The following is a 144,179-nucleotide window of genomic DNA, read 5'->3' on the forward strand; positions in this document are numbered from 1 at the left end:
TCACTACTATGACTAAATCTTCTGTAATTAAAATGCGAATGCAGCTAGCCCCCCAGTCTTCATACATGTGTTTAACTAGATGACTTATTGCAGCCTGTAATGAATGAGAGTTATTATATGCACAAATATTCAAAACGTCATCCTTTTAGGACATGTCACATCTCAAAGTGTAACAATGCTGTCGCTGGTCCGGTGCTTTTTATATCCTTCTTTGTGATTCATGGTGGCATTTAATGAATGATGACGGCTTTCTCATTTCATGTATTTTTGCTGCTCCAAAATGTCATTCATAAAAAGGAAAAAGCTGCATTCCATTCCTTGTGTATCACTGATAATACTGTAGTTCAGTGCTTAATTTACCATGTATATGTAGAACACGGAATTATAGCAAGAAAGTTTACAATATTCTTGGATTGTTGTACAGCAAAGGTCATATGTATCCTTGAAAAATATTAAATGTAAAAGAAAGTAGTAGCTCCAAGCAATGTCATTTCCTGACTTACATCCTTAACAACCTGATCCTTGAAGCTACGAAGCTCCTGAAATAAAGAAATGCAGAAACAAAAAGGACTTGAAGGGTTTTACAGCAAGGACGTTACCCTGAGGGGAGTCATCGGTCATACATCTACTAATGAGTTAATATGAAGAACAGGGAGAAGCTTATAGACTTGTTTTTTTATTCAATGTAATTTGACATTCATATTTTCACTCGGCTCACTGTGGCTTTCCGATCAAGGGGAGACTGTTTCTGTTTATCAGCAGAATTTAAAGCAGTGAAAAAAAGTGAAAGCAGGTGTGTATACCGCATGGTTTGCTATAGTAACTGCTTTAATGGTGTAAATATTGATTAGATGTATTGGCATTCATTCTGTGTTCATATGGAGGCCACTCAGCATGAACTAAAATACTGAACCAGTCAGAAGTCTTTGAAAAATTGCTGAGATTTCAGGCTGTTGAAAGGGTCAGGCTATCACTCAACCACTCACTGTTGTAAGGTCTTTTCTCCAAATTTGCTGAACATTCATTATCTGTGCAGAGCACATCTGACTCACCAATGTTGCTGATGCCGATTCATGTGGAGAATTTAAATAGGACAGTTTTTGACATTACACAATTTATGTTTACAGTTTTCCTTTCAGACCATTTTTTGGAGAATTGCTATAGAAATTGTACAGGAGCTGTTGTGCTTCTGCTTATTGAACATTGTGTGCAGATGTATTTATGCTAATCTGCATACAATTATGGAAATGATATTCATGTAATAAGAATCTTAAACACATATAATCATAAAATATATTTCAAATCTCAAGGGATTTACATTTTTTAAGATTAAAGTGTTTATTTTTATGGGATCGTTTTTGAATGACTGTATTATCTAAAAGAAAAGAGCCAATTCAACAATGCGTCTCTCTCTGTCTTCATTGCTATCACCCACCCCGTTTCCCCATGCAGGTTGAGATGTATTGACACTGATAGCTAACTCCCACATGGTACAGACTTTGGTTTTGTTCCTGGAGTGCGTTACACATGTTGACAGATGTCTCCCAGCATAGACTCAGACAGGAATAGATCCCAGTAGAGTGGAGTGACAGGGTGAGGACTCAGCCGAGCAGCTTGGAGACAAACTCCATTCAGGCTGAGGTAATGTGACCGACCCTGAGACTGTCTGCTCAGCCATGCTCCTGTCTGCCTCTCTCTGTCCACCTGTCTGTCTGTCCTGGTCCTCTGCTCTGTGAAGCACTGTAGTCCTGTCAGTTTCTGTTTGTCAGCACGGATGAGAGTCATTAGTCATGCCTGAAATGTACCTGCAGCCTTGTGGTTTATCCGAAGTCCACCCTGGCAGCATCAACAAAAGGAGGGGGAATCCAAATATGTGTTTTTCCACAAGTACCCAACCTGTTTCCTGGGAGGGGAATTCTGAGGGCATCTAGTGGATGATTGGAGGATGGCAGGTCTGGAGAGGAGTGTACATGATGGGGGAAATGAACGAGGCGGGGGGACATGGGGTGCTTTTCAATATGCTAACGTGATTCCTTGCTCTCCTCCCAGAAGCCTCCTCCCTCCTCTTTTCCTCGAGGTGCTTTTAAAGGATTGGAAGATCCTACATAATGACGGAGGTGGAAGGATTTCTAGATCAAGGGAGGAGAGAGGACGTGAGGAATCATAAGTTAGCATATTGAAAAGCACTCAAGGACAGAGAGCCAGGCCAACCAACCTTCAACTAATTCCTAATTTTTTAGACAACTATTCTTCACATTTAGCTTACAATTTCAACTACTATTATTTTTCGTTAACTATTTCAACAAATTTGGCAATTGTCAATGCAATATGCAAAGGGATAACGCGAGGATCAGAGCGGGCTGCTCGGACCCTGGCACTGGGGGTTTGTGCTTGTTCATTTTCAGTTGCTATGACTACCAACTGTTTTAACTGTAGTTACAACTGTCCATCATGTGATGCTATTGGCCCACAAAGCCTTTTCCCCATAGACTTACATTGGGAAAGACATCTGTAAATCAACTTCAACACTTGAATAGCCCTTATTTAAATAATCAGGTCCTAAAATTTGTGAAATACACTAATAGCCAAATCCAAGTTATGTTCCTTCCGTTCCTATGAAGGAGCTGCTAGTGTTGCTTTATGGCCCAAGGATGTCGAAGATCGCCAGAACATCCGGGTAATTCTCGACTTCTCGATTTAACAGAAAGGGCCCTTCCTCCGACATTGTATCCAGTTCTCTATGTCCCAACCTCCACATTCACGGACTTCAAGGTGCGTTCTTGCAAAGTCTGTGAGGGTTAAGGGCCGTCTCGCTGTCAAATCATTGAGTACTTGAGGGCTCTCTCGCAGACATTTGGAGTCCTTTATGCACATAAATGTCATTTCTGCAGACCTTGTCTGAGAAAAAAAAACAACACAAATCCTAGTGTTGAGACGTTAATCAGGGTTACCAGAGGAAGCCCAGAGGCATAAAAAAGGGTAAACAAAGAGTATAGCACATAGCACAGAAACATTAACATTAAGGATTCAAAATGGTGGGGTTGCACGGTGGTGTAGTGGGTAGCACTGTCGCCTCACAGCGAGAGGGTCCTGGGTTCGATTCCCAGGTTCGGGTCCGGGTTCCTTCTGTGTGAAGTTTGCATGTTCTCCCCGTGTAAGCGTGGGTTCTCTCCGGGTTCTCCGGCTTCCTCCCACAGTCCAAAGACATGCAGGATGGGGATAGGTTCATTGATGACTCTAAATGTCCCATAGGTGTGAATGTGAGCGTGAATGGTTGTTTGTCTCTACATGTCAGCCCTGTGATAGACTGGTTACCTGTCCAGGGTGAACCAGGCCTTCGCCCAATGACAGCTGGGATCGGCTCCAACCCCCCCGCGACCCTGAATACAGGATAAGCCGTAGACGATGAATGTATTTAAAATGGTACATAAAACACAGCTAAAATCAGAAGAAGGCAAGCATAGACAATATTACACATGTGGTATCCATCAATTATTTATTTTAATTAAGCTTTTTGACACAAAGGATTCAATAAACAATTGCCTCACCACCTGGGAGACATTCAAGTCAGGCAATAAAAATGTAAAATAAAACCCCACAACATGTATTTTATACCATTCCAAGGCCTTGTATCCGACACTCACTCAACCATTTACCAAGTGACGTCAACTAAGCCCCTGAGGGTTCAGGGTTTAAGGCCTTATGCAGACACTGGGATTGGGCCTATAAACATCACGGTACACAGCTGTTGAGTAACGTGGTTTAGACGTGAGTGGGCACCTGCCTTGATGGTTGCATTTTAATTTTGATATCAAAAGAACGTGGTGACAAGTAATGTAAATAAGTAAATGCAATAGTCTTGGGTCGCTGTTTCACTGTGCCAAAATGGAATTGGAATACAGAGACCAAAAAAGGATGGTAAAATGAATGTTTTATTTAAATCGAAATATTGTAACTCTATTGTGGATTGCATTCCTAATTTGAATATTGAATTGCCAGTTGAAAAATGCATGGTTATTTGAATAAATAGGCCAAAACAATTCAATATCTTCCAGCTACATAATGATTTTCTGTCATCACTAAATGCATGATCAAGATCCAGCTTGTGAGGTCGGCACAGAGGCAATAATCAATGTGAAAGATACAAGGAGACTCTGGCAATCAATTCTACATCTGGGTAAATAGGAATATGTATCCAAACTCAATTTGTTGCAAACAGAATGTATTGTATTCAAATACTCCAAAAACATATCATTAAGCCCATAAACTCCAGATATGATGTGATCTTCTTCCTCTCACAAGTACCTCAAATCGTAGCTCAGTATACCATGTTTTCTGGGATGTAAACCAAGAGCTGCTACTAAAACTCCCTCAGTTATAATGAGTGACAAACACGTCATGTAAAGTTACGAATGAATGCACGATGGAGGGAGCTTGTGTCACACAACCAAGAGCATCCTAAAGGCCAGTGCCATTACTGTGTGTTCAAAAGGGCACTATGGTGGAGGCAAGATTTGGTGTCACTTTTGATAGCTATCAAGTAAATGCTCCAGTCTCTGCCTTACTCATCCTTTTTAGTTCAGATTGCGCAACATGCTGTTTGACAGGATGTGAAGTCGTTTCCCAGACACTGTTATGCTGTTGGTGTGAGATGTCACTGTCGTACCACGTGATTTTGTGGATGTTCTAAGCCTGCAGACATCAATGCGGTTCAGCAGAATTACTGCTGTCTGTATTTTCTTTTTTCTTTTTTTTTGTCCAAACACTTCTGCTGTGAAGGTGTGTGTGTGCGTGTGTGTGTGTGTGTGTTGAAGGGAAAGACTGTTGCAAAGACATCGCTTTTCAAAGCATTTAAGAACAACAGCAAATCCTGAGCAATAAATGTTGCGTGGTTGGGTGATCAGTACAGACCATTGCCTGCAGCACTGGGTACACACCCAAAATATTTAAGTGCCATAATCAGAACGCTGTGGGCCTAATGGACCATCACGCTGCTGTTGAGAGAGAAAAATGAACAAAAGTCTCTTCTGGCTTTTCCATCACACTGAAACTCAAAACCCTACCACTAAAATGTACTTTCATTATTTTATTCTATATGGTGTTGTTCTGCCTTTCTTATTGTGTCTGTAAATCCCATGACAAGTCCAAAACCAATGTGCATTGATCCAACAGTGTGATCAGTGAATACAACAGCATTATTGTACCAAAACTATTAGTGAGCCATGTTCCTTCATCACAATGCAAATGCAGGGGACAGTAGATTATTTTAAATTGATCCCACAATGCTAATACATGGTGGGTTTGAGATTTACTCACAATAAAAATGGGTTTATCCTTTAACATATGACACAGGGGCCCTTGTGGCAAAGGGACATTATGGACAAATCCATACAGTAGCTTTATCGTTAATCATATTCCTCACATGCACCACATGCTCTCTCACTCTTGCTTTTCAAAACGGACTTGTTTTTAAATAAAATACAATAAACTGACCAAAGGAAGGATCGTTGACACACAGGCAACAAATCTCATTGATGCTGAGAAACAGAGCATCTCTTAGGAAAATCATACAAATACACAAAACCTTTTTTCAGCTGTCGCTTTGAGCAGGAAGAAAGCACCAGTTGGTGAAAGGAGGTTCAAGGTGTTTGACATTTTGGTAATGATAGTTTCTGACAAGCTAACATTATTTTGTCCTTCAGAAGTGATTAATAGTTCATGAGCACAAGACTTTAGGTTCCACTATATTGAGTAAACAATCTTGCAACATAACTAACATACTGTGATGAGAAGAGCACAGGCAACCTTGGCAAAAGATTAGGAAAATGACTATTTTCTTTGGCATTGAGGTAAGTTTGAATCTATTTATTCCCCCAGCGGGCAGCCTAATGTGCGATTAGTGTGGTGTTCGGTCAAAAGCTGCGACCTAATGGGAAACTAGTTCAGCACCTCCCACTCATTTTGTTGTTGAGACTGAATCAGCCTCCTTCGATTAGGAACTCACCAGTCTCCCCGAGTCTGCTGTGCTCCATTAAATGTCTAATGATCCTCTCCAGTTGGAATTAAGAATCCAATATAACTGTCAAAAACAGATGTTTATCTGTATGGTACTGGATGAGCAAAGTGGAAAATGAGCCGGTCATTTCTCACCAGAAGCAGCAATAGACGGGAGCATGGAGTCTTAGTGGTCAGAATAAGATGGTATCTACCTCATTATTCCAGTTTTTTCACAGTTTAATTTGCCCCCGCAGTTATCTTGTTATCATTAAATGCAGGACCTTGTCTTTTAATTGAGTACTTTTACATGATTGTATTACTTACTTGAGTAAAATATCCAAATACTTCTTTCACCACTAGCTAGGGTTGGGTATTTTTACTTTTAAATGCTATTTACCATTCACCATCTATATTAGTTACCATTCCTTTATAAATCACACTGCCCTTATACTTGTTTCAGTTTAAAGGGAATCATGTTCCTGCACCTTTTAAGATTTGCTTGAATGTCAGATCCTCATTCCCGTGAACATGTGGATCACAAAATTCGAAGCATGTTGCTGACTGCAGGATGATGTTTGCAAACTTGCAAATTACATTCATATAATACTCATTTATTTTTCCTAATATGTTTCCAGGGCAACATCATCTTGCTGCTAGATTATGCAGCGGAAACATTTTATCATTTTTTTTACGGGGAGAAGAAGGAAGTGCATTTTGTACTGCACATGTTGAAGGAAGGGGGTAGAAGATGGACACACAGAGAACTTATTTCCTCTGTAGCAGCCTGAGATGGGCTATAATGCTGCAACACTGGAAATAATCAGGTCAAAGTGTTGGTAATTAAACCTATTAAATATGCATGTACAGTATACGCAGCCATTCCATTTGGCCCAATTGCTTTTCAAACACACTTTCCATGCTATGAATGTTAATTACCCAAAACAGCATGCTTGCTCTTTTGTTGCTTTACATCCAGAGAATGGCACTAAAGGGACATAAAAGGTACAATTCCTGAGGCAGGATTTTTTTTTTGGTTTTAGTTAAACTTAAATCCCCTGACAATTAGATTTTTTCTCTAACAGTCATGATTACCTCAGCAACAATCTAATTTAAAGTTAGGAAAAGCCTCTTCCACCACTTCCGCTGGTTTATCTTAGTGTGGAGCAGCAGTGGCTGGACGTCAAGGTCCCCTGGAATTGAAAATTCCTCATCCTGTCTCACAGAGTGTGAACAGCTCCTTTTCAGAGGCATCTTATTCAAGGTGCTTGTATAGGTGATGGCCATAACAAAATATTGGACATTAAATCAAATGCTTTGATTTGTGGTTTAGCTCTTCCTTCACTCCCAAGGTCTGATACCTGAGGTGCGTGGTGCTTGAGTTGCAAACCTGTCACACGCCGCAGCTATCAATCACACAATTCTTCTCGTTCATGACCCTGCAGGTCCCAACTGTGCCCAATACATCCCAAATGAGTCGGGCTCAGCTGTTGCAGGAGACAGCAGAAGTCAAAGCACAGTTCGGCTTTCTGCAGTCTCACAGTGGTACATTTAATATTGACCATCCATCATGTGACAAAAACTGTACCAGTGAGCATTATCCCTGTGAGCAAGCACCTGTTTATGATTTTGTTTGCATACTGTTCACAGCTCATGGGTGTTCCTCTGATGTTTCTTTTCCTAACAACGTGCATTAGCATTTCAAACAGTTTCACCATCTAAAAATCTGTCACATCTCTTCTTTCAGAAAAACAAGATCAGAGTTGCTAGCCCCGGTGTCTAATGCCATTTAGGTCATTTGTTTTCATTGAGGATGGCAGATTGAGAAGCATATTCAATTATTGTTTTCAAGCACAGCGCTCTGCTTTGCTTTTACCATTTGGAGTCCGTTTGTGGCCAGAGACTGATCCAAAATGTTCAAATCAAACTGTGCAATCTTTCTGCATTGCAATTGCATTTGTTCCCTGCATTCTTTGCAGTTACAAAAATTGTTATTAGTGATGCAATATAAGGCCAATATACTTAGCCCTTTCTTTTAATGTAGCAAAACGGTCATGTTTGCAGAATACAAATGCAGTCCCAGATGCAAAAAAGGAGGCAGGTAAAATAAAGCAAAAGGTGTGCTTTAATAACTTAATCTGATACAAAAGGGCAAAACAAACCTGAGGGAACAGGCTGAGAAATACAAAGGAAAAACAGCAAAAGGAACTAAACACACACCAGTATGGACAGCATGAGGACCATATACTAGATACTGGACAGATGAGCTGAAGCAGGGAAGGACAGAAGAGACAAAGCCTGTTCTGCCAAACAGGATTTACAGGAAGTAAATTCAGGTTGAACTGGTTACTTCTTACCAGGTAGATCACCGTGGCAACTTATGCTGCACACCTAACCTGCTCTATTCGAGATAATAATTGAGATCAATTTGTCCAAATGTACCACGTACTGACCAAATCTCGATGTACAGATCATGAGATAATATTATATATGTCACGATGGTGAGGTAATGTCTCATCTTGGGTTTTTGTCTTGTCCATTTCCTGTTTTATTTTGAAAATAACTCCCCTCTCGTTTCAGGTCACTTGCCCTTCCTCCATGTGTTCCCTGGTCTGATGTCATCCCTGATCCCTGATTGTTGTCACCTGTTGCTCATTATCCCTCTGTGTATTTAAGTCTGCGTCTCCCCTTGTCTTGTGCCAGTTCGTCCTGTCTCTCGTCACGTCATGATCCACGTCACGTTCCATGTCACGTTCCACGTCACCTCATGTTAAGTTGAGTTGGTATTTTTGTAGTTTTGCTTGTAGCCTCGTTTTGTTTCCTCCCGGTGGAGTGATTTTGTGTTTATACTTTTAATGTTAAGAATAAAAGCCTTTTTTCACACTGCCCCTGCATTTGGGTCCTCCCTCCTTGCCTGGTACTTGACAGAACAAACTGGCCAGTAAGGACCCAGCGGAGGCAGCAGCAGAAGCCAGCATGGACCCAGCCATCTTCCGGATGGAATTCAATGAGGTTATGGACAGCCTCCAGTACCTCCAAATCTGCTACGACTGTGCAGACACCAAGGGGGAGAGGAAGACTTTCCGGAAGGAGGCGGGGGAACTGGTTTCCTCCAGGCCGTGGCTCAGGGGCTCTCTGCCTGACTGGGTTACACACCTGGTTTCCGCCCCTGAACCCCGGCCAGCCTCAGCTCCAGCCATGCTACAGCCAAGCATCCAGTCCAGGCCACAGTCAAGCATCCAGTCCAGGCCTCAGCCACAGCCAAGCGACCAGCCCACGCCACAGCTCCAGCCAAGCTACCAGCCCACGCCACAGTTCCAGCCAAGCTACCAGCCCACGCCACAGTTCCAGCCAAGCTACCAGCCCACGCCACCGTCACAGCCAAGCCACCAGCCCACGCCTCGGTCACAGCCAAGCAACCAGCCCAGGTCTCGGTCACTGGCCTTCAGTCGGCGGCCCGGTCGACACCTGCCAGTGGTCTTCAGTCGGCGGCCCGGTCGACACCTGCCAGTGGTCTTCAGTCGGCGGCCCGGTCGACACCTGCCATTGGTCTTCAGTCGGCGGCCCGGTCGACACCTGCCAGTGGTCTTCAGTCGGCGGCCCGGTCGACACCTGCCAGTGGTCTTCAGTCGGCGGCCCGGTCGACACCTGCCAGTGGTCTTCAGTCGGCGGCCCGGTCGACACTCTCCAGTGGTCTTCAGTCGGCGGCCCGGTCGACACTCTCCAGTGGTCTTCAGTCGGCGGCCCGGTCGACACTCTCCAGTGGTCTTCAGTCGGCGGCCCAGTCGACACCAGTCCCGGCGGAGGATCGCCCGGCACCAGCCCAGACAGGGGACCGTCCCACACCTGCTCCTCGCAGCCTATTGGGGGTTCGCCTGTCACCCATTCCTGTTCCGACGGGGGGCCGTCCTACGCCTGCTCCACGCAGCCTTCGGGAGGTCCGCTCGTCACCCGTTCATGTTCCGACGGGGGGCCGTCCTACGCCTGCTCCACGCAGCCTTCGGGAGGTCCGCTCGTCACCCGTTCATGTTCCGACGGGGGGCCGTCCTACGCCTGCTCCACGCAGCCTTCGGGAGGTCCGCTCGTCACCCGTTCCTGTTCCGACGGGGGGCCGTCCTACGCCTGCTCCACGCAGCCTTCGGGAGGTCCGCTCGTCACCCGTTTATGTTCCGACGGGGGGCCGTCCTACGCCTGCTCCACGCAGCCTTCGGGAGGTCCGCTCGTCACCCGTTCATGTTCCGACGGGGGGCCGTCCTACGCCTGCTCCACGCAGCCTTCGGGAGGTCCGCTCGTCACCCGTTCATGTTCCGACGGGGGGCCGTCCTACGCCTGCTCCACGCAGCCTTCGGGAGGTCCGCTCGTCACCCGTTCATGTTCCGACGGGGGGCCGTCCTACGCCTGCTCCACGCAGCCTTCGGGAGGTCCGCTCGTCACCCGTTCCTGTTCCGACGGGGGGCCGTCCTACGCCTGCTCCACGCAGCCTTTGGGAGCTCCGCTCGTCACCCGTTCATGTTCTGACGGGGGGTCGTCCTACGCCTGCTCCACGTCGCCTTCCTGAGCGGCTCCGTCGGCTAGGTCGCCCTCATGCCCGGCTTCCTGAGCGGTCCCGCCCGCTAGGTCGCCCTCATGCCCGGCCTCCTGAGCGGTCCCGCCCGCTAGGTCGCCCTCATGCTCGGCCTCCTGAGCGGTCCCGCCCGCTAGGTCGCCCTCATGCTCGGCCTCCTGAGCGGTCCCGCCCGCTAGGTCGCCCTCATGCCCGGCCTCCGGAGCGACCCCGTCTGCTGGGTCGCCCTCATGCCCGGCCTCCTAACCCATGAGTCTATGCCACTATGTGATATAAACTTTGCAAAAGCTTGTTTTGAGTCTGTAGTCAGTTGTATAACTACTATTGCAAAGGCATTATAAAAAATGTCAGTATAACAATGATTGGCCAATTAAATTTTCACATTTCTGCATATATCTCGGGAACAGAGAGACTCGGGAGTGGGTGGCGTAACCCAAACCCCTAACCCTAACCGGTCCTGTTTAGGCTATGGGTCTGGACCCCCAGACCCACGGCCTAAACAGGACCCCCCCCCACATATTAAATGCTGCTGATGCCCCTGCTGCCGACAATGCATTACACTGCCTTACTTTGCTAACAGTACTTTTGTGTATGCTGTGGGTGATAATAAGACATGGAAGGAAACCTTCTTACCACTTTGAATTATGTTTGTATATTCATGCTAATTTTTATTTGCTCCAAGTTTCATACCGCCAGCTGAAAGAATGAGACTAAAATTGTAAGCAATATTTTCCTAAAGGGAATGCATGAAGTATATTCTATTCTATAATATCCATCCAAGCACCATATTCAAACAGTCAAACAAAAATGGGACACAAGAGCAGGGAACGTGAAATTAACCAAATAATACCCAATACAAAGTGAGCAGGGTTCCAATTACATTCAAATTTGTTTTAGATATTTTTACCGGTTATTGACAAATAATGTTTCCATATTTCACAGATAATTTAAAACAAATATTTACCTAATTTCCCCCCTGATATTTCACTTTTTTCTTCTCTGCAGATATTTTACTAAACCTTTGCTTTTGATGCTGCCACACCGAACTTTTAAACCAGCATTTATCATCTTCGCAGAGTTAAGAAGCAAAAAGCAAAGCCAGTTTTAAAACAAAACGCTGAAATATTGTATTTATTCATCTCACTCTATATTTTGTAATCGTATATATTTGTATTCATACATTATTTTCAATGATTATGGCATTAGTCTAAAAATGGAATTAATTTTCACTATGGTCAACAAAAATGAAGACTAAAGGCCCGATGTGAATACAAAGCCTACTGTTCAATGTATGCCTGCCATTTACGATTATGTAGCGTCTGCTTCACAAAGGCAGACGTTAATTACAAAATGAATGCGTAGCATGAATGAAGGAGAGCTCAAAGGCACATTTCAGTGTTGGATTTGTGTGAGATCAGCATCTTTAGAGAAGAAATTAAAAGGTGGGCTACTGGTGATGAAACACAAATGAATAACAACAGCCAAAAACAGTAAGTAATTTGAGCTTCATTTACTTAGAAATTAAAACAATAGCCAGCTGAAACGATAAAGAGATTAATGACAGACTGCATCGCACAGATGATCTTACCTGCCATCCAAAGCTTTGTATGAACCCCATGGCTGTGTCTTCGCCTTGTCTTTCAGAAGCGTGTCACAGTGATGAACAAGCTCTCTCCATCCATCTTTCAATTAACACAAATCTCAGCTCAGTTGCATAAAAACGTTGCCTAATCTGCTCCCTGTCACAGTGATTCCCCCCGCTGAGACACCTGTCACACTCCACAGACGTGAGACCATGGATCTTCACTCGTCAACATCATTCACTTGATTGATCCATCAGCTGTCACCTGTAAGCCTAAAAGTGTGAGACTTTATAATAACTGTTCAGATCATTCCACATCTCCAAAAACATGTGCTCTTCATAGTTATCCATTACTTTGCCTTGAATGACTGCTGCATATCTGCAATGTAAGAGCAACGTATTTTAGTAACCTATTTGTTAGTGAATTCATGAAACAGAAAATTGGTTTTTAAAAGTCTGTATAATCCAGAGAGAACTGGTCAGGGGTTACAGTTTTGTGATTACATTGGGGAGTGAAAAGGTTCAAAAAGTAAATATCACTAAATTATCTGAGTTTCAACGTGGCAATCTGTTTCCCAAGGCTTATCTAATTGAGTTCTGTAAGGACATTCGGAAATATTAATGGATTTTCTCCTGTAGTATATACCCAGGATTATTGTTGATTGTATTATGTGTACCCTTGATAAGTTCACAGCCAGGTGGCCATAGAAATGAGCCCGTCTCCTTCTAAAGCACATGCCATTAGATCATTGCTCTCCATCTGCTTGACAGATGCCGTTTGCCAGAGATTATTAATTTTGCAACTAGGCCAGCATGAGCTTTGTACATCAAACGAATGATAACATGAACATTACATTAAAGAGATTTAAATTAAAGACACAAAGGATTTCTTCTCCTTCTATTTGAGCTAATGTTGAGAATGCAGAATGGCCCTTTATTACATGTAGATGGCTCCTTTCTTCCTACAACAGATCTGAATGTGTTATGATGAACCCATAATGCATGACATTCTCGACATTGTTGGGGTTGTAGCAGGAGTAGATTTGGTTATCAACAGTTAATTATTAATATCAATATGATTATCGGTATTAATAATTATATTTAATATATTATCATGATATAATCATGAATAAACGGGGCACCACCCTGGGATCAGGGAAAAGATAACCTAAAACTGTATTCAGTCTCAATATAAAGGTCTTATACTCACATGCCAATCATCGTGATCATTGGCATAGAAGCATAAAACAATCTAATAATTAAAAAGGGCGTGAAATTCAAGCACTAGCCTTCACAACCTGCTGTTATCCAGTGACATATACACAACAAGCACAAGAGGCCGCTAGTTATAACATAATAAGATTTATTAAAATCAGTAATAATGATCACAATCAATAACACTGCAATTAACAAAGCCTTATTACCTAACTACCTAACACACAAAACTAAGCTAAACAGAAGGAGAGACACACGTGGAGTGTGTGTGTGTGCGTATGTGTGTGCGTGCGTGTGCATGTGCATGTGTGTGCGTGTGTGTCGAGAGAGAGAGAGAGAGCGAGAGAGAGAGAGGGATGGCTATGTGCGGCCACCAGATGGAGCTATTCCTCACAGCGTTAAGGGGCGGAGCCACTGACGTCCGATGGGGTAGCGAGAGAGGGAGAGAGAGAGAGCGAGAGATGGCCGGATGCAGCCACTAGATGTAGCTATGTCCTTAGCGTCTGCCGGGAACAGCTGGCGTAGGACACGTGTGTGCGGCGTATGTGTGTGTGTGTGTGTGTGTTAGCGGGACACAAACAAAGACAGAGAGAGAATGCGCGAGCGATATTCTGAGGCTCAGAAGGCGTGCCGCTATCACACGGGCGCGCGTGAATTAACTGGCGTTTATTCCGCGAGACCGGTCTTTTAACTGATAGTAGAGGCTTTCTGAGCTTGCGAATATGGCGGAGGTTAGTCGAAAACACTGTTACAGAAATCAACCCAACGGCGTGGGTACACGATCAGCATTCAAATACAGCAGCACATGAACAAACGTCCAGCGAGTTTGGGGGAAAGACTGCGGCCTAGGACAAAGGAAAATGCTGCAGACGTGATGTTCACCTCCTATTGTAATGCGAGTTACGGTGGAGAGAGGGCGTTCCTCAGGTGGCGCCGGATTATATAGCTTAGGCCGCTCCAGGGGACCCCCCGGGGTTCCCTGAAGATTGCCAGCCAATAGGGCACCAGTTGTGTGACGCTGCCATTTTAGGGGACCCTAAAATGGTGGTTGTAGTTTTTTTATCTCCTTTGTCCTTTTGTCCTGGCCGCATGTGTAGGCTTTTGTAGGCCGCATTGTGTAGTCCTAACGGTTAGGTCCCCAACAACATGGTTAGAGAGTAGATGATTAACCAGTTCAGTATTCTTCCATCCAAATAATAGACAGGTAATTCTACTATTAGGGCTACAACGTTATATTATTTATGTTTTATTTCTATCAGTTTTATTTGGTCTTTAAAATGCCAGGAAATAGTAAAAAGAAATGCCACAAGTTCTCATTGCAAAAGGTAATCAAATTGTCTGCCCAAGACAGAATAGACTTTATACAAATGAGTTATTTTGCAGTTATGCCCAGAGCCATGAATAAAGTAGACAGAGACAGACGGGTTGAGTGACAGATTGTGTGAGACAGGTATACAGAGAAGCATGTCATGTCCTCAATCGTATCTGCATTCAGGAGCAGAAAATCAGGATCACACCCACTTGGAGGTGACAGTCACATGTCTTTGGATTAATGTAAAAAAAAGAAAAAAAAGTGACAATTCCATCATGCCACAAATCTCATATGCTGTATATCCTGTAATATATCTTGTTCTTTGTGTTTACTTAGACAAACTGAACTCTTTCAGAGAGATCTAAGTCCAGTGTTGAACAGAAGCAGGATCATCTTTAGCTGTGGAAAAGCCTTCATGATCAATTTGTGTTTGGGAGGATCTCGTATCAAATGCAGCTCCATGTGCAGGAGGACAAGAATAGAAATGCAGTTTTGCTTCAATGTTAACAAGACGTCTTTCTCAGCGATCGCTGCAGGAATGGAGTGGCAGAGTCTAAATCCGGATTGCAGTGATTAGACATTGCTGGAGTGTGTCTACGATACAAGTTCATGGACTGAAGCGTTTTCTACTAATTTAGAAGGAAGTTTCTGTTCCTCGGGCCAGTGGTGAATATTGTCAGTGAACATTCAGAAGGCAATTGTTGTCACAGCAAAATGGACCTGAAATATTTGTCTGATCTAATGTACAGTCTCTATGACAAGACACACTGCACACATTGCAGTTTATTCATTGGTTTAAAAAGCATAACCCTCCCTGTTTGAAAAGAGGAATAATAGTCAAAGACTTTCCACCGGGTGTAGGCGGATTTTACGTCAGTGAGAAGTTACTAAAAGCTAAAAGCAAATAGAGTGCAAATAATACAGTCAATACCCATTTTCACGGTTCAATCTGATTCATGGGATTCCTTGTGGAGCCTCGTCCATCACGGTCAAAAGCGAGTTAAATTGAAATGGATAAAATGTCACAATACGTACATTCTCTCACTTGTTAACACTTATTGAATATAACAATATAGTACAAATTATAGTATAGTGAGACCCCTGCTTTCCAGGCAATGAGCCATGTGGTTTTATAAAATGCTTTGACTGGCAGATATATACATTATAAAACTGAACTATGTATTATTCAGGCGCATTGGTTTAACTGCTGGAAACGAACTGACTATTAATGACTCACTGTATGAAACTGGGAAAAGGAAAAATAGCATACCTCAAAGATTAATGCAAATAAAGCTGGATTAATCAATATGTCTGTATTAACTACTGATCAAAAAAGGATACTACCTGCATGGCCAGCACTAACAAACAGACAAGCTTAGCCACTAACTGGTGAACGTAGTGGTGCGTTCAGTGGCTAATGAGTGTCAAACTGGCTCAGGGAATGTGACAAGGAGGGAGTCCATGCCTGGTTAAAAACAGCACCGTTTATTAAACTGAAGCTAACACGTAACAATTGAGCATGTAGACCAGCAAAATCAGTAATGGAAACCATCCATGGATGCATGTTAAGTGTGCTGCAGAGATGTTGAAGGTACAAAACCCAAAAGCAACAATGCGGGGTGAATGTCTGTAGCAAAGGCGAGAGGCAGGGAGCACATGGACCACGTCCATGTGACTTCGACCCCGTTTACACGAAGGGAAAACGCAGATATTTCCATGCGGTTTGGCCTCTGATTTACTCGAAAACGCCGTTTTTATTACAGAAAACGATTATTTCTAAAAACTCCGGCCAAAGTGGAGATTTCTGATAACGCCGGTTATGTGTTGTCAAGTCAACTGGGAGAAACGGGGTTTCAGGTTCTCAAGCGTCACAGGAAGTCGCTCGTGTTATTTGTTGTTATTGATTCTGAGGATTCTGATTGGCTTGCATGGCTTTATCCTTCTCCCTACACTGCCGCCCAAAGGTTTGGCATAGTTATAATGACGTTTGACAGCGGATTTATGCGGGTTGAACGATGTTGTGTGCAGGATGTTATTTTTGAAAACGGGTGGGGGGGGGGGGGGGGTATTCATTTCTCTAAATACCCTGCTAAGTGTAAACGTGGCCTTAATCATGCGGCCTTAATCAACAGGTTATCATCGTTATCTGCCTGCTGCAGTTGTCCAGAACAGCCTCTAGGACAGTGGGAGGGGCGTCACATGAGCCAGACATTTCTCAATCAGAGCTAAAAGAAGAGGTTGTTAACGGCTACTTTGTCTATATTGTTGTTACAACTTCTTCAGCCCCCAAATTGAATGGTTATTAATGTAGCTTTGAAGTTAAATTAGTACCTCATTTAATTATTCATCTTATCGATCAACTAAGCAACTTTTAGGAGCCAGTATGGGCAGAGAATAAAACCGCTTTATTTCTGTGTAATCCCATGTACTGAAACGTGTCTGCCTGGGTGATTAGAAATGATTTGTCCCTCAATTTCAGCGTTTTCATTATGACTTCAGGCCTCCCCATGAGCTTCATTTCCACGGAAGCAAATCCCTTAGCCACTATTATGCTCTTTCACCTGACGTTCAGCACACAGATATGTATGGTCTGGGCCCAAGCAAAAGGCTGAGGCAGCTTGTAGCTTTAGACCAAGAACACCCCTTTAAGTCTCAAATCACACAAATTCAATCAATGACACACTTGGCGGTAGCAAAAGGCAGAGACGAAAGAAGGAATTTCTCCCAAGAGGACACGTTTTTTTTAATTAAAAACGGAAAGTTATCTACGCACAACTTAAAATGGAAGATTTAGCCAAAAGGGCAACTTTGATCAAAATGATTAAAATTGTATAATGGCAGTAAGGAAGGTGGCTAAATGAGCTTTGAGCTAACCAGTAAGGGAGGAAGGGGTAAAACTCATTAAGGGGGAAGGACTCTCACCATGCTCATGTACCTGTGCCAAATCAAATCATTCCTAAATCACAAGATAACAAATCAGTTCAACCAAGCAAGAGCAGGAACAAAACTAAACAGTAGACCTAACCTAACAAAACAGGTTGTCAGAGTATTGCCCAAGGCCAACACAGAAGATCCACACATGGAAGCAGGGTGTCACTACGGAGCGGGGCCAAGAGTGCATCAATCAAACACACACACAGCTATGTCTCAAGGTAAAAGTAGACACTGACACCTACCAGGACATTGCACATGGGAACAACCGTCACAACCATCCTGTCACATCAGGGATCAGAGCAGCAGCATGCCGAGGGCTCATGGACATGGATTAAATATCAGGCCCAACAAATTGTGAACCAGAAAGCAGGCGTCACTGAGTGCTCTCTGGCTCTATGGGAGTCCAGGAGGGACATTTCCATTCTACATATACGCACAAAAATAAATAGATTTCTCAGCCCGTTATTTGCATAGGTCAAAGCATTCAAGCGTGACATAAAAAGGGCAAAGATTAAAGTAACATCTGCATCTGTGGGTAATTACCTCCTGTCAGCTAATGTGCTCACCTATGGTCCCAATGCTTGGGAATATCCGAGAATATGCAATTTAAGACTTGTCGCCATGGCAACACAGTTACGAGTCACATTCACTCGCACAGAAAACAATTAACAGTGATATTTATCCACGTGTAAAGCATTTTGGCATGGTGAACACACATTTTACACCCACTTGCATTGTTCTGGTAAATCCGTTATCTGCTTAAAGCCTATTCCCTTGAACAATGTTGTCTTCCTCTAGATTGTTGGCAGGGTTTATGTTTATTTTCAACTGTGAAGTATAGCTACTTAGAGCATTCCCAATTTCTCTTTCTGTGTGTTGTCCCATATGCCCTGCAGGTACTGACAGCTTCCTCTCAGCTACCCGTGGCTCACCTGCGGGAGAGAGAACAGAGAAAACCTCCTCTCTGGATCCCGAGGCTTCTTATTTTCACTTCTGACAAGCTGCTTCCTTTCGCCATAAGATATTCAAAACTCAGTTGATTCTCCTGATCACATGAAGATTTCTGCCAGGAATACATTCCTCAATGTTTTATGTCTCCGTTTCGAGTGCAGAAAATAATGACAAGACACGATCGGTTGCCTCTCATAGCCTTCTTCCACGAGAGACAAACAGATGAATTATAGAGGTAGAGAGAAATACAGAAACACAGGGAGGGAGAAAGAAGTTTATTTTATTGTATCGAAGAGATGTGCTTGCTTTATTGTGGAGAGTCTATACCACGCTAAACCGCCAGTAACTCAGCCCTGCTCTGCCCAACGGTCACAAAACCAGCCTCCCATAGAGCCAGGATGGACACTGGAGGTTTTGGAATTGCAAATAAAAAGTTTTAATTACCTAGTAAAAAAAAGCAACAAAAGATTTGCTAAATTTTGACCAGAAATTAAGTTGGAAGAACAAAACTTGTCCACTGTAGCTGTGAATGTCCAATACACAATGTAAGAAAGTGAGAAGTGCATTTTTACCAAGCTTCAGAGAAAGTTGAATATTTAAAAAAAAGTTTTATGGGATTTGAATGACTAATACTAATTAAAATGTTGCGGTTCTTAAAATGTACCCCATTCATATAAAAGGAAATATAAAAAGGAAATAATGATAAAAGTAATAGCAAGAATGTCCTAATTAAGCTGTATGGTTTGATGTTGATGAATGAAGTTTCCACATTGAAAACTGAAGGTATGACATGAAAAAAGGCAGTATAATAAAAAAGTTTGTGAATGCTTCCAGAATTAAACCAACCACTTTGAACAATTTGACAAGGACAACAGTTATAGCTTTTCCTGGACACATTTTCAACAATGAACCTTTTTTCCCCAGAAATTATACACATTGCCCTTTTGGTTCCAGTAGTTATTACAGATTGCAGTTATATAAGAGGCAAAATGAGATCAATGTATTCTGGAAAGTCTAAATTGAAGAAGCACTTGCCAGGATAAAACTTATCTCTTGGGCAAAAATATGAATAATATGTTCACGACAGTTGACAGTTGCTCCAGAAAGGCAGGCAACTGTTGAATTTCTTTTAATCAAATTCATTCTTTAATTCTCATCAAGGTAAATTACTGTCATTTTGCAAATGCTCGATCTCAAAGGACAGACAGGCATATTATCATCCTGTTTTCATCTAAATCAGGCCAGCGCTTTTCAGAGATATTGAATGTGAGTCATACAGAAACAGCTCCACGGCTCCATCACTGTGGGATACAGCCCGATGTAGCTTTTATTGCACAAACAGGGAATTTAATCTCAGCAGTGCACTTTATGGTAAATATTAACAGAAGCACTAACACTATTAACACTAACAAAAAAGGATTTCACGTCATTTTGTGACACAAGATGTTGTGTGAAATCAACAGGGGTAATACATGTATGTATGATAATATAATATTAAGCATCTACAGCCATGCTTAAGCTGAAAGTATGACAGGTCAACTCAAAGTGGATACAATGTGCGTGGGAATGCGTGTTTCGTTGAATTGCTTTCATTCAAGTTTGAGCATGCAGAGGCGCTCTTATTGCATATATTAAGACGTGTTAGTGAGGGAGGTCCTTTTGATGAAAGTGGGTTTCCATGTATATTTAATGCCATGGTTTGCCGAGCTCCTCTTGGATGTAGATCGTAATGAGGACTGGCGTGTTGAAAACAGGCTGTGCCACTCGTCTCCTCCCCAGGTGCACAAACAGTCATTGCAGAAAGCTGCCCCGTTTCTCAGCTTCTGCCCCTGCATTTGTCATTACAAACTTTTCTAAATGCTGTGTGTGTGTGTGTGTGTGTGTGTGTGTGTGTGTGTGTGTGTGTGTGTGTGTGTGTGTGTGTGTGTGTGTGTGCACACCTCTAAAGGGCAACTCTATGGCGGCCCTGAGAGTTAACACATAAAATGCAAAAAGACAAAACAATTACAAATTAAGAAAACATGTCATCAACTTGACAACCTATCAGGGCGTTTTTTCTCCGCTCCATTTATGGAAAACACAACTACCAGAAACACAGACTTACTGCCTGTCAATGGTGATGGAAAATGAGCTTAAGATTTCAGGTAATTTCACTTTTAAAGTCCCAGTCGGCAACATTTTTTTTTATCATATTCACTGAACAGAAATCATCCGATTTTAGGAAAAAAAAGCGCGCCTCTATGTGCACGTAGAGCCTGTAGGGCTGTGTTTGTGCACACACAGAGCCCCTCCCCCCTCAGACAAGAGGTAATTAACTACATCAACCAGACACCGCCCATCAAAAATCGATTTGGAATTGAAAACAGATTGCAGTCCTTTTCATTTCAATGGTTGGGCAACTCTTTTTTGTCATGAGTTGATTGACAGATTGAGCCACAGCAAAAGAAAAAAATCACTTGCACTCAGTAGTTTACATCTGTTATTTTACTGTTATATATGACAAATAATCCAAAATATTTACATGTAGAAAAAAATCTATTATTAAGATTTATTCCAACATTTTCCCACAGCTGTACAGCTGATTCGCATTAACAAACCTACAAAACTGAGACACTAAAATAAAAATAATTACAGCAGGGACAGGTTCAGAAAGCTAGCTACACAGTAGCAATTACAAACAAAGTACAAAAACATATTGGACCCATTACATCTTTTAAGTCAACAAAAACCTGACTGTACTGTATTTACCACAAAATATACTAAATACACTACCTTGTCAAATTTGAAAAGTGTCCGCCAACTATGGCTGATCCTGCCGGCAAAATAAAATGTTTAACATTTACGATGCAATGTCGTCCCGACTCATCAGAGGACATCGTGGCGCTCTGAATTATTGTGTTCGATAATGCGCCGCTCTTCTGCTGGACTCCTGCTTTTTTCCCCTTTTACACACACAAAAGAGACAACTCCATCTATCCACTCCAGTGTTCCCTTCAGCAGTCGATCACGAGGAGCTGCTAAACAACACGTTTGTGATGAACCATTTCTGTCCGCTGCATTTCTGCAGAGCCAGCTGGTAGCCAAACTCATTGTCGCTGCTCGCTACGAGCTCGACGCATCTCTTTGATTTCCTGTTCTGAATGGATCCTCCCTGAAAAGATAAAAGCAGATTGTGCTTGGGTTCCAGAAGAAACATTTGTGTGCACAAGTATAAGTTGCCTCCTTTAAACCCACATGGCTGTGAATGGATGTGTGTTGCTGCATCGCCCTGAGTCTTTTGGCTGAATCACACTGCCTTCATCATTGGGCCCACCAGATAGCATCAACATGGTTTCAAGGCAAAAAAAAAAACAAAATGCAATTGCCAGGGTAGTCATTAGTGTTCTTCCTAAGCAAGGGCCGAGATTTTGAGAGAATACAGTGAAGAAACAACAAAACAATCTGGGTCACGAAAACCTTATATAGTTTCAGAGCCAATTTAGAGCCATTTTATATATTATTGGAAATAAGAAATCTGCCTGGAAGACGAGGAAGACCTTTAGTGTAAAAAGAAAGCATGGTCCAACAATTTAGAAACTTTAATATGACAGCTGTTGAGTCTGAACGTCTGAACGGAGTGAGCACATTAGCTCTGCAGAAATATTACAGCATGTGCTGATAAAATGAGGCAGGATTTTCTCATTACAGTGCCGGGGCAGACCAAGGGCAAGTGACTGAAGAGGAGACCTTCAACAGTCAATACAGCTCTTTCCAATACTATGAGAGCAATGCAGAGTGGTGTAGGGGAAAAGGACCTTAAGATTGGGCAGGTTGTACAGACTGAACTAAATTACTCTTTGGTTTGGTCTTGTCTGAGAGGTCCGAGAGACATTTTATTTTATAGATAACAGATGGTAATAACAGCTGAAAGTGGGCATTTACGGACCAATATGCAGTGGTGTCCTGAGCCAGCCCATAAAAGCAGTGAATGGGGCAATAAGGGCATTTTTTTTTAATTTAATGGTATCAGCTACATGAAGTCAGATTTGCTTCAGAACCCGACTTTAGGCCACACCTGCTGAATTATTTGATATAAAATGATTTTGTTAATAAATAAATTTGATTAAATGCCATTTTAACCATCACCATGACAACTGAGCTGAGCTGAACTTCACCTGCTGAGGAATGTCACACGTTGCTCGAAAGCTTTTGAAAACAACATTAACCTTATTTTGTTGAGCTGCCGTTTGCAGGGTCAATGATGAACCTTCAATCATCATGTAAGGCAACATGAAAAATCATTTCTACCTTTAAGGTTTTATGTGTCAGGTTGTAGAGAGATACTTAAAAAAACATATTTTGACACAAGCTCCACAGCCGGCTGGATCAGATCCTGGTAGTGCATGCAGGAGAGAACCTGCTTGCAGATTGAATTACTGTTCTTTGTAAAATATTTGTTTCAAATACATACGAAAAGTAGCAAACATGTATAAAATTTGCTATACCAGGTAACATTATGCTGCAAAGGCTGTGCCAAATGGTGCATTTCGGGCTCAGTTTCATTTTTTTCCCAACAATGTAATCTACTGAGTAATCTGTAACTCGGCTGAGTAAATAGCCCAATAATAAGTGATTTCTGTGTCGGCCAGTGACATATCGGTCCTGTTGACAGAAGCTTTGGTAGCAGTAAGAGGGAAGTTCATGTATCGTTTTCTGGCTCTTGCACAGACACGTCCGTATTCTTAATCTTGCCTACAAAGCGCTGACTGGCCGATTGTTTCTTAAACCAGGGGAAACAGCAAACCATTATCACAACACCAGACTTATTTGAATGACTGAACAAATCAAATATGTGGGTGGTGATTCAGGGGCCTGGAACGAGGACAAACTGAACCCAGAATCCTTGCAAATTTGGAGCAGGAACTGATAAAAGAAGCTGTTTTCAGCCAAGTGAACAGGCTAATGAATGTAATCATATGGAATGTGGGATGGTTGTTATTTGATTGAGGTTGCTATGGTTTGCTAGGTTTTAAATTATATTCTCCTTTATGCAGAACAATTGGTAGTTGTTACAAAATATAAAATGGATCACCCACACAAGCAGCACAAATACAGTCCCACCCACTGAACATGTGCCTGCTTTTCTAATCAGCACCTACTAACATGAATAATCTTTGCATGGAAGCAAAGCTCATCAAGATAACTTCTTTGTGGATAATGAGAGGTTTTTACAGTGGATGAAGTTAAGTAATGTCACTGGGAAGAGATTAAGCATATCTTCAATTAATATGGTTTTGTGCAACATTTAATTTAAGATAAAAAGATATACATAAAAAAAAACCTTCTCTCTAATTTGCACAGAGCCCCGTTCCCCAAAGTTCCTGTGGCTTCATCAAGGCAATCTATTTCTGTTTGAGCTCGACACTTTGCACAGTCAAAACTGTCAATAATTGATGTAATATTTCAGAGACTTGATACTCTCCAGCTTTGCTGATACTGTACGTCCCCATCCTGCATTCTAAATTATACAGAGTTAACTGAAATAACCACCCACTTAAAGTTTGTGTGAGGATATGGGATGTATGAGTACATGTAAACCTTTTTTTGCACCGTCATGCTGTTAAACCAAATAAACGTACCTGTAAACCGGCAGTCCAGCGGTGACACAGTTAAACAAATATTGTTCTCATTCAAGCACATTTAGGATCATATGGATATTTGACTGAAAAAGGAATACATTCTATAATTAACACTGTACTGACAGCATGACAGATGACACTATGAGGTCTTTTGAGCTCAAATCAAAGCATGCAGTAAATCTAATTCGCCTGCTGTCATGGGTGTGAGCAGGCCGCTTATTCTGTTAAAGCACAGTTTGCAAGCACAGCTAATGAAGAAAGACAATCAGCCAGTTTCAATGACTCTTTACGTCTAAATGAGTTACAGAACTGAGGGGGAACATCAGTCAGACAGTAAATTAAACCATTTGCATGATTAAAAGCTACCTCCACCGATGTTTTTTCCCCGTCACGTTTGACTGATTACCGTACCTGAGGCTGAATATGAGCAGACAAAAGCCACCATGTGTCGGGCGCTGTGTTCGGGGGTCATCACCTGAGTGAAGAGCCAGTGGAGCTTCATGCGTTTGGCTGCAGCGTAGCTGCACTCGATGAGGCGCGGCCTGCTGTTCACATCCACCAGGCACTTGTTGTCGTCATCATCGATGGTCGGACTGAGGAGCCCGATATGGAGCTGCTGAGCACTGGTGTAGTACACATTCTGCAAGAAACACACCACATTATGCTAGAGACGATCTGTGCTGCACTGAAGGTTGACATTTAGATGGTCATTGTGACGCCGCGGCTCGCATCCGCGTCGGCACGCGTCCTTGACCGAACCTATATATGCAGGTTTAGTAATTAATGGCCGTGTGTTCATTATTTGCATGTTTCCCCCCGTCAATATACATTTCCATGGACGGTGTTAAGTGTGTAGTTTGCATGTGTTTAAACAGATGGGTGCACACATTTTGTTAAACCACGCCAAACTTTTCCCTCGCATTTCATTCATTCTTTCAATCAGTCACTCGCGATATAATTCCGTTTTGTTACCATAAAATATTGATCACACCTGGAAGTTTAAGGTTTGTACATAATGGGGTGTAAGAAAATATGTGATTGTTGTACTACTTTTGCTTATTCATTGTGTTAAAAGTACAACTGCGCCTTACCGCTGTATGAGCCGTTCTCTTGCTGCTGCGTTTAGGAAGCGGGCGCCAGTGCTGGGACGGCTTTATGGTTCGGGCGCGTTCACGAATGGAGCATGCGCATCTGCGCTAAATCAATTATCTGCATTTAAATAGGAACTGTGAATGTAGTGGCGTGTGTCCATGCATGTATATTAACTGTAAGGCCTGATCTAGTGATATTTATTGTAGGTACCTTTTTAACTCTGTTTAATGCATATTGGTTTGATAAAACGTAAACACCCCTGTTTGAAATGAGTATAATGGTATGAACCAATTGGAGATGTTCTGTCTACAGTATAAAAGGGATACGTTTTAGTTGTGATGGTGGCTCTCTTGATGGAGGAAGCAAAGTTGTGCTTTCCTGTACCCTCAGATACGTGAGGTGTTTTGTCAGTTAAAGCTGAAGTGAAAGAAGTGCTTTTGTTTGGCTTATCATAGCCCTAGTCTTTGCATAAAAAGTTTTTTTTTTTTCTTATTTTCTTTTTTCCTTTTTTCCCACTTTTGCATAATTTTTTTGTATGGATGTACATAACTTTTGCCTCACTGCTGATTTTTGTGCCAACCCTTAAGACCGTCGACACACCACCTTTTAACAGTCATGTTAATCACCATACAGGTAATAAACTATGCAGCTCTTGGGTTGTCTTTTGTGTACAGGGGAGACATTTCCATACACTAAATATGCATATTTATACGACTTTCTTGACTGAATGGAGGACAAGGAAAGATGAGGCAAGGCACACAAAAGAAGCTCATCATTAATTCAGGAATGGGGAGAAAACCCAATTAATTGTGCCCTCTATGATGGTCTCCTTCCAAACTGCTTTTTTTTTGTTCATATTGCGCTGACAAAAACTGAAAATCATTTGCAGGAATAAGGCAGGAGAATAATGTTCTGTATTCAAAAAAGGAGAAGAAAAGGCTTAGTGGTCAAAGCAGGAGAAGGGGAATTTGCGGATTGTACAGACAGACAGAGTTTGTTGGCGTAACGCTGGCTTTAGTTTAGTGAAGTGCACACAGAGTCGCACGGCAAACAGGAGGAGGTGAAAAAACAAGGATGGACTGTGATTATATAAAATTGCTTATTTGCACGTCTGCATTGTCATCTTACAGGTGCAAAGTAAACTGTCATTTCTCCAGTGCTGTACTTAAGTTTTGAGGCACTTGTAAAATTGTAGTAATCTTAAACTTCTGCTCCAGCTTCGTCCAGTTGGGACCATTCAGATTATTATTTGTGAGCAGCAAGAGGCATTTCCCCTTCAAACTTCTCACATGATTTTAATTTAAATGACATAATAAGAGAAATGTCCACAAAAATAAATACAAATTTGAGGAGCAGAACATTGTTTTTCCCATAAATCAGCTCACGACACCTCAAACGTATTTGGGTCCACTGATATATTATTAGCTTCACCTCAACCAGCTATAACAGGACAACGTTGCATCAATACATCAGTATTAACACTACTTGTACTTTGGCAGATAATATGCTTTTACTTGAGAAGAATTCTGAATGAAGGACTTCTATTTTTTACAACGTTGTTTTGACTTTTACTTTGGTAAAGGATATCAGTGATTTTTCTGCTGCTAGCATCTTAAAAGAGACAAATGCCATGACAATTCGTATCCAGAATCTAAATGATAAAGAGGCATAACAAGAGCAGGACTTGGATTCATATCGGAGCAGGCAATTAAACAGGGACTCTTTCTGTAATTTCACAAGTGGGACCAGGGTAAAGCTTGTCTCTGACTCAGCACCTTCATAAGCTGTCAAAGCATCCCAAGATATATTGTTTTATTAAAAAAAAGAAGAAAATCAGGGATATGTTTGCTTATTCCACTGCTTTTACTCTCATCCTTCTCTTAGACTTGTTTCATCGTTCCCAAACGGCCTCCTGCCTCTCCTGCCCAGACGTTAAACAGTCTGACAAGTGTGCATTTTTTATTTGTGCTGCTCATTTTTGGTGCAGCTCCGACTGCCAGGCCGTGTGTGGCGTCTGTTGTTGCTGTGCTCAAGTGGGTATATTTTATGACTGCTTGAGCTGAAGAGCCGTATTGTACGTTTGCTGACAACACGCCCTTGTAAAGTCGGTCATGTGTTGGCTTGTAAGCTTTAGAATACGCTTTTGCAATTTCCTTTCAGCACGTCGACATCCTGCATTTATGACACAGAGATGCAACTCTACCGAAGCATCTCAGTCACATTTTGACCGACTACAGCAAACATTTGCTACATACTGTATATGTGTCATTGTAGAGGCAATCCGGGGTCTAATTCCTCTCGATGATGTAACACTGAAACATAAAAATAGAGCAGACGAGATTTGTCTTGCAGAGGAGATCCCAAATCTCATTAGGAACGCTGGTGCTACTCCAATCCTTTATTTGAAAAGCCTGGATTTATGAGAGATTTAAAGCATGTAACACATTTATAATTAGCAGCTTTTAAAGTGATCTATGTCTCAGAAAAAACTGTAGGTTTTTTTTAAGGAAAAAGTGATACTAAGATTCCACAACATTATAAAGATTTCTCCTGAGTCAGTTTTAATATGCACTGTGGTGCAAATATCAATACGAGACATAATGAGTGTGAAACTTTTGATAGATTAATCTGAATCGAGAGCGATGATGTGAGTTCAAGCCTCACTGTGTAAGACAAATTTGCAACTGCAAGGTTAAACAATCTCTGGAAACAATCTTCTCAGACATAATGGGATGGAGGAATCGATCGGAGCTGGAAGACACTGGAGAACCTAAGTGATAATCAAGCTGTGCTAATATTTGCAGACACTTTCTCCCTATTATTAAGGCGTGGATAGATCCTGAGCAAGTAGTTCAGAGATACGGTAGGAAAGACATCGACTGATGAAAAACAGAAGCAAGTGGAGAAATGAATCCTTAAATGTAAATGTGTCTGAGTGTGAGAAAGCTGGACACAGAGACACATGTTCAGGTTCAATATATCTAACCAACGAAACAGGACTTTACATTGTATTTCCTCAATAACGTGACATTTTCTCCTGCACTGGCCCCAAATGGATAAGTATGAAAAATAGAGTTTAATATGTTTTTAAAAACATTGTTTCTGTAAAGGGCAAAATAGAAACCCTGATCCTTTTTTATGAGGTAACGCTACTGAGTTTGATCCAATCTGAAAGCAGAGGAAAGTTATTTTACTTCAAGATGGAACAGGTTTTATTGAGTAAGAAAATCCCAAGATGGAGTATAGAGGTGTTATATTAAATCTATCTTTATGCTGCATGCTGCATGAAACCGTGATGCGGAGATAGAGGGCTCTAACCTGAGGTGTCATCCCGTGACAGAGATACAGGATGGGGACATTGTCATTGTCGGGCCCCTGGTCAAGACACAGATCATTCTTCAGAGAGTTTTTCAGCTGGCAGATAAAGAAAAAAAAAACTCACAGTCACAAACATGCAAATAAACAATATACAGCATATAGAAATGTATTGGGCTAATAAATATGACACACACAAACTAACCCAGATAGTAGTCATAATCAGGTGTGTTATGATACCTTGTTAGTATTTATGCTTCTATGAATAATGGTTTTCAACTTTGAGTTCTCCAGTTCATCAAAACTCTTCTGCACACTTTATTGAACCATTTCTGCTGGATTATATATAATTTAAGACCCTGAGAACCTATTTTCTTAATCAGCTTCTTACAATCGATGATGAGTCGATGATGAATGATGATGTTCTCCATGAACACACTGTTTTCTGCTGAAGTTGTAATCAAATATGATATGGGTTATTTCACAAACTAAACTAAAGATGTTTTACCAACTTTTTCTGCTTATGTATTCACAAATATATAATGTTTAAGAGGAAATATTTGAAGGGCAAGACTTTTAAATTATGATCCATAAATTCTAAGAGATAAAAGTGATTTTGAAAAGTTAGCGAGTTTGAAAGAAAACAGAATGTGTTGCTTTGACTTGAAAATATTCATATTCAATGACGAAGAATTTTTCTTTATTTTAGCGTTTACAGTCATTGAGATTAGTCTTGTTATCTTTTGTCACATGAGTAAATACAGGATTTTATAATTATAAAGCATGATAATGTGGTGATTTATGAGTCACGTGGATGATTAACGGACTGTACATTTTTGAAGGGAACTCAAAACAACCTTAGACTCCATCCTAATGAAGGTAAAATAGCTAGAAATGTTTGGTGAAGTGAATTAAACAATGTGCACTGGACTGTAAATAATGGCAGCAGATAATTCCCGCATCATGTCCGGTCCACAGATATAATCACAGAGTGAGAGCGAGGAAGCGGCATCTACCACATGCTCTCTTCAACGCTGCAGTGCATTCTTTCCTCTCCAGGAGAAACTATAACCTAAACATTAAGCAGTGCCGGCTGTGCTGCCCGATGTTAATATAAAAATGTATCCACGTGGTTGTGTGAGTTTGGGCAGGTATTATAAACCAAAAAAAAAAAGAACAATGTTCTTTGTATCCCACAGTGACATCTAATCTCACCTGGTATACTCACATGAAGAGACTATAAATATTTAAGGATACTTACAGAAGATACAACAGAAGCCTGAGCAGGTTGAAACGTCTAATACAAGAATCGTACATTGAATCCTCTTAAAATTCATTTTTGCTTTATAAAAATGTAAATCAGAAGTGTTACGCTACGTCGAACATTACTCAGCCTTTGAGGCCCGGAGGGTTATTGATGTGCATCACGAAAAAAAGTCTGCTGATTGTGAGATACAAACTGCTCAGCGGGGAGCTCCAGGGATTGTGGTTTGCGCGGGGAATGAATTAGGTAAAGACGTGAGATCAGGAGAACACAGCTAGGGATGATTCAGCTCCCTACTGGCTCAGGAGTTGTCTACTTCTATCTGGTAATCTGTAAATCCACAGTCAACACATGTCACAGGCAGCTCAGGTCTGCCAGTGACACCTGTGGGGACAACATTAGCTTCAAGTGAAACGGCATTTAAGACGTCTTTAGCTTCTTTAATGTGACATATTCTATTTGTATATTCTTCTTTTTATTTAAAGTCCCAGTCGGCAAAATTTTTTTGATCATATTCACTGAAGCCGACACTACGCTCCGATAGAACAACATAAATCATCTGGTTTTAGAATAAAAAAGCGTGCCTCTACGTGCACGTAGAGCCTGTTGTTTGTTTTGCAAAAAATCGACAGCGCCCGGATCATCCTGTCCAATCAGCACGCAGGGCTGTGTTCTGCACACACAGAGCCCCTCCCCCCTCGGGTCGTTCCACTATCACAGGAGGGAGGCGGAGGGAAGTAACAACAAGCTTCCAATTCCTCGTTAAAAAACCCAAACGAGGAGGTCCAAAACAACCAAGGAAATGAAAACACCGGTGGAAAAGAAGGAAAAAAAGAAAGATGGCGACGGTGCCCGTGATAAAACCAGAGTCAACATCGGACCCGCGTTTCAAAGGTGGCGTGATCTAAGGGATTTCAAAGGGCACGAAGTCGAGGGGGAGGAGCTCGGTGGTCGTGGGGGAGGAGCGTGAGAGTTGTAAACATTCAAAATCTGACAGAGTGCCCTCCATCCTTGCCGACTGGGACTGTAATAGCACATGAATATAAATAGTAATAGACGATGCAAGGGAGGCCAGAAGCCTAAAGGGCTTATCATGGGTCTCCCCAGTTTTGAGTCAAACAAACCAACTAAACTACTGATTCTAATTTTGAATAAAAAATAATGTATTTTTATATCCTTCAGATTTGATTATGCTGCTCTAACGTGGGAACGACTCTCACTGTGAATACAACGGAGCGATACATTTCAAACAGTTGGTCTGCAGCTGCACCTCCCTTCACCCACATTTTACATCAGGAGGAGGATGTGGGAGAAATGAATACCTCAAAAACATTTTTCCGAAATACAAAAAAAAAATATTTTTTTCATCCATGTAACGACTGCTCAACCCAGCACAGCTGACTAGCCCATCAAATGCATGTCGCAAATATAGAATAATGAGGTCAACTAACTGAGAAATATATGTAATGAGGCTGGCCTATATATTTTCTCGCTATATCCATTCACCACTTGTCAGTTTGCGATAAAAAAAAAAAAAAAAGTCATCCACACAACAAAATACAGTGCCATAATACTGCGGTCTGTGTGTCACTGTGTATTAGGGTGCACCGCAGTGATGTGAGGTGGGAGGACCGTGGAAATAAAGCTGTTTGAGAACAACTCGGAATGGGCAAATAGAAACACTGTCAACCCTGTTGGCTGTCACTTTTTTTCTGGCTGCAAAGCTCCCCTCAAGTGGGAAATACTATATTTATATTTAACCCAGCTTCAATAATCTATATGTTTCACCAGATTAATCTAACAGAAAATTATGTTTCCTGTAACTTCTGAAGTGAGAATGAAAGCGTGAGAGCTGCTGCAGTAAAACCTCCCCTTTCGAACTGTTTGTGCTCCTGACAGCAGTCATCCGCATCCCGACACAAGGGAGGAAAATGATTTGCTCAGGCGCGGTTTAGACTCCTTTCTTTGTGGCTATTGCAGACACTGAATTGCATTCGGGAAGAGGAGGCGGGCTGCTTACTACTCCGTATGCGATGGTGTCACTGTACATCCTCATCTCAGGGTAGATGTTGACCAGGTACCAACGGAAGGTTTTACATTGCAGCCTCTTCCTCAGAGCCTTCCTCTCGGCGATATCGCCAATATCTATCCCCGGGTCCTGGGTTATAGATAGACACAAACACACAGAGAGAACACACAGATTCACACACACAAAAAGCACAGCATTGATTAACTGTAGCTGCTGGAGAAGAAATCTCTTAATGGGCCATTGAGGAGCATTGTGCAGCCATTTGTTGTGTATTTCAATAGCTTCTGTAGGGTTTTGATTTTTTTCCCTGTTCTGGCCTAGAAAACGACTACTTAACTATTCCAGCTGCCATATCTCACAGTCACACTCACCGAGGGCAGTAAAATAGTACATTTACTCAAGTACTGCAGGAAATTGTGAGGTATTTTGAGGTACTTGAGTTTTTCCATAATCTGCCACTTCAGACTTCTACTTCAACTACTTGTAGTGTTTATTTCACACCAGACCACAGCAACCAAACAGTACAAACTACAGACACCAACATAGAAATACAGCAACAGCACAGTTAGAAAACAACAACACCTGGTCTGAAAAGGGGATGGACGAAGCATAGCTATTTCAGATGAATATACATAGAAAATCATGCATATAATCCTATACATAATTACATTCAAGCAGTTTCCCCCTCTAAACCTCTCACAAGGTTTCATTAAAATAAAACTGTTTGAGGTACAAAGGACATAAAATAATACAGTATTTGAAAAAACAAAGAAAAAAAAAATACAATCATTTTAATTAAATATATTACAGACTGTATCAGAACTTCACGTCATCATCTCACAACCCCTCAGATTCATCTTGGGACCCACTGAAAAGAATGGACTGAACCACCCATAGAAATAGAATTAGAGTAGAACGGACATTTCCATTCAAACGCCTTTGCCATTGCACTGTGACTGTTGTAGCTAATTCCCATACAAACTTCCATACAAACCAGCTTGCTTGACTTTGAATTGACTTGGTAGCGTGATTATAGGACAGGAGATTGACAAAAACATAACAACTGATAGCAACTGACATTTTTGTAACTAATTAAAGTAGATAACCAGCTCCACGTCAGACACAAGGAAAATGTTTCTTACACATAGATGCAACAGAACAATCGTAAATAATAATATACGGTATCGTTAAAGGGGCAGAATGAGTAGTAAATTAACTTTTACTTAAGTACAAAATGAAATGCAGTTTTTTTACTGTGTCATTAGTACTTTTATCTTAAGGATCGGAGCGCTTCTTCCATGACTACATGTAACCCATGTTGCCTGCTATATCTTCATCAACATCACTGATGCCTCTTCTTAACAACACAAAAGCTAAAGTGAGTGAAACAGTGAACTTTATGTGAACACTGTGTTAAATCTGATGCTCTCTGAGGTAAATTAATCCTGACATTTTAGCGTTGCAGTTCACTCTGCGGCTAAATCCGAGGCAAAATTTCATACTCCGTGAGTACTGACTCTGTTAAACGCCTCATTATTGACTGAATGAATTGCCTGCAGATGTTCATCTATTCATAACGCGGATTTACATATTCAAACAGATTATGCAGGAGAATAAAAAAAGCTTCAATGAGCAAACATTTGACTTAGCCTTTGAGGGATGCTACATTTAACATTAGACAAGTGCGGTTATTTACTTTAATTCACGGCATCCGGCTGAAGATCAAATTAAATCAGCATCATCAGAAAACACAGAAATAACGCAACTAAAAACTATGTTTTCTCCACGATCAGCCAGATGCATGTGATTCTGTGAACTGTGACACCTTTTGTACTTGATGTGTTGTTGACACTGCAGATGTCTTCATTCACAAGTCTAAAATATCACAATGAAGCTGCAAATAAAGACATACAAGAATATAATGTAGCTCAAGATAAAATGGAATTCATTAATTATGTACGTTCTCCTTTTTTTTGTACAAAATGTTTTCTTTTTGTATCATTAATTATTTTACGACCAAGTTGCAGCTGCAATTGAGGTAGTTTGTCTGACACTTGACTATTTTGTTGAATTTATGGCATATTTTATCACATGTATTTAATACAGGCCAGTCTGTCAGTAAGGAGAAATCATTTCATTTGAGCCTTCTGGAGGTTTCGGGGACCTGATTCAACTCAACATCAGCGATGGGAGGAGCGCAGATATCAGACGACTCAACCCTGTGACATTTAGATTAGGTGGCTGCAGGATGGAGCTGCCTGTTGTTGCTATAGATTTATTCATATTTGTGGGTTTGGGCATCATTTTTTTCCCCACCTGACTTTTGTATGAATGCTACCTTTGGATTATGATGCAAAGGGCTGCAACAGCAAATCCTGTGTATACATAAAAACTAGTCCGTCTTCAGTCAATTAAGCCTGCAGCCAGTTTATTGCTGACATCTGACATTTGAAAAATGGGACACATGTACATACTGAGGATTGTGTTGAAAAGGGTTGAGAGGTTGTTCACTTCGGGATAGACGCTTTCTATAACACAGTACACCTGAAAGAACTTCAGGATGACAGGCGGCTTAAGATGGATTTCCGCTTTACCAAAAACTGTTTTGCAATTTTGGGGTTTTATTTTCCTCCTCGGTTACATGGATACATTGTGTTTTTTTTGGTTTTGACCAATTATTTTTTGAAGGAACAGATTGGTTTAATGAGATAAACTGATTTTTACCCAGATTTGATGTCCCTGCATGGCCAAATATGTCCTACTCTCAGAGGACACTGCAGTAAAAAAGGGCCTTTAGTAGCAGGCACAGCTCAGAATACTCAATACTAAAGAGTTCCATTTCCGTTCAGTACATCTACTCTAGCCCATCTAGTAAAGGCCAAGTGCCAAAACCATTTTGGTAAAAAAGAATGGTGAATACAAATGAGCTGCTGATTATACATCAGTGTCCCTCAAAGTGATACAATAAAAGTTGAACTGAGTGGTTGTGCTGCAAATGGTACAATACAGTCTTATATTTCTAATAAAACAAATAAATCATGAATAAAAACTAAAACAATGACACCGCTGTATAATAAATGACTACATATAGATAATCTGCAGAATGACACCTATGTAATACCATGAAAGTCTTAAAATTCACCAGTTGGCAAGATGCTCGACACCCACTGTTACTAATATTACTCGTATTATCATTATCTATTATTATTTCTGCTTTATTATTATAATCATTCGGTAACACTTTAGATTAGGGAACACATATTTAACCATGAACTAGTTTCTTATTAGCTTATTCTTATTAAGTGGTTTACAACAACTCCCTAACTCACTATCAATAAGCAGTGATTAGGAAATTATTAATTGGAAAACTCTCACAGTAGTTAATGGCCTAGTAGTGGCAGAATATGATCATGCAGAATAAGGCATTAGTAAGTGATTTATAATGGCTTAAAAACAGCCAATGTGCTAGTAATATGCATGCTCATAAGAAACTAGTTCATGGTTAATATGTATTCCCTGTTGCTGTTATTATTAGTAGTACTCATTTCCTACTATTATTTATGCCAACGCATTATCTGTGACTTCTTGTAATGACAACATGCTTGACTCACCTCCACAGGAATATTCCAGGCCATGTAGACGTGGCTTTTAAACTCGTCCATCCAAACTTCTGCAACTCTGAGAGCGTTTCGCCGCACGTGAGACGTCAGATCTTCAGTGTAGGGTTTATGAGCACGCTCTATGTGGGCGATGCGAGCGCAAGGCAGGACCTCAACGCTACCGCCACACTGCCACACCTGCTTTCAAACATTACAAGTACAAAGCAGAGAGAATCATGTCATCCAGTAGTGTTTCAACTGATGTTCATGCTAGCTAGAAGGTGGGTCGTCTGTGGAGTCAAATAAATTAACTTGGGCATTAGTGACTTACATTACTGACTTAACTTGATGAAAAAATATTTTTTTCGTGTCTTTTCCCCACTTCTGTTTCAGTCAAAGTCGACGTTTTTGTTATTCTGACTTTTCTGACCAAAATAGAGACTCCTGTTGGACTGCAGTCGAGAGGATCTTCACACAGTCAGTGGAGTTGTGGCACCACAGCACAAACCACTTCTGCAGCCTACTGTATACTGGACTGTGAGGAGAGAATCAATGTAGTGGGAGACGCTAATGCCCCAGCGCTCAGAAGGAGCAGCCTGTGTCTTTGATGACTAAAAAGCAAGTGGCACCAACACTTCATCCAATGAAGACCTCTGGGAGGCTCGAGACCCTGGTGCAGGGAACTCCTCCATCCAGAAAATAATAGATGTTACTATATATACATTAAAAGACTCCTCCATGAAGAATAAAAGGAAATTATGTTAAATATATTATGCAGTGACACTTTCTGTAATAGATTTGCAGTTTCGTGTTGATATGATCACTCAAACCTTTGTCTGCCTTTTTCCTGGTTTTCTCTCTCCATACTTCCCTCCATACATTTCAAGTGACCGTGAAATCAAGCATTAAATGTGATGTTTATGGTTATTTATGCAATTTGTTCATGCATTCTTTAGCAGTCCTAATTGTCAGTTATTATCTTTTCATTTTGTCAGATTTGTATACATTTATACACCAAAACAAGATGTGAATGTTTGAGTTCAAGAAAACTTTGAAGAGAACTATACAAGAATCAAAGCTTGGAGGAAAATTAATTAGGAAAATAATTAGTCGCACAATGCGGCTAATTAGTATCTGAGGAATTTCAACGGGATCGCAAAGTAATTCAAAGGCTCAGGAGAAGCAGTGAAGACTTCTGTTTACATGATCACATGTATAATGGCCATCAGAGGAGATGTCACGAGCAGAGTCCATGGAGCGTCCTGAGAAACCACTTAAATATGCTGAGCTTAACAGTAGTGCAGGATCCCCGGCGTTTCAGCACAGATAAGGTGGAAATCATCCTGCTGAGCTACTCTCTGTGGATCAAATAGTGCAGCTGACATCTTTCTGGTGTTAAATGAACCCCCCAAATCATTCTGCCTCCAATCTTTAGTGTCAACTTTCCTTTCTGACACTAAAACAAATGCCCCCTGCAGGTACCACTAATTGTCTGCTGCCCATTTTATTACTACAGAGGGCTGCATTGCTATTTCGTCCAAAATACAACAATTTTATACTGTGGGATAATCCAAATAGTGCACCCCCTCCTTTGCAACCTGCCATCTCATTTGCATGCTTTACACACAATCTGATTCTTATGTTTTGCCAAAACAACATTTTACTCCAAGATGGCGGCATGCTCTTGACTCTACCTCCACGCTGTCAAAAGGTTGTAAAATAGCAAATGAGGTTTAAAACTTCTGATGCTCGGGATCACATCATTTAAGAGTAGCTTCATACTTCAACCACTGCAGTAAAAAGAAATCCAATCACCACTCCACCGCTTTTGGTCTACTTTGTGTTATTAAAAGTCAGGTCCTCACTCCACCGGTCTCCCTGACTCCACAGCGATGGAACAATCTCTGTCAGGACAGCACAACCACTCCATTCCCTTGTAAACTTAAAAGCTCATCTCCTCAAGAAATGCCTCACGTCCCCCGCTCCCACTCGTATCACACCCCTTCTTGTGCCACATCCTCCTGCAAATATGCTTCTGTCTAAATCTGATCTAGCTGTTCCACCTCTAATTTCTTTTCATACACTTTCTTCTGGCAGAGAAGAGGTTTCACATTACAGTGTTTGCTTAGCTCTTTTATCAGGGCACCAGCAGCCTGAGCCTAAGCTAATTTTTTACTGCTGTACTCATCATAATTTACTTTGGATAAGAGCAAAAGCTAAATGCCGTTAATGTAAAAGTAATGCAAGGGGAAGTGCTTTATTCATTTTTTTCTGTACAGTGGTGCCAGTAACCAAGCCAGAGGCTTAAAGTGGATTTTGATGGGAGTCTGCAAAAGTCTTGATGACATGAAGCATGATAATGATGCTGTTTTATGGTGCAGCCATATATCAAATGAAATTAGACCAAATACAATCTCAAGCTTAATTCCTAGATTGTCAATCTACTTAATAATTTTATGAACTTTTAGCAACCTCGTTTGTATACGGTTCATTGCCTTAAAGTAGTCCAAATTACATCTATCTTTAGACCAAACGCTCGCCCCCTGCACAGTTAAAAGACGGCTGTTTGTGCTCTTTTTCTTTTTTTTCACTAAGAACAGCGTTAAGTCGTGTCAGTTGAAATGGATTCTAAAATGTTGGCCAAAAAAAAAAGGATCATCCATGTCCTCAGTGTCTTTCCACTGGCTTAACAGCTTCTCTGGCTATTTCCAACAGGAGCTGTGCATTGGCACATTTCTTTTACTAATATAAGCGCTACCCAATTATTACCATGCTTCATTATTATGGAGAGACCATTGTCACATTGTAGCTTATAAACTGTAAGAATAAAGTTTGTGAAGCCTTGGATTTCACGACATGCTGAAGCAGTGTGCATGGGGCTGCGTGGTTGCCAAAAACAGACGCTCACGTTAGCATCTAACTATCTTACTGCCTACATATCATAAGTTAATTACTTTTTGTGGGGTTGCAGGTTGTAGTTTATGGGTATTCAGGACCAACACATGTATGTGGAGCCATCCCTAGAGTTTAGGCTGTTTTTTGGATCATACATCCAACTATGCATCTCCTTTGTTATAATTTCTGCGACGTGGATCATGAGCTGGTGAGTGATGCTGACTTCTTATCTGGGATATGCAGCTTTAGCCTCGTGTCAGTTTTTAAGTACATTTCTAAGGTTGTTTTAAATGGGTTTTTTTTTAATATAACTCAGCTCAAAAGTCTTTGACAGGCATAGCAACAGTGTGTGTGTGGTCACGCTTATCAGAATGCTATCCCCTTATTGCTATATTATTAAGACACCCCATTGCTTCGGGATATTTTTGAAAATCATTACCTTATCACAGAAATTTAACCCTCACATTATCAAACGCATACAAATACAGTGATCCCTCTGAAGCACATTTTGATCTAATTATTACCTGCTCACTACATATCTCATTATTAACTTCTTACTACTGAGTACTTCTTGCACAAACGCATGCCTCAAATGTTTTTTGCAATCCCTATATACAATGAAGAAAGTAGTAATCGAGGTATACTAGTTATATACTAGTTTCCAGTCCTTCTCTGAGCGAGTGTTGTGGGATGCCACATCTCAATCAGGCTGGTGAAAAAATCTCCACACCAGAGGATTAAAAAAAGGAGGATATGATATAGGTATCAAGCTGGGCAGCCTGAGATCTGGAGAACCATGAGTTCATGCATCAGTCATGCCATGACTCATCACTGCTAGCTGGAGGTGGGGGTGTGATGAGGTAGGGAGCATTTTCATTATCAACACTGTGCCCCTTAATAAAAGCTGACAGACATTTGAATATCACTGTAGACATAAGGTTATGATAGAAGCACAGCATCCTGTCCTCTGAATATATATATTTTTAGCAGAATGCCACAAAGAAAAGAACAAAGAAGAGGATCGGTTTTCCTAACAGTCTGCTCGGTCACTACAGCTAACGTAAAATAGATATTAAAAACAGAAGAAACATATAGGTGCCAAACTGCAGTCTAAATGTGCATACATGAGTTAAACCGACATAGTATGAAACACGTGTAGCAATTATGTTACAAGCATCCTGATGTGGATATGTGGCTCCGTCTCTGTTGATGATAATAATTGTCAATCTTGCTAAGAAACAAAACAAAAAAGGAGCCTCCTGTTAGGATGAACAGAACTATTGTACCATATATTCTGGTGATTTATGCTCCTTTAGTCTGCCAAGAAACCCTCACTGGCTTTTAAAAACACCCTCATATTTCCCACTGCATTCACTTCATATTTCCTCAGTTTTTTATGATGATAAAGCCCTTCACATCAAAGCACACTTACTTTTAAGGTAAAGCTGAGCTTCCTTTTTTTGCTGCCCAGAGCTCGTTGAAAGGCTGCAGACAATTGGCAAAGAGTTTCTACTGTATGGGAATCAACGTGGCCTGTCTGCTGTCTGAAAAGGAGCAGTACATCTCCCATCCTCTCCATAGAAACACTGAGCCATTTACAGACAATCCTGCACCAACTTGTAGAGGAAGTAAGACACAGTAGGTCTCTACTGTAACACAGTTAGCAGGCGACAGGGTTGAACATGAAGTTTGGTCCGCAAACGTATGATTCCACATTATAAGCTGCCATTTTTACACATTGGTCTCATGTTTGAATGCATTTTTTAAGGCAAGAAAATCACAATAATCATCAACTAAACTTAGAATTCCTGCAGTGTTAATATCCAGCATGGCAACCTGACATATAAACTGTTTTGTTCCACATACTCTCAGCTACATGTGGTGAAAACAATTCCTGTAATGTCAAAAGCATTATTGTGTGTATTTAACCGAGCCTATACATTAGATTTACCAATTACACCTTATTCTGAAAAATGGAAAATGCTGATAAAACCTACTGTACATAAAGCACATACTTGCATTACTCATAAAGTATTTATTCCAGAAAATGGTCTCTCCTTCCACTCCCACACACTCTTGCCCTTTTTGAGACCCTGTATAAAACAGTTTACAGCAGCGTTTTGGTGACATTTTTTGTCGTCAACATGTCTGTACATAGTGGCAATTTTGTGTTCCTGCATAACTGTCCTTGTTTTAGATTTGTAACAGAGCTGAAAAAGCTTTACATACACAAGAGCTACTAAGTCCATACTAGTCTAACATCCTCTCATTTCTCATCTTGTTGGATTGTTAGGCAATAAAACCAACATTAGAATTCTATATTGTTTCTAATAAATGGTGGCATTGAAGAGAAAATTGTTCTACCAACTTGATGAGACTCTTGGAATCAGGGGACCAACATCCCTCAGACTCACTATGGTCATTTATCAAACCATAAACAGTCCATCAATCTGCAATCAACTCAATCACTGATGCAGCATGGGCATTCACTTTTTTACAGCTCACTGTTGTTCTCCAGGGTAGTCTCTATTCTCCACACCGGGTGCCAAACATGGCGAGAGCATCAGTAAAGTCTTGACATTTTAAAATCATTTTTATGGAACAGTTAGCGATCACTTTATACCTGGTAGATAAGACCAGCAGAACTGTAGAGCGGACACCTAAACTAAACTAGAGCCAAAATAATGAGTCAGTTCAGTGATTGGTTGAATGACAGAAAATTAATAGTCGGTTTTGGAATTTGTCAATAATAAATGCTAAAAAGAAAAGAGAAAATAAAGCACTGCTTTGCTCTTAGTCTCAGTCTTAAACTGATTATATGTCAAGATAAATAAATTATGCATTTAGGCTATGGCGGCATTAAAAATGCATTTTCCCCGCCATTTTTGGGGTATTTTATAGACCAAACACCTCATTTAGAGTTCAAACAAGACAGATCTGATTAAAGGGATAATGAAAAGAATTGTTTGTTGCAGCCCTGCAATACACATGTTTAAAAATGCTACTTAATTCTTCAGTACACCACTTTGCCATCCTGGTCCCCATGTAACATTGTTTATGACTGTAGGGTTGCTTTAAAATAACTGCTCCAATGCTGTGAGCACTTAAAATAAATGGACTTCATATTGTATTTGGTCGGAGGCAGTGTCTGACACATATCTTAAAACCAAGACCAATTAAACCAAAACTGTTAGCATGGCTTAATACCTCTAGGAGTAAATTTTCTTTTAAAATCTGGCTAACCCTCTGAAACCTTAAAAAAGTCCCAATGCTGATTGTTAAATTGACATGGGAAATGAAGTCAGCCAGCCCGTTTTGAGGGCGTATGTTCTACATGCCCATCCACCATCCTTTTGATTTCTGAAAGCTGCCCTTGAACATAAATCGCTAATGAAGAATAAATGCATATAAATGTAATTCGTATGAGACAGTGCTGCAGTAATCCATGCAGACAACCATGTGAAGAGTCATAGCCTTGAATTATTAATGTACCACTTAGCATCACATCCCATCTAACTAGAAACATGGCTTTTCTAGAAGGGGAGAGATGCCGAGGAGTTTTTGATTGGTTGTTTGTGTTATCTGTTTATCTAGGGACTGTTATTTTAGTCTAACTAACTTAATTCTGGTTGCTTTCTTCTTATTTTTGCATCTTGATGCATCCCTTTCCAATAGAGCTAATGGAACTAAGGCTCGCAGGTAACTCATTCCACATAACAAAAACAAATCCTCCTCTCCATGGTAATTTCCTTTCCATGGTCATTTGAGGGCCAGAAGTGTTGTTGCAGCTCACCGGGAAGAGATCGGACGAAGCTCCAGGGAGAAGGATGTCTGCTAGTTAGCTCGGTGGTTTGCTAATTCCACTGATTTAATGTTGCACTTTTCACAGAAAAGCAGTCAAAGTTGTCCCTCATCTGAAAATGGCAATACTCTACAGTTGTTGGGTTATTCTAGATTTCTGCGATGATTCACTGAAAATTCCCTAAATTCCCCATATTTAGTGAAATGGTAATCGCGTTTTATTGTCCAGAATAATAGTGTTAATCTGTGTTTCAATTTTAATTCTGACTGATTTAAACTGATTCAAAACTGGAGATCTTCAGTAACTCACTTGTCCATTTAGAGATTTGACTTTGATGAGTTATGACAATTAAATACAGATTTCTGAATGTCTGTATGCAGAAGATAATAGTGATCAGTTAGAACAGTCTATCACCAAGTTTTTTTTTTTTTACATTTTAGATCGGTCTGATACAAGTTCTAAATCAAAGATAGTTTGTGTGGAAGCACAAGCCCGTGTGAACTGTGTAATGGTGCTGCTGATGGAAAAAAAGAGAAATCCTTAGAGCTGCAAATGAAGAAGATTCTTTATTTAACACGTTGGCGTTAAAATCTCCAATGATCATCACGTCACATTTAATAAGGCTGAGAGTTTGCACACGTCTCTCTTCTAAAGGCTGGATTATGCTTCCGCGTAGTGATCACGCAATGGCTACGCAACGGCCACGCAGTTGCTTGGAGACCGTGAGGGTTCTGCGTTGGGTTTACGTGTCGAAATGCAATTCAATGCCACACCGGTAAAGGGCGCTATGTTTTTTGTAAAGACTGACCGACCGACCGAGACTCTTGACGTATATCATCGTTAGCCTCGTTATAGCCTATTTGTTTACTTTCCGGCTTTAAACATCCACTATTTTTCAGAAGTTGGTGTTTTATGTCTTTGTGCAAAAGCGACAAGGTGCAAACAATAAAACAAGGTGCAAACAATAAAACGAGGTGAAAATAATAAAAGTAGCCTTTTAAAAGTTTAAATGGCGGTTTATGAGTGGAAACCGGATAGCGGTCTCCAGCGGATGTAGTTAGCGGACCAATCACAGCCAATGCCGCTGCGTTGGTGTTGCGTTGCCTCGACATGCGTCTAGGATTTTTGGGAGGTACATGTCAGGCCCTTGCGTTGGACGTAAGGGGGGTCCGCAAGGACGTAAGGGGTCCGCAAGCCCCCTTGCGTTGTGTCGACGCGGAAGCATAACTCAGCCTTTAGAGATCATAGAGGTTGTTTTGATCAGGTGGTCTACAACAGGCTCCAATTAAAATGGCTTTGATCTAAACAGGTCAACTTAATATATATGAACGTGATCCAAGTCTGACAATAAATCACACATCTAGAAACACAACCACCAGGAACAGAAGAGGTCTCTGTGGTTCCTGTCTTTCCTAAAGTTTTCTATTTCTATCTCATTATCATTCATTTTAGCTGTCGAGCCACATTTTAAAAAACGTCCAACAATTCTTGTGCTGAAAAGTAGTTTAGAATTTAATGAAAAATACTTTTTGTGCTGAGGTGAAAGATAGTCAGTGGACTGCTTCTTTCTTCAGAAGCCACATTAGGAAGAATATAAATCTGCAGTCTTAATGACAAGTATCTCTTGCAACGTCTGTACTGGAGAAATCCCACCAGTTGCAACCACACAAGAGGCGGCTCTAACCGAAAATTAAAAAGTCTGCAGTCTGAACACTCACGAGCAGTTTGACTTGTCTTGACGTGAAACTGAACCTGCTGGGAATAAGATATATTTGACTGGGGCCATGATTTATTTTGTAATGTAAGCAGCTTCCTTCCTCATTGCAAGTGTTGTCATCTGCACAGAGAAGTGTGAATGTGAGACAAACAATCAGACAGGTTTGGAAAATTATGCACGACTTCCTGCACGCATCATAACACCTTCTGGGGTGAAACATTTCACACAAGCATCAAGCAACGGTGTTTATGAGAACCTTACTGTATACATAAGACCAGGAGATATTTAAAAAACAAAACAGGAATGGAAATAGACAATAAAAAGAGTCCAATTTGGAGCTAAATTGTCCTACTTGAACTCAAATCTTCTAATTACCCAGAGCTGTGAGAGTTTTTTATATGCAATTGTTCAAGATGTTTATTTGAGGTGATAAATATGGAAATCACGATACAATAAATATAACTGTAGGTAGAATGAGCCTATGGATAGAGAGACTGTCCACTGCTGAATATGGATTCAGAGATACTAGATAACAACAGCTCAGAGAGAAGTGTGAAAAAACAAAAAAGAGTCGATATTGCACACAGCCCATACTGCGACCAGAACCTGATCCAACGGGTTTGCCATCTACCAGATCTGTCAAATCTCATCCACCCTCTCCATGGGGATCCATGTTAAAGATTCAGTATTCACTCCGTGCTCCTGAAGGGGAGTCTGGAAAAACTTTGCTGCAGCAACGTTGTGTTCATCCTCCTCTGATATCACTCCCTTCTTGCTCATGGCAAAGACCCGCAATCCCAAATTTTGTTTGGCTTTTAATTTAGTTAAAGAAGCCAAAAGGACATTGGCTGGTAAAGTTAAATATAATACAGTGCTAAATAAATATAATATACTTTTGATAAACATTTGATGTAGCTCAGTTAATAACATTTATATGATATTTGATTTATTTTGTCTGTAGTAAGGCGGACTGATAGTGACACTGTAGTCACTTTGATTATTATGTAGCTGTAATTAAGTAATATTGACATATTTTCATCCTACTTTTCAGCAATCGAGGGTTTATAATTTACTTTAAAAGCAGTACAAACAAGGAAATGATAGGTATAAACATAATTTTAGTATAATGAAGGGTAGTATAATTTAAAAAGTTTGATTATAAGTTCAGAGATCTGGGATAAATCCTTGTAGAATAAATAAAATGAGATCATTTTAATAGAAATTCTAAACAAATGAGTCTATATGAATTTCACAAGAGTTAAGTGACTGTTTACTGTTAAGATGACTCTTACTTATATTATGTTTCTTTTCAGTACATCATAGTAAATATTGTAATATTACAAGTTCCTACTTCCACTGCAAACCCTTGTCATTTTAAAGGAATTACTTATGATTTAAATAGTGTTACTATGTTTACACTATGCTGATGTCATATTGCATGGCGCTGTGATATTTCTTCTGTTTGGACCGGAGATCTACATCACCATTCACATTACCTCTGTTGCTCCAAAGACTTTCTCATTGATCGTCCTGCTGCTGTGAAATTACACAGCAGTGTTCGATAGATTTTCAGCAGCAACTGGTCATTAAACTCTTCTACAATTACAGACTCACATTCATTATAGAGCAACCTTTGTTGCTTGTCCTGTATGATTACACTGAACACTGTCCCTTTTGTTTCTTTCAAACGATGGAAAACATTTTTTTTCTGAAAGTGTTCATATACATCGAGACGCAACCGCATTAGTCATTCATTCATGGTAACTGTTAATGCTGAGTGAACATGGTCTTTAAATGTGCTTTATAAATAAGCTTATTATTAACAATATTCCACAAACATGTCAGAGACTAAAGTTAAGTCAGATTTAAAAAGCTAACAGGGATAGATTTACCATATTTAGATATTCAACATCATGTGGTACCACTGCTGTGAAATACTGCATATGTTGAATCTGAGCTAATAAATATGTACATTTCATATTCATGCTCTCAATCCCACTATCACAATTCATACACATACATAACACTTTCTATCAAATTTCTATGAAGTCTAGTGGATTACATTGATTTGTTCATAGAAATAAACTTTTAATTGTTTTTTAATTGGTTGTGGATCTCATTGTGCAAGCTGCCAAAGTCTGATTAATGGCAATATTATTTAGGATATTATATCGCAATAATGTGTCACTATGAGGACATTTTATTTTATATGGTGTCTGTACTTTTCATGTTAACCATTTGAATTTCTCATACAGATAATAATCCATGTTTATATTGAATACAAACTGCATGCTGGATAATGGCTGAAATGTTGAATCATTATTATGACAGCAATGATGTTTTATTGCCATTCCATAAATACTGTGCACAAAGCCCATCTCATAATTGTTTTTCATCGCTCTCAATGGTCCTCATTTCTCAACACAACCTTCCTGGCATTGGTTGAGAGTGATGATGTCTGCTTTGGTGTGTTTGTGTGTGTGTGTGTGCGTGTGTGTGTGTGTGTGTGTGTGTGTGTGTGTGTGTGATGCATTGTTCCATGCTGTGCTTCATTGGCACAGCACCCAGTATTCACAGGTGTTCTGGGAGATCATTTGTATTATAATTTGGTTTCAGGGTCCTGTGCAATTTGCTGTCTGTTCCACCGCACAGCCCGACTTGAATGATTGCTTTGCACAAACTATACTTTTGGTGTGCTGCACATCTATCTCAAAAAAAGAAAAGAAAACTAGAAATCAACACATTGTGACTTGAATCTTGGACGGACAGCCGGTAACTCTGCGCCGCTGTGTTTGTTAGTGGACAAGGACCACACTGATGATCTTTCAGCAATTTATTGCACAGCTGGCATCGTGATGAATTTCCTGCATTCACAAGGACTTTTTTTTGGATAAAACAGGAAGTAAAGCTAGAGGAACACACACTCTCCTCTGATGAATCCGGTTCAAACAAATATTTTCCTATTATGTTTTCGGGTTTGACCCACTTGACATGGTGCTTCCAGATCTTTTAATGGAAAATAGAGCTCTCCTGTCAGTCTCGGGTCTGACATTTGGCTCGGTCAGTCTGGCTCTCCTGGACTCGGGTTAGGTTCAGACAGAAACACTTCCATTGCATATAAGGATGTACAACACACCTAAGGACACATAATAAATGAAACATTTGTGACAGTGTGCCTAATCAGAATGAACATTCTTGCACATCATGATGGAAAAAATTCCTCTTCCGCCTTGTGACCAAACGTGAACAGAGAGCAGCGGTTCATTTCACCCTCACACTACCCAGGACATCCCTTTCAAGCCTCAGCCAAAGCCTGTAGCTGTTGGCCTGGTTCGAGTGTGTCTCTGAGGATCCGTCAGCAGCCAGTCTGTGTGCTGGCAGGTGGTCTGCAGGCATGACCAATACGCTGCAGACAGACCATGCTGGGGCTCTATGGGACTGCTAATCTTGGGCCAAGCCCGGGTCCACAGGCCTTGTAGCAGTCAGCTCCCTGTGTCACCCTCTCTTTCAGAAGCATTACTGAACTCTAAACTACATTACCCTCCAGGCAAGGGCGAGTTCCTTCAGTGCAACGCAACCAAGTAAACAACATGACAGAGTGCAACACCGAACTGAAAACCACACAGCAACGGAGCAGAAATGATTCATCAGACTGATTATCCATAGGGACAGGACCCTGGTTAATAATATATGCGATAAAATCATCATGTGTCCAGCTCATTATTATCAGGCCCAGGAAAAAGAAGAAGCTAAAAGCATGCAATTTCTGGAGGAAAATGACTGTGGGGACTAATCTCCCTTCTTTACTGATGATTACATCTCTGTCATTAGTGAGGATGGATCTTTCCACATTGGGCGCCCTGTCATAAGCCCATCTCCATTTCCTCGTCGTGTGCAATCTAGTCGGAGTGGCGTTCAGGAGGAGTTGTCCCTTGCTTCTTGTAGTTATTGAACGGGCTGATAGCCGCGTCGACGTATGCGATTGTTAAGGATCCCTACGGAGGCCTGGTCTTTCTTTGCCCACCTCCTTGTGGTGCAGCTGAACTGAACACCACACAACACCCACTGATTTCCATCCAAGTCAGAGGTGGTGATTGTGAACCAATTATGTAAAGTGCTGTGAGAGGAATCTAATAGCACGGACACCGTGTGTCTTTGTGCTGTGAACAATGTCAGCACTCTCTTCACACATCACTGCTAACAGTAACGGAGACTTTGAGCCCCACAACTCTCACATGTGCTTCAGTGGGATCAGACTTCACAATTAATCAGGACTTGTTATCTATTGTATATTAGTCTATACAAGAGTGCATGTCAGAGTGTGTTCTGGGTACATTTCTTCCTGTGAACGATGTATATGATATTCTATATGTTTCTATATTTGTCAACAAATCCCAGGAAGAGACCAAAACCAACATTGATCCTAGTCACATATTGTCTGTTTAGTCAAAGCCTCATGTTTCTGTGCCACTGTGACCTCCATTCCTGTCCAAAACCTATAAAAACCACATCAATGCACCAGGCTGTTGAAGATGTTGATGACTGTAGGGTTTGAGTAGCAGCTTTGGTGGGTTTCATGTCGGAAAGTATACGTTTTACAGAACAACTGTTTAATGGATGAAGAAAATCCAGCCATTATCTTTACATGGTGCTTTTATGATATTTTCATGGAATATAGAATAACATCAGTTTATCTAGCTCTGAACAACTAAATTAGCATATGAAAACACATTTTTTTTTACAGTTTCAAAACACTGAACTTGACCCTGATCAAAAAAATGAAAAACACCACTTGGCTGAATGTCCTACACTGTTTAAAGCTCTTCATCCATCTCTTTACCATCACTCCACCTGTACACCAGTGTTAAATGCACAGATCACATCGCTTGCAGTGACTAAGTGGAAGAAAATGGGTCTTTTGGTGACCTTGCTCCCAACAGCCATTAAGTGTCATTAGCATGGTTAATTTCCCAAACATTACCTGGAAGAACAATGGCCCATGGCCTCGGGGGTGACAGTATTACTCACCCTGATGCCCAGTTCCACATTTTCTCCCCCGTACACCTCCATCCCCTCATCCAGCAAACCGATCTCCTCAAAGTACAGCCGATCCACCACAAAGCAGCCAATCAGGGCTGGACTCCTAGGGGGATAAATATGATGGAGATTTAGCTTTGTTTGTCTTTTGCAGGTAATTTTAGCAACTTGGCACAGTTGCTATAGTAACAACAGGGAAAAGAAGACAATCATGAGGGCATTCATTATCCTTCTAATTAATCAACACAATAATTGTTCTTAATGTTTACTGAAGTAGCATATGACACAAGATGGTTAAGGTGAACTTGAGTGAAATAATTGGGGACTGCTTTAAAGATGTGTTTGAGAATGGGAACTCAGGACCTGATTGGTTGGAAGTGATGTTGTGTGGCTCGGTCAAAAATACTTGTATGCTCTAACACTCTAATGTTTGTTGCTTATTTACGGAGCCAGCATTGTGCATGAGCACCAGATACTTCATGAATTAAGCATTTACAAAACGTGGTTAATTCATCAAATATAATACTGTCCTATAAGGTATATTAAACTATTCCAAAATATATGACCTGCATCAGCTTTCACATTAATTACCACTAATTTGTTCAATTATCAGTAATAATATGACACAATAACGCCAACTTTTAGAAAAGGGTCATTCTGGTCCTACAAGTACTTTTACTTGAATACATTAAGTACACATTGCTTTTGACACTTCCACATGTATTTGATATGTAACAGAGTATTTTCACAGATTACTATTGTTACTTTTAATTAGGTAACTTATTTGAGTACTTCATGCCCGAATGCTTGGGTGTTGAGGAGCTGCAGCATTTATTCATGGACAACCAGAAACATTTAATACATTTACTGGAATTCACTGGAAAACAAATTTCCTCTCTGCTCCACGATAAACACCTGATATCTCAAAGATCCTCTAATAACTACAGTCATCAGCTAGCTGAAATGTTATTCAACCAAATTGCATTCTGAGTCCATATCAATGTGGTTTATAACACAACACAATATCTGCAGCTGCCCCCATCTCAAATAATATTGTATCCTCTGTATAATAATAATAAGATGCATTGTGCAGTTCTTTTTGTCAAAAAGCTTTTGACACAGTTGATCGCTTCACACTCCTACATAGATAATAGATACTGGTGTGGACTCAAACACTTTGTTTGTGTAAAAAAAGTGGGCAATGTTACATCTGAGTTTCTGCCAGTGGCAAGGGGGTTCCACAGGGTTCTATCCTCGATCCTGTATTATTCAACATTTATATTAAAATGTTGGCATGTCCGTCAATCAATACATTTACATTGTTATGCAGATTATACTATTTTGTACCTTTTGCTTGGCAAATTCTATACAGTCAGCCATCGATGATCTGCTCATTTTATTTAAAACCCTACAATATGCACTTAACCATTTTTATTTTTTTTACATAGCGAAGGTTATTGTTTTCAGATCTGCACTTTAAAGTGTGTATTGATTGAACAAGTTCTTCATGATACATCCTTAGGCATTTGGATTGATGCAAAATTTACTTTTTTTAAGCCCTGTATGAATAATGCAACTTGTTTATTTGTATGGACACAGGTCCTGTTTCCCAATTTACTGTAGAAAAGGGACCGTAAAGCAACCTTTCTCTCTGTATTGGTTTAGGGCGATGTTATTATAGACATGCTTCGATCTCTAAACATATAGGTGCTGCCTATCCCTGTAGCTTTAGATCTGGGGGGGTTTAGCTCAGGAGGTAGAGCGTTCGGCTGGCAACCGCAAGATTGCTGGTTCGATCCCCGGCTCCTCCTAGCTGAGTGCCTGGTGTCCCTGAGCAAGACACCTCACCCCAATTGCTCCTGACGAGCTGGCTGTCGCCCTGCGTGGTTGACTCCGCCGTCAATGTGTGAATGTGTGAGTGAATGGGTGAGTGACAGTCATTCCTGTTTGGAGAAAAGCGCTATATAAATGAGTCCATTTACCATTTATTTACCATCTATTACGAATGACCCATGTGGAACCCATCACCGTGTCTTGTCGCAGAAGGTGGACTGGCCATCCATCTCTCAGGCGAGATCAAGACTTATTTATTTATCTATAAAGCACTTCCTCAAAAACACCCACCTGATTTATTGGCGCTCCTGTGCCTAAAACACCGTCTCTTCTCAGGACCGGCTTACATTATATGACCCTGCATTAAATATCATCAAAACAGCTTCAGATAGATATTCATCCCAGTTTGTCTGGAATAATCGACAGAGGGACTGAAATACTGATATCGATGGGGCAATTAAACACTCTGGTTAGAGGTTCTATTGATTATAGGTGTGACTGTTTTACATACCATGGCTGTATTTTTGTACATACTCATTGAGGATAGTTCAGGAATGGTCATGCTATTGTCTTTATGTATTTTTCAACTCGTTCGTGATTCTAATATGTTTGTCATTATCATTGTTATTGATTGTTATTGTATTTATTTATTTTAAAGATCTCAATCTCAAAGTGACTTCCTAATTAAATAAAGTAGATATTGTACCTGTCTTCTTTGAGCACATGAACTTGTCATGCTTCCTCTCTTGCTGAACCACACACCCACGACACACACACAGCGCTATAAAATATGCCTCAAACAACCCATAAACGTAACCTTTGCAACACATATAAGGGAAATGTATTCATACAAAGAACAAAAAACAGGGTACCAAAAGTGTTGGACAGCAAAAACAACTGTGTATGTATTGAGGATGTGGATCAGATAATTGATCACTGAAGCAAAGACTTCCCAAGAATTGTAGGATCACATATCAAATGGAAATCTATGTTGTCAGGCTTGAAGTAATGTGTTTGTGTTCGGTAAGCCAAAGCACAGACCAATCAGTGACCTGTGAGGAGCTGCTGGCAGCCACGGGTCTGGCTGACACAGAGAGGCCACTGTTCTTACTCCAATAGCATCAGTTATATCAGAATTGGAGAATAGTTACTTCATGATTGAGCGAAGAGCAAAGAATGGCGCTGAAGGCTTTTTTTCTTGATGGATAGATGGATGGTTCATCAAATCACCTGCCGTGTACTTTTTGAAAGTGCCTGCCTTTTTCCAAACAGTTTCTAACGACGGTTTCTCATCATTGCTGTGGTCCAGTCAAAAACATATAATTATATAATTTGATTCAGGTTATGAAGACATGTTGGGTTCACTTACTGGATCGGTGCACTCTTGTTGCCCTTGTGCCACCAGGACTTGGGCGGGTTGAGGTAGCGACACCACAGTTCCCAGTCAAAGCCCTGGGCAGACAGCGGATACTCTTCAATCTCAAATGTGTCGTACTTGATGTTATCAAATGATGGGGAGACTATGCGGGTTCTGTCTTCTTGTATTCTCTGCAGAATGGGTTCAGCCCTTCAAATATGGAAAGAGAAAATAATTTTACTGGGAATTTGTTTTGACAAGCTTTCTCCATTACCTTTTGTGATCATGCCCGTCATGGAAGGGCACTTTTTAAAATATGATTTCATTATTTCAAGATGAATTCAATCCAATTTATTCATCTGTCAAACCATTATTTCCCATCTGATAAGTTAATGGATTTAAAAGAAAATCTAAAGCAAGAAATCATGGAAACACTACACAACAATGTGGCAAAAGGGATCAAGAGGATTTATGTACGCCCTCTAAATACATTGCAAACATGCTTGACATGACAGTGTGTGAAGCTTTCACCATTATGGAATTGGTTTAGAAGATTATAATAATAATAAACATTTAAAGCGATATTGAGAAAGTTGAGAAAATTGATATTACCCGCATGTCTGTGCGCTAAACATGAAGCTACAGCCAGGCTACTATTAGCTTAGCTTAGCATAATGTTTGTTTACACTGTCAGTCAGTGACAGGCTAGCTGTTTCCAGTCTTTGTGAAAAGTTAAGATAACTGGCTGTATGTTGTAGCATTCTATTTTTGACAAGAAAGTGAATAAGCAACTTCCCAAAATGTCAAACTACTGCTTTAACAAGTTCAGTTTAACACGTTAGATACAGAAAATATTTAATCACCAGAAAATGAGCCAAGCTGCAGTCTTTGTTTTTAATAAAAAAAATACACTTCTATAAACCCACACAGAGTGATATGACTCAAGAACCAGCACTCCTGTGTTGAGTTTTGCTCTCCTGGTGCCACCTTCTTTTCGAGTGACTCACCAGCCAACATTGAACTCGACGTGGGCATCGAACAGGGCAACGACTGGAGCGGTAGCAGCCCTCCACCCGCTCACTCTGGACCGGATCAGACCCTCCTGCTTAGAATGACGCACCATCTTGATGAATCCTGGATGCTGTCTGTTAGTTTCAGACACAAAATCCTGCAGCTTCTCCTTTAGCTCATCTACAAAACACACACAGAAGTTTACATTAATATTTGAAGAGGTTCTGAAGATCCTGTATGAGATGAGGTGAGTGAAGCGCTTGTGAGCAGACTTCCACCTACAAGACGCCGTCATGTCCTCCTCCAGTGGGCAGTTTTTCATTGGTAGAAGGCCAAAAGTGCTCACTGCTTCACTGCTTTGATCACTGAACCAAAGAGGCAGCAGCTTGAGCCAGCACTGCAGACCTCCATGGGGCTTACCGGTATATTGCAATATTGAGGACTTAGCTGGTAATGCTTTTCAAAACATGGGGGGAGGTGATGAAGGAAGGCCGTCCAGTTTAATGTTTACCTCTCTTATTACCTGAGCTATATATTTTAGGATAAATCATACCCTGCAGTCACTGCAAGTATTCATATGAAAAATAATAATAGTTCTCTCCACAAGTTAGTGCAACACTTCTGCAGCATTTCTCAAAAAATACGTGAAATTACAGCAGCGTATTTACAGTTTAGCCTTGTGGTTCAACAAGAGAAAATTCAAGGTGAGACTGATCACTGTTTCAATTTCAGAAGGCCACGCTTTGGAGGTGACTATGAGATCACAACCCTATATTGTAGACCTACTATCAACAGAATAATGCTGGAAAAAATAAAACTTTCATCAGCACTGTGTTTTATCATGCCTTGTATAAAGCACCTTTGGCTGTGTTCTCGCTATTTCACTTTCAACCACTGGTACCTTTAGAGTTTAAAGGGAATGGAGAGCCGTTGCAAGCAGACAGAAAGTGGCTGCTGTGAGATCATGCTGTGTCTGGCTTCTTTAGAGGCAGGCTGAGTTGATTCATGTTCATGTCAAGTTGGGAAATGGCTTCCAAAACATTGAAGTTGTTGGAAAAGTAGGTAATCATTGACATTGGCTGTATTGTTTAAGTTTACATCTTCATCTTTGATTTACTGCACAAAATATAATTAAGCACTGTTTTTGCACAGTCCCATCTAGGGGTGGGTAAAAATATTTATACGGCAATAAATCGCGATACTTTGTGCCCAATACAATATCGTTTTTTCAACTCCAAAGATCGATTTAAAAAAAAAAGATGTATGTTTAGATGCATTGTGAATGCAGTACTTTATACCTTTTCATTTTATTTTCAATATTTATTCTAGTGAATTTCATGGGAATTAATAAAATGTTGAGGCTGTTTTGAATGAAATAGTTTTGACTCAATTTGTCCTCTGATCAATATCATCTGATGTACATGTAGACATACAGGTACATGTGTTTTCATCTTAATTTATATCGCAATATTGTGAAATTGTGATACGTATCGTGACTAGGGTTGCACGGTATACCGGTACTAATTTGGTACCGGGTTACTGAGGCATTTAAAACGGTACTATATTGCATTTGGACGGGACCGGTACTTGCAGCGCGGCCGGCAGCGCCCGCGACAGCGCGGCGAACTCGCCACGTGACGTCACCACGTTGTAACTACAGCTGAGTGGACGAGGAGCGAGCCGCAGCTTGGGGAGATAAAAAGGAAAAAACAAGCAAGCCGGACGAAACAGCTAGCTAGTTAGCGAGCAGCGTGGACTGGAGCAACAAACGGAGCAGGAGGAAAGCTTGGAGTGAGCGCGAGCGAGCGCGAGAGACAGAGAGAGAGAGAGAGAGAGAGAGAGCGCGAGCGAGAGAAGCACGGAGAGGAGAATGGCTGCTGCAACCGTCACCACGCCGCAACTTGCGGACAAACCAGCGCCGCAAAGTGCGATATGGCAGTACTTTAGCTTAAAACAAATGCGCAAAGCGAGGCAGTTAACGGCGATGCGCCACTGTGTAAACGGTGTTTAAAAACATGCATGGCTAACGGCGGAAACACCTCCGACTTAGCCAAACACTTAAAGGAACAAGCACCCAGACCTGTACACTGAGCTCAGGGAACGACAGGTCATTTACTCAGGAAGAAAAGCCACATTCAGTGCTAAAAGCAAGCGCCACCGCCCTTCACTCTTAACAAAAGTAGCTCTGGAAGAAAAAGAAAAGAGCTGGTTTATTTATATTATTATATTTTATATTATATTATTGTATTTATATTTTAACATTTTTAAAATTGTGTGCATTAGAAAAGCTTGTCTTTGTGGTATTTTATTTTATTTGCTGATTAATATGTTATTGTTCAAAGATTTTCTATAAAAATAAAGTCAGTAATGACATTTTTTGCGTTCACTTTTTATTTGAAAAAGTATCGAAAAGTACCGAAAAGTACCGAAATACATGTTGGTACCGGTACCGGTACCAAAATGTTGGTATCGTGACAACACTAATCGTGACCAAAGTATCGTGATACGTATCGTATCGTGAGGTTCTTGCCAATACTCACCCCTAGTCCCATCACGCAGTAACATCCTGCTTCAGCACTCGATTTGAATGCAAACTGTAATTAATTGTTTTCTTTTGCAGCAGTCGTATTTTCTTTGCAAACACCTGGCACCTGTTCGCTGTAAACAAGCCTCACAGGTCGCATCGATCAGTGCATCTACAACCGTGAAGGCAGAAAAGGAATTATTTTATCTCACATCTTTTAATCAGCAATTCCTTCAGAGGTTGGGAAAGCAATGATTATCTTCACCCATATGTGGAAAGTCAGGATGTTTGTAATGCGGGTCACATTCATTTATAAAGTATGTTCTGATAATGTCTCAAATGTATCTGGAATATGAGAAAATAACAATGTCTGTGCCCATTATGAATGAGTCGATACATTATTGAATGAACACTATTCTGTTTTGTTCATGTCAGAGAGAATGTTAAAGCTGAGTGTCAACGGGGTCATGTTTACACTCATTGTGTGTTCCTTGTGCCATTATGCCTAACAAATGTGTTGGATGCAATTGCTTGCAGCGATGCAAAAAAATGAGGCTCCATAGAACAAATAGTCAAAATCCCAGAGGATAGCTTTAGGTCACAGTCCAAAAACACAAAGACACAAAAACCCTTGAATTTGTTCAATTTGTCCAGACTGTTCCGCCGGGGGAAAAACGGTACTCATAAGTCAGCTGTGGAAGTTAATACAAATATTTCAGAAAAAGATATCAGAGGCAGATTGTTTCACTTATCATCATAGTGGATGTTGGTCCATGAAACGCAGAGAAATGCTGCTATTTCTCACCAGGAACAGAATACTGCTCAACTTTACACATGTATATTAGGCAGTGTTGGGCAAGTTAAAAGTAACTAGTTAAAGTACTAGTTACTTCTCCCAGAAAGTAACTAAAGTAGTTACTGAGTTACAAATTCTAAAAGTAACTAGTTACTTTGGAAATTAACTATTGCGTTACTTTCAAATAATTTTTAAATACTGATGTGTCAAATAATTTGGACCCCATCTCCATCCCTCTTTGACGGAACTTGAAATACATGTGCGTGTTCAATTCTTTATGATAAATCTGAGTATTATAATGAAATGGATACTCAGTACATTACAAACAGAAATCCACAGTGCACAAATCTAAACAATTTTATTGGAGATATTTTAATTACTATGCTTATAGTGGATTGATAAAAATAACACAATATATCTTTTGGAAAAGCATGTAGCAAAACATTATCAACCAATTCTAATCCAATAGTAATAATAACAACAATTCTAATAATAATAATAAATGTTATTGATCAGATTATTGAGAGCTTTGTAAATGATGAGGATGGTCTTGAAGTGGATATGCTGCTTTATTGGGAGCCAGTGAAGGTGTTGCAGGACGGGTGTAACGCATTTCTTTGAGTAACTTACACTTTGAGTTCTAAAGAAGTCTCTTATGTTCTTTTCTTAGACATCCTGGCTGCGTCTAATTACCAAACACACGCGCGCACATGCGCACATGGACACCGATTCAAACGTTAATGTAAATAAAACCTCTGATATTAACATCCTTCTAGCAGACGTGAACCAGGTAGAACAAACTCCCAACTTCCAGTAGCGGACTCCTGTAGGACTCCTGACCGCAGACTAGCAGACCGTCGGTGTGCAAGATCGAGTGACAGCGGGGACGGCCAATCACACAAGAAACGGCAGTGCCAATCGAGGAGCTTGTGGGCGGTCTAGACTAAGGGAAACAGGCTTCAGCTTGAGCAGCCGTTTTCCGCTTGGTCCTAGTGCTTGACGTGTCTCTGTTTAATATAGCGTAACATTTGTTTTTTTCTGCCTTCAACGAAGTAATGCGACACATTTTTTGGCAGTAATGATAACGGCGTTATAATAATGAGATGAGTAATCAATTAGATTACTCATTACTGAAAAAAGTAACGGTGTTACTTCCCATCACTGATATTAGGCATGGAAATCTGCAGCAAATGTATGTTAAATATGAGATTATCCCATTCAGAAGTGTGTTCTGTTCTTTCTGGTTCATTGCAATTAGCACACATGCAGGGGTAGATCAGACTTTGATGATATATCCACAATTTAAAGCAGAAGAACTCTGGATCATCGGGGCGTCAGGGCTGAGAAACACTTACTACTAACTGTAGCATACAGTATGTAATAGAAACATTTCTTCACTTTAGACTAAATTATGGCTAAATGACAGCAACTGTAATTGCATACTGTATCTGAAAATCATTTTTAATCCAATAAAATAATTATTCAAAATAATTAAGGCATTCCAATGGGTGTGCGGATTGAAAATAAGAGTGATGATGTGTAATGTCTCATAACAAATCATAATAAAACATAGTTCATTACAAGACTGGCTGATGGCCAACAGTCATCAGTCTTTCAGGACGATGAAGCTCTGCTGGAAAGCAACAAACTTTGGGACGGAGTTCAACTGGAATAACAAGCAAACAGGTTTCTAACATCGCTGTACAGTCGAGCAGTGAAGCCAGTGACGCTACATAAGCTTTTCTATATTCAAAGCATGACTGTTAAGTGTAACTGTCATTATCTTGGGTTTTTGTTTTGTTGATTTCCTCTTTTATTTTCTATCTATAGCTGCCGTTTTTGTCTTTCACCTGTGTGATATCAGTCTCATCAGCCTTGCCCTGGTCCCTTGTGTCTTCCTCCAATCAGCTTTCGGCCCAGATGTCTAACTGTCACTCTAAAGTGTAGTAGATAAGAAGTATAAAATACCAGAAAAAAACCCAAGGAAGTCGGTTACTTGAGTAAATGTTCTTAGATACTTTCCCCCACCGGTGTAAACTGAGCTTGGCTCTCTCGGTTTTGAATACTGTAGGTTTTCTTCATGCATGTTCAAACTAACTAGCATTTATCATCACACAGGCCTTATTTCTTGCACAGCAGATGGCAAACTGGCGTGGATACAGCTCTCACAGTTGCTGTGTAGTTTGGACTACACTGGCAATATCTCATTACACAAGTTGTCCAACTGAAAACTCACACTCCCTCCAATATTTCACCAGTCTATTCCAATCCTATATTCCAATCCTATATATATATGTATATATATATATATATATATATCATCATATGTCTAATCAGTGAGCCTTTCTCAGCCATTCTCACGCCATAGCTTGAGACATTAGCCAATTAAGGAGGAATCAGCTAAGTCAATTTGCCCTTCTCTCCCTTGATGGCTAGACGTCCTCCTGCATGTTAATGCCTCACAAGCTCTAGATGCCCAGGAAGTCAGCAGCGTGAAATGACCCCTTCAATAATCTCAACAGTATCATGGGTCAACAGGCTAACGACATTTAGCACAGGTAAGATTCACAGTCATGGTGATAATGAGAACACCAGGCATATCAGACGCAGTGTGACAGAGTGCTCAGGCAAACAGGGTGAAATGCCATCAGCAAAATGTCAATGCGTGACTTGGGTCCCTGAAGGAGCTTAAACCAACAGCTCCCTAGCTCTCAATTAGGTGATAAAATATGATTGTTTATGGAATCTGATGTGACAATTCAATAATGTCAAACTTTAGGCTTTCAGCTTTACATTTCTTTAGATAATATTGGATACCTCCAACTTTCAGGTCAATAGAGGGAGAGTCATCATTCTTATCCCAGCATGTTGAGATAAGTGACCAGGACACACTTCAGTGATCTATATTCTGTCCCATCAGGCTACAATGCTTTGCATTATTGACTTTGGTAAACATTCTTCCCAATGCCAGCATTTCTCTGTTGTTTGCCATAATGGCCGTCTCAGTCCTTGTTACCAGCAAAAATGCATTTAAAAGTGTATTGGCTATAAATGACCTTGGCAGAGTCTCATTACCTTTTAATAGCCCGCTCTCTGCCTTTGTAATGTAGTTAAGTCGTGCACTGTAAATTATTATGTCCACTCTTCACAGGTGACTTCAAGTCTATGGCTTGTGCCTTGCATGCAGACTTAAGTCACCCATCAGTGATCTCTCACATCAGTCATCTGAGTGATACGTGAACGGAGCTCAGCCGTTACACATTGTTGTCAGCATAAACCGGGTATCTCTTCAACCTGACACTGTTTGCACAACATCCCACGAATGCAGATTTGAGAATTAGGATTGCAAATTCACACACAAGACATGTACAAACACTTCATCACCTTGCTGGAGTGCTATCTGCCTGGGGGCATATTTCTTGACTAATTAGTGTTATTCATCTATTGGTTAAATCCCATAAACACAGCTCCTAATCAAAAAGGTTAAAGGAGTCTGGAGGCCAAAGGAGCAGTAAATAGCCTAGATACAAATTTCTCCTTACAAGTTGCACCGACATGTACGCTATGGGCCTCCTTTAACACACGTAAGCCCACGTTCCTGTTGCTTTGCCTGGAAAGCATTCAGTTGTCACGTAGCACTGCGGTGTACAAAGATAACGTTGCCAAATTGACTGTCAGAATTCTTAGTCATTTTTTAAACAAGGCGTCCTCTATTTCAGACAGACTTGGACAAGACCTGACTTCTCATTTCTAGCCAGCAAACAGAATCTTCCCAGTTCTTAAGTGTTGCTCTTGTGGTGTAGAGTTTGTCATAAGTATACGTATGATAGTGAACATGCACAATTTTTTGTTTGTTCAGACATAATTGTTCCCTTTTTGATTTTGTAAAGGTTAAACAAAAGACACAAGCCGCATTCACATCACTCCGTGATGTTAGGAAATCCAAAGCCTGCCGTGCCTAGTTATGGTTGCTAAGCTACCACAACCCACTGTTTTAACAAGAGGTCAGTTGCTGTATTATTCAATTATGCCTCTTACTGTTATCGCTGTTGTCGTCCACCAGGATGATCTCTTTGAGGAGGTGGGAGGGCGTCCTGTTGATGGCAGAGTGGATGGATCGCAAGATCACGGAAAAGGCTTCATTCACAAAAATGAACACTATGCTCACTTGAGGGAGGTTTAAAGGATAAGTGAGGTTTCTGCACCTGTGGAGGACAAATACAAAAAAACCTTGATGAGGCAATGTTGGGACCTTGTCTAAAGGATTAACAGATACATTTGACATTGATTCCTAAAGAGCTCGGTAATGGAAGATTTCATGCCAACCCAGCTTGGCAGACTTTATCAGGAGCCTATTTTCATGAATCATGGTAGAAATGTAAGAACTGGCACTTGTCCATGTTCAGCACATTTTTTATTTATTTAACAATTAGAGTGCTCCTGAAATAGTTGTGCACTTGTAATGCAGTTTGATCCGTTTCAGAGGAGTGATTGGTTGTGTGGTAAGGGCTGACATCAATCAATCCTATTTCTGTCCTTATTAAAACATTGTTTTCTGTCGCATTTGCTGACATTTTAATTAATTAGGAGTCCAGCATCTTCTCCGAAGAGGAAACTGACAAGTAATACTGTTAATAATGTCCCATTTAGTTTAAATTAGACATTCAAATCCTCATCTTAATGTATATAATAACACAAATGCCTCAGAAGACAAATATAACCTCAACAGTATGCCTACATTGTGGCAACAAAGAATTGTGGCAAGCACCTGATAACAATCATATTGATATAACCATATCATTGAATTGCAATTATAGTTTCCAGTCCTGCCAGTCAAATTGAACAAAATCCCATTGTTGTTATCACAGCATGCTGCTAAAAGCCTGTTGTATTTACAGAATGGCCTTGTGGCTCGGACACCATTTTTGCGAGTTTCAAAAATGTGTGTGATTAAAGTCTCCCTCAGAGCAGGTTTGGATGAGTGTACAGAGGGAGACGAGTAAAAATGGAATGTGTCTCCAGGGAGTTTACTGATGTGCAGTGGAGAAAATGCCCTGAAGATATTTGAGCTGTGCAAACTTTCACACCAGCTTGTCACTCTGTGCGCTCCAGTAGCATGCAAACATGAAAGCTGTGCTGAAAACCGACTCACGGACGACCGAAGTGGTGCGAGCACTTTGCTGTCACGACGTTTGACTAGGAATGCTTTTTGTCCGGAACTTAATCTGTACCCACAAGGCAATAATAATACACCCGGCTTTTAAAATGCATGTGTTCCTCGGTTTAAAGGCGGCAGGTGAAAAGATGCACTTTGTTCTGCCACCTTCAGAGGCAGATAATGGTACAGTGAGAGTCGCTCCTTCATCAAGCCCACGACAAACAAGACTCAGCAGCTGCTTTGTGCTGAATGCCAGAGATTGCTTTTCACTTACAGGCACTTAGCATTTATAGAGGAACAACAATGTGTTTTTGGCAAAGTGCCTCACATGTTCCATTGTTTGTTACTGAAAAGTAACAACAAAAGAGCACCAGGGTGGATAAGGTTGAACAATATGAGGATACATGCGGACTAGAGCTACAATTATTTTGATATATAACACAATATTTCCTTCTGTGCCCGTTAATCAAATAAAACACACAACACATTGGGCTCTGGTAAAGTATAATGGGCTTGTTCACAATCTTGTGACATTGTATAGACAAATCACTTAACAAAGGAGAAGAACTGGTAGATACATCGATAATTCCATTTTTTTTTACCTGTAGCACTAAGACAAAGGTAATTTGTCAACTATCAGAGATTTTGTGCCGTTGTGGGCAGAAGTGATATTTGTCAAAACTGGATTTTTACAGGATTCTTTACAAGTCTGTGGGCCGCTCAGTCAACCAGCTGGGTTCAGGCTATACATAATACATTTTTTTTCTGTGGCATAATTACACATATGTTTTCAAGTTGACACGTCAAGAACCCCAAAACCTGCATATCTTTCGCCATCTTTCTTTTTTTCCTTCTTTTCCACCGGTGTTTTCTTCTCCTTGGTTGTTTTGGACCTCCTCGTTTGGGTTTTTAATGAGGAATTGGAAGCTTGTTGCTACTTCCCTCCGCCTCCCCCCTGTGATAGTGGAACGATCCGAGGGGGGAGGGGCTCTGTGTGTGCATGAACACAGCCCTGCGTGCTGATTGGACAGGATGATCCGGGCGCTGTCGGATCTTTGCAAAACAAACTACAGGCTCTACGTGCACGTAGAGGCACGCTTTTTTTCCTAAAACCAGATGATTTATGTTGTTCTATCGGAGCGTAGTGTCGGCTTCAGTGAATATGATCAAACAAATGTTGCTGACTGGGACTTTAAGTAAGCGGTTTAAAAAAAAAACAATATGATAATACGACAAACCGACCACAATGTGGGACTTTCTTGACTTGCAAAATGTTACTTTAAATTGACAAATGTGTAATTGACGATACGATTCAAACGCCTTCTCTCTCTTTTTTCAGAAATAAGGTCCCATGGGGCACACTGGAAGAGGTTTGACTTAAGGGGCCCTAGTTTCGTAGACCAGGCGCAGTCAGCTTTCAGCGCACCTGCGCCGCGCCGACGGGGTGTGTCCGCCTGGACTTTGCAAGTTTCGTGCACCGCGCAGGCTCGCGCAGGCACACCTCCCGTCTCGCCCACCGGCGCAAGTGGGAAAGAGGGAGGAGAAGAAGGCGTGAGTGGGAGACGAGGAGGAGACGAGGCGTGGACTGGGATTAATACAGCCGATTCAGATCTTCACCAATCAAATGAGCTCCTCTCCTCTCCTTTAATGCGTTAGGGGAGGTTCAGTGCAAGTTCCGTCACTTGACAACCCGAAGACAGAAGCAGCGCCGCTGCTCCCACCACGCGCATCACGCGCTGTGCGCGCGTATCATAATAATAACAATGCCCATATTATAAAAAACAGGAGAGAGAGAGGGAGATGTTTTGGTCCGAGAGGCTGAGTTTCTGTTACGCATGCCATCCGCCTTTGATCTGACGTCAGATGTGACGGGACAATCTATATAGATATACATTCACGTGTTGATTCAATTAGTTGCATTAAATAGTGTTTGTTGTGATTATTTATTGCATTTAAATGTGCCTGGAACTGTGGAAACCTGCCTGTGAGGTCTCGGTGACGTGTGCGCACTGCGCGCCGTCAACCAAACTTCCACTCCGCCAGCTGTGATTCGCATTGAATGAATGGACTTTATTTACGCCTTGCGCCGAAAGTAGACCAGGTTGGAGCTGGCGAGCTTTCAGCGCAGTCTCGGCGAGGCTTTTTGCCACGAAACTTCCGCTACGCCAAGCGGAATCTGTGACGCCTCCCCCTGCTGCGCCGCCACACCCATCTTGGCGCAGGCGATCCACCAAACTGCCAAACTGACGGTGCGCAAGGCTGCGCGGGTCGAAACTTGCATTGCGCCGGCTCCGCCACCCTGCGCCGCCCTGCGCTGCGCCACGAAACTAGGGCCCAAGCTCTCTATAAAACAGTAGAAGCAACATTACGTCATAATTATGGGATGACCTTGCTGATTGCCAGCTCTCAGATATGTTTACGCTATAAAGAGATCTGTTAAATATCAGCTACGCTAACATAACTCAAGGATAATGTTTAGTAACATTAATGTTATAAAAACTGATGTGATTTATTATTCTATTTATTTATTGAGTATTATTATTTCGTGAATTTATATCATCATTCATTATAATGGCAGGTTTGTCCTCCATACCTTTGCACACAAACTGCCACATTTGCAGCACAACATTTGGACGGATAACTCTCAATCTGGATTTCCAACAGGAAAATAAACACTTTACTCAAACATGGGGACATGGGACAGCCAGCACCTAGTGTAGGGTGATGGGATATAAAAACCACAGTTTGAGCATCATTCTACCTGCAGTCTTACCCGTCAGGCCTGAGGTCTGGTATCGGTCTGTCTAAAGAGAGACGATCACTGAGGTAGGCGTTATAGCCGTAGTACTGGAACATCTTCAATGCCACTCGCCGGTTGTCCGGGCCAAGATCCTGACCCCAGTGAGAGAACAGCGACGAGTCAGAGAATGATGTGTCCGCCTTACCGTCCTCTCCCCTCCCTGGAGTTTCTAGGAGGCACAGGAAGACAAATAGCATGAATATTTGTCTAGGCCACAGCTTCTCGGGCTACAGATGAGGTTGTGTGTAAGGTGACATTTAAGGGATGTGGAAAAAATGATAGCGCCGGTGTAATCACTGTGATAAATAGTGCGTTCCCTTGTGCTGCATGTTGGCAGGTGAAGGGTGGCTTGTTATTTCCAGAGACTGATTGTTTGCCCTTCAACAGAAAAAAAAACGTGAGTTCATACTGCACACATAATGAGAAGCGCTGGCGTCCTTGGAAAAAAAAAGCTTCAAGCAGCCGGCATGATGTCATGTAGCTGATCTTGCTCTTTGACCTGCGCAGAGGAGTAATTGAAACTAATTTCCCTAAAGGTATCGCTAGAGTGTCTCACACAAGCTTTCCTTAATAATTAATCAAATGTGTGTGATCATCTTTGGACTCGAGTCAGTAAACTTTTTCTCTGCGAGTGTTTTTGCATGATGATTGTAGGATGAATTTGTGCTTAAAGGGCTGAAACGTGACGGGTTGAGAACGAGTGCAGTCCTGACTCATTTCATAGTTGGAGCACTAACAGCACATCCCACAAACACACATTCAGTGTGACAAGCAGCATCGTACTGCTCGTGGTCCCCGTTGATAGACTCAGATCATGTCCAGACTCCATAACGGTGGCATCTGTTAAAAATTCTGTCCTGCTTCCAAGAGGCTTTAATGCACTTCAGATGCAAACTTCTGAGTGTGTTTAACAGTCAGCGAGCTTTAAGGCGAGTGATTGAAATGTAAAAAAAAAAAAAAAAAAAAAAAAATACAGTAATGGAGATACAAATGAAGTCATGTCATGAATGTCATCTTGGAGAATACAACATAATAGATTCCCAACTGCACTTGCATGATTGCAGTCTGTGGCTTTGAAATCTCAATGATTAAATCTCCTTTTCCACCGCAAATGAAAAATAATAATAATAAAAGAAAACACCACCGATTTTAACAGTGCAATATCTTCCCCAGGTTTTTCAATACAGCACTTTCATTGCGTTCTACCTATTGGAACATTATGCAGGGACTCAAAGTGAGCCGCAGACGGGTCTGAATATTGTAGAGCTTTAGTTTTATTCATCAGCACGATGGTCTATCTATCTATAGTCTGTGAAAATATGGGGGTGTGGGTGAGAGGCTGGTGGTGGCAACCCAGTGAAGTTGAGAAAAATCTGGAATATTATTTCATATGCACTGAGATTAGAGTGAGATGTGTGATGGGTTGCCTCAGTAGAGAATATAGAAACAAGTGTAAATGTACACAAGCTATACTACTGCAAACAGAAAATAATTGACTTCATAATAATTAACGTAATTGAAACGGGGTACAATTAAATACAATTATCATAGTTAATAATTGCATTTTATCAATTAAATGTCCTAGTCAGCATGAAATGAAATCTAATGAAAATATGTGGTTATCTATTGATAATTTCATTAAAACAGAAGGTATCAGTTCCCTGCAGTATATTAAGGCTATACAACAATAACAGAGAAACAAATTTAATTATGTGGTTTGAGTAGTTCTGGTTATTGCTGACAGACATAATGGTTAGTTTTGTTTTTCCAGAGTAATATGAATGCAAGGAGAAGAGTGATAAGAATGCCTTCTCTTTTTAATTAATACTATTTATCATTGCTATGTTAGTAAAAGCATTTTTTTATGATCTCAAATTTCACAACATAATTAAGGCTAATAAAATAAAAATTAGATATTTAAAAAAAAATCTCAGATATGAAATAAAATCGTGAGGAATGAAAATAAACCCAGAAGCTTTAAAGACCAGAAGGGAAAGAAAGGGCTTTGAGTCCTCAGTGACACTGCAAGAAAAAGACAAGGTTAAGTGTGTGTGTGTGTGTGTGTGTGTGTGTGTGTGTGTGTGTGTGTGTGTGTGTGCGCATGTGAGCGTGCATTTGTTTTAAGCAGATTGCTGAAGGTTCATATTCATGAGCAGATCGTTTTAACATACAAGTCAGAGACAGTCAGCCACGGAGGAACAACAATGGGTTTTGAAGCGATTACATTAAGAACCAAAACAGAACTGCTTCTGAAAACGTTCACAGTAAATGTCTTTGGAAGCTGAAGGAAACCCTCAGCCGTTATAGAGTATCCTGTTCAAATGAAATGATGCAGTACCTCACATACAGCTGGTTATTAAGAAGACATGATTTGAGCTTTAAGAGTGAATACAGGACTTACATTTGCTGGGGGGCCAGAAATGTGGCTCCAAATGAATGATAATGTTGCCCTGTTGCACAATTCACTTCAAAGGTATGGTTTGTAAATGTCATGCTAAGAAATTATGTCTGCTAAGGTATGATGGACTAGGTCAACATTGATGGGGAGAAGCTTTTTTGCTTTCTTGTCGAAGAGGTAATTGTAAAGCTACAATATGATCGTTAATGGTCATTCTGAAATATTTGAGTAGGCAAATGTATTTCAAACTAAGTTATTGAATCAACAAACAGCTGGAAAGTTTAAGCCTTTTATGTGGAGGTAGGTGTGAATCACAATATTAGAGCATCTAGAGCTAAAAGGAGGGGTTTGCTTGCCTTTGACATGCCAACCACCCTCCAGCAGGATCCTGCCTACTCAGGGCCGAAGTTCATTCATGTATTATACACACAGCTATCCATCTTTTACACAGCACAATGACATATAGTAGCTTTTTTTTAAATCCTCAGTGAAACATTAAGAAATCATCAAAAAGTGAACGAATACTCATGTTGAGAGAAAAGAGTACAAGCCTGGGGCAGAATAGCTTCTCCTCAAATTCAACACGTTGTTAAAGTTTCACTGCTCTGAGGCAGAAGTGTCTCAGCTATCGATAAGACACTGTTTGTAAACCAAGGACACCATAAAAGTTCTAAAAGTCTTTCCATCCTGGCAAGAACGGCCAGTACGTGCTGGTGATTAATTCAGCCGACAGAAGTTTCCTCGGAGGTGAATCCCTAAAGTAGCAGTAAGGACAGGTTGGTTGACGAGGTAACCTTGGCAACATAGTCTGTTTGCTACCACAACCGTGCTGTAACCACAATGACTATGAGTCACATGACTTCTTTCTCATCATGCCGGTCACGTGACTTACTATTGCCTTACAGTTTGGAGAGTGGTTTGCTTTTGAGTACACATTCAGTCAACTAACCTTAATGCGAACTCGAGTAAAGCACAGCTAAACATCCTGTGTGTGTCTGTGTGTGTGTGTGTGTGTCTGTGTGTGTGTGTGTGTGTGTGCAGGCAAGTGAAGTATTCCCGAAGCTTCCCAGCAGCACTCCGTTGTATGTGGATTGCAGCCCTAAGTGTGCTTCGACAGCAAGGCGATGGAGTATAACTGTCTGCTCGCACCATCACAGAGGAGAAGCAGGAGAAAAGACATCCATATTCAACATTTGCACACTGAAAAAAAGTAAATCGCTGGAGACCAAACAAAGACACTTTACAAAGAAGTCCCTGAAAGAGAACAATAAACCTCCAGGTTATACATGAACCTACTTTTTTAGCAGCACGGCAGCCCATGTTCAATTATTAAATTTGATCCCATATAAAGATAGTTCACCGTGTTGAAACTTCCCTCCCACAGTACACACAGATTGTATCGAATTGGATTTCTAAATTTTACCTCAGAGATATCTCAATGCAATGTTACTCACTGTGGTTCAGATTTAGACTTGATAAGACTGCTGTAGGCTGGAAGTTGCTTTTCTGAATTTACCTGCCGCTCCATACTCTCTATTTTTATTGAAAATCAATGCAGGTGATATCAGGGAATGTTGCCCAACTCAATACGAATATAAAACTTAAAAATAATTTGCAACAGTGAAAGTCATCAGTGAGTTATGTCAATATGTTTTTGGCTGATTAACATTGTTAGTACGAGTAATAGTTGTGTATTGCCGAGGCTGCAAAGTAAAGCCAATGGTGAAGTGCCTTAAACTTGCATTGTCTATGCTGGCCATCAGGGGCGACTCCTCCGTTTACAAAAACAAGTCTGATTGGATGGAAGTCTAGAAAATGACCCTCTCCTTCACTTGATGTATTATTATATTAAACATGGTTTTATGGTCTCAATCGTTTCAAGTCTTCATCAATACAGCATTTTGTAAATTACCTCCCATTCAGAGTAAAGTAGATGATGAAGCAGATATGATTCAGGGCGTGTGTCATGCCGCTTGAAAATATAGTTTGATATTATATTTAAAATGTTAATGTGTTCTGGCTGTTCAGCTTTGTGTATCTTCGTAACCATAGCACCCACTAGTGCAATCTGGGAAAACAGGAAGTGGGAAACTGCCATGCGGTGGTTGGAGACATGTGGTCCCTTAGTAGTCGGCTTTTCTTTCCTCGCTTTTCCTTCTCCCTTTCTGCTCTGTAACATCGAGTTATCATTTATTTTAAATCCTGTTATTGATATTGAGGCAGCTATGATGCTAATTAACGTGTGCAGGCCTCGTTAGTTTTATTAGCTCCATTGTGTTTAACATATGCTACGCTGTTGTTAGCTAAGTGGTGCTATTTACACTGTGTATGTGATTATAGAAATTTCATTGTATTTTGTATTGTGTTGCAGTTTCACATTGTGCCCAGTAAACTTCATGGAAATGAATCATCCGTGTCTGGGAGTTTCTTGGGAGTGTTCGAGCTGAGTGGAACATAGTCCATGACAGTGTGGCAACCTTGTGGATGGCAGACCGTTACCACGCTGTTACTACTGTGCAACCAATGCATTTAGCTACTAAGATTACTTTCAATTCAATGTAAAGTTGACCCTGAATTTTGTTAAGAGCTTCGCACCAAAAGCCAGATGGAGCCAGATGCAGTAAGGCCAAAAATCGTCCAAAATCCAAAATGACGACTGCCAAAATGCCGAAGTTGAGGCTTCAAAAACGTACTTCACAAACCAATAGATGACATCATTAATTTAATAAATAATTTGATGCACCTTGACTGAATTCTCAAAGACACAGAGCAACTAACACCTCACTGTTACACACAGGGAGATGCTTTAGGCAGCTACTGTAGATAGCACACGTATTTAACCACAAACTAAAACTGACAAGCGAATATTGTTTTAATCAGATGGGGATCTCTTTTTGACCTTGACATCAAACAACCATTTAAAAACAAGTCTTTGGTTCTTTGTTCCACATATTTCATTGTCTGCAAATACCCTCCAATTACAGCAGACAGTTTGCAAATTATCCTCAGTCATTGTGTCATTTTGCATCTGAAATAATGAGAGTGGAGCATGAAGCCATAACATCAAACGCTGCGTTGCAGTCAAAATATGCATTGTATATTCGGTGACACAACTGAGGGAGAAAAAGACCTTGACATACACTTCAGTCTGTAACACCCCCCCCCCCCCCCACACACAAAAAAACAGGTCTCATCATCCGCATAAAAATTTCAAGACATACCGGTGTATCTACAACTTGATATCAAAGAAGCTGTCAACTAAAAGAGATCAAGTATTTTAAAAACTTTTCAGGTTCAAGGCGATTTTGACAACACCACAGAAAATCCCTGCATGCTGCCAGTCACATTTTCCATTTTTCCAAATGCATTTCCTGCAGAGTGACTCAACACTACACATCTGAATAACAGCTTCAGAGCTTATGTTCCCATCTTCTCATTTTACATGAAGTTATGCTGAAACACGTGCTCTCTTACTTGAATAATAAACGTAATACATTGTGAACACGTTCAATTATAATTATATCCTCAAACAGTGAACTGAACAAGCAAAAGAATAATTGAAGACCTGATATTGAGTAAATTTGTGTAATCAGGTTAGTTTTAATGCAGCATTCATTTTACTCTTCTTAGTTGTAGAGAAAAGGAATTAATCAAATATACTCACACACTTTTATTTATGATTATTAATGCATTCTTGACCGTAAAGAGGCAGGTGGAAGGCTGGTCCCAGGTCTGCTGGCACTCTGTTATCCTACCACAGCCATTCCTCCATATGACACCAGTCAAAGCAGCATGGCTGCAGCTTACACAGCAGTAACGTGAATGTTATGGGTATTAAATAGCGTAAGCAGTAATATTAACTAACACTTACAGACAGAATATACAGCATGCAGGGCTGCGGTTGTTAGCGCTGTTCTTGAGTCGGTACATCAGAGATCCCTGTTGACACTGAGCTGACAGAGAGCAGTAAGTGTGTCTGTTGTGTTAATGCTAATACGTTTGATATTTACATTGTTAAACTCACTGCTGCAGCTTGACGAAGAGAGACACAAACTAAAGTGTTTTTATGTCATGTGGATGTGACTGTTTTAAACCACAGATGGTCTTCCTCAGGTCAAACTGAAGAAGTGAACACACCTGTCTTCAATCGGCAATTCATGATGAAACATCACAACATTATCTCCTAATTAGCCTCAATGAGTCATCTGATATGATTCATGTCTAATCGTATTGTCTTCACGTGATTAGAGAGATCTGGATGTGATCTGGAACATCTGACGTTTAAAGTTAAATTGTTATTAACTATAATGCTTATGCACAAGATTTCCTGATGCCAAATAATAATAAAATATATAAGACAACACACAAATAAGGTATTTAAAAAATGATTTATTGGTGTACTTAAAAGAATAATATGTTATATTTTGTGTATGTGCACTTTACTTTACTTCACCCGAGGAAAACCATCTGTGGTGGAAATAACTCCGACCACATCCACATTGAAAACAGCCCTGTGTTTAAAGCACACACAGTTGTGTTGTTTTCAACAAGCAGCGACTCAGTGACAATTATATTATTTCACCATATTGCGTTCTCCTCAAGAGTCCTCGCAAAAAAGTACTTCATACAAAAATAAACCCAATTTGCATTTTTTTAACAGCTTAACACTGATGGCTGCCCTATCTCTTCTCCAAGTGTGTTCCCCTTAATTTCATATAATTGTGGGTGAAGAGACTATTTCAACTGTGTTTCAGCTCAGAACTACTGTTGTGATTCATCTTTTTATTCTACAGCGACACAGAGGATGCGATTCATGCTTCCACTTTGTTGTGTTCTTGCCATCACCATTTTAGTTGCAGATAATTGGAAATATTGCTTTCAGGCTCCTAACTAAGGCTAAATGACTCAATCTATAACTCCTGCTTCATCATCTCTGCACTGGAGGTCTCTGAGGTTTGGAAATACTTTTAAAAATGTCATTGATCATGACATCGCCTAGTTCCAAATTATATCTCAGCTCCCCCAACAGTCAGCCCGCAAGGATCTGAGATCTCTGAGGAAAGAACCTCCTGGTTCTTTCAGTCTAGACTGCAGACAGAGAGGAGCCGGCCCTTCAGGGCTCTTCCTCAAACACAGATATGTATGTAACTGCTTTCCATCTGTGTATGTTGCAGATATTCTGCAGGCAGCGACCTGTCAAAAGCCTCAGGAATTAAATATTTTGTATTTACTTAGTTGGCCAGCTATTTTTGCCATACATGCAACATTATGAATACATCAGTATTCATTACAAACAATGCAACTGGTTTTGAGAGAGCAACTTTACATGTAGGTTTTTATTAACTACAGTAGTATTTGTTGTTTCAGGCAAAATGACTAAAAGCCATGCACTATATTCCGTGGTGTGCAATATAAACAGACCAAAATAGAGGCTATTAATAATGATGCACAGTCCCTGTGAAAACATACCTATGATTTCTAATCATATTGCATCAACTTAAAAGCTGCACTAATCAATGTTTTGATATTAAAAGAGGCTCTTTATGGAACATTGACCAGCTAAAGATACTAATGTTTATCTCGGGAGTTGGTTGAGAACATAATGGAGCAAAAACAAACAGAATATTGGAATAAGTGTCATTGGGTCACTTGAATAATGAATGAATGTTAATGTTGCTCTCTGTCTGATGTGCAAACTGTTATGCTTGCCACAACCCGGCCTCGACAGCAGTAGTCAGGAGAAGAGAACATCTCAGGTAAAACAGTCTTTACTTGCAGAGGCTCGGCTCACAGGAGATCAGTCACTGAGGCAAACAAGGCAGGCAAGCATGAGGCAAAAATCAAGGTCCAAGAAAAATAGGCAAGGTACGAAAACAACTCACACAAGAAAGAATGGTGGAATGATAGATACGGCGGTGTTAAGGGGGAACCACATCAGGGTCAGGAAAGGTAAAGGAAACACACACGGGCAAGAAGTGGAATAAGTAGGAAAATAAACAGGAAACAAAAATACAGAACCCTAACCCGAAAAAACATGTTGTGACACAATGTGTCATAAACAGGACTCTTGTTGTGCTGAACCCAAGTGACCTGCTCGAAAAATCATTGACGAGAAGGGGGAAAATAAATCCTAATAACATGAGAGAGGTATTTGTGGGTTACTCACAAAATGACAGAGCACTTATGACGAAGGAACAGCTGATAGTTGAATGACTGTTTTCACGGTCCATCGCACTCAGACATTCCAGCTCCACCGTTCTACTTAAACACTCCAGCAAAGTGCATCATGAAGAAGATACTTGCCTTTCCAGAACATGGCAGCTGCTACACACGGACTGTGATCAGCTGTGCTTATACGGCACAATACTCTCTCACTGTACTCACAACGTTGTGACAGTAAATGCAGCTAATAACCAATTAGTTTGTTTACCGGTGGGGGGGCTGACTCCTATATCGAGGCTCTAAGGGCCTCTGTGGAGGAGGAAATCCTCTCATTAGGACAGTATAGCTGCCACGTCACATTGGCATTTCCTCTTGAAAGAAGCGATGGGTGTGTGGCTTTGTCTTTCTCTTTGTTTATTCCCAAAGGGGGATGTGCAGTGGCAGAATTCGGGAGGGGGGGGGGGGGGGGTCATGTTTACTTGCAGCGGCCTTTGTCATCTCTACCCCCTTTTGTTCATGTCTCCTCATTAGAACGTTGAGATCACTCGTGCCCTTCAGAAGGCCACAAAGGCTTTCTTTGTGCTTCCCCCCTATTTTAGAAGAAAATAATTCTCCTCTAGAAACTCAATGTCATTATTGCTGAAAAACTACTAGCTGTAATATTTTCAACAGGGCAAAAGCAGATATTATGAGGCAGCGCCGGCATTCTGGACATTTTGCCCCTGCGTCACATTTCGCATTCCTGTTCAACTCGAAAAGCTGGATTTGTCATTCCATTAAATGCAGTCATCTGAGGTGCCTTTTCTGCAACTTCCTATCAGATCAGACTTTCTCAGCACAGACCTTGTGAAAGAAAAAGTGCTCCTCCACTGCATCTTTACACTTGTAGGTTTTATCTATGACCCGCGCTTAACATCAGTTGTCCTTTATGGGGAGTTGTTTTCTTTATAAAGTGGAGTCTGAGGTGTAGCCATCTCTCAGAAAAACACATCAGCGTAGGATATAAATCAAAAATATTTCAAAGTGTTGCCCTAAAAGCAGAAAAATAAAATGATGTTGCCCAAGGCATGAAAGAAGCAGGAGAAGAAGGCCATTAATCTATCACTGAGAGCATCTAGCCTATACCAATTATTTACTGGCAATGATGTTTTAAAGTATAACCCTAGGACTTTTTCAACCAAGTCCTATTTTTTCTATATATTTCTATCAAACTCTTATTCTGCTTATGGGACTGTGTTTCAGGGCATTCAATTACACAGAAGTACTACACACCCTGGAAGAGTTACATTAAAGTGGCAATCTTGAAGATAAATAAATCTCTGTTAAATCACCATCTATTGCCGAAGGCGGCAACAGTATTTCATTAGTAATTGACCCTATGGACCTCTGATGAAAGTATTGCAATATTTATACATTTGCAGTATTAGAAACGGGGTGGCTGTGGCCACACTCCTGGGGAAAAATGCTGTATTACAGTTTTTGTCACACGTGTAGTTCCATAAATTATGCACTATGCACACAAGTCTGATAACTTGCAGGTTTTACTAAAAGATGAATGGATTGGATATTAATAATAATTGTATTTGAGTTTGAATTATGAACACTGTGATATTTTGCCTATCACCACTTCTGTGTGTAGCAGTGTCTGTATCTGCAGGGACTCTGTATTTTCTCTTGTCTTGTCATTTTGCTGACTTTGGGGCATTTCTGGGCGTTTCTCTGCCCTTCGCTCTACTTCAGCCTTCAGGTCACCGCCCTCGGCCTCCTCTACCAGGGGCTCTGTTTTGCCCTTACTGACACTGTAATCGGCGACGTCTGAGTCTGTAGCTCTGCTGAACTCTCCAGTCTGCACAAAAACACTATAACCAATAGCCTGCTAGACTGAAGATTGCTGAATTTGAGGGCCTAACTTTGAATGTGGACCAGACAAATCAACTCATTCTGCCAGTCACAAAAATATCATTCTGAAATATTGATGAGTAGAAGAATTTCAGCATTCCTCATGTATATATGAACCAAATTTAGTTTTAGTTCACTCACAATAACAGATGTCAACCTTATGATCACCAAAGTCATCAGGATACATCGTCCGAACCAGCAATGTCTGCATAACAACCCACTCATTCAGGAGATGTGGAGGGATTTGTCAAGATAAGTGTCAACTTTTCTGTTTTGGTGGCGCAAAAAAAAGAAAGAAAGAAAGAAAGAAAGAAAGAAAGAAAGATTTATCATCTGGGGACCAAGAATATTTCTGTATCCATCCAACAATTATTGAGTTATTGGACCGACCAACTGACATTGCCATCCCCAGAGCCATGCATGCAATTTTTTTTTCAAAAGATAGTGAAAACCATAACAGTGACAACTTTTGTGCCTGTGCCTATTTTACATTTTGCACATACTGGCATAAATCAGATTTCAATTCAGAAAAACACCTCCATGATCCATCAGATTAAACTACAACCTTTACAAATAAACACGTAATCTGATCAAATGTTTTTTTCCTCAAGGATTGTGATATGAACAGCAACTTTAAGGGCAATAAGTTGAGGGTTGTCAGTGATTGTTATATTACCATAAATTCTTTGGCCTTTGGTTAACTATTCAACAGAGGCCCTATACTTCTCACAGAATTCCTTCTCTTACATATTTAACTATTCTTTCCTAGCAATTCAAATAATTCCAGCCAACTTGTAGAAAAATGTGATTCTACAATGTCACCACTCCAATAAGAGACTTTTTTTAATGAATAGGAAAAGATCATAGGAAGAGAGAAAGTTTCTGACATACCGTGTTGAATATTTCACTGACAAGTAGTAACAGAATCTTTAAAACACTGTCGAGATTGTCTTGCGCATACCCGCTGCATGTAGAAACAGAGATCTCTCTCCGTAATAATGAAGTCTACATGGATTTGGATGACAGACATAGATATCCAGTATTTCACTTTATACTGTGTTTTTGATCATGGCCTCTGTGGACAGCTGGTATGGGGCAAATATCAATTATTCAGGTGGAAAGCTCCTTGATTTTTCACTCGGGAAGTTTCGAGGGAAATAAGGCATAGGTCACCGGAGCTAATATGAGAGTATTTTTCAAGAAGCTTCTCATCTCCAGGGGTTTGTGCTCATAGAAGAGCTGACAAATGGTACTATTCACACACGTTACCCCACCATCAATAGGAAAGTGAACAAGGGGAAACTGAGACGCTCTAACTGGGTGTTTACACGCACTTAAGTAACCAGAAACGTTGGGCATACGAGAAACCCAGCTTCTCTAATCAGGCTAGGGCATCAGCGAAAGCTGATATAGCCCTTCCTGCCACAAAGACAAACCAGGCCGAGCTCGGACGCATACTCCATGACACAAAGGTTGAGAAAGACAATGTTTTGTTCCTGCTTAGATTGCTGGAACTCAAAGCAAATCGTGCAGAATACGATTAGTTTATCTTATCAATACTTTCCCAAACCTGAGGCAAAGGATTGTAAATGAGCCTCAGTCGTAGGTTCATCTCCTGGCATATTTTATATTTTGTCGCAGTTTGCAACTTAAATTGGAGGCATGATCTCAAATTGTTAACCGTAAACCACTAACGTCAGTTCTTATCACTTGGAGAATCCAAGTGATCCACATTTTTTAGTAAATGCAAGGAAGTAAACGTTTTATATGATCAGTGATGCTAATAATAATAATCAATCGTCCACACGCCTCTAATTTATGATCAAGTGATATTCAGCATTCAGCACACCTGTAAGAGTAAATTTGGATGGTTTGGTGCATCTGGATTCCATTTTTTGCTAGAGTTATAATATAAAAATAACTAATAGAAGCATCATTGGGGTTGGAGGCGCCGAAGAGAAATTGAATTGAGAGAAAGTGAGACAAATGCTGTGGAGTAGAAAATGGGCTCATGGGGTAGATAGACTCAGAAGTTAATGGTTAGAGCTCTTAGGGCTCGATAACTGACTATCCATTCCCAACATCTGCAAGTTAGCAGAAGGCTCGGACGAGGATATCAATCAAGATTTCTTCATTTCTGCTCAGAGGAGGAGAAATGAGCTGCGGGTCAAACTGCAGACAGGGTCGCCTGTGGAAGAGCGATAAAAGCAGCCAGAAATGTGATCAAACCAGACCTTTAATTGGTTGCATATTTTTACTAAAATTGTGTTTATGTTATCACACTGTTACTGAAATACATGAATTAAAACTGTCTACTCATTATGGAGAAACTGTCCTTTTTTGTGTATTCATGGCTCTGCATGTCATGTGATGTTGCTGGATAATTTGAACAAGCAGAAGGCAGAGAAATAATTTTCATCTATGTTGCTTACAAGATTGTTTTTGTTATTTTACAGGTTATTTCCCCGTGTTGATACCTGCCGCTGCTTTTCAGCTCAGTCAGTCCTTATTTGTTGTTTGCCCTTGTCTTTAATAGGGGGATTTTTTAATGAGACCTTTGAGGTTTCCTTTCATCTTTTTTTATTTTATATTTTTCCTCTTCGTTCTATCACTTTCATGTAGAAGTAAACAAGGCATCCTGTAAATTAAGACATGTGGAAAGAAAGACAGACTGATGGATGGAAGGAAAGTTTCAGAAATAAAATCCAAATATTTTGTGGAAATTAATGATTTAACAGAGTAAAAATAAGGCTTTTAACAATAGGTTATGTTGAATGTTTGATGGTGAAATGTGTTGCATGTGTGCAACGGACAGTTTCGTAACTCCGTCAAAACACAACCAAAGACAGCGTTTCATTTCAAACAGCTACACTTCTGTCACTTGTAACGGTGTACACGTCAATAAATCAGATGGTGCACTGATTCGCTGTGAAAAACACTCAAATGTGAACAACTCCCCTGTCGATGGATATGCCAAGGTAACCATGAAGTGCCGATTTGTTGGTAAAGAAAGGCAAAATGTGCAAAAGATACGACTCGAGGGCGTAAAAATCTTACATCTAAGCATAAAGGACAAAGTGATTCCAACTTTTTTGTTGTTATCACATTATTGACTGTAGAATACAAATTAGTTGTTTGTAGTCCAAAATCCACCGTAAGAATACACAACTATGGGATGAAACGCATTCAAAAACAAACAATAAATAACGAGAAATAAAGAAATGAAATTTGAGACAAAATAAAGTGTACTTTATTACCATTGGTGCCAGTCATATAACCTCACAGCCCAGATGCAAGTATCAACTGGCAGGCTCATTTACGAGGAAATGGAGAAAAATAGCCTCGGGCTGTCTCCCATTTGCAAAAGCAGCTGGCTAAATGTGCTGCACCTCTCCCATCACCCGTTAAAGGTGAAGAAACACGCTAAAGGCCAGTAATGAGGCTCATCAGGCCTTTAGTGAAAGAGGCTGCCAGCGATAAACAAACCAGTGAAACACCAGAAACATCACAGCGGTTGTGAGTCTGTTATCTTTTTTTTTCATCTTATTCGGGGGAGGATCTTTCTTTTTTTTTCTAAAGAGAATAAAATCGTTTTTGGACATACTTTACATGTGAGAGCCAGCGTTGTGCAGGAGATCACTGTATCTGTGTGGTGTGCTAATGAGAGGAACATGTTATAACCCTGTTTCTCTTTTATGGCAAGTGACTGTCAAAAGTCACAGCAATAGTTCAGTCAACACGGCACTCTGTTACTCAGTAATCAGTCTCACTGGGAAATCAAATCACAGATAACTAAGCTAGACTATTTATATTGCCTACTTTTTATTGCCTAGTATTATATTGCTCCAAATCAAATTACCACTACCATACTGTCAGGCAGTACCAAGTACAACTCATTGTTTTGTGCGTTATTGCTGCACAAAACTTAGTACAAACAGAACAAACACCAAACATATAAATCACTACATGGTCTAGGACCGAAGTATATCACTGATATGCTCCCACTACATAAGCCTTCTAGACCACTAAGATCTTCTGAGACCAATCTGTTAGTGATTCCCAGAGTAAACAACAATCACGGGAGAGCATCATTTAGTCACTATGCAACAAATGGCTGGAATAAACTTCCTGAAGATGTAAGACTTGCCCCAACTCTGACCACTTTTAAAACTAGACTGAAAACTTTTATGTTCACCATAGCTTTCTGCTAAATCTTTTAATGTCTGCACTGTTTTTAATTATTGCAAATATGTTTTTATTCTATTTTCTTTCTGTAATGCATTTTTAAAATTTTTATTATTTTCTTTTAATTCTTCTATTTTTCTTTTCTTTTTTTCTTCTCACTTTGTTTTATGATGTGAAGCACTTTGAGTCTGCCTTGTGTATGAAATGTGCTATACAAATAAAGTTGCCTTGCCTTGCCTTGCCAAGGACATGTATACAGATCAACAAGTCCTCCAACTCATACGACCACAGTTGTCGTTGGTCCATGCACTCGAATACGACCTCTGGGAGCGTATTGCGGAGATTCTTCCGCAACAATAGTAGTGGTTAAGGTTAGGGTTAGGTCGACGTGTGGAGGCGGTCTCTGCCGATGATGCACGCGCGGGGGGGGGGGGGGGGGGTTAGGTTTAGGTCGACGTGTGGGGGGGGTCTCTGCCGATGATTGACGGGGGGCGCGCGGGGGGGGGTAGCGCGGGGGGCGCGCGGGGGGCGCGCGGGGGGGGGGGGGTAGCACGGGGGGCGCGCGGGGGGCGCGCGGGGTGGGGGGTAGGGGTGGGAGGGGGTGGGGTGGGGGTAGGGGGGGGTGGGGAGGGGGTGGGGGGAAGATGTCGTGGAATCGGGGTAGGTTTAGGTCGACGTGTGGGGGGGGGGGCGATCGCCTGAGACACCGGAGTGTCGATATTTACTTGACCGCTAGAGGGCGCGCTATTTTGAAACGTAACATATGGTCGTAATTCGGTGTTTGACACACGACCTATGTGGTCGTTTTCTCGAGGAGGACAGTCTGATAGAGATGTATTGATGCATCACAGAAGAGGTTGCTGAATATTTTGGCTGTGTGCAGCTACAGGTAAAGTACGAGGAGTTGTTTGAGCACACCACCCAAAATGGACCCACCAACTAACAGTATATATTCTCTGCAGGCAAAGTGAGCTCTCAGTAAGGAAATATCTAAGTTTAGCTGCTCCGTGTTTCAGTTCTGTAATCAGAGGAGCAGATGTGCTCCTGCGTTTTGTTTTTCATCACTATGAAAGGAAAAGCCTTGTTTTACACCCCGCTCCGCACTCACACTATCAGGAGTCACGATGTATAGGTTGAAGGAGAATTTGATCTAACACAAATTCCTATGACGATATAATGAGATATATAATTAGCTCAAGAACTCTGCTGTGTTGTGACAAATGAAATGGCCCTGGTCCTTATCATTGTGCAGCAGATTCCCCACAAAAGCACGAGACCGTTTTTGCATATTGTTGGTTTGCGACCCAGAAGAGGCCGACTGGATGGCTTCTGATGGCAGCCGCTGCCCTCTGCACCAGACAGACAAAGCACTGCCCGACGGCTGCATCGCCATAGCAGCATTCCATCAGAAGATCCGGAAGCTTTCCAAAAGTGCAGAACATTGAGGCATATTTTGGCTTTAAAATCATTATAAATGTGGGATCTTACAATTATAGCCTTAAAGTCCCAGTCGGCAAGTCTGGAGGATGGAGGGCACTCTGTCAGATTTTGAATGTTTCCAACTCTCAGGCTCCTCCCCGACGACCACCGAGCTCCTCCCCCTCGACTTCGTGCCCTTTGAACTTCCTTGGATCACGCCACCTTTGAAACGCGGGTCCGATGTTGACTCTGGTTTTATCACGGGCACCGTCGCCATCTTTCTTTTTTTCCTTCTTTTCCACCGGTGTTTTCTTTTCCTTGGTTGTTTTGGACCTCCTCGTTTGGGTTTTAACGAGGAATTGGAAGCTTGTTGCTACTTCCCTCCGCCTCCCCCCTGTGATAGTGGAACGACCCGAGGGGGGAGGGGCTCTGTGTGTGCACGAACACAGCCCTGCGTGCTGATTGGACAGGATGATCCGGGCGCTGTCGATTTTTGAAAAACAAATAAAAGGCTCTACGTGCACGTAGAGGCACGTTTTTTTTTTCTTTCTAAAACCGGATGATTTATGTTGTTCTATCGGAGCGTAGTGTCGGCTTCAGTGAATATGATCAAAAAAATGTTGCTGACTGGGGCTTTAAACATTGTCATGTTAAAGGATTTGTTCATTAGAAAATACAAATGTGGATCATCCTCTTTCCTATTAAAATAAATGTGACGAATAAACAAGAGGCAAATTAACCTGTGAACATAATTTCTACACAGTGTGTTGCGTTCAATGCACATTTCTGACAGCAACAATTGCTCCACGTCTAACTTCAGAGGGCTGCACACGGAGAAGCTGAAAGGGTAGGAAAGAAATGATTCTGGGGCTGCGATGCACCGGCGGTTGTACTCATCAGTGTGCAACTCAGCGGAGACCTTCCCATGTAAACACCAACCGAGCTCTTCACAATGGTTCGGGCTGTACTTTTATGCAAAGCATTTGCAGTCTTGAGGCATTTGTGAATATTTGATGGCTTGCACTTGCACCAGGAAGACGCACAGACAGGAAGTGGGAATGCTGCACAGCAGAACTTCAGGCATCAACTACCTCACAATACGACTGAAATCAGTTGAGAGCTCACACTATTGTTAATTTAAAGCAAAGAGGAATTCAGATACAATACAAATAGCAGGGAAGTTCCAGTTATTTTCTTTTGTTTTAGTGGCAGCCTTTCCTTGCTTCATTATTTATGGTAATTGTAATTCAGTTAATCTTGCCTTGAGTTTTTAGAAGAGCTCCTTGTATCAGCGTTTAGCTTTCTCTCCTGCGCACGTCATTATTTTTTTGTAAATTCATGCGTTGGTAAATGTGTCTTTGAGTATGTATTAATATTTTTTATTTTCATTGTATTATCTAAGGTGCAAACAAATGAATAGATTTAGATTTTGGATGGCAGAAGTAAATAATAAATAATCATATTCATGTATGTGGCGTATAAATAGAATTTTTTTGTTTTATTTTGTAGAAGATTAAATCTATATTCATATTTAAAGGTGCTACAACAGAAGAAGACAGTTCATTGTGTTTGCAACCCAAAAAAATCTGGTTGCAACAATTACACCAGGGTTAGCTTCATCATAGACTCATCTGATGAATATGAAAAAACCCAGAGCTTTTTTTGTGTGATCAACAGCACAAAATGCAAAGAAATGTTTTTGGCATCATTAATCAATTTTCAAAATTGTTGCAGATTAACTTCCTTTCCAAATCAGCATGAAACCACACATTTATACACCGCAGTGAGGTAGAAAGACTCTCACAAAGTAGCTTCACTCACAGTTTGTCATGACTATGAAGCATCTGACACTCGTGTGTCCAAACTTGTTCAAACATTTGATAGAAAGATGCTCTTTGACAGCAACCGTACAGTCTTAAATTTGGTGAGGAAAAGGTTGAGTGGTTTGAGAACTCGGGGAATAAAACACTTTTTACAACCTCTTTACTTCACGAACATGATGTAGATTTTTTTCCCAATGATTTAAACCCTGACATTCATAAAAGCTTCAGGAGTACAGGAGGATTGCACTTTGGACGATTATGTAACGACTTTCAGTCGAAGAATCTTACTGCTAACATCAATATAAAATGGTGTATGTTGCTCAGGAAAGTGAGTAAGTTAAATGTATCACCCTTATTTCCCCTCTGCTATGTAAAAACAAATATCACTGGTGGTCGACCGATATGGGTTTTTCAATAGCTGATGCCGATATCATGTTTTTGTTGCATCTCATCAATGCACGTGATAAATAAAGAACCTTGAACCTTGTTTATTAGTTTGCATCTGATACAATACAACAATGTAATTAATAATAACAACAAATGAGACATAAAATTGGACCGGTTGTTTTTGAATAAAATGGCGTCCACTCCGCTCGCCGTGCCGCCGGCCCCGTCGGCAAACCGATTAATCGGTCAAACGCTAATTATCACAGTATATTCACTCAGCAAGGTGTTATTGAATTATTTTCAATCTTCTTTTGATTTTTTTTATCCATGAATCATTGTGGTTTGCTCATTTGTTTTAGAGAAACCTTGAACTTACTTGCTAAGAGTCATTAAAAACAAGGTCGTCATTTTAAATTAAACAATTAGGACTTTTTTTTATTGTTTTATTGTCCTTCAATTGAATCGTATTGTGATGAAATCGTTAACATTTGCACTGAATCTGATTGGAAACTTGGCTGATGTCTACACATACAGCTTGGACTATACAGTTCAGCAAGAAATAGCAACAAATGCTGAATTATACACATACACAGAATACAGAATTAAAATCTGCCAACCTCCTCTTGAGACATAAATCCTATCCTGTTAATTTTTCATTTTACAGATTACGGATTTACTACACGAGGGATAGAGAACACAGACAACCTCTGCAATTATTACAAATCACGGGAGGCCCGATCTTCAGTGTGATAAACTATAGAGATCAAAATTTACATTGGTGGTGCGTTCAAGGACGTTGGACATCTGATTTTTGAAAGTCCTTCAAAAGCATATTTTCTGGTGAAAACCATGCCTACTGTTTCTTTTTTTTCTGGATTTAAAATGCAACGCTTGGTGACAGATAACGACTGTCAAGAGTTTCTTCTATCAGCGATGGATTAATGATGATGAAACGTATTTCGATAGAAGATCACAATTAGTGTTGATGAATCTCTTTTGTCTCACCATATAATCCATCTCCACCTTCCCCCATCATAACCTCAAATCAACAGCTCACTCACTAAGACCAGTCGAATACTGACTGCTGTTATATGTGGAAATCATGCAGCTTCAATCTAACATGAAGAATTCACTTCTGAGTTTGTTTGTGTTTTTTATTAAATCAAATATAGATCTTGTTTGTTCCATTGTTTTCTGGCAATACATGTGGTCACTTTTACATATTTTTAAAAGAGGCAAGCTGCTTTTACAATATACAATATAATATTCCGTTTCAAATTTCAGATTCAATGGATTTGAAAATGTCTGACAGATTGGATCATGTAGTCAGAGCTGGTTTTAAAGGAGAAACGACTCTCTCCTCCATGAGAAAATGACAGTCTACACTTGTTCACTGCGGATGAAAAGCCTTTCTACATAATGGCATGGGTGTGTTTCCTCATGCTTCCTCACTTAGTGAGAAACTAAGTGCAGAACGGCAAAAACAACTGCTGACAAATCGAGAAAGCGGAAAGAAACAAAGCACTTCAATTTGTCCCTGCCGCCGCCGCCGCCTTGACTGATCTTCGTGAGTTTTACCGCACTGGTCAAAACACATTGAATGCAGCTGTAAGTTCACAACATTTATGGTGCTTCTTTAACCAACTCTAAGCAGAGACGTTTATATCAATGCGTGCAGATAAACGGCTCGCTGTCAGTCTGAGTTGTAAACATCATAAAGTCACAGCCAAACCCGATTTCAGTCGGGCGAACAAGGCTTGTTTTCATTTTGTTGTTGTGGCCGCAGAAGATCGCTAGAGAAAAACTCATTGAGAACATTTGCAATAGTGAACGCGTCTATTTAGTGGAAATTGTCAGGGGAAGACCTTCTGAATCGACACTCTTGTAAGAAGCTATAAGGCGTCTAATTTATTCTCTTCCTGATGACTTTCCCCTCTAGAGTCAGAATAATTAATTGTTTTTATTGCCAAAACTTCTCCGGTGCATTCATGTCCCCCTATTTCAATAACTTCTGGATTTATTGGAATTACCACCCAAAATATCCCCTTGTTTTATGTTCCCACTCCTCACCCCACTCTCTCTCTCTCACACTGTCTGCATCGCTGCCTACAGGCTACAAACTGCGAGTGTCTCTTCTCTTTACTGTGTTTCAACAGATGCCAAGGCCTGATAAGCACTATTGCAGTTCAGTGTTCACAAAAAAAACTCTAATTTGCATACAGCTCTCTGTCCCTCTAAATGTGGCCTGTCTCCTACCTGCCGCTCATTCAATAAGTCATGAAATTCAGCCATCCTGGCAAGATGTTCCCTCGACAAATGATTTTTATTGAAATACATAATGTTTTTGCAGAAGCGCTGCTATCAGACAATAATAGTCGAGAGCTTGTCCATTTGTCACGTGGAGCTGCAGTATAGAAACGTTTGTCCGCCACATAGCACTGACACGTTTGTTTTTCAACTGTAAAATACACACATCCTAAAATTGAGGCAGAATTAATGACATTCTGATCGGTCTCAGCCGGTTAGATTAAAGAGGCCCTGTGGAGTAATCTTGTACTCAAACATTATGTATCCTTGAGATCTAACAAATGTTCCTTCCTTATAAACATGTGTAAAGGCCATTTTTAGAAGTATTTTATATCCCAAGTTTATAGTAGAAGTAGATTTTATGCCTGAACTGTATTGAATTGCAACTAGTGGCCACTGAGTGAATGAAATATAAATTTCGGGGTGAATTATTACTTGGCAGCTTTTGGTTTTTCCCTTCAGACCCGCCTCTGCACACAGCAGTATTCCTCAGCTGCTCCTGCTTTTCCCCAATCACCTGCCACCACACCTGCTCCACATCCACCTTAATTAGCCACCCACTTAATGCTCACGGACACGGATCCCAGATCTGAACATTCAAGTTGCCAGATGAAAATGTGTTGCAGAAGATGTTAACAAACCCAATCAACACTGGAAGCAACGCTCTCACCACATATTTCAACAACAAAGATGTTCTCCTATTTATGTCATTAGTGGAGATATTAATTAATAAGTTAGTAAATGCATACAGATTGTGCCTTGATATCTTTGTATTTAATGTATTTCAATACTTCTAGTACACACAAGACTTCTTATACCTCATAACATGTACAAAGTAAAAAATATAAGAATATCATACTGACGAGAATCTCTTAGCTAATAAAAAAAATCCCCTCATTCGAGCCTGATTTATGTGTGTTCGCTTCTTTGCATTGACATTATATGCTTTGGCGTGAATGCACCTTGAGACTGTATCTAAAGAGGATTTGAACTGTTCTTTCTCCCAAGTGACTGAGCACTTTCAAAGGACCTAGAAGCATGTGAGTAACTTGTGCTTTGCCAACCTGCATACCATAGCCTGCATGCACAAGCAAGCACCCCAACACCTGCACTCGTCCACACGGCCATGTGTGCTTGAACCGCTCTTAAGTTCCACTTATTCATTCTACAGCAGCGCTCGCTGTCACTCTGGAAAATCACATCGGATAAATATCCATATGTAACTGTCCTCTGAGCATCAACGGAAATGCTGACTTACTAGGCTTCTCAATTGACTTGACGGGTGGATTAGCTTGAAGTCATCTTGGGAACTGTGGCTTTAATTTGCAGCCAAATCAGCACTGTGTTAATGACTGCCTCTCGCAGACCTTGTGGCCGTTCAATCAGGCTGCATGCTGGTAATACACATCTTCAGAGGTCAAAGCAAGCCACGAAACAAGCTGCTTCTTCGTGAACAACACCCTAATAAAACAGCATGTCTGTCACATCATACGCATTCATATATCTTCCAGTGTTTGCTTAGACTCTAACAATATAATTGCACACTGAAACTTTTATCAGGATTACATTATATTGTTATTGTCTTAGCGTTGCTGTGAAAGGACACAAACTATTCAACTGAGGCACCAACTTTATTCCATGAATCTAATGGCGATTAATCGATTGAAAGAAATGTGAATAACTGTTCAATTCAATCCAATACTGTATTCCTGCAAGGGTAATCATGCCACAGTGCATTAAATAGAATAAGATTAATTACAAAGCAAAAACTACTGTAATATGTGGAATTCTGATACACTGGTAAAGATATCAACGAGTATGCAAACAAAATGTACCTTCATAATTTGCTTTTTGATTGTAAAAGCTAACGTGGTCTTCTGTAGACGGTCAAAATAACATGCAAACAGCGCCGCAAACAGCCCTCATGGTGGGCGTCTGTGAACCTGCTCAGTCCAACTTTCCAATAAATTCTCCTCGGTTGACTGTACAACAAAGAGCTCAGACGGTTTATGTGCTGTTGCCATGCTGCTTTGTCCTGGTAACAGGCCACTTGACCTCATCCTACAGTTAGAGGAGAATATTTCTATTTCTATCTCATTCCTGAGTCCGACGCTGACACCAGAGACATGCCTTCTGACTGTCCACAGTGATTCAGCTGCAGCATGTTTCATTCTCACATGCACTAACTCTCTGTGGCGTGGGAGCTCGTGTTGGACTTATGATGCATTAAAACTAAGTGCATATGGTTAAGTGAATAGTGCACCAGGACCCTCTGCAGTAAGTACGCGAGTCACAGTGCTGAACTACAGAATGCTAGAGCCAGGATATACAATTTCTGCACTTGTCTCACAATGTGATATAGGAGGAAGATGTATTTTTGGAGATGTCATAAGTATACTAATGACTCTCTGGCTCAAAGCTCTCTGACTGTTGATGCCGTTGGCCACTTACAGACTCGGATTATGGGGCTCTATTTAGAGCGGATGCATTCTGAGTAATTATCGGGGAAATACAGACAATATGGCTTGTACTTAAAGTGACGGGTCATTTTGTCGGACCGGTATTTATTGTTGATAATGTGTACCCATATCAACCGTCTCCTCTGGCATTAGCAGCTTCTGTTGTCAACAGTGTCGGTTGTCGGTGCTGTGCTCCCAAACCCTTCAGATGACTAGCATGGAGACATACTGTATTTATTGTACAAATACACAAAGCAGCCAATAATGATGCTAGTGGACTGTGCATGACCTCATGCTGTGAGTGGAGTGCAAAAAGAGTGAAAGTATGATATGCATGACTTAGTCTACTTTATAAGTTAGACAATGAGCCACAGCTAGTTCTTAAAGAATTACCTCGACACTTGGAAAATAGACCGATGAGTAGATTGATAACATTCATGTCTTCACAGTTAATATGAAGCTACAGGCAGCAGCTGGTTAGCGTAGCTTAGCATAAAGACTGGAAACCAGGGGGGCAGTTAGCCTAGCTCTCTCCAAAGATGAAATAATAAAGCTCACCAATCAACATGTATACATGCTGCCACTGGGAACATAAACAAAGACAAAATCCAAAGCCATTGTTATGCAGACGACACACAAATCTATGTTCCATTTAAAAACCGGTGAAGAACGTAATTTATCTTTATCTTATTTATCTTATAAGTCTGGATGGACCAAAACCGTCCCCGCATTAATGAATAATTATCTTCGGTCCAGTAAGGGAACCATTTTGGATCCTTGTCTTCGAATATCAAAACTGCAGCCAGAAACCTGGGTCTGATATTTGACGGTGACCTTTCTTTTGAAAAACAAAAAACGTTCAATCATATTTTTTTTATCAATTAAGGAGCATCTCAAAGGATCTGTTTTTTTCTCACTCTGCCTGATGTGGAGAAGGTCATGCTTTTATCTCTTTTCGTTTAGATTACTGGAACTCCCTGTACTCAGGGTTTAGCCAAAAAGCTATCTCGCGCCTCCAACTACAAAGTGCAGCTGCTCTGCCTTCAGCAAATACTAGAAGACACGATCATATCAGTCCTGTTTTAGCCTCACTTCACTGGTTAGCGGAAAGGTTTAGAAATTATTTCAAGTTTTTACTGATCACCTTCAAAGCACCTCATGGCTCATCAACTAGCTACATTGCTGAATTGTTGCTCCCCTATGAGCCAGAGCCTTAGATACTCAGAAAGATCCTGCTGACTCTCCCTGAGTCTCGGCTGAAGACCAAAGGTCACCTGTGGTCTTCAGCAGTCATGCCCCTTGGCTTTGGAACTCCTCGCTAAAGGAATCCTCTGAGGATTGCAGAATTGGTGACATTTTAAATCACTTCACTAAATCACCATGTGACATACTTTGTAACTTTGTTTTCAATATTGATTTATAAATAAAGTTTATTATTATTATGTTATATCTTGTTTCTTCAATCCAAACAAAACCAAAGAGTAAAAAAGACAAGTTCTGATTTTACAGGGGGTTATTACAGGGGGTTATATGTGTAACTACTTCTTGGTCGGGTGCAGCCATTTCCAAGATTATCACGTATCAATTAGAACTTTTGAGGCGCTGCTGTCAGGGTTCGTTTTTTTTATGAGTTATCTTTTTTTAGATATAATTATCTTCACTCTAAGATGAAGGCTTTCTGAAGTGAAATCCCTGTCGAAATGTTCCCCATTCTGATGTTTTTAAGCACAAATCTAGCATGAAATTATCTTTTCTGCTGGACTAATAGGAATTGCTGAAACATGCACTTTGGTGGTAAGTCACCTGAACCAAGCTCCGCCCTGCAGATGCCGACGGCTGCCAAGCTGAAATGGAGACTTGCCTCGAGGAGGAATGTTTACCCGAGCTTACAGAGCCCTTATTGCTCAAAGCTGCATGAGTAGATTTCTGTCTGCATTTCTGCACCAGTCCAGCTCTATGCCATTTCAGATTGGGACCTGCCCAATATGACCCCCCCCCCCCCAAGTGTGATGAAGTGTGAAGTAACTGTACACCAGGAGGGGAGGAGAGGCTTTACGGAATTTGAGAAAAAAGGGTCTCGACATTCACAAGTAAGGATCACATGTTTCATACATATTCACAAAAAAATGTACTTTGAAGTAGAAAATCATCTCAACTAATCCACAGCCATGAGTCCAGCGTGGAATCTGAACAATACAGTGTGCTGTAGCTGCATTTTAATGTAGAATGTTTCTACTGCCTGCACTTAATTGGAATCTGACTCAATATGGATGCATTATGTTGTGTCACACCACACTGTCAGGTGGAGCATGCAGTTTAATGTTATGTGTTAATGTCATGGAGGTCTGTAGGTATAAATGAATGAGATCTGTCATCAAATCATCAGAGCATGCTTTCTGCAGTAAGACTTTATATAATTAGTATCTTTGTATAGCAGGAATAGAAAAATATATTCTTCTATAACAACCTACATATCATTGTGCAGCTTGTCTTCACTTGTCCAGACAAAAGAAGTTGCTGTATTTATTCCCACAATCAGATCAGAATTCCCATTAAAGTAAATCTATTCGACCATTCTAACTTTCTTCCCGATGGAGCCCACGAGGTGCAGGTGAAGTAACAAAACGTCCAGGAAGTTGAACCGATGCTTTACCTTGTATGTGCTGGTTGATCACATTCTCCAGCCGGTCGAGCCTCTCCATGATCCGGAGAGTGTCACCTCTCTTGTCCCCCTCCAACTTTCTGTCCGGCAGAGGCACCGGCACTTTGATGTAAATGTTGGCGATGTAATTAGTGACCCATCCGACGTAGAGCAGGCAAACGATGTTGGTCATGCCGCTAAGTATCACGCATGTGGACACCAAAGTTTTGGTTCTCCTTGTGCAAGCCATGCCGACATCCCTCCATGCAGCCTGCAGTATCCCGTCAAACCGGAGGACAGGGCGACAGGCGTCCGCTACAATAAATGAACCAATCAATCAAACGCAATAATGAAGTTATTTCCAGCGACCGTGTAAACGCTGCGATGTCCGACGCGCGGAGCGTTCACTTGAAATGTGCGTTTTTTTGGATTTGTGGCGCGGTTGAGACGCGGTGGAATATCTACAGGTGAAGGTTCCCTTCGGTCGCTCCGTCGCGAACCTCCGTCGGCTCCGGTTGCATTTGAGGATCGAGGAAGCAGGAGAGACACCGAGCATCCTGCTGCAGCCAATGGGAGGCTGGGCGAGGACTGACAGCCTCCGTGTTGCGCGCGTCCCCGCTGCGCACTGATTCACCGCGAAAGTGGATCCGACCGGACTATTTGCATAGAGCGAGACGCGTGTGTTATACACTATTTCTGTCGGGCCAGTGGCGTGATTTGGCCCACGGCGACTTTCTAAAGTGCTCGTTTGACGCGTGATGTTCTTCTCCCGGAGCAGTGAGAACAATGCAGGGTTGTTGGTTATTCTTCTTCCAGAAAACACATTTTTGATGAGATGTTTCCAACGATTGTGTCGGGAGTATCGTCTTGCTGCAATACTGCATCAAGCCACGAGATAGAGACAACGGGGTCCCCAGTACAAAGTCAAGGTGCGGCGGGTCATGTAATACGTCTGGCTCTGGTCCAGCTCCATATGAGCAGGATGCAGAGGAGATCGCTGTGCTCATCTCACACGCTGTAATTAGAGCAATGCAGGGGAATGCACCTACTAATTACTGCAGACCTGCTCAACATACTGCAGACAAACCGAACATGAATGCAGCTCTTTAACACATGGAGACAAAGTAGGCCTAGAACTGGAGATCAAATGTTGATCACAAATACTTTTGAGTCAAATTTCCAATACATTGTGATACTTCTGTACAGGTCCATCCATACAGTAACTCTGCAGCCAACTCATTTAATAGCAGCAAAAAGAAAGAAAGCCATTGGGAAGAAGGTTTTGCCCATGTTCACCCTCAAAACACTCATCCATGCCACACATGCAGGAGGGTGATGTGTTCGCTGCAGCAGAGCCTTGAGTGTGTCTGACAGCTGTTTCTTTATTTATTTATTTATTATTATTTTTTTGCTGTGTAGAGGCATGTTGATTTTTTGCAAGCCATCCTCCTACTCAAATCATCAAATAATAATTAGATTAGTTTCAGGACATCTTGCATTTACCTGTAAATGAGGAACCCTCACATTCACATGAACTACAGTGTCTGCAGTATCCCCATCCTGCATGTCTTTGGACTGCAGGAAGCCGGAGAACCCGGAGAGAACCCATGAGAACATGCAAACACAGAAGGAGTCTGAACCCAGACACAAACTCAGGCCCTTGCTGTGAGGCGACAGTTCTTACCACTACACCCATGTGCGATATCACTTATTTTATTATGTTTTACTAAAATTCTTGATTTTGTTTTGACAGTAATTCAGTGTATCATCTTTTCTGATTATTTGCAAATAACAGCCTTTGTCATCCAATCTGCCAGATTGCTACAACACAGCAGGCTGCTAGAGTTGTATACTGGATGATGGGAAAGTTCATATTACGTTAATATCATATTACGTTAATGACATAATAACTGTGTCACTTCTCTACATGACGGAAATGACTACCGTTGACTGAAAAGGTTTTTGTTGTTTTTACTATTTTGGTGCAACTGTAGAAACTGCTCCTGAATCCCCTGCTAAGCCGATGTTTGCTGGAGAGATGTACGATGGGTAGGTATATTGACAGAATAATAAACTATGGCACTATGTAGTTAACTAGTTTACCTGGAAACACCAGCGTAGCTACTGTCACGCCGGTGAGGTAATGTCTCATCTTGGGTTTTTGTCTTGTCATGTCCTGTTTTATTTTGAAAATAACTCCCTTCTCGTTTCAGGTCACTTGCCCTTCCTCATGTGTTCCCTGGTCTTATGTCATCCCTGGTCCCTGATTGTTGTCACCTGTTGCTCGTTATCCCTCTGTGTATTTAAGTCTGCGTCTCCCCTTGTCTTGTGCCAGTTCGTTATTCGTCTTCTGTCAGGTCACGATCCACGTCACGGTCCACGTCACGTCACGTAAAGTTAAGTTTGTATTTTTGTAGTTTTTGTTTGTAGCCTTGTTATTTTCCTCCCAGTGAGTGATTTTTTGTTCATTTTTGTTGAGAATAAAAGCCTTTTTACTGCTACTGCCCTGCATCTGAGTCCTCCCTCCATGCCCAAGTGTGACAGCTACAGGGCTATGCTATGTTGTAAAGCACAAGTAATTGTATTTAAGTAGCTAAGAATTCGACTCATGTGGCTTGTTTAGGGAAATACTATCCTGAGAAATCCAGAGTTGTCCTCATTAAAATTCAGCTACTAACATGTTCCCTGTTTCTGTGTCACACAGAACAACGAATTCATAGAAATAGTAAATCAAGATTTCATTAACTGTAACTGTTTTGAAAAAATGTAGCTGTATTTTACAATCCTCTCCTGACTGTAATTATGTTTGTAATCAACAATGTATAAAAAGTAAACAATGTTTTATTTTATCTCCTGTTATAACAACCATTTTATTTAGATAGAGCTCCGCCTCCATGTGACCAAGCTACAGTCATCAAAATAGCTAGAAAGTTCCCCAATCCAAAGTGTATAGACTGTAACAGCTTTTAATCACAAACTCACTTCCACTCTCAAACAAAAGCTAATTAGCAGAGCCGTTTCAACACAATAAAGCAGCATTAGCTCCTCACTAAGGCCTACAAGCAACAGACATGCAAAAAAGCTGCATAGCAACCAAACTTTAACAATGAGCTTGGGGCCTTCCAACAATTTGGCACAGCCTTCGGATTGATGGTTCTGATAATCTGTTTATTGTTTCTGACTTTTGATGAGACGGAGCAGCGGCTCTACTCTGAGTTCTGAGGGGGGGAATAGCTGGAATGGTTTGCCCTCCAGTTTAGTTCCCTCATCACCACAACGCTCCATCACAACGCCCACATCACTGCTGTTGCTGCACCAAATTCCTTGTCTACCTCCATATCATTCTACCCTCACGCATGAACAACAACCCGACATACTTGAACTCCCTCACTTGGCCCAGTGTTTCACTCCCAACCCAGAGGGTGCAATCTTTGATCACATCTTCTGTTTTGAGAAGTATGGCCTCGGACCTGGAGGTCCTGACCTAGACTGCTTCACAGATGCAAACTGTCTCAGGGCATGCTGAAGGTCATGTTCTAGAGGAGCCAACAGAACTGCATCATCTGCAAAAAGCAGAGATCGGACATTCTCCTCCCACCAGCTGCACCTTGAAATCTTGTCAAACATGATCTTTGTGCTGAGTATACGGATGCAGCTCTCACGGGTGGCTCGTAGCAAGGACCCCAATGACTCCAACCTCCACCTCCAAGTTGACAAAACATGTAGACCTACAACAGACCTGCAAGGGTAAAGGGAAAGTCCATTTTTCCACAGCAGGACGGGATCACCTGCTCCTCCTGTATCTGAAGATCAACACCAGCAACCTGGAATAAACTTTCCCAGGGAGGCTAAGCTGTAATATATAGGTCCTCTTTAAGGGAATGTCAGGCAATATTATGACACTTATATACACATTTGAAGTATTTTAGGGAAAGCCAATGTATTTAATATCAAGAATAATTGCCTTTTTAAGAGCAAAATGCAAATTAATCATCATCTTTGACCTTGACAGAGAAAGAAGAAAATTAATCAGCGAAGAATACGCTACCATTTAAAAAAGAACACTTTAATCCAGAGTATTTTCATCTCCAGTACATATTTATGGTTTCACATTAAAGACATGCTTCAGCATCAATAATTGTCTCTAATTTATTTTGTCATTTAACGAAGACCGGAGTCACCTCATTCACCTTTCCCCCCATATATCCCGATCCGATGACAGACCACCCCTCCTGTTTGCTCAGCAGCAGCCGTTTGTGGCTGTGAGATGATCAATGCAGGAGCATGCTGCCCATTCATCTCAGCTAACAGATTTGCCAGACAGTGCAAAAAGCTATTTTCTAGTTTGCGATATGAAGGTTTTTTTTATTTTCTAGTTACGTTGATGTGATGAAAAAGTGTATTCTCTCCCTTTTTGCTCATTTAATCACATCTTACCCATGAGATTCTATTGGAATTCAATGACCTGTTTGGATTTTCTGCCCTGCAGTTGTTGATGGTACAAACTATCTTTTACTGAAAGTCCATTATAAAAGATGCAGACTATGGACTAGGATGGTATTTACACTTATGCAAGTCTGCGAGCTGAAATGATTAGTCAATCAATTGATCATTCATTTGACAAAAAGGTTATCTGCAACTGATATTGGTTGAAAGGAAGGGTGCACGTGAAAGGAAGGGTGCACGCTGGACAGGTCGCTAGTCTAGAACAAGAACATGCATTATCCGCTCAGAAGGCTGGCCCCATCACAATGTCAGAAAACACTCATTTCCACCACTCTTTGTCAGAGCTCAAGGTGACAGTTCAATTTTTTGTGTTTTTTTTTCCTAAACACAAACCTATTCAGTTTGCAACGATATAAAAAAGAAGCAAATACTCACACGTAAGAAGCTGGAAAATGATCGTCATTGATTCATTGATTATTAAAGTACTTGGCCTTCATCTTCATGTTGGCTGACTGATGGATCAATCAACTGATCTTTTTGCTCTAGAATAAATGGTGATTTTTCCAATTTTCTGATATATTTATTGGCCAAGCAATTCATCATGAATATGTCATCATTCTTGCATATAAGTACCATCATTATCAGATGCTGTATATCCAGCCAAATACACGACTTTCAGACAACCTTAAATATACTTTTGAAATGTGGGCTCTTAACAATATTTAATTGAAATCTGAAACATTTAATTACTCTGATTACATCTTGGGTTAATGCCTTCCACTGACTTCAAATAGCCTGTGTGATGCATCCAATACTGCAAACTGTGCAGTTTGTGAAGAAAAAGCACACAGTCACATTGAAGGGCCGAGTCAGCTTGTTTACTAAATAGCAGTGTGATGATGAGGATCAGTCGTCACTTTGTTCATGCTACTTATCACCTTTTCTGTTTAAAGGGCAGCCCAAAAAAAAGGCAGCCGAGTACAGTCACGTGTTGTCATGAAGACGACCTCAAAGCTGTGTACACATTTAATTGACAAGCTAATAAACACCTGTAGGTGTTAGACCTGCAACTTCGATCGATTTCCTCTGAAATGGAGCCAGCCGTAGGGACACTTTGAGGTTGGTATTAGGGGCCTGCGATCCTCCCTCTGAGTGATCCACCCGGCCAAGCAGCTGTCACATTTAGTCTGAACGAAGCCTCCTCTTGGGCTGATTAATTACTGTGTGTGAGAGGTTATCCTGTAATCATCACGTTGAGGTCTCAGAGACAAAGACATTATCACTGGAAGTTCCTTAGCTGTGGAGACGGCAGCCATTAATCAATAAACCTCACGCACGACATGTAAGGATTAGTTAGACAATGCAGAAAAGATACGTATATATAATTGTGATAAATTCAACATCAACCTCTCCTGAAGCGATGCTATACATTATAGAGAATCCACGTTGACACAGAGAAAAGACACTGGATCTGCAAACAGGCTGACCCCCGATTGTCTCGCAATCCCCCCCCCCCCCCTCCCAATTAAATAGAAGAAATGGTGGACACACATCCAGCCTTCATGTGTGGTGTGGGAGGCTGACCCTTTACTCTGAACGTTCTGTGGCTGAGGGGCGGACAAGAAAAGGGAAATTTCCCCTGGGACGTAGGATCACTTTCAGTTAATTTAGCTTGAGAAAAGTCAATTAATTTGAGTTTAAAAAAAAAAAAATCTTTATACCCTTGAAATAAATATAAAGTCCCTTTTGGTGTCAGGTGTGGTTTTGTGATTATTTGGCAATCCAAAGGTATACAAGTTAATTTGAATATACCACATGACTGTATAACATCATGCTGCTACATACGGTAAACATACAGTACATGCATGCACCAAGGCACCCAGAGTAAACTAAGTATGTCATGCTATTTTGTACAGTTTTACCCAAAAGTTACCATTTGTCTACAGTCCACACATCGGTTAAATAAAAACTGTAAGCATTATGTCTGCACATGACGGACACAGGCCTTTCTTTCACATCCATACGTGTGTTCACACATGGAAATAAAAATCTGTGCTTTTATTTAAGAATCAGTTGGATACGCTTTTCTCCTGTGCCATCTTTTTATCACCTGCACCCTGTTAAAAAACTTGAGTGGCTTCAAGTAATACAACTAGTCTTCATCTCCAGCAGCTGAAGGGGGAAAAATCGGATTAAAAGTTTTTTTTTTACTCTACACTGAAGTGTTTTGAATAGTTGTGCTATTAAATAAGCTGATGTATTAAGGTAGAGTGCTGGGATGTGGACACAGGGATTGTGAGATGAGAATCACATTAAATTCAAGCTCATTTATTTATAGAGCCTTTCATCACAAGTGTGTCTCAGAGGGCCGCACCGGGAGAAGGCGAGAAGAAACCTATCTAGATCTGTCTTATCATAATCACTCACATGACAAAGTGAAGTGCTGTAATACATGATGAAACAAGTGAAATGCAAAGGCAGCAAACAAAGCAAAAGAGCAAGAATAACCTCTCACGTCTGATTAATGTGTAAGAGGTGGACACAGTATCACAGGTACCTCTACACTCGAATGCAATGCAAGTCAACAAGTCTGCAAAGGCCAGCCTGCTCTCACCCAACGGAGTACAGTATAATTAACATGCTGCTACACAATTTTTGCTTTTCGTGTGTCATTTAATGGCAGAAGTCGGATGATTACATAGTTTTTACAGTACAAGTTACGGTCGTAAGCAGGAGGTTGGGTCATAAACAAACCCATGACTTTCACCCAGGAGACTGGTGTTCATGTCCATATCAAGTGTTGAAATATTTACTGTGACTACTTATTGTATGTAACTTAATTTATGGAACAAACCACCTTATTAACCCACACCATGATATCGATTCCTAAACAAGTTTGAACTCTGGACGTTGATTTTGTGTTTGAAACTGCAAAACTTGGGAATGAGACCAGGGCCTTTAATGACACCCGAAAAGCTTCAAATGTGTGACATAACATGCAACATGTCCTTTAAAGTATTTTATTATTTTACGCATTCCCATCCAGTCGGAGGAGCCGACACTCTGGTGGTGTTTTTATTAGATTGATTTATAAACAGTGTTCAGAGGAGCTAGTGGGAATATCTAAAAATACTGCTGCACTTTTAAAACAATATGAACATAACATATTACACATTACATCAAAATTACAAACAAACCTCCAACTGTGTCGTCCACCTGAAATCACATCCTTCCACTATAGAATACTTTTAAAAATCCCCATCCGAGTGTTAATATGCTCGGCAGGCTGCCTGGGAAGTTATTTTAAAATAAATCATGAAAAATGAAAATCCACAGGGAAAGCAAGTAGGTTTTTTTTTATTTAGACAGTATAAGCACAATAAAAAAAAGTCAGAAAATGGTTGAAAATGAAGAGCCACATCCAAAGGTGACCAATGATGGGACTGGCTTCCATTCTGCAAGATGAAGGGACTAAAGTGATGTATGGGAAAGTGCTGGCAGGACGTTTGAGGAGGAGTAGCAGTCAGGTTTGGCAGAATATTTAAGGAGAAATGAAGGTGACCTCACCTGGGCTTTGAGAGGAAATGTACAAGCTCAGTTTGGTGCCCGAAAAATGCATTTAGGTTTCGTTCTCTACGCAAACAGGAAGGGGTCAAGTAAGGCCAGCACCATCTGTGCCTGAGGTGACTCAGAAAAGAAAAAAAAGATTCAGAAAAGGAAGCACAACTGCAGTCTTTGTATTTTTATCTTCATTGCACCCACTGATATGTCAAGCATGCTGACATTAAAGAAAGAGAGGATGCAGAGAGAGAAACACAAGCATGAGATTAAACCAGAAGCAGGGTCACTGACATGATGGCAAGCCAATGTTGACAAGGATTAGTCTCAAAGGCACATTGTTGCTGCAGCCACACTCCGCTTTATCTTTTGTCTGAAGAAACCTCAACAATTCTTTTTATCAAAGACTCACTGTTATGCTGTGATGAGTCAACATCATCCTGAACAATAAAAACATTACATGGGGGGTTTAGCTCAGGAGGTAGAGCGTTCCGCTGGCAACCGCAAGATTGCCGGTTCGATCCCCGGCGCCTCCTAGCCTGGTGTCCCTGAGCAAGACACCTCACCCTAATTGCTCCTGACGAGCTGGCTGTCGCCCTGCGTGGTTGACTCTGCCGTCAGTGTGTGAATGGGTGAGTGAATGGGTGAGTGAATGGGTGAATGACAGTCATTCCTGTAAAGTGCTTTGGAGAAAAGCGCTATATAAATGAGGCCATTTACCATTTATGACAATACACCTTGTGGAAGTTAAGCAGGATAGGAGGTACAGATTGTTGCTGCTCTCTTCTGACACATTTCCCCAACAAGAAATCAGACAAAGCTCCCCTCACATTAAAGAGATGTGTTTGAATAATATAAATCAAACAATACTGCTCATATTAAAAATATGTAGCCTATATTGTATAAATAATTTAAAACTAGATTAAATAATTGATCCTCCTCACTTTGGTTACTGTTGCTCTGCATCAAGCAAATGTTCTGTTTTCTCAACACAATACTGGCTGCAGGTTTAACAATTAAAACTCATTATGATGTTGAAAGAAACACGCGAGTTTCAGACAAAAGCATCGACTCATATCTAGTCTGCGACCGTCGATTTTGTCATTTGAAAACGGTCGCTTGACGGTTTTTCCGCTGTAGCTAATTAAGCTGATGTTAGCTCCATGCATGAGTAGGCTCTCACTCTTTAGTTTTAAAACAAGAATCTTATAAGAGGAATCTTAAAATGACACATTGTTGGCTACAAACCATGCTCAAACATATAGATTTGTCTGGGATTGTCCCTCAGGCCTGGCATTGAATATCTCTTCTTTGCCTTACTTTCTCCATTTCAGCATTCAGCATTCTTTTCATCCCTCATTCAGAAATGCAGTAAACTGGCCAAACTCAGCAGAGTAAAGCAGTATCCAGTGTTTAATATCATACCATAATATGACATAATAAGAAAAGGCCTCTACACTTTCGTCTGTGGGTAATGATGAGTAAATCCTTTCAAGCTCATGACATAAGGCATTGTGTGGCATCATGGTGGTTTGGATGTTTGGTTTCAAGTTTCAAGTTTCAAGTTTATTTAGTCATGTGAAAAATAGAGTACAGTGTACCATAAAGTGCAATGAAATGCTTTTTGCCCTTGGCTCTCTCTCAGTCCCAAAAAATAGCTAGAAAGTAAACATTTGCCATACCAGCTAGAATAATAAGATAATAAGTAAATAAATATGAGCATATACATCCTGAATACCACTCAGCCAGGACAATTTAAAAGAAATAAAAGAAATTTTAAAAAGTACTACAAGTAATACAACAATAAAACAGGGGTAAAAGTAAGAATAAGAGCAAGACAGAGACTCCACAGAGACCAGTATAGAACATCAGTTAGGTGCTACTATTCAACAGTCTGATCGGCTGGGGATAGTAACTATCCCTCAGACGAGAGGTCCGGGCCCCAATACACCTTAACCCCCTCCCTGACGGAAGGTGCTCAAAGAGATTGTGAGCCGGGGGGCTTGAGTCTCTGATTGAGAGGGCTTTCTTCATGCAACGGGTGGAGTGCTCAATTAAGACATTGTTTTTGCCCTAAAATTAATATTCTTTGTATATTTGCTTTATACTATAATATACAGAATGGGTTTCCCCCGTCATAACCAGGGTAAATAATAAAATATCTCTTTAACACTTATTTCTCTTAAAATTGTGTGTGTCTGTTTATTGTACCCACCCTTGGGTGCTTTCAATTTAATCCTGATAATATGAGCTTTGTTGAAAAAAAACAATGAATGTGTCTTAAACCCCTTTGTTCATAAGCCTTGAAACCAGGAATGATGTGCTTTTCTTTACAAGCCTACATTTCATGCTGAACCTGAATTTGTCTAAAGAAAAAACCCTCCTATAATATACGGTGCAGCAAGCAGAAAACCATGCAACAAATCTACTTAAATAATTTTGACTGATATTTAAAACGACATGTCTTTGCTGTGGGTGACTGACTTAATAATGAGTTCCACATGTTTGAGTCAGACGAAGTCTTTTAGGAGTTGTGACTTGAAATGGTTGAGTGTCATTGCAATGAGAGAAGAAAAAGATCTGTCTCGAAGGAATGAATAAAATAACATGTGATGTAATAACAAATGAGGTCACAATGAAAATCATCCGACTGATACTGTATGTTGAACATATCCATTTGTCTGTTTCAGTTATTAGCTGTCCTACAGGAATACATCACAATCCTTTTATTACAGTGGTTCTGCAGTGGAATGATCAGGTTGGTGTTCATGACCCTCCAGTAGTTCATGTCATCAGAAGCTCATGTGCAAACACACTTTCTCAGGAACACGCTCAATAAAATATATTCTGAGGCTAATTATATCACTGGTGAAGATGATGTAATGTAACATCTAGTCCCCACTCTAAAATATATTATTTTCTTTTTAATGTTTAATGTTATTTTATTTATTTCTTGCGCCCCCCAGAAGTAATCTTGCAAACTCCTTGAGGGTCCTGACCCCCAGGTGGAGAACCACTGCTTTATTATTTTGAACTTTTAATGATCATCTCTTTTGCATTAAAGGGAAATCTTAAAAATCTTTACACTAGTGCTGAATCACAGCAAAAGCAAAGATACAACATGTGCTAATATAAAATGAGGGGGATGAGTCTTTGAAAAATGATCAGATGCTGGCGCGGCTACATACAGCTCATATTGCTGACTGCACTGCTTACAAAAATAAAGTCTTTCATATAAAAGCACGTGATCGACAACTTCTGATGCATGATAAACAGTCAACGCGGATAAAAAAACCCTGATTACAGTCACCTTATCTATAAACGTTTTATAATCTGTTTGTATTAGGAATGCATTAGCATTAGCATAACATAATAAGGTGCACTGTAACACCCACTAGTTTAAGCAAATGACAGCAGTGTAATAAGGCAAATGTAATGAGCAGTAAATGTAGCCTCAGATATTAAAGCATTTAAAGTGCACACATTTCATTATAGAGAGTAGCAGGCGTACACATAATGTTGATTATTATAATATTTATTTGTGTAAAGTTGGTTTGTCTTTGTCAAATGTTCTTCTGTGGCTGTCATTGCTGCACATGCTGGTAACAACAACCATGAAATTTAAAATAATTCAGTGGTGAGGTTGCAAATTGTAACTAAGTGCGTACCCTTCTACTCACCCCTCCCTTTCCAAGGGTTTCAGAAAACAACGGTGGCATTCAGGTAGCGTAAAAATGCTAACTAAAGCCGTTTGGTTTGTATGTTCTGGGCTATGGTAGAGAAATGGCGGTTCCACATGGTGAAGAGAACCCTAATGGAAACACACATTTCTATTTGGATACGTTGCCTGGTTTTAGCAGTCTACATCCTTCATATCCTCAAGCGACCTTCGTTTGGGAGTCTTTGCCGTTCTGACAGAGCGGAGGACTGATAAGGAGAAAAGGAGGAGTGGTGTGTTTTATGGTCAGTAACGCTAACGTTAATGCACAAATTGGAGAAGTTAAACTGCCAAATGTTCTATCCTGGAATGGCAAGCCATTAGATTATCTACTGTTTTATATATATGGCTGCAGTTTACCAGCTAATTAGCTTAAGTATCTACCCTGCAAATAGCAGCGCACTCTTCCCCAGTGACTGTTTGGTTGCTTGTTAAGACATAGGACAAATATAATGTTCGTATTTTCCAAGTTAAGATAAAAAGGAGACTTTATCAGGAAAGCGAATGTGGTTGTTGTGTGTTATTGATCAAAGTGTGGGGCTCTTGTGTTGTGTAGCAGGTTAGGATAACACAGGAGAAGTGATTTACATACTCTAGAAAATATTAAATAAAAAAATATATAAGAAAATATGTTAATGATTTTGCGCCACTCCATCCCGACCCCAGTCTTTGGGAATTACTTTATAGATTCTGGAGCAGGTGAAGGTATTTAAAACACTGGCATGTAACACAGATTTATTGTGAAGCTTTTTGATAACTTGTTCTTTTCATTAAGTACACTGATGAGGTAATTCCAGGTGAAAAAATCATCTTGATTGAATAGATTTCTTTATTAAATTTCGACAAATCACAAGTGAGGAGACGTAGATGAAGGGCGGTAGAACTCCAAGGGGTGGAAGATGACTGGTGCATTTTTGTAATATTATATAGATAAGCAGCTCCATTATCATAGAATCTTTTCACTCAACTGTGATCAGTTTATTTCAAATCAGCAAAGGAACAACAAGGACTAAGGAAACAAAAGAATAGGTCTGAAACTCAGCCTAAAACTTACTTGAAAGGATCATATTGAGGAAGTAAGGGCACCTGACAAATTGAACAGCAGGTCTATCTATATGGTGTAAAAAATATCACTTTCATGTTTATGTCACCTCATACATGTTAAATGGCTTTATATACAACACACACACACACACACACACACACACACAAACACACACACACACACACACACACACACACACACACACACACACACACACAGTAAAGCCTTGTTGACCCATACGTTGGGTGAAAAAGATATGCTTACATCTGGTTACACTGTGCATGCCCTCAATGCTGTGAAATGGTCTCTGGTGTGCAGTCTGTACTTTACTGTAATACATCAGTGGGATCTGATTTACACTTCAAAGCAACACAGTGAGGGACAGGGGGGGAGGGGGAAAGATGGAAAGGATGAAGGAAGGGAAAGAGAAAGAGACTGAGTAGCCGCTGGCTTAGTTTTGATTTGATTTTCATTAGGCAGACAGAGAACAAAAAAGTAAAATCAATTAAAGTAGGAATCTTTGTTCCCCGTGGTCATGGCAGGTTAGTGCGGTTCTGTCATGAGGGCGAGCAGGGAGGAGCTCTCCACATCCAGCTGGTGTACAGATCCAGGCACAGCTTTGATTAGGCTCTCCATCTCCAGCTTCCAATCACACAACTCCATCTGTTTCTTTACTTCCTTCCCTGTTGCTCAGGGCGACGCGAGCATCTCACCTCTGCTTCTGCTACAGTTTACAGCTGTAAACTGAGAGTGCACCGCTTCTTCTTCGATGCCGCTGTGAAGTCGGGGTTGTGATCTGCCTGAATTAAACACTAAGACAGAGCTTGAAGATAGTTGCTTAGCATACTAAAAATAGCTCTGACCTCACTGTAAGCTTAAAATAGCAGCCGTCCTTTACTTTATATTAAAGTGGATCATTTACACACACACACACACACACACACACACACCATGGAATGCTGTCTCCAGAAAGTCCGACTAAAATCCACATGAACATTTTAGGCATTGTTTTGGTTTTTTTTATTCATTATTTTTTTCAGATCAAATCTAGTTGACCAAAGTCATACACACTAGCCTCATACAGCTTTACTCGATAAATCACAGACACACTCTTTGGCCTCGGAAGAAGCTTCATAGCCAGACACTGACTTTGTTCTTTTATTCTCTAAATCAGCATTAGCCTCTAATATACAGTAAACCCATGATGCCTGACGAACTATATGGCACCATATGTTGCTGAAAGGAAGGAGATGGATTAGATAAAAGTGCTTGTGTGATCATGATCGCCTCTTTCCGAATAGACTGAATGAAGTTTTACTTTAGACCACCCGATGAAATGAAATGGGGAGAGAGCAAAGAGTTATTTCTAGGAAAAACAAATGGGTCATCTTCTTGACATGTTTACAGAAACCCATAAATTACAATTAGCGCACTGCTCTGAATTTATGACCAGATAAGATGAAACAGTAACCCAACAGGAAAATTAAATAACAACTCTTGTACTCAATTCATCTTAATTATGACAATAAGTGAACAAGATTAATTTTCAAACAAAGTTGACCCACAGCATCTCACTTTCATCCTAACGGTTTGTTGTAATTCCTCCCAAGTTAGTTATATATTTAGTTCTGCATACAAATAACTACTAAATGACAGAATCATAATCATCATATAACAAATGCATCAGTTGTTTCAGCAACAACATGCGTTTCACTTCGACTGCATAGCATGACCCACTAACAACACATCTGTGAGTGTCCTTTAGGTGAGTGCATTTCAACGTATTCTCATGAATTTCTACGAATTTTCGAAATGACGCCAGTGCGCATGCGCGATTCCCTGCAGTGAAAAATGGCTTCCATTCCTTTCATTCATAATGGAAAATGCAGCATAATGCAGCATTTTAAAGCTGTTTCGGCATTAAAGTACGTTTTGATGACATTCCTAGCGAAAAATATGCATTTTGTTCTCATATTAATCGTTCAGTGAATGTATATGATCTTATCATACGAAATTATCATGCTTTACTTTTCGTACTTTTTAGTACGAAAGCTGAGTGAGAGCAGCCTGTGCATTTACACTCCCCTAAAGGATTATTAGGAACACCATACTAATACTGTGTTTGACCCCCTTTCACCTTCAGAACTGCCTTCATTCTTCGTGGCATTGATTCAACAAGGTGATGGAAGCATTCTTTAGAAATATTGGCCCATATTGACAGGATAGCATCTTGCAGTTGGAGATCCACGGCACGAAGCTCCTGTTCTACCACATCCCAATGATGTTCTATTGGGTTGAGATCTGGTGACTGTGGGGGCCATTTTACTACAGTGAACTCATTGTCATGTTCAAGAAACCAATTTAAAATGATTGTAGCTTTGTGACATGGTGCGTTATCCTGCTGGAAGTAGCCATCAGATGATGGGTACATGGTGGTCATAAAGGGATGGACATGGTCAGAAACAATGTTCAGGTAAGCTGTGGCATTTAAACGTTGCCCAATTGGTACTAAGAGGCCTAAAGTGTGCCAAGAAAACTTCCCCCACACCATTACACCACCACCACCACCGGCAGCCTGCACAGTGGTAAGAAGGCATGATGGACCCATGTTCTCATTCTGTTTACGCCAAATTCTGATTCTACCATCAGAATGTCTCGACAGAAATCGAGACCAGGCAACATTTTCAAGTCTTTGACTGTCCAATTTTGGTGAGCTCTTGCAAATTGTAGCCTCATTTTCCTATTTTGAGTGGAGATGAGTGGTACCCGGTGGGGTCTTCTGCTGGTGTAGCCCACCCGCCTCAAGGTTGTGCCTGTTGTGGCTTCACAAATGCTTTGCTGCATACCTCGGTTGTGACGAGTGGTTATTTGAGTCAAACAAGGCATCAACAAGGCATTTTCACCCCCAGGACTGGATGTTTTTCCTTTTTCAGATCCTTCTTTGTAAACCCTAGAAATGGTTGTGCATGAAAATCCCAGTGACACCCCAGGTGTCCCTAGTTCACCCTCACTATTTGGTTTTACCAGGTCTGTATGGCTTAATCGAACTGACATTTTGTTTCAACTTTTGCTGCTATATTAAGTGAAACATGGATAGTGTGACAAAAACTTCACCTTCACTGTGCATTGTGCCAAACACTAACAAACATGTGTAATGGGGTGTGCTTGTGGTGTCGCTCGTTTTAAGAGGTTTTTCTTGGAAATACCTTGATAATTGTCTCTGCAGTGTAAAGACAAACAAAGTGCTGCTGCAAGCTTCAGTAACGTACATTTCCAGGGACATCTAAAGTCACTCTCTGAACCTGTGAGCTCCAATGACTCATAGCATCATGTGTTGGAGATACAGCACCAGCAGTGTTGAAATAGCGCTTTCTATTTCAGTGCTGTAAACACAGCGGGGCACACTGCTTCTCCATTAACTGCTGTTAATGTGTGCATCAGTCTGCAAACTGTAAACTGCTTTTCTGACACCAAAAATCTGACAGAGGTCACGTGGTCGACTACTAATGCACAGCATGTCTCGTAAGTGATGTGTATTTACTGTTAATTTTGTTTTCCAGCACTGGTAGGTTGGCAGAAGAAGTACAGAATGTCTTCAGTCCTGTCTGTGGGTTTGGTTAGGCAACAAAAACTCTTTGGTCTATGTTAGGGAAAGATTGTGGTTTGGTTTAAGATGAATAAAGTACAGCTTTGTGTCCTTCCTTCAAGTCACTGTTGACTTGTTAAATGGTTACCACAGACGATGGTCTTTTCCTAACCCTTGACCAAATAACTCATCAGTGAACGTTTTCCAGGTATGTTCACTGAGAACATTTTGTGCTCAGAACAGAAAAAAAAAGAAAACATGAATAATGTGCCATAAATTTGCTCTCCAAACATATATGCTGTTTTGAATTAGTACCATGTAAATGTAATTTTGAGGAGACAGAGTATTACACCATGTTTCTGAGCAGCACCACATATCGCCTCAAATACAATATTTCAATCTTTCAATCAACTGTTGCATTAACCAATCTTTCAAAATATCTTCATAATCTATATCCAATTCCTGACTTTTCTGTCTCACAATACTAGATACTTCTCTGAAAGAAAAGACACAAGTAAATGATTAACATAACATCCTATAATGTCAGATTGCCACTAAATTCTTTTCTTTAAGATCCTTGGATGCAATTGGTGCATATATCGATGGTTTGTAATAATAATAATAATAATAATAATAATAATAATAATAATAATAATAATAATAATAATAATAGGAAGACAGGAAATGCCAAGACATTACAGAAATAGAAATGCAGGAGCACCACAAAGGCATTCATGTTTGACAAACGGATGCCGTCCTGGAGGCATACTGAGCAGTAAAATTAAATTGGCTCCCTCAAACAACAGCATCAACTCCCAATGCATATGTTTGCAAATGGGATGTAATGGTGCCTGCTTGGTATACACGCTGAGCTGGCTAAATAGTTTCTTCCCCCTGAGCTCCCTGCTGGGTCACTACGGGTGTTTCATACAGCATAAGCACGTTCAGTAGCATCATCAATGAAACCTGCAACCCTCCACTGGCTCTGTCTAACAGCCTGTCGGTCTTTATCTGATCAGAGAGCTAATGGCCTCTGCAGGAAGGAGTCGGAGGCATTTTGCTGAGCAAAGTGGAAGTTTTAGTTTCCTGTGACCAATCAATGGTATCTCTACAGTTAGCGCCGCCGTTAAATTGAAAGAAATCGGCATGTATGGGTGATGGTTTCATTTTAGGACTAAATTAAATCAGGTCTCCTGGGGAACAAAGTAGGAAAACTCTCTTCTAGTAGGATTCACAAATTGAAGGACAACTGCTGGGAACAGAGGGTGGGGGAAACTCAGTGCGCTACCGCATACCTCAAACAAGAACCTATATGAAAGAATATACATTCATCTCAAGGGCAATTGGCTGGCTCATTAGAGACTAAAGTTGAATCTTTCTTTGTTTACGGTGTTCTTCTTAAAGTGATAAAAATACATACATATTTTTGTGAAAAGTCTCACAACTGTTTTGGTTTAGGCCAACTACTATCAGAGCACAGTTTTCCATCGCAGCAGGTTGTACTTCATTAAACAGTCATGAATCTTTTGGTTTTATGCAAATTTTCAATTATTTTTGTGTTGCTTGGCATGATTTAAACCACTTAGTTAGGTTTAGGAAAAACATCATGGTTGGGCTTGAAATAGTAAGTATATAAATAAAGTATGTACAATAAGGTTTAGGCAACAAAACAAATGTTAGACTTGAAATATCTTTGTTCTTGAACCCATCCACCTCCTGACCCACCTACTCTTTCCCAATATTTATTATTTCATATTAAGTCAAAAGCTCTGGGCTTTGCATAGTCACATGTTTTATTATGTGTTTTATATGTGTATCCACCACCAAAACATTTTTAATTGTTTCATTGTCAGTTTTTGTGAGCGACAAAAAGAAATGGAAAACATACTATTACCATGAGACTGGGTTGACATAGTGGAGTGTTTAACAGCGAAAGAGACAGATATTGTAAGGTGTTTTTGGAGACCAAAAACAGAGCTAAAAAAGGACACTGGACTTCAAATGAATGCTAATATTTCTCTGTATCTGTTGGATGTGTAAATAGGCAACTGCTTGCTAACAAGTCCATCAACCTCTGTAGTGACGTTTCTCAGTTTTTCTTGGTTCCAATAAACATCACTGGTGACTGACTGCAGACTAGAATCTTACAATGCTGAGTCTGTGAGGTATCAAATAATATAATGTCCAGAAGTTTGTTGAGTTTGCAAGAAGGTCTTGTGGTTTATCTGATTTAACAATAACAAAAGAAAACTGACTTCTAATACTCAAAATGTGGGCTAAGCCATTGTAGAAAACCTTTTTGCTGTGTAGTCAGCCACACCTGGCAATTAAACAGAATATGACTCCTACAACCTCTTCACCAACCTCAAGTTCACAAAACTCTTCGGTGAATCGAGAGTTGATGTCCTCTTTGGGGCTTTCCCCTTCACTTTAATCAGCAGGGGCAAGCAAGACAAGGAAACCTGACTTGAGTTTCCTTCGGGATCAATAAAGTATCTATCTATCTATCTATCTATCTATCTATCTATCTATCTATCTATCTATCTATCTATCTATCTATCTATCTATCTATCTTGAGGCCTGAAGAGTTGTAGCATGAAACTGGGATTGCTACGTTCACAGCTATAACATTATTATCACTTACTCTCTCTCTCTCTTTGGAGGGGACATTCACTGATGTTACACTGGGCTTGCAATATGCTGGCAGAAACCATGAGACACACAGCTGATAGCAGCTAATTGATGGAGACGAACTGGAAAGATGACTGTATGTGTCCACGACAACGTATGCAACATCGTGGTTGCAAACTCGGCTGGATGGGGACTCAGTTACCTGTTCTTGAATATACTGCAGCAGGTGATACATTATGGATTTAGCCTGTATGGGCATGAGATTATTGTTGCAGCTGGGCAGCTTATTAGACACTTCGACGACAGCGCTGATCAGTGTCTTGTCATTCCAATCATTGGTTTACGGGTTGTTTTCAGACAATACATTTAAAATTAGCATCGCTGTTCTATTCGTGACATCTGTTTTTCATTTTCCACCTGCCAAAGTCAAATAAGTGGGTCATGCATGGGAAGGTGGTAATCAGATTCAAAATCTATTTTTTTTTTAATATATACACCAGCAGATTTTGAATAATCTTGTATGACATCTAAATTGTAGGCAGACATCCATGGCTCCAAGATTAGCATACGTTGCAGCCTCAGCATGACAAACATATAATTTCCAAACGTGTGTGTGCGTGTGTGTGTGTGTGTGTGTGTGTGTGTGTGTGTGTGTTGTGAAGCTACTTCAAGGCTCCAAACCTTCAGCATTGTTTATGAAACAGAAAACAGGATGGGATGCAAAACGTCTCTGTGCCAGTTGTGATTTAAACAGCATAATAATAACAATAAAACTATTACTTAAAATGCGACCACAATATTTTATTTAAGGCCGTTCTATTTGTATCCTCTGGATTTGCATCATTACATGTTTGGTTTCTTATAATATTCAGAAATTCCTATCTTGTCTATCAAGGCAACTTATTAAGCCTCGGTAAGTTGAGCGATTTTAAAGACTATTTCCCAAATAAATCCAAAACATACATGATAACACTCATCAGTGAGCAGATGTATGTGAATCTATGGACAGTGACCTTCAGGAGTGCATCTTATCAACCTAATTAATTCACTTCTGTTTCTCCAAGTCCCATAAATCATCTTGTCAATCCTCAACTGGCAACAGATGTAGAGGACAGTAGAAAATCTATTATGTTCATGTGTAAGTGCTGATACAAAACACCATTATGTTCGTGTGGATGGAGAGACAAGGGAGCTGATAAGCAAAAGGATTTTCAGCTACTTTCAGCAACAGAATTTGCTGAGATAGATTTTCTCGGTTGCCTAATATACAATACAAAACAATATACCCACCAACTTTGAAGTCGATTGCATGAAAGGTTCTGGATCAAATGACTAATAAATCTCCCTTTATTGAAGCAAGCTGTACCCAGCATGCCATTTGGCAGTGTAACAGTTAGTAGGGTTCCCATCTCAACAGTGTGTACATGACATACTACTAAGAAATATGTCTGTAGATCTCACTCATCATTGAACTTTCTTGGATCCTCAGACTGTATGTAGCGGATGTAGTCTCTGTGATGTCGCAAGTTCGGTAAGCAACCAAATATGTTACAATTAAAGTTCCAGTCGGCAATTTTTTTTGATCATATTCACTGAAGCCGACACTATGCTCCGATAGAACAACATAAATCATCTGGTTTTAGAAAGAAAGCGTGCCTCTACGTGCACATAGAGCCTGTTGTTTGTTTTACAAAGATCGACAGCGCCTGGATCGTCCTGTCCAATCAGCACGCAGGGCTGTGTTCGTGCACACAGAGCCCCTCCTCCCTCGGGTCATTCCACTATCACAGGGGGGAGGTGGAGGGAAGTAGCAACAAGCTTCCAATTCCTCGTTAAAAACCCAAACGAGGAGGGAAGTAGCAACAAGCTTCCAATTCCTCGTTAAAAACCCAAACGAGGAGGTCCAAAACAACCAAGGAAAAGAAAACACCGGTGGAAAAGAAGGAAAAAAAGAAAGATGGCGATGGTGCTCGTGATAAAACCAGAGTCAACATCGGACCCGGTGGTCGTGGGGGAGGAGCGTGAGAGTTGTAAACATTCAAAATCTGACAGAGTGCCCTCGATCCGCCGGACTTGCCGACTGGGAAGTTAACTTCCATAAACTGAAAACACACTGAGAAAAGAGAGAGTCTTTTTTATATCATGTTGACATAAAACACAATGGTGAATGACGGTACCAGCCCACCAAAACACTGCACTGCTACAACCACAGCTAACGTTACTGATCATTTAATATTCCCTCTCTCTCAGTGGGCTGAACAGAACAGATGGTGGCGGCAGACTGGCAGTTACACGGAGCTCGCCGTAGTGTCGCACTCAGAGCGAATTAAAGAGCGGGCTTGAAAGCAGACGAACAAGTCATGAAAGGGTTTCAATTTCTGATCAGCTTTTAGAGAGAGACCACTGATCAAAACTATTTAGAACTGATTAGGAATTAATATCAGCACCTGATATAAATGCGGCAATAAACTTCAGCAAAACCAACAGAAAATCAAATGAAAGACTCAATACATTAAAACTGGATGAATATAGCCCTTTGGTACAGCAAAATGAAGCTTTTTAATGCAACAAAAGCTGGCAACACTACGACAGCGTATTAGGGCCACTGTAGGGAAAAAACATGGAGCCGAGAGAGGTCGGTAATGTTCTGAGAAAAAAAATCCAAATTTGCCACTTTATAAAATCGCAGACTTGCTACTTTGGGTGTTTATTGATGGGTGGTTGGGCTAAGATGCTAGCGGTCGCTGTCACTTTTTATCATAACAACGGCAAGCATCCGGTCAAGTAATGTGTTCACTTCCTCAATGACCTCTATAATAGAGTAGCAAATCTGCGACTTTATAAAGTAGCACATTTGCTTCCTTAAAAAGTCACAAATTTGCTAGTTCTAAAGTAGCAAATTTACTCGTTTTTAAAGTAGCAAATTTGCGACTTTATTTATATAATAAAGAATCTTGCCCCCGTCTCTCGCCTGTGTTTTCTTTTGGCATATATTCACGTGTACATTTAGCCGATAAACAATTTGCTTGGATCCGCTAACACCGGATGTTTGCCGTTCTGCGACTTAAAGACAAAAGACAAAATATTGCCCACCTCTTTCGGCTCTGTTTTTTTTGCTTTTCTTTTCTACATTGGCCCTCATACGCCGTCGTAGGCAACACTCACACACATTTATGACAGTATTGAAAATCATACTGTCAGGATTTCTAAATATGCTGGCATACCATAATCCCTAATATAAACTAAACCATGGGTATTCTTTTCAAAAACAATAATACTCTCCAATAACAAAAAAAAAACGGTTGAATCCGTCTGACTTCAGCTCAGAGCTCTGATACTCTTCCAGGGCTTTTCATGTTACCGCCCAGTACCCGGTGTCTGACTGACCAGTGTTTTGTTCAGGTTTGGACTTCTCTGAACCCTGCAGTCTCTCTTACCTGACTGAACCCCCTCACCCATGCACCCTCTTTAATCCTCTAAGTGCCGGGTATTAAAGCTTTACACCTCTACAAAGGATGTCCTTCAAGCTTTGTACAAAATGACTGAGTTCCGGACGTGATTTTCAAAATTTAAAGGTTATTGGAAAAGGCATACATTGTTATCAGCACTCAATTGAACAACTGAACAAACTAATAACTCACACCTGTATGCACAGCTGAGAGGGGTAAAACCCTGTGGGATACACATTAAATACTCATGCATCTCACGTCTAAAGGTATTGGAGGGTGGATTTTTATGCCAAATATTAAAATCATAATTTCACCTGGATCCTGTAATTCCCTTTAATGCATGTCCTCTAATACAGCTTTTGTATTTTTCTAAATGGTCCCTAAACCTATTTTCAGTGGAGCCAAATTTACATTTTAAATGTTTTTGATAAAGAATCAAAGGGGGGGAACACCGCATAGAGCAAGCACATCTGCCCATACTGGTGATGACACCAGTACCAGCTGGCTTCCCCCCGTATAATGGACTTAGTCAACCAATGATGTAAGACACGCAAACTCTCCAACTTCCTTCAGTCACTTGGCGTGAAAGGGAGAGAAAGGGCTTTAAAACTGTATTACATAAATACAGTATTTGAAAATGAGAATGCAGTAACACTGTTGGGACCTGGTTACTATCACATGACCGAAACTTCTGTCCAGTAGGTTAGCAAATATCCCTCTACTAAATCATCCATCCATCCATCCATCCATTTTCTACCGCTTATCCTGTATTTAGGGTCACGGGGGGGCTGGAGCCAATACTAAATCATTGTAAATGGAAATTATTTAGCTCAAGTTCAAGAGCAGGACCAAATCTCAAATATTCCTCTGTCATGTGTCGACTGTATGAAGGTCATCCTCGTCTGTTTTCCGTTACCACACTCAATCCATCTTTCCTGCCATAATTTTCTCTAATCTCTCATAAATCCCCCGGTTGTGATAGCATCTTTATCAGTTGCTCCCTTTGTCACACAGTTTCAAAACCCAAAATCAAGCCAATTTTGTTTTCTGAATGGAGTATTTGTCACAAGAAGACATAAAAACAGATGTATAAATAATTCAGTCAGCCTCTGTATGAGGTAATTTAACAACAACATCCCACTTTATTTTTGCATTTACTGATCCATTTGCAGCACTCTCGCCTCACAGCAAATAAGCGGTAGACAATGGATGGATGGATGGATCCATTTGCACATACAGTAGGTGGTCCGTTGCAACAGCCCACTCATTCAGTTTCAAGTAGATGAATGAATGGTGATTGAATATACCCTTGTATTATACATACAAGGGGGGGAATACAAGGGTATATTCAATCACCATTCATTTCTCAGAAATGGCTGTAATATGTGAAGCATGTTGGAACAGAACTCAGTTTTTGCAACTTATTTTTAATTAATTTAAGGCCTTGATTTTCATCTCCGTGGTTAACAAATTACACATCTTATCCCCAGTTTCAATCCAAGATTCCTCATCATAATGCTGTTCATTTGACTAATATATAGTCAGGAAGGATAGAAGGATCTCAGACTGAATTGGAGTTGTTTTACCAGGTTGTCTAAAAGCGTTTGGATCCATGGCCTGCGTTGCATTTATTTCGTCAATGTCCTTCAGGGAGTATTTGAGACCTGGTATTCTCTCAAAATCCCATCAATGTGTGGGTGGAATTCAGGATCATTTTTCTGAAGCACCTAAATGAAGCCTTCTGTCTTTGTAAATGCCTTAATGTTGAATACATTCATTTGTTGATATAGCTAGGAGGGTGTTGTTTACAAATTCCAGTTCAACTTCAATCAGGTTAAAGGTCAACACCATTCACTTTGGTTCGTAGTTGACTCGTAAAGTTGGAAACGCAACTAACATTACCAAACTTTAGTCCCGAGTCGAAGGTGTCTCTCGCTCATGAAGCAGTGCTACAAGGGTTCTTTTGGGGTTTTTTTGGTTTTAGGCATTTTTCTGCTGCAGGCACTTCTTCTCTCCCGTTGACCCACCGTCTCACAAACACACAGCACCCCCAATGCCCTTGCTGGCACAAGGTCAATGTGTAGTAGGATTTACAAAACACATCTCTGCATGTTTGCTTGCGTTGCAGACTTTCACTGTGCTTCTTACACAGCAGGGTCATGATAGACGACCTTGTTTCCACACTAAATACCGAGAAAACAATGCCACAGACTGAAAGCTGCCAGGACTAGAAATATTTTTTATAAAGAGATACTTTTATTAATACTACACAATGTGTGCAGTGAATATCCCAGGATGCATGCCTGAATATACCTTGAGGCTAAGAATTAGCACATGATACCTGCAATGTATTTATTAATTATGGGAATTATCTTTAGGAAAAACTTAATATTTGATATTAGGACAGCACCAAGATTCATCTAAAGGTGGTGTCGTGGTTGAAAGGAATCAAACTTTGCAAATTATTGCAAGATTGTTTCTAAATTACACACAGGAAGCGAAGCAAGAAGAGATCATTTCGAAGTCATGTCACCCTCTGTTTCCTGACAACATCTGTCTAACACCAACTGACAAACTGTGCAAAACTGTACGGTATAATGTTCCACGCATGGCATGCTTCTGTTCTACAAATCACATCAATCAGCTTGTACATCTGCTTCTCTGCTTCAAATGTGTCATCTGCTAATTGAGGGAGAAAGTAAGATGAATTAATGACGATGTGCAACAGAGACAACCGCAGATGAAAGACAACACCGGCCCCTCATTGTGATTTTCTCATTTAGGCTTTGAAAGTTGTGCCTCAAATTTTTCTTATGTTTTTCAGTAAGTATTAATAAACATCCCCCTGTCTTGGATCTTGACAAACAAATAAACTATAAGTAAACTTTACTTGCTGACCCACTTTTAACCCTCAAAGTTTATGCTTTACACAATTTGACTTTTAATTATTTAGAACTTTTTTGACTAATCAGCCTTGTCAGCAAGTTTACTGCAATCTGGAAGTTCAGCTGCAGAACTTGATTGCTGTACGAGTCCTCGTCTCATTTTCTGTTCTCCCCCCTGCTTTTTTGTGATCTATATTTGTAAAGCAAACAATCTCAAGCCATTCTCCCCAAACATCTCAGTTGTACCCTGCAGCCCAGACAAGTAATGTTTCTCCTGCAGGTAGTGTTGTTTTAATGTGTTCTTGTTTACATCAGCAAAAATATAAAAAAAAAACACATATACACGCATTCCATCTCAGGAAACTGTTCTCTGGATCATCCAAAATTATTTAAAAATGAGTCTTTGTTATATAATCCATAATATTTGCTTCACTCAGGCGTACAGTATAAAAATATAGCTAAAACAGTGTGTTTGAGCAACACATTGCCCCCCACAATCCCATTTTGATTTTTTTTGTCCAGTTCCCCTGCAATGCAGTTTAATACATTATAATGGAGTACATATTTTGATTAATATTATCATATCCTAGTTTCCCTTTCAGCATGGGAAATTATTTTTCTTTTCTTTAAGCATTTATATCCAAAACAACAGATGCAACTGTGAGAATGTTATTGTAATATATAATGTTGTAATGGAAATCCATCATGATGCACTGACAGGCTGAGAATAATGTGTCTTTGTTGCACATACTGCACTGCGCTGCCTGATTATAACAGTGAAACATCTAAACGTTACATCATATCTTAACATCACCACTAATTAAACATTGAACACAGGAGCTTTGCAATCAAAGTGAGTATTGGTGGATTCTGCACATTCAGCAGAAACATGTAAGACACAGGGTGAGTATTTGCTGGCATTTCATCACACTTTTGTTTTCATTTTGAGAAAAAAACAGCACCACAGAGCGGAGAAGGTGGTCTTGATATCATTCACACTGAGTTCACAGCTTCAGATTTAAAAGGAATTCTCCTCAATATTTGGACACCAGGAGCTCCAAGCAAAGAGGAATGAAAGGCTTAACTTTATCAGAACATTTCCCTGCTTGAACGAGTGAATCTACTGAGGCAGGACATTTCTATTTCATTGCAGTGACTCCTAATTTTTCTTCTTCTTCTTCTTCTTCTTCTTCTTCTTCTTCTTCTTCTTCTTCTTCTTCTTCTTTTTATTAATTGCATTCAGGGATTCAATTGTTAGTTTTTTCTTTTTTTTATTATCTGCCAGCTTTTTCCTTTCCAAACCATTTCTCCATTCACCCATGACTCCCTAACACAGCACACACAGCGTCTGAGGCAGTGAGATTTACCTCAATAAAGCTAATTAATTTGCGGAAACAAATGGATGAGTAAGAAATTGTGTGAAAATAAGCTGTAATTGCAGTCATGTGGAAAAACCTATTTGACTTTAATGTCATGAACATGATTGTATAAATGTTTGAGTGATACAGTAAAGTAAAATAAAAAGAAGCCTTATTACTACCATTATGTATTAAAAGCTATTTCAACTTTAAACTAGTATCTTTAAAGTTTTTAATCCGTGTATTGTCAGTCCATTCTAATGCTTGTAAATTATAAAAATACAGTAACATACTGAAAGTGATGCAGTATATTTCAGTATTATACATAACGGAAAGCACTAAAGCAATAAAAACCCACTGTACACTTCCTGCTCGGCACCAAATGGTAATCAGATAAAGCAATTAGCTGAACGTTGAGGAGCATCAAGTGTCTTGAGAAGGAGATATTTCCCATCAGGAGTTGGTGGAGACCAAAAACAGAGCTCAAAGAGAAAATACGCAATACATTTGGGTAGTGATCCATCCATCCATCCATCCATCATCCATCCATCCATCGAGCCATCCACCCACCCATTTTCCTCCGCTTATCTAATGCTGGGTTAGCAGGCTTAGGAGGGCATTTAAGACGTCCCTCTCCCCAACAACGCTTCCCAGATCCTCCTGGGGGACCCGAGGCGTTCCCAGGCTAGATGAGCTATAGGTCCCTCCAGGGTATTCTGGGTCTACCCCAGGGCTTCTTCCCAGTTGGACGTGCCCAGAAAACCTCTTAATGGAGTCATCCAGCAGGCATTCTGAGCTACCTCAACTGGCCCCCTTCGATATGAAATAGCAGCGGCATTACTTCAAGTTCCCTCCGGATATCTGAGCTTCTCACCCTATCTCCGAGGCTGAGCCTGTACACCCTACGAAGGAAGCTAATTTCGGCTGCCTATATTCCGCAATCTCCTTCTTTCGATTACTTCCCAAAACTTGTGACAATAGGTGAGGGAGGGCATGTAAATGGACTGGGAAAGCACTTCTGCCTTCTGGCTTAACTTTAATAAAAAACAATTCTACACCACATTTTTGAGGGGATAATAGAGCACAGTTGTGGAATACTGTTGGAAAAACAATCAATAAAAACAACAGGGCACAAAGTCTGGAGTCCTGCAAGGTAAGTCCAATTGTACTTTGTTATGACCCCGAGCAGTTCAGCAAAAAAAATGTCAATTTTACTCTGAGTGAGGCTAGAGCATCAAATGGGTTTATTTCCATAAGTAACATTACTGCCCTACGTTTTGTTTCTTTGACCCGAGGATGGTGCCAGATGAAAGCTGTGGCAAAAGAGTTATTTAGAGTTAACAGTATATTTTCGGGCAATCCACCCTTTTTTATATATCTTGTCGATAATTCAGCCTGACAACAACAGCTCCAGAGGAAAGGTCAGGAAATCATGGATATCCACAACAAATACCACGACCTATAGCTTCAGAAATAGCATGTCAAGAAGTGGCCAGTAGTTAATACTTGATGTCAAAAGTGACGTCCCACTTCAATTTTGACGCTAATGACCAAGGCGTCATTTTTAGGACCATGAGTTCCTGTAATTGATCCAGTATTTTCTAGTTTAGCCATCTAAACCACTATCAGTAAGCATTTTTGGTCCCTTGGTGTGAAGTCTTGACTAAGTTATAGAATTTGTTCTTGTCGACTCTAAAGAAAGCTATGGAGAGTGTCAGATTGATTTGTGCTATTAGGGTCAATGTGGCATCGTTGCAGCTACAGAAACCAATATCATGTCTATTGTATGATATGCTTCAAGGGCATTGCATGTATTGAGAATAATATTAGTTTACGGATGGACATTTGAGGCTCATCACATGACATTAATGCATTACTGAGCACACTGAATGGTCCTGTCCTGCAGAAAAACAAAACCAGATGTCTGAGCTGTTAGATTACTATCTTAATATGTTGCCTTTACTATGAGTCTTTTTAGTCATTATGTGTCGCTGAAGTAAAAACTGGGCAGAAAGCAGAATAACACCCACAATATCCATAATTATTCCAAATGATTATCACCATATGCATGTTTGTGTTTAATTGGACTGAGGCAAGGACAGTGAACACCTCATGACCTCATGAGAATGAGACAGATGCACACAAGAGAATTTGATAGTCTGGACGGAGAAACGAGTAATTGGAAACCAACAGTTTTATCAGATATTCAGTCAGAATTTGTGTCCTGGGAGACCGCTTGAGTCACAGCTCGAAAATCGAGTAGCCTCGTCTTTGTTCTGCAATGTAAGCATAGAAAGTTGATCTGCTGATGCTGAAACGTATCGAGTTCAATCTCCTACGACACCTGCATCCCTGCATCCCTCCAACACATGTCGTACTCAGCAAAGGCTTCATATCTCTGTTGCTGCATAGGGAGAATTTAAATGTATCTTTGACCAAAGAAATATGAGGGAAACATTCGTAAGATCTCCCTCACCCAACAGTCTGTCTCTCATCTGCGTGATGCCTTCAAATGCTCCACACTGAAAGAAGGTCTGTCGTTTTCCCTCATTCGCAGTCACTTTGCTTCTTGATGACTTTCCTTCTTCACTTCGATTAGTTTTCTGTTTCCTTTTCTTGGGACTGGAAGTTGAATTCTTTCTCTGGCTGTTGATCCTCCATTGTGAGCAGTGTTGGGCAAGTTACTTCAAAAGCGTAATGCATTATTTATTACTTGTTACTGTCATTTCAAAGTAATTAGTTACATCACAATATTACTGTCTTTGAATTGTAAGGCATTACACTACTTTTACATTATTTTTGCATTACTTTTCGCCAAAATAAAAGGAAATATGGATTTTTTGTGCTCAATGCAGCTCATTACACAGCAGGATGTGATGTTTTTCGCTTCAAAATAAAAGAACGAAAAACGGAAAATGACTCGTATCCCGTTATTCATTTTAAAAATGGAAAACGAGAAACGGAAAACGACTCGTTAACTGATATTAGATATTGTGTTCATGAATGGGATTCGGGGATGAAATAACAGTGCCATTTTTCATTCCAGATTTGCCGTACGTCTTTTTTAATGACCCTGAAGGCGGTGTGTTAAGGCTGAATTATGCTTCCGCGTCGACACAACACAAGGGGGCTTGCGGACCCCTTACGTCCTTGCGGACCCCCTTACGTCCTTGCGGACCCCCTTACGTCCAACACAAGGGCCTGACGTGTGCCTCCCAAAAATCCTAGACGCGCGTCGAGGTGACGCGACGCAACGCCAACGCAACACCAACGCAGCGGCTTTGGCTGTGATTGGTCCGCTAACTACATCCGCTGGAGACCGCTATCCGGTTTCCACTCATAAACACCGCCATTTAAACTTTTAAAAGGCTACTTTTATTGTTTTCACCTCCGTGTTATTGTTTGCACCTTCTTGCTTTTGCACAAAGAAATAAAACACCAAGTTCTGAAAAATTGTGGACGTTTAAAGCCGGAAAGTAAACAAATACGCTATAACGAAGCTTACGATGATATACGCCAAGAGTCTCGGTCGGTCGGTCAGTCTTTAAAAAAACCATAGCGCCCTTTACTGGTGTGGCTTTGAATTGCATTTCGACACGTAAACCCAACGCAGAACCATCACGGTCTCCCAGCAACTGCGTGGCCGTTGCGTTGCCGTTGCGTTATCACTACGCGGAAGCATAATCAGGGCTTTATGCTGCGAAATTACCTGAAAGCCTACCTGAGACATTTAGGGGAGCTCTAAAAACCTGTTCATTAACGCTCTGACAGCGTCTGACGCTCGCGTTTTGAAATAAACTGTTTTAAACTCGCACCAAAAGCGTTATGACGCGGACATAAAAGCGGTTCAAAACCGACGGGGAGAATCGGAGCCTCCGCCTTTTCGCCCCCGCCCCTCAGCTGTTGATCCTCGGTGTGCCGGGTCGGCTGCGCTCTGACCGACCGGGAGCCGCTCCGTGAGTCGGGGTCCAGCTCATGGAGCCTGCTAACAACAGCACATAATTAACATAGTGTAGAGTCACACGGACCGGCTTTCACATTTTTTCAAAAGTGGAGCGTATGCCCATCTCGCGATCGCGAATGTAGAGTCAATTGATTTCGGGTTTAAAATGCATTGTAACGCGCGTTACTGAGATTTGTACCGAGTAAAATATTACCAGTTTTTTTTTTGTAATGCCTTACATTACCGCGTTACTGCAAAACGTAATGCATTACAGTAATGCATTACGTTTTGCAGTAACGCGTTACTCCCAACAGTGATTGTGAGTCAGCAGTAATGAAAAAGGAAGGCTGCACCAGTCAAACACTTGAGACTAGAGGGAGCCGACTCAGCAGTTGTAAGTTACCGATTTCCCATTACAATTAAACGCAGGATACGCTTCCAAGTAGCTCCACCTGGGAGACCAACCGCTGCTGACTGACATAAAACCCTCACTTATTTGGAATTTTACGCGGGAATGTCGCAAGCACTTTCAGGTCACATGATCACTCACCATTGTTTTAACTCACTCTTTGATAGATAGGAACTTAAATGACAATAGATGAAAAATAGATGAAAATGTTACGAACCGCCACTTTAAGCATTTAGATTTATTTTTTATTTTTTAGATGTATTTATTTAAAAGGGACAATGCAAAGAGCAACAAAGTCACACACGTAAATGTGCCAGATTTAGCCATGCAGGCTAATTTTCGTCTGCAGTCCCTGGCAGGTTAATGACATTTAAGAAAACAGGTCTGTTAGTGAAAACCATATCAATAAGTGTCTCTGAGGAGCTAGTTATTCTAGTCGGCCCTTCAATTACCTGTTTAAAATCAAAATTACTTGTTACAGGGCTGCACGGTGGTGTAGTGGGTAGCACTCTCGCCTCACAGCAAGAGGGTCCTGGGTTCCTTCTGTGTGGAGTTTGCATGTTCTCCCCGTGTAAGCGTGGGTTCTCTCCGGGTTCTCCGGCTTCCTCCCACAGTCCAAAGACATGCAGGATGGGGATAGGTTCATTGATGACTCTAAATGTCCCATAGGTGTGAATGTGAGCGTGAATGGTTGTCTGTCTCTACACGTTTTAGCTCTTTCCTTTTAGCTTTATCAGTCCAATTGATATTAAAATCTCCTAATAAAATAATCTCACTTTTATAATCACATTCCTTCAGAAGGGCATTCAATTGTTCATAAAGAACAGTTTTTGCGGATGGTGGTCTATAGCCTACATTCCGAATGAAATTTGGGCTCAGAGAATTCATTTGAGAACAATACATTCCATGTCATTAACACAGGAAAAGTGAATTTGTGTACAATTTATACTGTCTTTGACATAAAATAATACACCGCCACCCCGACCATTAGGCACCTCTGTTTTTCAGAATGGTCAGCTCTCTCTTATAATTCAGCAAGTCATTCATTATCTGGTAGAAACAATGTAATCTGCCTGCAATCTGGTAGATGTAATGTCAATCCAGAAGAATTTAATTACTTTACTCTTAGGTTCTAATTTCTGGCAGGTTGTGAGTAATTTAAAGGCTTAATGGCTGCATAAATTCACCACTGATACTGTTGAAGTTTCCATATGGCACACCTTGCTCTCAAATTATCTTAGAAATATCTATTGAATTGCCCAGCTATATCTAATAAGCAGGTTATTGCCAGCATCCTCCTTTATGACAACCTTCAGGGCTTAATGTGTTATTACATCACTGCTAGGGTGAATATGTCAGACGGAAAACTAATTCCTAAACGCATGCGACCACAGAGAAGTGCCGCCATGCTGAGCAAACACTGCTACCCTTCAGCTGGACTGCTGTGGCACAGCAGGATGATAAAGGAGGTGGTTTTACTATATTCTGTCTTCTGCATTGCAAAATATGTAACTGAAATACGGACAAGGAACAGGGAAAAAAAACCTACTACAGGGCATCTGAGGCTTGGAAAGTATCAAGCTGTCGGAGCAGTCATGGCTGTCCATGTTCATAACCGCCACGATGCCATGCACCAATATGTTATGACAAACTTAAGCTAAAGAGACACAATTAGGAGACGGCATGAACAGCCAGTTATCGGTTGGGGGGAGAGCAGATTGACAGCTAAGGAGAATCAAAGCGGTATTAAAGATCAGCTCTGTCAGGAAGACAGGGACACAGCTCTGTCATCTCTCCAGAGCCTTCACTGCATGCTTTTCATTTCCAGGTCAGAGAAGGATATAAGCAAGGAGCCAAACTGCATAAGAGGGACAACTTAAGACAGCCAGTCCTGTCCTGTCATATCCGGGGCTCAGAGTGGAGATGAGAGGAGAAAGGCAAATCATTTCCGATGTGCCACTTGAATAGAAAAATAGAGCAAATCTCACCAGTAACACATGAAGGTAAAATGGGATCTTTGTCACTATCAGTATCACACTGTATGATGCATTTTTAGGCATAACAGATGATGGGATAAATATCTATGAAATAAAGAGGACACAAAAGTGTATGCATGTCAATATTTACTCATTAGCACAAAACACAAAGCACAGCTACGGTTGGAGTGAATATCATCAGTTTAGGAAGTTTTGGTCAAAAGACTGGACCATTTCTTTTACATAAATGTTACCATTTGTTGTATTGTAGAGATTAATGCTAATATGCTTGTAAGTTTGTATGCTTTCTTACGAAAAGCTTTATGTTGTAATTTATTTGAAAGTCCTATGAATGTCCAGCAACATGAGCGATATACAAGGACAAAGATTGTGATTTTGGATGAAATAACAATGGAAGTGACGTTACTTAGGAACAGAAGTTACGTGACAAATTGAATTTTGGCTTCACACAAACAACTGTCTCCTGGGTGAAAGTCCTGTGTTTTAGACCCACCACAACCGTAAGTATATCCTATCTGGTGGCAAAAAAATTAGGATCACTAAAAAAGTTTGGGGACCTTCACCTTCAATATCATTGAATTTCATGGCAATCTGTCAACCTGATTTATTATATCACCATTTTATTATAAGTATCTGAATTGTGAAAGAGTGTGTAATAGTAACCCTTATGTAGTGCCATCGCACAACGGTATGTATTCCATTTTAACCTGCCACCAAAAACAGCCCAAAATGCACATAATGGGTATGTACTGGAGGCCTGAAAACAGAAGCATTTTTATTATAACTGCCAATAGATGTTTCACTTCTATAGCTGCCTAATCACTGTGAATGGCACACCTGTTGGAAAAGAACATTTGATACAGATACACGACTCATCGGATGTGCATCATGTTACTCCACCTGCACTGAGTGAGATTAGAGGAGAGCGGGTGTATCTCACGTGTCTGGCATTTTGCTATGTTAATGAGGGCAGAGCAGGAGTCTCAGTGGACTGTTAAAGAAACAGAGAAGACTTTGTGTGCAGAAAAAGTTGAGTTTCAGGTCAGTGGAGTGGTTCCACTGTGAGCCATTGTTTATTGTGACTGCTGGCGAGGAGGTTTCTCCATCAATGGAGGAGAATATTATTGATTCGGACACAAAAAACCTAACTAAAAATACTGGGGTCATTCTGTGATGAGCTTCGACTGTGAATATAGGATGGAAAAAAGGAAATAATGGTCCAATTTTTCCCTTGTATTTAAACTGTGCAGGATATTGTTTTCACAACTATTTTGCTACGCTATTATCTTCATACATTGCATCTACCCTGTTCCAAGGTTTGTCTTTTTCCATTTATCCAAACCCGTCAGCGAGCTGTCTTTCGGGGCTTATTTCTAAACTGCAAGCTGTTGAATTTTAATTTGCAACCACAGTTGGTAAACATTTACGTAAGGCACACATGAGTGAAAGTGACGGCTATGAAAGATGAAAAGAGCTTATTTTCCATTCACAAGTTTAACTTTACACTGAAAGTGGCTACATGAAGAAGACTAGCTGAAAGAATTTTGGGGCAAAGAGGCTTCGAGGATTAGATGTGACATTAAGATTTTGTATTCAAGGGCCTTTCTCGTGAAGCGGGATTACCAGGATAAAGTTTGGTTTTTCTGTCTCCCGACAATGACTCAGTTTGAAGCTAACCTGCTCGGGTTATGGGGCTCGAAATACAGTATGTAAAATGCCATGAACTCAGTGGGAAAAGTCCTGTGGATGAAGGAGATTTATTTACATATAAATGTTTTTTCAGACTGCATAAAAGAGCATACTAGAGATATTATTAACTGTTGCATATTAAGTATAGTGAATGCCTTCATTGGAGAATGACTGAAGCAATAGATTGCACTAATATTCACATCAGCGCAGCCTTTGGGGGACAGAGAGCAAAGCAAAGCGTTGTGACTTCAAAATCCTTCCACCGCTCAGTGTGAAGACATCACACTGTATTAATGAAAAAATCCCCACAGTATTTAATGACCTGGCAGTGATAAGCCTATTTACTTACACATGCAGTTTTCCTCCAGCTATCTTTTTGGGAGCTTGGCAGCAGCCACGGTTTACTGCTGCAATTTGGTGTTACTCATATTTATTCATTATGGTCTTTTTATGTTCTTTATAGACAAACACAGTGTTACTGATCCAACTCTCTCCCACATGTTCCACTTGTACTGCCTGGTTAACAGGTTTTCATTATAGCCCCCCCCCCCATAAACCAAATATATACAGTATATATCTATATGTATATCTACACAGTTTGCATGACTAATTTCAATGCAGTTTCAGTGCAGACTTCTATTCCTGTGGGAAGAGGAGAGGAGCATTTGCTGAATAAATTCTAGTATAAATACTATCATTTGCGGTATTTCCACGCATACAATAAAGTTTATGAATTCATCTCATCAAATCGCATATTTTCTGCCATTTTGCTGCAGCAGGTTTTGTACCCTCTCTTGTTTTAATTGAATTCAGAGGGTATCTACAGAAATGGAAATTTATATGAAGGGTGCAATATGACATTTTGAACCACCAAAACAAACCAATGCCCACAATTCTCCTCTCCCTTTTCTCCCACATGCACACAACTACATAAAGTGACTTAAACATAACCTTTATTTCAACTGTCATATACAAATATACATGAAATTTGAACTCTGCACATGTCCTAAGGAGCAATCGGCTGCTGTAAAGCACCTGGGGAGCAACTTGTGGGTCAGTGACTCCAGCATGAAGACAGTAGGCGTCAGGGATCAAACTGCAAATCTAGTGTTTAAATGACGACCCGCTCTAACCACTGAGCTATAGCTACCTAAAGCTACCCTGAACAATGTCAAGTGAGGATAATACGTGCACCAGGGAAACAAGAGGTGGTTATAATCTTGCTCTTCACAGGAAGGTTTCAGAGCAATTTCAGTTACATTAGCAAGATATTCAGCTTGTCAAGGAGCTTAGTTATTCCTTCAACCTGCCAAGTGATCTAAATCCATGTAACATTACCCAACATAGTTATTAGCTTTTTATTATACTAGTAAAGTTGGATTGGATGCTTGAGACACCACTACCAACTGGCTATACATATAATTGTTGTTGTTCTCCCTTGAATTACTGCTGTTTCCCTACAGTTAGATGTCCAACCCACCATCGAGGCCAGCAGCAGCAGCAGCAGCCTCCATTGGTGGAAAGAAGGAAACAAGGTGATTAAAGCAGAGGAGCCCGGGGCAGAGCAACTATAGGCGCAAGGACTATAGAGGCCCTCCATAATGCAGGAGAGAGGAAAGGGAGGTTTGTTCCATCTGTGCCTTTTATTACATGTGAAACATTGGGTGTTAATAAAAATCATCTCTATCAACCCTGAAGGAGTGGAGGGACTTTGGAAGTGGTGTTTCTAACTGGCAGCCAGAGCCGGTATTTGACGCCCTGATGATGCATCAGGCATGGTGCTTCTCCACCCGCAGGGCTCCCAGGAGTATAATGGTGTCTGTGTGGAAACTGCAGGGTCAAGAAGCCTGATCCCTATTGGCCAAACACTGGCTTTGTTCCTGGAGACTAGCATGATTTTCTTAGATCTCTTCTTAGAGCTCTCCCGGCCTGTACGATACAAACAAATCGCATGAGAAGTTCAGACAGTGACAGCAAGAGGACATTAAAAAATGCACACAATACATCTCAGCAACGTTTCACATTATTTAGTTCCAACTGTACTATACTAATCATGATGCTTAGATAATCTAACATTGGTTTAGAAAATAACATTTTACTGCTTTGTTCTACCACAGCGTAGTCACGTCATTCAGATATTATTATATAACAAAAGGACAAAAATAGTTGGTAGTCCACTCCAAACTCATCTTGGCTGATTGCACGCACCCAAACTGTGGTCACCTTCGGCCGCATTGTTATACTACCTGGGTAGCTGCTGACATGAAGTTAAAGAGGACTTGACTTCCTTGGAAAGTGTCATGAATTGAGATTGAGCTTAAAGTATACATAATGGAGTTTGTTTTTGTGGTTCTTCTAGTAAAGTAGTTAATGTCTTGAAGGTTCTTAAGGTCAGAACAGACTCACATCTAAGGCATTAAAACCTAAAACCTAAATCCTTGTTTCATAGCAGGTATAGATCAATTAGAGGAGAGCTGCCTGGAACTGAGATCTGGCTCAGAGGTTATTCAATCAGTTACTGTATCAGAAGACGCAGGGTAGACGCTTGGATGAAGGCAGTTAGCAAGGTGTGGCTCATCGCCACCAGCTAAACAGTCAGTGATAGTACCCATCATGGTGGTATAGACCAGAAGGGGCCATTGCCGTATATTTATACTTAAGTATTCTAGTACTCTTTCTTTGCCTGTAGTCACTGAGCTTATAGCTGCACTCTCAGTCACCTGTCAGGTATGATTCAAAGTAAAACGCTGCTGATTGATGCTTGGGGGTTTGTTCGTGTTAAAGAATTGTCCGTATAGGTGCTGATCGTCACTCTCAGTTCAAGCTAGATTACACTTTAAATCGCTGTAGTAAAGTATAAATCATTGTAATGGCTCACCATCCTATTTATCTGACCTCTCTGTCCCCTCATGTCCTGAGAGGATATCATTTTTCTTGCTGTCTCGAGACTCGAGGAGAGAATAAGGTGGCAGCAGAGCGTTTTTCTGCCAAGCTCCATAACTTTGAAGTCAACTTCCTCCGGCTAATTCTTCAAAACCGAAAAACTTTGAACGCCAAGCTCAAAAGCAATCTATTTTCTCTGTCACTTAACCATCCCTGTCTAGTTTGCGCCAGACAGTGTCTTCTTTTTCCTCCTCTCTACACTGGGCATTAGCACCGAACGTTGGGCAGCCAGTCTGTACATCATTACAGTCACTGCCTGTCTGTGTCTGAACAGTCGTATGTGTTGATTACATAAGGCTCCTCTGAGTTGCTCCTGCTTAGTGAGGCAGTGTGTGCTCAGCTGTCTGTTTGCTATTAGACACCTGCTGCATTTCAGTGATTTAATGTGGCAGTGGCAACCTGTCACCTTCTACCTCATTATATTCCTTGTTTGTTGTCTTTCATATTTCTCATTTGTTTTTGTATCTTTGTCAGCATTCATTCAAGTTTGTTGTATGTAGTATCTACCTGTTGTAGCCAAGTATGTTAAAGGAAGTCTTCACCCTTAAAGGTTGAGTAGGTGATTCTATTCAGAAACACTTTCTGTTATATTACATAGAATGCAAATGATATGTGGCGACCCAGCAACATTGTACTTTTTTTTTCAGAATAAAATCACATTTCTTTTTAGCTTTTTCTCGCATGCCTCCATGGTGAAAATTATAGTCTCATGCACTGGCTGAAAGCTTGCTTGATGAAAATGTGTGTGTGGAGTACTGAGCATACGACTGAATAAACGAGACCTTGATTATACTGCAATGCGTTATGTGAGAGTTTGTAAACTGATGTAGTTTTGCCACATGACCTCCATTTCATTCAATTCATCAAGGATTTACTCAAAATTCTTTGGCACAGGTGTGATGATGAGGATGCTGCCCTGTAGAGAGAGTCTGGGTAGGACTGAGAGGGAGAAGACCCTGAGGCAGATCCAGAATGCACTGCAGGTATTGTATATCCCTTCTGGCATGGCAATGCCTTAGAATCCCCCAGAAACATGCCGGAGCATTTGGCTGGGGACAAAGATGGCTGGGCTACTGGGCTCCTGCCACTTCAAGCTGGACGCAGCTAACATGAAAGGCTTCGTGACTGTGACTATTCTAAAACAAAGGTTTTCAAGAGAAAAGGCTTCAAGGATTAAAGCTAAGTAGAGGAAACTCCCTGAAAATCCTGGATTTTACCCAACAGCTGAATCAGAGTTGATTCTAAGTGGAAAAAGAGTATTGGACATATGTTTACTTAATAATTATTTCTTAATTCTATTTGTTTAATTAGAATTTGAATTAGAATTTTGATTTGTTTAATATTATGATTAGTTTTACATCACATGACATTCTAATGTAAGTTCAGGAAGACTATACTTCTGATTGCACAGGCCAGCAGCTATTTCTCATACATCCTGCCATGCACTCCTCCCACGCATGCTCACTCATCATGTCCTTGCTGTCATAGGGCGCGTTTCGGATCGCATGCATTTGCGCCGATGCATGCACGAGACTTGAGAGGATCCGCCGGAACTCGTCATAAACACGGCAAGTTCTCACCACGTCAAGTCGGACACAGGTGCACTTCACGGGCTTTTTTTTTTTTTTTTTTTTTTAAACTTTATTAATAATTGTATACATCACAAAAACTATCGCGCCAGGGGAAACTTCACGGACTTTGCACAAAGAATATGGCCTGCCCAGTGGCGCTGGCTTTCTTCGTCGCTGACGAACTCGAGCCGAGGCATTTGAAGTCCCGTTGTTGACGGAGGCTGAGGAATTTTCTCACGTGGGAAATACCACGTGATAATTCTAACCAACTAGGGCAACGTTGAGGGGAGTGTCTTATGTCCGCACTTATTTCAGACCATCTGCAGAGAAAAGCATGCGAAGGGAGGTACCCTGGAGATACCGCGAGTTTTTAAAGTCATGTGACATGTCGCAAAGGGAAGTTATCACCAGCATTTGTGACGTTTTTTTCCCAGAATGCCTTGTTTTGCGAGGCAAATGCATGCGCATGCTTGATTCGAAACAAGCCTATAGTTCGGTTGTCGTCAGCTTCTGTCCAATAGCACAGTGACATGCCTTCATCATTAGCCAATCGTCTTGCTGCTCTCTCTTCTTAAAATGTCCACCTACCTCCTTGTGTGTGTGTTTGTGTGTGTGTCTCAATGTAGTGGGTGTGACATTCCCCATCCTGCCCTGTTCACCCAATTGCCTCCACAGCTGACTGATTGCCTGCTCACCTGCCGTTCATCAGCCCATCACTCTGCAGTATTTAAAGCCCGGCTCGTCATTCACTCACCTTGTTTCTTCTAGCTGTCTGGTATCGAGTGTTCCCAGCCACCTTTTTTCTATCCAGCGTTCTGAGTTATTTCCTTGCGTTATCTCCTGGACAAACTCTTGTTTTCGTGCCCTTGGATCATCCCCTCCACACTTACCGCTCAGCTCATCCTGCGCTACGCTCACTGCTCTGACATAGCTCCTGGTTTTCAGCCTATAAATCCAAAGCCCCGTGCCCTGCTCATTCCCCCGGGACTCCTCACCGCCACCAAACCCCAAATCACCTATTGGCTCCATTCCCCTCCATCTTTCCCAGATACACTGCTTACCTCTGTGGGGTGAACTCTTGGTCTATTCTCCACCTTCTCAGTGTTCTGCATCAGTTCTCCTTAACTCAACAACTGTTCTCAGCAGAACCATCAGCCACCAAGTGTCTGGACTGCATTTCTGCTGATCAGATCAAATGCCCATCGATCGAATTTCCCTTTAGAGTCTTATCGCTATCAAAGACTTAAAAATGTATCATTACACATCATGAGTTTATGATAAACCTTTTTCTTGTCCCATCTGGTTGAAATATCAGCATTTAAATTGCAGATTGTGACAGCCCTTTACTTTTTATTTCTCTAATTTTCTCCTAACTTTTATCAAACTATTCTTTATTGGCAAAACATTTTCAGAACACAACTTTTCCACTTCTTCTGTCTCCTGAACCTGATCCTCTGCCATACTGGAGTCAAGGTCTTGGGCACCGAGCCAACAAACGCAAGATGTCAAGCTGACATGTACACGTGTATTAGGGCCACTGTAGAAAAAAAAAAAAAAAAAAACGGAGCCGAGAGAGGTGGGTAATATTCTGAGAAAAAAAGTCGCAAAATTGCTAGTTTAAAGTGGCAAATTTGCTAGTTTTAAAGTGGCAAATTTGCTTGTTTATTACGATGCTAACAACCGACATTTATGCAAGCTAACTTCCCATGAATGTCGCCTTTATCTTTCTAATTAATCCATCCCAACCTGTGACAATGCTTTGCTAAGGTCCTTAGGGTGATGGCTGTTGATGGTTATTGTTGGTTCATTTTATATGGGCCAAATTGTTATCTTATGTGTGTTTATTTATCGGGTGGTTTGGCTAAGCTAGCGGTAGCTTTCACTTGTTGTCATAGCAACGGCAAACATCCGGGTCAAGCAACATGTTTACTTCCTCTATGACCTACCGCTGGGTTGGGTTAATTAGAAACATAAATGCGACATTCATGGGAAGTTAGCTAGCATTAATGCCGGTTGTTAGTATCGTAATAAAGTAGCAAATTTGCCACTTTAAACTAGCAAATTTGCCACTTTTTTTTCTCCGAATATTGCCCACCTCTCTCGGCTAAGTTTTTTTTCCCCTACAGTGGCCCTAATACGCCGTCGTAGACATGTTCATTAGTAGTGATATTTGTTTCGACAGCAAGTTTGTGCAAGTGATATCACCCTTACCTCTTTCCATGAAAACAATGTGAAAACAATTATTGAGTAATGACGGCTACAATGTATGAAAGTTCAGACTACTGTCATTTATGGTCTTCGTGGTGTAATTTTTGAGAAGAGATGTCCAAAACGCGAGTTGCCTCGGATTACCATCCCCGCCAGCATCTGCCAAACAAAGCATGTGGCGCTCCGCTGTGCACGTTAGCATAAGAGGAACGCTGGAAATAGCTTCATAATATGAATGAGCACTGAGGCATTATATATGGGTGTGTGGTGTACCTGCACACACAGCACTTTCAGTCCAGTAATGGCAGTCATATTCCTTCAGCAGGATAAATGACTGTCTCTGATTAGGTTTTATACTGTGGAAGTGATGTAAGAGAGGTCGGTATGGCCTGGGACTGAGAATGAGTGATGAGGCCATTTGAACCTGCGCAGGGCACACATAAGTTATTTGAAATTATTAGTGTGTGATTCAGTAGCATTTACACAGGAGCCTGGTTGTCTCAGCACCTCATGTACGGGGGAACCTCGCTGGCTTTATTTAAAATTTCAATAAAGAGGTTACTCATCAAATAAAACATCAAACATGACACTGCCATATTGGAGGAAAGTGAGGGATGGTTTTGTCCTTTAGAACTGTGTTTTAAACTCTCTTTTTGTGCAAATGAAAACTGTATGACTGACATTACAGCAGCAATATACACCTAATTTAGACCACAACTTCTGGAATATTGTTAGAATAATATGGCTCAAACTGTTAAGTGACATTGCTTAAAGCCACTTCTTACAGGTCTTATTCTACAACCCCTTAAAGATTACAAGCAACACTAGCTTACAGCCTTCTTCCATATATCTGGTAACTCAATCTCCCTCTTGAATACCTGCAGACTTGCATACATTTTCAACTTAATTACAGATACATTTAAAAACAGCCTTAGAGACGGGGTGAGGAGTTCAGACATCCGGAGGGAGTTCTGAGTAGAACCGTGGCTCCGGTGATCTGATGGGGCCAGCTGAGGTGGTGCTGGGATCAGGACGCCTTCTGGACGCCTTCTTTTAAAGGTTTTCCAGGCACGATAAACTGGTAAGAGGCCCCGGGGAAGCACATCTCCCTGGGGAGATTATGTATCTTGTCTGGCCTCAGTGTTCCCCAGCAACAGCTGGAAAATGATGCTGGGGAGAGGGACAATAGAAATACCCTTGCTAAGCCTGCTGCTCTCATGACCCAGCCTCAGATAAGGGGAAGATGGTGGGATATTTTCAAAAGTTCAAGATACACTTTAGTGTATAAAACATGTTTGGTGTGTCTGTGAAAACACTTTCTTAAGCCTGTAACTTCCTTTGATTGGCTCTTGTTCACCCTCCATCTGACCCCTGACCACAATGACACCCATGAATAATTCCAATTAATGGAAATTCTCTCAGGGGATGGTCTAATTACTTTTCTGTTGCCACTGCTCCGATGACGGGTCTGGTGAGTTCCCCTGGGCTCTACCTCCAGTAAATAAGAACATCAACCATTGTCTTAACTCCCTCTTTTAGTCTTCTAGATAGTATGGCCTCGACATATTCTGTAGTGTTCATCTCCCCAGTGAGCACCACTTGTTTGCAGTCAGCAGCTCCGCCCTGAGGCTTCATTATCTGTAGGCCATATGTGGCATCTTTCGCACAGCACAATAACACTGTTCATCTGGGGTTATGCTTATTATCTCTTTTCTTTATTCACCCCAGTGTTATATCCACGTCGTCGGGGAACATGAGGGCCAGAATCTGCACCAAACAAGCATTATGGCTTATGATGTGCATCTATGAGGTAAATCTTCACTACAGCACATGATGCTTTATCTTTACCTCCGACTAGTGCCCCCTTCTGAGAAGCAGTATCAACAAACACTGGCAGACAGCAGCAGAGCGGTGCAGGATGAGTCCTAAAACCTAGAATTACTTAGTATTTTCTTCAATAGTTTTTTGTTAAATGCCTGATTGCATTAAAAGTAAACAGCCTCTTTGTCATACAATGCAAAAACCGTATTGAATAGATGGATGACACACCATTGTTGTCTGCTGCTCCAGTGTCTGCTGTATTTCTATATTTAAGTTTGTAGTCTCCTAGAGAAATTGTGTGGCTGTGAAGCCTGACCTCCAGTACCGCAGTCTTTGATTCACACATCCAGCTCTTCGTTTTCAGCTGGAGCAGAGGGTCTGGGGACAGATGAAAACCTGTAACTGCTCCATGTTTTGACTACAGTTGTCGTGGCCGCGAGGTAGGGAAGATGACAGCCCATGTGTGGTTTCTCTTCTGTGTATTTGTGTTTCTGCCTGTGTTTCACATAGAGCAGCTCCAGGTCCAAGTAGAAAACACAAAAGTCCTTTTTCAAGTTGTGATTTGTTGAAAAAAAGCTAAATTGCCAGTGTTTTTATATGTTGAACTGGACGGGTATGTACATCTAATCAGGGGCGGAAAGAATAACATGAATGCCTGTGGATTAAGATGCAGTCCAATACCAAGTTCAAGTCTACCTGATTACATTTAGTCATCTCTTTTTTGTAGTCAACAATAATGAAAATTTGTTTTCCTGTTGAAAGTTTTTTTTAATAACAAGTAAGAAGACAGGTAATCCTTTTTTCTCCATCTTTTTTTAATCTCAGCCTGCTGGAGGGGCCCCACCATGGAACCAGAACATATAGAATGTAAATCTGTCTCTTTTGGTTTTGAAGATAATCAACAGCTTTTAGCCTGAAGAAAAATGCTTCACAAAGGTGCTATTTACTGAAGCCCAGAGCTATTGTACTGTATTGTATGGCCCACGTGATCTTAAAGGGCCCTAGTTTCGTGGCGCAGCGCAGGGCGGCGCAGGGTGGCGGAGCCGGCGCAATGCAAGTTTCGACCCGCGCAGCCTTGCGCACCGTCAGTTTGGCAGTTTGGTGGATCGCCTGCGCCAAGATGGGTGTGGCGGCACAGCAGGGGGAGGCGTCACAGATTCCGCTTGGCATAGCGGAACTTTCGTGGCAAAAAGCCTCGCCGAGACTGCGCTGAAAGCTCGCCAGCTCCAACCTGGTCTACTTTCGGCGCAAGGTGCAAGGCGTAAATAAAGTCCATTCATTCAATGCGAATCACAGCTGGCGGAGTGGAAGTTTGGCTGACGGCGCGCAGTGCGTACACCTCACCGAGACCTCACAGGCAGGTTTCCACAGTTCCAGGCACATTTAAATGCAATAAATAATCACAACAAACACTATTTAATGTAACTAATTGAATCAACACGTGAATGTATATCTATATAGATTGTCCCGTCACATCTGACGTCAGATCGAAGGCGGATGGCACGCGTAACGGAAACTCAGCCTCTCGGACCAAAACATCTCCCTCTCTCTCTCCTGTTTTTTATAATATGGGCATTGTTATTATTATGATACGCGCGCACAGCGCGTGATGCGCGTGGTGGGAGCGGCGACGCTGCTTCTGTCATCGGGTTGTCAAGTGACGGAACTTGCACTGAACCTCCCCTAACGCATTAAAGGAGAGGAGAGGAGCTCATTTGATTGGTGAAGATCTGAATCGGCTGTATTAATCCCAGTCCACGCCTCGTCTCTTCCTCGTCTCCCACTCACGCCTTCTTCTCCTCCCTCTTTCCCACTTGCGCCGGTGGGCGAGACGGGAGTTGTGCCGAGCCTGCGCGAGCCTGCGCGAGCAACTTGCAAAGTCCAGGCGGACACACCCCGTCGGCGCGGCGCAGGTGCGCTGAAAGCTGACTGCGCCTGGTCTACGAAACTAGGGCCCAAAGTGTCCATGTCCTATAAATGTACAACAACTACTGAAGAAATGAATGAAGAAGAGCCCAGTCACTACCTTTGGTCCACGTTGAAGCTTATTTGTTCACGATTTGTACAGCTGTCATCTGTAGCTGCATTATCATGTCATGCAGTGTTTACCTGTAAGCATGTCTATGGCTGACAGCGATTAAAAATGTCTGCTTTATGTTGCTTCATGAAATGATTTTTTAAAAAGATGTTATTTTCTTAAAGTCCCAGTCGGCGAGTCCGGCCGATGGAGGGCACCTCATGGTCAGATTTGGAATGTTTCCAACTCTCAGGCTCCTCCCCCACAACCACCGAGCTCCTCCCCCACGACCACCAAGCTCCTCCCCCACAACCACCGAGCTCCACCCCCACAACCACCTCAACCACCGAGCTCCTCCCCCACGACCACTGAGCTCCTCCCCCACAACCACCAAGCTCCTCCCCCACGACCACCGAGCTCCTCCCCCTCGACTCCGTGCCCTTTGAAATCCCTTAGATCACGCCACCTTTGAAACGCGGGTCCGATGTTGACTCTGGTTTTATCACGGGCACCGTCGCCATCTTTTTTTTTTTCCTTCTTTTCCACCTGTGTTTTCTTTTCCTTGGTTGTTTTGGACCTCCTCGTTTGGGTTTTTAATGAGGAATTGGAAGCTTGTTGCTACTTCCCTCCGCCTCCCCCCTGTGATAGTGGAACGACCCGAGGGGGGAGGGGCTCTGTGTGTGCACGAACACAGCCCTGCGTGCTGATTGGACAGGATGATCCGGGCGCTGTTGGATTTTTGCAAAACAAACAGGCTCTACGTGCACGTTTTTTTTCTAAAACCGGATGATTTATGGTGTTCTATCGAAGCAAAGTGTCGGCTTCAGTGAATATGATAAAAAAAATGTTGCCGACTGGGACTTTAAGCTCTCCACTCATCTCATTCTAAATGCCTGAGACTGTTGACGGGCTCACAGTTACAGAGTGATCTGTATCTCAAGAGTGTGAAAGATGGTGCCTGTTTAATGATAAGAAATTGATTAAACTGTGTGTTTATCTTCCTTGATGTAAACTATAAATGTTAGCCTAGCCAGCTTGCCACCTTTAGTAGCCTACTAGCTGTCGTGTTGCAAAGGCAGTGGGCATGCCATCAACTACATAATGTGGTATTACAGGTTACTTAAGAGAAATAACTGTTGAGGACTGGAACATTCTATTCCCTGCCCACCCACTGGTGCCAGTCAGACACTCATTAGAGCCTGTGGTGCAGTGAGAGTGTGACTCTGTGTACACGCCTTGCTATATTAGAAATAGACCACATAAGTAGTTTATGCATTCATGAAATTGGAGGGCATTAAAAGACCGGTATTATAATTTTCAACATTACATTTCTGTACGAAGAATTAGGAGGTGAATAGGGCTCTTTAAAGTGCTCTTTAAAGTGCTCTCTTCTGCACATTTATTGTTTGGTCTTTTCAGTGACTTTTCTTTCAATCGACAGCACAAACTATTGAAGTGTGAATACTAAATTACTATGCATGCTTAAATGTTCTGGAGGTGTTAGAGAGCTTTCAAGCAACCTGAACCTCTTCCATTTAATCTGCTGAGTAAAATTTTTTTTTTTATTTTGTAAAAATGAAAAGACATTTTTGAGTCCCAAAAAATAACTAGGTATGAAAACGACATCATACCTAGTGTTAATGTTTTGGAATGTCAATTGAATCTTATTTGATACATTTACTGACACGGTGCAGTGAAGTTGACATGTGAATAGTCATGTTTGGGGTGAAGAAATGCGATGAACAGTGGATTATTCACCCGCTGGATTTGAGAGAGAGAGCGAGATGATCTGGATGCATGAGATGTGGAGTAGGCTTCTGATGAGCTCAGTGGAAGGAACCCTGGGCGCTGGATGTGATGAGTACTGGATGGAATGGGAGGAGGGTCGCAGCCGAGTTTGCTCTGAAATGACAACTGACAGCAGCAGAGAGGAGAACAGTTTTAACTGCAACAATATGATTGGCTCAAGGACATGTTGTTGAGAAGAATACCAGAATGAACTAAAAAAAAGGACATACGAAAGTGTTAATGTTGATTGATACATATTTTACACGATTACATATTTCACAATGCCCCATATTTAATATTTAACAATTCATGTTTCTAGTCAATATAGCCTTACTCCAGTGCCACAATTAATCTTGTTAGTTTCACACTGCATGTGCAGCATTTTAACAGTATGCAAAAGATGTCAAAGTCATACTTCCACTACGATGAATACCAAAGTCATGCTATGCTCTAATACAGCTCTTAGTCTTTTGCAGTGTAACAGCGTTCCATACAGATCAATATCTGGCATCGTTCTGCATTATTTTTCTGCTGCAAGGAAGAAATAATGATTTTCATATGGAAAGGTTGAAATCTCTGAGTGTGCCATTCCCAGCATGGAATTTAAAGTTGATGATTCTCAAAGATTTAATCAATGGTTTTAATGTAGATTGTGTTGTTTTGCATTTCGTCATGAATATGCCTCACCTCATTTAAATCTCAGCAAATAATTCTGCACAAGTGACTCGTGATATGTATGCACATATTGGAAATAGCTGAAGTATACTGCAGAGTGTTTCTTTTTCGTTTTCCTAGAGAAGCTGCTCCCTCTGCACACACCGCCTCTGAAGAATTCCTTAAATCCTGTCTTTGTTGATTTCAGGCCTGGAGGAGAGTTGTGGCCTTAGTTCAGATACCTGTGAGAACAAAGGTATTCACTGATAGCGCTGTGTATGGAGCAGTCACTTACACAGTGCACGTTTCTCACATTTAAAATTCTTTTGGAGCTGTAGGGAGCCTAATCGCAACAGCCAGGGTTCCTTCGGCAGAAAATTATTCACTTACACCCTTTAAAGATTAAAAAACTGTAAAGACATGCAGAACAAATTCTGTTTTATAGTCAAAGTGTGTGGTTGTCAAACCATGGGCCGTAACAAATTGGTGGGTCTCAGCAGGTATACGTGGTGATTCAAGCCATAAGTGTATAATGTATGTAATCCTGCATGAGAGAAGGGAATGACAATTCATAGGGAAAGCCTTCTACAAATGTATGCACAGCTGTTTTGGGAGAGATGTCTCTTATTCTGTATTTTACTTACTTGTGCAACCATGTGAATCACCAACTAGAAAAGTTTTTTCCAGCTGCTGCATAGTGTGCGGTGTGTGTGTGTGTGTGTGTGTTTGTGTGTGTGTGTGTGTGTGTGTTTGTGTGTGTGTGCGTTTAAACGACTTATTTACTGCTCAATTTAGCCCGATTACACGGAGTCAAGCAGTATTTACCTGAAGTTGCTGGTGCAAGGCCAAAAACCTCTCACTGATTGGAAACAAAACCAAAGAGATTGTAGTGGATTCACTCATTCAGATCCCTTACACCTAACAGAATACATTTCACACTTCATCCTATGTGACTGTTAGGCAATTATATGGGATATTATTCATTCTTACTCTTGCAGTCATGTAAAAGCAGATTTTTACTGTTTTAATTGGTTGAGATGCAGCTGATGTCTAACTTCTTTGTATAAAGGACTGCAACTAATGATTATTTTCATTATGGATCAAGCTGCTGATTATTATCTCAATTCACTGATTAATTGCTTGGTTTATAAGAAATCCGAAAATAGTTAGAAATGCCATCATCATGACCCAAAGTCCAGTTGTGTTGTCCAATCAATGGTACAACATTATGAAGATTAAATGAACATAATCAAAAGGGAAATCAGCAAATTGTCACATTTTTTAAGCTGGAACTGCAAACAATTAAGTTGCTAGTTTAATTGCCAATGTGTTTTTTGTCATTTGCTGAGTTGACTTAATTGTTTCAGCTCTAGTTGTTGGGAAGTTAAACTGTCCACTTAAATACAGTACTTGAGTAAATGTACATAGTTACATTCCACTATTGGTGGAAATCCCTGTCAGAGAGAGAGAGAGAGGGGCTCTCATCTCTCTTTGATGTTCATAATTAATTTTCCAATTCCAATGTTTACTAGTTCTAATTATTATCACCACACCTCATGCATTTCATATTGTATGAGCTCATGACACATACACATGTTTTGAATGTTTGTATGTTGTTGTATTGCAGTTGCACACCAAAAAAAAAATGTTTTAATAGCCATTTTGTGTCCTTCCAAACTGTAACATGTTCAATATGTATTGACTAAAAACTCTTGAAAATTATTAAATGCTCAGTCTTGGTTTATGAGAAAAAGAGAGACTGAAATATATATTGCACTGCCGTGGCACTATCTCAGGAAGATTCCAGGAGAGACATTTTATATTTTCATCCGTGGTGTTGTCAGGCTTCTGCATGGAGCACCTTCCGCACTCAAACGGGGACAGTTTGCCAGTAAGCTCTGTGGTTTATTCTAGTTGACAGCTCTGCAATTTATTTCAGCCTCAGCACTCATCTCTGTCACCTGATCCCGTCTGCAGGTTGTTAGAGCAGAGCAGCACTGCAAGCTTTTTTTTCTGCAAGGCCCTCAAACATAAACTGAAAATAATCTCGTATCACTCTTGATTTCAGCTTCACTTATAAAAAGAAAAGAAAAGAAAGAGAGACAAACCGAAATCCCTGCAGCTCGACTGACCTGCACAGTTCGAGGCCAACGAGTGGATAAGCTGTTCAATTTCCTGCAATGCAGAAAAATTAAGTGTTAGCTGTTTTTTAATGCTGTGGGTTTTATACAAGTTATTGGTGTAAAGGTGTGTTTTGTAATGTTGCTCATGACTGAGATTATTAAAAAAACACATCTCTTATGGTAACCATGAGACAGTAAGTATTTTCAGCATATTTTTCCTGTATTTGTTCTTAGATACATACTGTGTGTACTATTATGAGACTTTACCTTAACCCCTCCCCATTTAGCATTTATAAGCAATATTTAATGCATGGTTCAAAACACATATATATATGTTATATTGTATATTGGTGTGTTTATTATTAATATATATTTATTTATTCAGTTAATTGTTATATAAAATACGTTTCACAGAAGAAACGATGGTATTGTCAAAAGACACTTAAATGTTAGAAACTATAATTCACATTTACCTGTTCATAGTTCTATAACCCCAATTTCTTAATGGGATGATAAAGCTGTTATGCAGTAAAGATCCAGTGTAAATCGTATTTCATCCTCAGAGACAACAGATACATATTGCTGATTCATCTTCACACCGTAGCTGTATAAAGTTTTTATTTTGTCACGATTTTATCACCACTCCAGTCTTATGGAAATTAAACTCTTCACTGCCAACATTCCTCCCGTTGAATGTTTAGTACTAAACATTCAATGGTGGTTGTTCATCAAAAATGTCCAAAATCACAAAATGTCCAACTATTCCTTTAAGTGCACCATAAAATTTCAAAAAGGTGCCTTGAAAAGGTTTCTCCTTATTGAGTCATAATTCTTCATCAAAACATTTTCATTCAAGGTATACTCCACACAAACACTTCTCTTCTCTGGCATGACTGGGAGAATGGTTGGTGGCATAAATACCTCCAAGAAATAAGAATTCAATGACATCTGATTGTACAGTAATTCAAGAATGCTCTTTATTTGAATCAAAATGAAGAACTTAAGGGTTTGACAGATGGCGTTTGAAGTGAACATGCAGCTCAAACTGCAAAAACCCAGCACTGATCATACAATGAAGAAGTGTGTGATCATAACAATAGAATTGGTTTTGCCTTGTAACATCTTTATAATTTGTAATGCAAAAAAAACATGGGCTTACGTGTTTTACTTCCTATTATCAGGAAACACATACTGAATCATTTATAGTGCAGCAGGAGTATAAACTATACCTGACCAAGTATAAGCATCACATGAATTTACATAATAGCCTATGACATGTTTATTTTCCTTTCCTGATTATGCCGTTGCACTTTTGTGGGCGAGCTGGGTGAACGTTGCCGTCACCATAACAAATTGCTTTTTCAAACAAAAGCGTGTAAGCCGTGCTTTCCTTTGTGGGTTAATAATTAAACAAACACATGTGAAACAAGATGTTTACAGATTGAAATCACCAAATGCAGCTCAGCTCATAGTCTATAGCTTCAAGAATAATTCACATTTGTAGTCTCCGAAATAAATGAGACACTAATCTCCCCTGGCTTGATTTAATATACGCTTTAACAGGCGTTTTGCATTATATCCTGTTTTGTTTTTTGTTTTTCATTACTCTTGTATATTTAATGTTGTATCCTAAATTACTAAATTGCCTTTGATTCAGACACAGTAATGAATTGCTCGTTCCGGACTGATGACTGCGTGAATTGCGTGTTTTTATGCTTTCAAGTCTATATGTGTCCTCTCAACAATTTATTGACTCTGCAAAGTGCTTTGCAACTTTGACACACCTTTTGAAAAGCGCTGCAGAAAGAATGCTTTGCATTTTCAGACCCAAGCAACCTGTTGAGAGGTGAAAACCATTCAGTGTTTCACCGTTTAATGGAGGGTCATTAATCGGGTTAGTAGTTAATAGTTTCGCCATTAACCTTGAACATTACGATTCTGTTGCCATAAAATGCCTTTGGTGCCTTGAAACAAATTGATATAAAAAAATTCAGGACATAGTTCATGTTCAATGTCTTGGTCGCTGATTGGCTGTCAGGTGTGCTGTTCTTTTGATTTATATTTATATGTTCAATGAGAGAAAATGCATCTCTTTTTATTACTTTCCTTCCTCATTTTAAGGCACATCATCTGGTGTATCAGATGGTCACTACACAGGAATGATTTGGCAGGGACTCTTCAGTTTTTACTGTTAAAAAATAAATCAGTCTGGCGAGAAAACAAAAAACAAAAAATGAGTCAAGTGCCGAGTTATGAAATATTCCTTATGGGACAGAAGACGTCAGACAACTGTAAAGGGGGAACACAATAACTCTTTATTACACCTACATACAGGGCATTGAAACACCTTACACATGATTCTATACAACACTGTAACTACACATTTTACTTTACTAAACAACACTTTGCCAGTCATCGGATGCCAGGATATTATTTTGAGGTCGTACCTGCAGTGAGTGTTTAATTCAGCCTGCCGAACTGTAAGTCTGTTTTTGACCTTTGCCTCAGCAAGGTGCAAACTTTAACCTTTAATGATCTTGCATGTGTGTTCTCATCCCGGTTGTGCCTCACCTGAATCTTTAATAAAACACCGTGTTCATGAAGCTCAACTCCATCCCGTACAGTATAACCCCTGAAAAAAGAATAAGTGCTTAACTATCAGTGACCGAATGTGTAAACTTCTCACATAAATATGCAGATGAATCTCCCTCTATTTCCCCCACCTGTCCTTCTCCCTGCTTTGTTATTGTCCCTTTTAGTATTCACAGGCAGATATTTCTCTCTCGCAGAAGGAACAGAAGCTCTCCCAAGTCATTCTTGGTCCAACATGTCTTTGACCGGCCTGCACACAATTTTATTTTATTTTTAAACCAACCTTTTTCTACATTAAATAGTAATTTGCTAGAAAGAAGAAGTTATAATTCAAATTGAAAAAAGGTGTGAGGTTTTCATTCGGCGACTTCAAGCCCCAGACTGAATAGGTTTTTCCTCAGGAAGAAATTTCGTCCAATTTTGCTTTTGAAGGAGTGACACAATATTTAGAATCGGGGAGTGCCCAACGAGGGATTTGAGAAGCATTTCAGTTTATTTAAGCTGAAAACACAGAGGATCTGATGTGTGCACTTTAGAATTCATAAATGTTTAAATGATCAAAAACCCAAGGCTTCAAATGATGACTCACACACAAGCTGCATCTGCTCTCAGTTTTGTTCAGTGTTGGAGTGTAAACAGAGGAGAGCGCCAGCCAAACAGTAATCTGATGTAATTCCAATATGAATGATCTTTATCAACATGTATACAAACCATGTACCAGCTGTATTATTTATGTTAGACAAAGTAGGTTTCATAGTATCAACATTGTAATGGTGATTTCTAAACAAACACTGAAAGAGTTACAGGACATAAGGGGAGAGATGATCACACACACACACACACACACACACACACACACCCACACACACACACACACACACTGATCGCAACTAATTACAGCCGGGAACTACCAGCATTTTTTCCCAATTATTCCGTTTGGACTCCCTTAAATTTAATTTTAAACTCTGAGCAATACAACAATCTCTGTGAATACATTAAGAGATAATCAATATGTGATGCAGGACACCAGCAAGACAAATCTGTTGGAGTTTTAGTTCAAACAATGCCTTACTAATGTGCTTTTGTTGTTGTTTTTGAGTATTTTATCTTTAGACCGTGCTTATTTGATGCACAAAGAGGTTACTCTGAAACAGCTGCAGTTAGAGTTACACTAGACTTATGTGTTGACAGAGCGCATGTTAGAAATGGACGGAGTCATCATGACATCACCATTTGTTTGTGGACTATGGTTTTGAAGCCTCAGCATTTTGGGCGAAACCATCTTGAAATCTCTGCAACCAGTAAATGGAAGTGACCATATTTGGACTGTGGAGATGGATCTGAAATTAATTCTAGTAGCTAATCAAAAGGTAGCCACGCCCTTAATCATATCCTGCTTTATCATCTATTTCACCTTCATGGGATCAGTAAAGTTTATCTCATCTAAATGGGACCGTAATGTACTAAATAATGCTGTAGTAGTGCCATGAAATCTTCTTTTTGCAAACAGAAGAGTCGCCCCCTGATGGCCAGCAGAGAGAATGCAAGTTTAAGGCACTTCAACATTGGCTTTCCTTTTTAGAACCGAGGGTTGGCGCCTGGGTTTGACCCATCAAGCCCCCTCTCTAGTAGAAAGCCTGTATTGTATACAGCCACTAAAAGGCTAGTT

At 40.7% G+C, this 144,179-nt stretch overlaps 1 protein-coding gene across 1 annotated transcript; it reads right to left on the reverse strand.

Moving 5' to 3' along the window:
* Positions 1 to 21,062: 21,062 nt before the first annotated feature.
* Positions 21,063 to 90,608, reverse strand: galnt18b (UDP-N-acetyl-alpha-D-galactosamine:polypeptide N-acetylgalactosaminyltransferase 18b). Its single transcript, XM_084021976.1, has 11 exons — positions 90,092 to 90,608; positions 64,373 to 64,568; positions 60,480 to 60,646; positions 53,118 to 53,301; positions 52,123 to 52,320; positions 48,912 to 49,026; positions 35,482 to 35,667; positions 31,862 to 31,999; positions 28,581 to 28,676; positions 24,646 to 24,810; positions 21,063 to 21,703 (listed from the first exon to the last, which is right to left on the reverse strand). Exons 1-11 carry the CDS (start codon positions 90,327 to 90,329, stop codon positions 21,557 to 21,559), a joined length of 1,830 nt encoding a protein of 609 aa, XP_083878102.1. The 5' UTR covers positions 90,330 to 90,608; the 3' UTR covers positions 21,063 to 21,556.
* Positions 90,609 to 144,179: the final 53,571 nt, after the last annotated feature.

Source organism: Eutrigla gurnardus (assembly GCF_963514095.1).
Source record: "Eutrigla gurnardus genome assembly, chromosome: 1".
Lineage (NCBI taxonomy): Eukaryota > Metazoa > Chordata > Actinopteri > Perciformes > Triglidae > Eutrigla > Eutrigla gurnardus.

What these genes read in the sequence shown, in the direction of transcription:
- galnt18b (XM_084021976.1), bottom strand. Translation starts at nt 90,329, where the DNA reads ATGGCTTGCACAAGGAGAACCAAAACTTTGGTGTCCACATGCGTGATA. An exon ending in AACAAGAGTGCACCGATCCA is followed by an intron (nt 49,027 to 52,122) that starts GTAAGTGAACCC and finishes TTATCCCCCTAG; the next exon opens with GAGTCCAGCCCTGATTGGCT. An exon ending in ACACCATCGCATACGGAGTA is followed by an intron (nt 28,677 to 31,861) that starts GTAAGCAGCCCG and finishes TTTATCTGCCAG; the next exon opens with CTGAAAAACTCTCTGAAGAA.